Source organism: Sus scrofa, chromosome 3 (assembly GCF_000003025.6).
Source record: "Sus scrofa isolate TJ Tabasco breed Duroc chromosome 3, Sscrofa11.1, whole genome shotgun sequence".
Lineage (NCBI taxonomy): Eukaryota > Metazoa > Chordata > Mammalia > Artiodactyla > Suidae > Sus > Sus scrofa.
Genome location: NC_010445.4, coordinates 62,299,002 through 62,443,180, shown reverse-complemented (window position 1 = coordinate 62,443,180; position 144,179 = coordinate 62,299,002). Strand labels below are relative to the sequence as shown.

The 144,179-nt window shown below is 36.6% G+C and overlaps 1 long non-coding RNA gene across 1 annotated transcript; it reads right to left on the bottom strand.

The window, feature by feature from the left end:
- Positions 75,861–138,713, bottom strand: LOC110260136. The gene is made up of 3 exons (XR_002342985.1): positions 137,525–138,713; positions 87,488–87,541; positions 75,861–75,983 (listed from the first exon to the last, which is right to left on the bottom strand). It is a non-coding gene; the product is annotated as an uncharacterized LOC110260136 (long non-coding RNA).

Here is a 144,179-nt window from a genome sequence, read left to right as displayed (position 1 = left end):
CTAAGCCTAAGAGATGATATCAGGGGAAAATGTGACAGCATGGTACTACTGACATCAATAAAAATATTTGGAACATTTGTACACTGTAGGTGAATCCATCTATATCTGAACAGTCAGGGGTAAATAAGTAAACTTCAGGAAGAACTATCTCACTTACAGAACTGCTGTAACAGAGGCCATCAGGATGGCTCTGAGCCTGACAATGCCAGTATTGATGCATGATACCTTGAACACAATATGAGGGATCCACTAACTGATTTTTTTATCTCTACTTGCTTCTTAGGAGTATTTTGTGAAAATAAAGTCCTATAAAAAAGCTTAGGCATGATGTATTTGTATAAAGATGTATTTGAGTTCTCTCTGTTAACATATACAAACAAAAGAAAGGCCAAGGCAAAAATCGGATCATGTTGGATGCTGAATTAATGAGCCGTTTATGACCGAAATTGACAAAGTACAATATTGAGCACTGCATGCTTGCAACAAAAAAGCAGATAGCTAACAAAAGCCTTTCTGATGGAAATCAATATTAAGTCATGCTTCAATGATTGAGAAGGACAGAATTACCCAGAAAGAATATTCCAGGAAAAGAGAAACTGTATATAAGGTGCAAAGGGATAAGAAAAAGGATTGTTTATAGGAAGTAATAAGACTGGAAAAGGAGATTAAAGATTCTTGATTCTGTGTCTGTGAGCAGCACACAATTTTCACATATTTAAATTAGCTTCACCAATTAATTTCTATGACAAGGAACAGAAGCACAAATTACTTCAGGTGGAAACAATACTGCAAGGACAAACAGGGGATTCCAGGGTACCCACCTGTAGGAGCAAAGCTATTTGCCATGGCAAATAGAAAATGAGCAGGCAACTATTCTCTCTCTGCTTTAAAACAGATTTTTTTTTTTTCTCTCCTGAATATTTACTCTGTTACCCATTCTGCATCGTCTCCACTTCTGCAGGCCCTTCAGATTGCATATGGCTCTAAGTATCCATATTGCCCATCTAAACTTACTTTTGATAATCTTGCAATTTAGCTCCCACCAATAATTCAACTGTTAAAATTTCCCAGGGTTCCATATTTACATTTCCTAGGAAGAGAATTGGATTCATCTTACCCTACCTACTGGTTTTCCCCAGGTCAAGTGTCTAAACTACTATAGTTGAAAGGCTGATCATAGCACATTGATATTCATAGGGTGTGTTGAAACAGGAGACTCCAAAGAAAGCAATGTGAACATCTCAACTGAAGTCATTTAGTTACCAAAGGCAATGACTTCTTTTCATTCTTTATTCTTCCAAAACTATCTGTAAAATGAGTAACTTCATTCCCCTTTTCTACCTCGCCTTCAATTTAAAATGATTTATGCTTTTGCCTTCCTAATGTGTGAAGAGTGATATTATGGATTAATTTCAAAAACTGAATATTTAAATATTTGTAACAATATAGTTTCTCAATTTTCTCCTTGACTTTCTGGACATTTATTTCTCTTCTGTGTCCTTTACTCTCATTATGTGTTGATACACCTTAAATTTTAACTTCAGATGTTTCCATACCTCTATCCCAGGTTTTGTTTGCTTGTATTTAAAGCTATCGTAAGAGCAATTGCATCTCAGTTTCAACTTCCACCTCTTTATGGGTGATGCTTTCATCTCAACCCCAACCCCTGTCATTTAAAATTCAAATCAACTATCCAATTATCCATAAAAAAATCCCAAGGAACATTCTGAATGTTTCTCAGACAATTCAATCTTACTAAGTCAAATCTGCACATATTATTTCTAATTGTTTAGTATTATTTTTATTAAATGCTGTAAAGATAGTATGGTTCTGAGTTTTTGAATATTGTTGATTCTCATGATGGGTGGCTTTATAGACAGTTAAACACACAAATTCTAAAACCAAATGTCCATGCCTCTAATCTTAACCCTTTAATTGCTGAACTCTCTCAGGAAGAATATAACTTTTCAGTTTCCTAATTTTCTCCTAAAACATGGATAATTAGAAAAACTACTTTCTAGAGTTATTAGTGAGGATACCAATATACAAGATATGACCTGCTAATGTTACAATATATTATATGAATTCTTTCTATGGAATTGCTAAATAAGAAATTTGTATTGAGTTGATGTTATATCTTGCATTGTTATGTAAGAGAAACTTAAGTACATGAACTCAATATTAAAAAAATTCATTCAATTCTTCTTCCTGGATCAACTTGACCAAATTCTTTGTCTTAGAAGTTCCTGATTCTCAACAATCTCTTTACATTCTTGTCTTCATAATTCAATAGACTCTTCCTTTCCATTCACCCTCATTCATTACACTCAGCTCTTTAAAAATATAAAAACCCTATATTTACTATGGTATTTCCTTATTAGGAATCTAAAATATCTTTGAATTTGTTCTTGGGCATTTATCAGGATCATTATAACTTTTGTCAATACTTTGGTTACACAGTTTCAAAGGTTTTCAATTATCCACTCTATCTACATTATTTCCCCCATGAACTCTGTTGTTTTTGTGCACAAGTTTGGAGAAGATGATTTTTCAGAAATGCAAAGATGTTAGTTTTTTCCTCAAGATCTTATCAATCTAATGACAAGAGAAACTGTTCGAGGAATTAACACACACACACATATAGAAAGCACTTTAAGGCTTAGAAGAGAGTATATCTGGCTCACTCCATGCCTTTTTTAACCAGACTCCAGCTCACACTACTCCGACCCCCAAATGTATAGTTTTTTTGTCGTTTCAGGAACAGAGGGAGTACCAATCAACCTTAACACATTATTTGCATAAATTAGCAGAATAAGAAAAAAAATCATAAAGTATTAGCAAATAAGTGTTCCATGCCATTCCTATTTATAGTACCTTTGTTCCTTCTCCCAGAAGCTTCATACTAGCTATGTTGTCTTTTATTTTATTTATTTATTTATTTATTTATTTTGTCTTTTCGGGGCCTCACCCAAGGCATATCGAAGTTCCCAGGCTAGGGGTCCAGTTGGAGCTACAGCTGTGGGCCTACGTCACAGCCACAGCACTCAGGATCCAAGCCGTGTCTTGGACCTATACCACAACACCACAGCTCACGGCAATGCTGGATCCTTAACCCACTGAGCGAGGCCAGGGATTAAACCCGCAATCTCATGGTTCCTAGTCAGATTAATTTCTGCTGCACCACGATATAGAACTCCTATGTTGTCTTTTAAGTCTTTCCCCGCTCCAGAGCCATATTAGATTTTCTTTGTCTATTTGGGACTCAAAAATATAATGAGAAAGATAAAATTTAAATATTTGAAATAATTGTTACTAAAGGGATTGAGTACTTTTTGTTATTATAAATTCAAGGACTTTACCCACAAGCCTTTGGATTCATTGCACTTCCCCCAGTGTCTGCATTTAATACTGACATGATTCTTCCTTGTATCCTCGTGCACCGCCTTAACTGAGTAACTATCAGCGATAAGCATCTCTAGTCAGTGTTTGGTGCAGACCTCCTCCCTCTCCTCCATTCTATTTTAGCAAATGACATCTCATAATTGCAAGAACGCAACCTCAAAATCTTCTCTTTATTTTCATTTCTTGCCTTTCTCTCATTCCCCATGTCTAATCAGTTGGGAAATCCATAGTTTCAATTCTGAAAAAATGCTTAAATCATCCCTTTTCTTCCCAGTCACTTCTCATCTAAAAGAATATTTGTGCTTCAAATCATCTCTTCTCCCTCTCTTTCAAGAGTCACTCTTCTTAGAAGAGTCCCCTTCCTAGAAACCAAATGATAGAGTTGCAATTCAAAACATTTATACAATTGATATATTATCTTTATTAAAAATATACAGTGACAGAGTTCCTGTTGTGGTGCAATGGAAACGAATCTGACTAGTATCCATGAGGATGCAAGTTCGATCCTTGGCCTCCTCAGTGGGGAAGGGATTTGGCATTGCTGTGAGCTATGGTGTAGGTCACAGATGCAGCTAAGTTCCTGTGTTGCTGTGGCTGTGGTGTAGGCCAGCAGCTGTAGCTCCAATTCGACCCCTAGCCTGAGAACTTCTATATGTCATGGATGCAGCCCTAAAAATCAAAAAAAAAAAAAAAAAAAGTACAGTACTGTACTGTAGATATATATTTTATATTTTTATATTTTCATATAAAATATATATTTTGTATTTTTATCTATATATTTTATCATTTATATTTATATTTACATATACATGTAAATCTACTGAATGTATTAAAATATATTAAAATATATTTGAATATATTTAAATATATTTATATATTTGAATATATTTAAGATATTTATATATTTTATAATTATATTAGAAATTTGCTCATGTAATTATGAAAACTGGGAGGTCCAAAATCTGCATTGTGGGCCAGCAGACTGGAGACCCAGGAGAACAATGGTGTACTTTCAGTCTGAAGGGAGTCTTGTTCAGGGAAGCCAGTTTTTTTGTTCTACTCTGGCCTTCACTTGATCGCATGAGGCCCACTCACATTATGCAGTGCAATCAGCTTTACCAGAATATCACCAATTTAAATGTTACTCTCAAAAACTCCTTCTAAACTGATACACCAAATGAATCATCCGACCCTTTAAAGCCCCTCCAGCCAATCGAGCCTTCCATGTCTTCTACTTTGTCTGACACACACACCTGTTCTAGACACAGTGAACACCCTTTCTTCATTGTTCTTTATTAACTTTAACATACATTTTTAAGTACTACTTGGAGCCAGACACTGGAAAGAATAAAACAAGCTACAATCTTTATTCTTTTGCCTCTTCCTTTGTTCACATTCACTTTCCTTGGAACTCCTCCCATTTCTTCATGCAAGATCAAAGCTAACAAGTAAAACATGGTCAACTATCAAAAATGTTCTCAAAGTTCACTTCTTTCTTTAAATCTTCCTAAATCATTACCATATATACAGCCCCTCTCTTTTTTTCAATTGCACAATTGTGATATATGTTAATTATTGTGACTAGACCTACAGTACTTTTTTACATGTGTTTCTGGCTATGTATCTGTATATATATATGTGTAACACGTGTGTATATGATATATAGGTATGTATTTATACAGAGTCCTTTCGTCTTCTTTATGCCCTGCCGATTAAGAGCTGGTACTTTTAAAAATAGAAAAATAGGTGTTATTATTTGCTTTTTTTGTAAACTGCTTTTCAGTCTTCTGTTTGAGGTTCCTGGTGATCCAGTTACTACACTTGTGTAGAATAACTGGTTTCACTCTCTGATTCATCTACTTCCAGAGCAAATGGACTGTGCATTAAAGGTCACTTCATGTAATGCATTTCCCATAACAATACTAATAAAACATCTCTTTCCCCAAAAAACTAAATAAACAAAAACAAAAACTGCAACATGAATGGCCAAAGGGAGGAACTTTACATCCCACTCCTGGAGGATGGGACATGTTTAAAACAAATAGAAACAGTGTCAGAGAGGACAAACTTAGGAACCTGTTTCTTCTTTAACCAGAAGACTCTATAAATTCAAGGCTCTTCACCCAAGAGGAACAAAAAATTCATGTACTACACAGACCTGCGATAGCATATTCTCTGCATAATTTTGTTCCGTTAAGTCTATGACACTTAAATGGGAGTTTTAGTTTCTGCAATGAAGAGAAGATCAGTGCCATCTGTTTTTCAAAGGGAAATTTTAAGGATCATATGTTTAAGGGGAAACAACATTCTGAGTGTTTTATCAAATCTTCTTATGACATGGTTCAAGGGTCTCACTGTTTTCCTTTCTAATCACCCACTCATTTTTTTGTTTTCTGGACTGTACATTACAGTTTTAGCAGGAGAGAAGCAATGAAACTCAATGAGCGAGCCTTGTTCAGGGAGTTTTATCTGGTTAAATCCCCAGATTACATAATTTTACGAGGTCATAGATATTACCTAATTTCAATAGTTTTGAGAACTGGATGCACTGAAACTCTTTGAGAGGTTTTAAAAAATAAAGTGTTACGTTCCATACCTACATATTTTCCACATTTACATATTTTTACTTACTAGCATTTTAGGATTCCATAATTTAACATATGTTCCTGGTAATCTGCTACATTCTCTTGGCATTTGAGAACCACTAATTTAATCAGATTGCTTACCTTTCAAATGAGGAGGCCAGTGAGTGAATCATTATTATAGTTCACTTGAACTCAAAGCTGCTGGTTACTGGTTTGAAAGTCAGCTAGTTACACTGTCTCTTCTAATAATAAATGAAACATTGTATTAACCAGACTAATAAAGAGGCAACACTATTGAACTTTCACTTTGGCAAAAACCATAGGTCCTGAGTTCCAAATATTCCACAGAAACCACCTGTGTTTCCGTTTTCCCAGGCAAACTGTTAGCATGATGAAAATGTGGTTTCTGTAGAGGGAACAGAGTGATCAGTTTAAAACAAAGCCAGAAGAATTAGCCTCATATACATGGTGTTACATTCAGCTTAATTAGGAGATAAGCCAGGACGCGTATCATCTCATCTCTGTGCAAACACTCAAAAAACAGCAGAAGGAAAGAAATGGTATGACAATCTGGAAGATCTGATAGAGCCAATAAAAAAATTCAACTGACAAGAAGGCCACACATCAGGTATAATTTGCTAATGGACTGGCACGTTGAGCATCTTGGAAATAAAATTAGCAACCAAATCCCCTTGCATTCGAAAGGGGCAACAAATTAATGGAGTTAATAGGTTTTATGGAATCATTTGCTGGTAGTTTGCTCTGACTGAATGCAGAGGCAAACCCTGTAATTGCAGAATAATGAAGTACAATCCAAGGCAGAAATGATTATGTGTATGAATGGCAATAACTTTATCAGGTAAGAAAAGATCTGCTAGAGCCAAACAAGATGATCAGCTAAAAGTGCACATATTTTCAGATTACGATAGTCTGCTAATATCAGTAGAGTGAAGCAGAAAGAAAGAAGGAAAATTTACAGATGAACAATAAGATTCCAAGTTGAATTGAGACTATATATAAATGGTGGCCAAGAAAATTACACATTCATTTAATAAATCATTATTCTCACTCTTATTAATCATTACTCTTATTCTTCTTTGATATTATTATCCTAGGAACTAATTATTTGAGAAAAATGGCATAGAAAGGCTCCCTGAAGTGTGTAAATTGTTTTCAATATGCTTTAAAGTTACTTTTGTTTTATTTGGATATAACACAGGTTATATCTTTTATATAAGTTACCTGGCTTTCCCCCAGGTTTAGGATTACAGAACACTAGAGAGGAAAGAGATATGAGTCATCTAAAGAAGCAGTACCACAAAAAAAAAAGACAATCCACAGAATGGGAGAAAATCTTTAAAAACAATGTAACCAACAAGTGATTAATCTCCAAAATATATAAGCAACTCATAAAACTCAGCAACAACAAAAAACAACCCAATTGAAACATGAGCAGAAGACATAAACAGACATTTTCGCCAACAGACACATGAAATGATGCTCAACATTCTTAATGATTAGAGATGTGCAAGTCAAACCTACAATGAGGTACCACCTCACACTGGTCAGAATGGCCATCATTAAAAAGTCTGCAAATAATAAATACTGGAGAGGGTATGGAGAAAAGGGAACCCTCCTTCACTATTGGTAAGGATGTAAATTGGCACAACTACTATGGAAAACAGTATGGATGTGACTCAGAAAACTAAATATAGAACTACCCTATGATCCAGCAATCTCAATGCTGGCATATATCTGGAGAAAACTTTCTTTTAAAAGGATACGTGCAACCCTATGTTCACTGCAGCACTATTCACAGTAGCCAAGACATGGAAACAACCTAAATGTCTACTGACAAAGGAATTGATTAAGAAGATATGGTACATATATACAATGGAATACTATTCAACCATAAAGAAATTACAAAATAAAGCCATTTGCAGCAACATGGATGCAACTAGAGACTCTCAGACTAAGTGAAGTGAAGTCAGAAAGATAAAGACAATTACCATATAAAATCACTTTTATGTGGAATCTAAAATATGGCACAAAGGAACATATCTATGAAACAGAAACATACTCACAGATGTAGATAACAGACTTATGGTTGTCAAGGGGAGGGGGGAGAGAGCGGGATGCACTGAGAGTTGGGGTTAATAGATGCAAACTATTATATTTAGAATAAATAAGCAATGAGGTCCTACTGCAAAACACAGAGAACTATATCCAATCTCTTGGGATAGAACATGATGGAAGACAGTACGAGAAAAAGAATATATATATATAGGTATAACTGAGTCTCTTAGCTGTATAGCAGAAATTGGAACAATACTGTAAATCAACTACACTTCAACAAAAAACAAATAAAAAATAAAAATAACACATATGGGAAAAAAGAATGCATATATGTATATGTAGAACGGATCCACTTTTCTATATACCTAAAACTAATATAACACTAAATCAACTATATGCCAATAAAATTAAAAAAAAAAAATGGTTCCCAAATGCTGGTATACAGGGAAGTGTTGAACTGGAAGCCTCAGAATCAGCTTTGAGAAATATAGACAGCTGGGTCCCATTAATAAAAACCAAGTCAAAAGGATTGAGATGGGGTCTGGGAATCTCTAGAAAAGGAATTTGGTCAAGTGACTCAGATGCACCACCACTTTAAAAACTTCTGTTGGATCATATGAAGGCTTTTTTTTTTTTTTTTTTTTTTTTTTGTCTTTTTGCCATTTCTTGGGCCGCTCCCACGGCATATGGAGGTTCCCAGGCTAGGGGTCGAATTGGAGCTGTAGCCACCGGCCTATGCCAGAGCCACAGCAACACCAGATCTGAGCTGCATCTGCAACCTATACCACAGCTCATGGCAACCCCAGATCCTTAACCCACTGAGCAAGGGCAGGGACCAAACCCGCAACCTCATGGTTCCTAGTCGGATTCGTTAACCACTGTGCCACGACGGGAACTCCATGGATCATATGAAGGCTTTGTGGTGGCTTGGGAAAAAATACTTCCTGCCTTTTTAAAACCTCTTATGAAAAGAAATTAATATGCAAGTCACATTTTAATTGAAGATATTTATATTGACTTATCAGTTTCCTCTAATATTCCAACAATTTAGCCCTTGTTCCAACCTCTGGAATAAACTTAGCTGTCCTTCCTTCCCAAAGCAGGTATTTATGCGTGTGCCAATAAATTTGGGTATATGAACATAAAAAAAGAGACCCAGACCTCTTTGCTTATCACGTTATTCCCATTTCCACGATCTCCAATTCACTGATTATAGTAAAAAATATGTGGCTATTTGCCAAAGCTGTTTTAGTGCATCCAAGTGTCGAGATACAGCCGAGAATTGGCCCATCCACTGCACTACAGCAGATAAACTATTATGATTCACTGAAGCCTATGTTTCTTACTATAACAACTAAACAATTTTTTCTACCTAGAGAGAGAACCCTGATATTTAGATTGAAAAACATGCATTAACTCCTCCCCTGTTCTACAAATAAACCAAAACCATAAGGAAATATCCACTATAATCTAAAATGATGACATTTTATTTTTTATTTATGTATTTATTTATATATTTATTTATCGTTATACCTGTGGCATATGGAAGTTCCTGGGACAGAGACTGAATCTGAGCCACAGCTGTGACCTACACCACAGCTGCGCCAATGCTGGATCCTTTAACCCACTACGCTGGGCCAGGATCAAACCCATACCTCTGCAGCAACCTGAGACTGCAGTTGGATTCTTAACCCACTGTGCCACAGTGGAAACTCCTATTCAACTTCATTTTTAATGTTCCTCCCACTCATGTAAACTCTCAAACATGTGGTAATCATTATTCTGGTAATCACTGACTCTCTATTAATTAAAAATAAGACACTGGAAAGCTCAAGTTAACATATTAGGCATGCTGAGTAGAGAACCTGAACACAAGTTAATTGGATGGAGGGGTGGTGTTTTGAAAAAGACTCATTTCAGATTGTTTTTTTATGACAGGTTCTGTAGAAACTCAATGTCTTGAAAAATAAAATCTCTCAGGCTCCCACTTAGAGAGGATATAGAATGACTGTAGGTTGAGGGAGGTATCTGAAAAACTCATCTTTCAGGTTTTAGCTTAATTTTCTTTGTTTTTATTTGGTCACCTTAGCTCTCCAAGCTCCTTTTTCCTACTACTATATCCAGAAATTCAAAATATTTTTAGAAAACATCATCTTCTGACAAACTGGGTGGGATTAGTTCAATGACTATGTAATCGAGGGTGAGGCAAATGGATAAAGGAGGATGTCCATTGTTATTGCAACTCTGATGACAGGTTTTTAACTAACATCTCCGGTTTTAACTTGAAGCTTACCACCACCTTCCTGGGTTGCCTATGCTGTCAGACTCAAGGTTTTTCAGATTTCTATCCGGTAAACCTTGCTTCTCATTGCCATTCTTTTCAATAGGTACCCACTCTGGTCTGCTCAATCAGATAATCCTTTTGGCTGATCAGTCAGTTAATAATCCTCTACTGTCCATTTTCACTTTTCATCATCTGTTGGCACACTGGCTAAATTCTCTGTTCATTCCTCATTGGTTTAGGGATTTTCCCCTTTACTGTCACCATAGTGAACCCTGCAGGGATACAGGAAATGCATTTCTGTTTTCAACTCATTAGGTTCAATTCAGTCCAAATTTAGTATTTTTCTTCCACATTTTTTAAGACGGAATAAAATACCTTGGAATGAATCAATAATTAAGACGACCTTTCCAAATTTTTTTCAAATTACTATTTTCCTTCTGAAAGCAGTTTTGAGAGGACTGACAGCAATCCATTTCCATTCTTTTTAGTGGAACCTCACTTCACCTAACTTTGCAGCAGTCCCCAGGTTGTTAGAATGTCTAAAATGACAGGGGAAAGTATCCAAAGGCAAAAATATCTTGTAGGACAAAGGGCTCTGGGATTTCTGCCTAACATAATGGCTTTTTACTTTCCCTCCCACTAGCTAAGGGGAAAAAATCATTTTAAGAACTGACAAAATTGTATCAACAGTTTTCATTAAAAACACATTCATGTCAACATTAAGTAAGTTCCCATCAATTATAATGGGACATTTATGTATGTGCAAAGTAAGGAAATAAAAACAGCAATATAGGGCACATCACAATCCATTTAGGAGTTCATCATTTCCATAACAAACTCATAAAGCATTTCAAATGAATGATTTATCATAAGATTATTGGAAAAAGATTTATCCATTCTCTTTTTCATTCCTTTGATTCAGTGCTTTGGCACACAAAATTCTTTCTTCCCCATCAAAAGTTTAAGAGAGGGAACCCTAGGATCTTAGAAAAAACAGCATAGGCAAGAGAGGAATTTATGCTTGTGAAATGATGTTACCTGAAAATACATAAAACGATGTGGATTAGAAACCTGCCGACAAACAAATCTACCATCCAACATGCATCCTATGAGAGCATCATTCCTAAAGGTATTGAGATAAAGTAAGACCTATGGTTTGTGCCATACCAGATATCAAAATATGAAAACAAAAGCAGACATTCTAAGACAAATGTTTCACTCTAACTCTTCTAGCCCTCAAACAGGATACCTGCTCTTAAATCCATTTATACAAAACCACATAGACACTCATTTGGTTCATATAACACATTCTTTCCTTTACTCAAGTTGAGTACCTTTTCCTGGTCCACAGATATTCCTCATTCATGAGGAATGAAGACCATAAGAAGATGAATTAGTCACTGAGATGATGAAGCCAATGAACATCACCACTTAGTCTCTCTCATCTCTTCCTTCTAAATCCTGCCTACAGAAAACAGACAAGGGTTTGAAACAGAACAGATGATGATCATAAAGCAGCACTGATATATATGTGCAAAGCACTTCATGATTTATACTGCTTACTTATACATATGATCTTTTTTGATCCTCGTATCAACCACTGGGTCCAGGTCGGAGGGGGGCTTCACACAGTGTTAAGGATAGTAGACAGGATGACAGCTCGAAGAAGTGAGATTGACTTATTAGGATTCATAGACCAAATTTAAATCTCTTTCTGATTCAGTTCAGAGTTCAGCCTTTTGCTTTTGTTGCAGAATGGAGTTAAACTACAGAATATTGTCTCTATTCTAGGTTTTCTTTCCTTCCTTTTCTCATTCCTGAACCAATTAAAAATAAATGGCATCCAAATGAGGAAATAAGAAATAAAATTGTCTCTTTAGATGACATGATCTTATATACAGAAAACCCCAAAACGCCACCAAAACCTGTTAGCCTAGTAAGTCAATTCAGGAAAACTTCAGGTTACAAAATCAACATATAAAAATTAGTTATATATATATGCTAACAGTGAGATATTGAAAAATATTAAGAAAGCAATCGTATTAATAATAAAATAAAAATAATAAAATACTTAGAAATCAATCTAACCAAGGAGGTGAAAGATCTATATATGGAAAACTATAACGCATTGTTGAAAGAAATTAAAGACACAAATACATGGAAAGGCATCCATGTATTTGAAGAATAAATGCTGTTAAAATAGCCTTACTATCCAAAGCAGTCTACCGATTCTATCGAAATCCCAATGGAATTTTTTATAGAAATTGGAAAGTTTGAATATATAAAACTTTCATACAGAACCACAAGAGTCCCTAAATAGTCTAAGCAATCTTGAGCAAAAAGAACAAAGCTGGAAAAATCACAGTTCCTAATTTGAAACTATAATACAAAACTATAGTAATCTAAACGGCATGGTATTTGCATAAAAAACAAGACAGACATCAATGAAACAAATCAGAGAATGCAAAAATAAACTCATACCTATAAAGTCAACTAATTTTCAACAAAGTTCCAAGAATATAATGCGGAAAGGATCTTTGACAAATAGTTTCCAATAAATGGTTCTGGGAAAACTGGATGTCATCATGCAAAAGAATAAAACTGGACCCTTATACCATACACAAAAATAAACTCAAAATAGACTAAAGACTTAAACATAAGAACAGAAACTATAAAATTCCTATAAGAAACATAGAGGAAAAAGTTCCTTGACGTTAGTCTTGGCAATGTATTTTTGGAGAGATCCATGTCTTTGTAGAATAAAATCACAGACAACAAAAACAAATTTATACAAGAAGAAATACATCAACTAAAACATTTCTGCACAGCAAAGGAAACAATCAACACCATGAATGGCAACCATTGGACGAGGAGCAAATATTTGCAAAACTTTTATCTCTTAATGGGTTAATGTCCAGAATATAAAACAACTCTTGCAATTCAACAAGAACAACAACAAAAGACTAGTTTAAAAAAGGGCAAAGTAACTGAATGAACATGTTCCCTAAAAAGACATCCAAATGGCCATCAGGATTGTGAAAACATGCTCAACATCACCAGGCATAAAGAAAATGCAATCAAAATGAAATATCACTTCACACCAATATGAATGGCTATTATTAAAAATATTAAAGGGGAACAGGTGTTAGGATGTAAGAGAAATGTGAACACTTTTACACCATTTGTGGAATACAAATTGTAAAATCATGCAAAATAGTATGGTGTTTCCCCCCAAAAACCAATAATCTCATTTGTGGGTATATATACAAAGAAAATAAAGTTGCTAGCTCAAAGAGATAGCTACATCCCATGTTCACTACTTTTTTGTAAAAACCAAGACATGAAAACTAAGTGTCCAATGGTGGATAAATGAATAAAGAAAAAGAGAGATAAACACACATATATACACACAGACAATGATATAGTATTCAGCCTTATATAAAGAAGAAAATCTTCCATATTTTGACAACATCAATGAACCTGGAAGATATTATACCAAGAAAAATAAGCAATTACAGAAAGACATGCACACTCTCATGTACAGGTTTTAGCTTTAAAAAAGGAAAGAAAAATTCATAGTGACAGAGACTAGACTAGTGGTTACCAGAGGCTGGGGCATAGCAGAAAAAGTAAGATTTTTTTTTTTTAATGTAAAAAGAAATTAGAATAGATGTTGTCAAATGCTGGGGGGAGATGGTCTGGGAAGTTACTATTTAATGGGCACAGAGTTTTAGTTTTGCAAAATAAAAAGAGTTCTGGGGAGGGAGGACAGTGATGGCTGCTTTACAATAGGAAATGTCCTTGATGCCACTGAACTGTACACTTGAAAATGTTTATAAACAGTAACTTTAATGTGTATTTTGCCATAAGAAAAAAAAATAGGGTTAAAGAAAAGAAAATGGAGATAGAAATACTCAACAATGGGTTCATGGACCTGTGAAGAAGTCTCTGAACATGATCTGGATAAAATAACTCACTTGAAATTATTTGCCAAGTATGTATTCCCTCCTCCCCATTTGAGGAGAGAGTTGAAAAGCTTTCATCAGAAATGTAAGTAATGACATCAATGAAAATTAAGGAGACGGCTGTAAAAGTACTATCATACGTTTGTCATTTAAAATTATCAATATCTAAATGTTTTATTGCTAGATTTATATGTTAAAGAGACATGTATAGAGAGTTCCCTTTAGGCTTAGTGGGCTAAGGATCTGGCATTGTCACTGCACTGGCTCAGGTCACTGCTGTGGTGCAGGTTATATCCCTGGACCCTGGGGAACTTCCACATGATGTGAGCATGGCAGAACAAAAAAAAAAAAAAAGAGAGAGAGAGAGAGAAAGAGACATGTCTAATGTCAATAAATTATATTATTTGTTATCCATTCATCACAAGTATTCTCAGAGTTAGCAAACATTCAGCTTAAATGTCTAGGCTTGCCTTCCCTGAATTTCAAAATATTCTGCATTTGCAGATCCATCTCCTCATGTGACAGTCGAGAATTGGCATCTAGAGATGGTAAGTGGCTTGGCCAAGGTGACACAAATGCCTATTCTTCATTCTAACTAAAACCCAGCACTGCCAGATACCTTATTCTCATTAAGGCCAGTGGACATCTGGAGCTTTATGAAATAATAACTAAGATTTATTATGAGCTTCGGATGTACCACTGTTTTAAGTACTACCTACATAATGGCATTTCTCTCTTCACAATATTCTTATGAAATATGGTGTATTACTTCTCACAACAGTTTATGAGTTGCTGCTTTTACTCTACAGGTAAGGAAAGTGAGGCTTATAAACATTAACTTGCTTTTAGTCAGATAAGAAGAGACAGAGTCAGATTCAAACTCAGGTTAAATCTGACTATAAAGGCCAAAATCTTCACTGCAAGAGTATTTGTTTTCTACTTATAAATGAGGACTAAGCTATAGTCATTAGCAATACATGTGATTTGATTCAAGAATACAGAGTTGTGTGGAACAGAGATGTGAGAACATACATAGGCTTAGACCCTATAATAGAAAATGCTACTTAAAATCTCTTTATATCACGGAATAACAGAAAGGCTAAGAAGGTAATTCTTACTATTAAATTTTAAGCCAAACATAAGCAGATGGTGGAGATAAATAAAGCCACCTAAAGCAGACCTCCAGAAAAGGGAAAGCTATTATCTTGGGCTTCGCCATTTATTACCTGGAAACCTTGGGTAACTAACCTCAGTTCTCAGTATTCTCTGAAACCCATGATCTCTTACCTAGTCTGTTTCTTCATGGTGCAGTGAAATCCTTCTCTCCTATGCCACTTCCTACTGGATCGTTTCTAATGTTATTCGAATGTAACAGAACAGATTTTATAAAAAATAACAACAAAAACAATGAAACCTGCTTGTACCAATATTTCCTTTTCACTACATCTCTGTTACTCTGTTCCTCTTCACAGCAAAATATCAGAATTATTATATCCATTTCTAATATATGAATCTCTCTTTTAAGAATGGTGAAAATGAAACCGGGTATAAATTTAAAAATTGGTGTAAATATCATAAAAAAGAAGGAACAAAATGAACATCTGTGTTTTTACCTTTTTGTGTTAAGAAGTGGAAAGTTTCTGGTAACTTTAGACTATGGGTTTCTGACTCCTTATAGTCTCATGCCCCAAGCAGTAAACAGTGTTGTGATTTTTTATTGCCTTTTATTTTTCTTTATAGTATTAACATATGTGAATGTATTCGTAAATAATATCTTGATGGGTTTTAAATATTTTTGAAATTTATATTACTGTATTTAATTTGTGTATAATTTTTGTTGATTAACTGCTTTTACAAATCAAGAAGTTTTATGAGATTTAATCATATTGATATTTGTAGTTACACTTCATTCTTTTGTTCTGTTTCACATTTTTTTTTCTTTTCTTCATCTTCCCTTTTTTTTAATGGCCACATCTTCTGCAGCCTATGGAAGTTCCCAGGCTAGGGGTCAAATAGGAGCTGTAGCTGCCGGCCTACACCACAGCCACAGCAACACCAGATGTCAGCTGCATTTGTGACCTACACCACAACTTGCATTGATGCTGGATCATTAACCCACTGAGTGAGGCCAGGGATCGAACTCTCATCCTCACAGACACTAGTCAGGTTTTTAACCTGCTGAGCCACAATGGGAACTCTCATTTTTCAATTATATAAATAGATGAGTGGACAAAAAACATGTTTAAATTTAAAATAATGCAAAAGTTTCCAAATTGTTTAAGCCAGTTATTACTTTTATCATCATATGATGAGAGTCTTTTCTGTACAAAGGGACTACATGATCTAAATGTTTTGCTTACATTTTCAAGTCATTTACTCATTTTTCCACTGAATCTTTTAGATATCCTTTATTGATCTGCAGGATTTACCTACATATTGTACACAGCCATAGAGTGAGGATTTAATATATTATCTTCACTTTTGAATTTATTTCATTTTTTACTTTTTGATGACCAAGTGTATCAGTTCTATATTTTGTTTCATTTCATATTTAAGTCTTTAATCTTAACTTAAATTTAGTGTATGGAGCAAAGTGGGATATCCAGTAAAATTCATGCAATTTTACCCATTGATCTAAAATGTCTGATCTGTCATTAATTAACTTTCTATATGAGAGTGGGTTATCTTATGACATTTATATGATTTGTATTTCTCAATCTTTACCTTTGTCTTTATTACATGTTCTGATTAAACAGACATACATAAAAGTGCAAAAAAAAAAAAGTGCAGTTCAGTTAATAATTACAACACAAATATCCACGTAACCAACTCTCAGTTCAAGAAATATAATTTTGCCAACACTCCATAAGCTCTTCTTACATCTCTTAGTTTTAATTCTCCATTCTCCTAAAAGTTGAACAGCTTCTTTAGATCTACAGCTATAGTTTTTCTTGTTGTATTACCTTTTTGAAAAGGGAGAATCTGATGTAGATTCTTGTGTGTATGGTTTCTACAACTCAATATTATATTTGAGCCTCTGTGCACCTCAGCAAAGCATTTGCTTGAGTTCTCAAAAAAATGACAGTTTAGATAATTAGATAATTATTTCCCAAGTTTTTTTTCTTTAGTCTCTATGTTGTTACTATATCATAATCTAAAACATAATTTTGGAAAAACACATGTGGGAAAAGTTAGTATTTTGTACATTAGTGGATAAACTTTTTTCTCCAAAAAGATGTATTTAAATTTGGATACAACTAGGTATAAGATTAGTGAACTGGAAGGCATGTGAACAGAAATTATCTAGACTGAAGCACAGAGAATAAAACAAAATTATATTTATTTGAGAATGGTGAAAATTTGATTACATGTGTATTTTTATTTTTAGCTAGACGACAGAAAAATAGGGCAGTGGATATAATGAATATTTAAGAGCACAGATATTTCCAAAATTGATCAAAGACATTGAGGCACAGAATTAAGAATCACTATAATCCTCAAGCAGTGTGCAAACACGTACACATGCACACACATACACAGATGCACTTTTGCAGGTTTGGTTAACTTAGAAGCTGAATCTGAGATGGCTATTTACATACAGGAAGTTAATCAGTTAATCTGTCTGATCTGTTCCTGGAATCAACTCCTGTGGGAGACTGGAGTAAGCAAAACTGCTCAGAGGGAGAAAATGGGCTGCAAAGGAATTCTAAAGGCTTCAAATAATCTCATGGATATCTCTAGATACAGGGTTGCCTTTCAGAGTTGTTCTGAATTGAAGGATGGGGGCAAGGACACTGACTAGGCATTGAATGGGAGTAGCCCCTTGGAAGGGAGTGTGACCTGAGTAAGGTGCATCTCTTGTAAAGAAAGTCTTAAAGTTAGACTCAAATGAGTCGAACTGATTGTCAACAGTCTCAGGAGTTCGAAGAATGAGTGCTTCGGTATTGGAGGGAAAATCTGGACGGTGCACAATACCATGTACCACACACACACATCACTATGCCTAGGCACATTAATAAAAATGAAAATTGACATCAAGGAGAATATTTTCAAAGCTCGCTGAGTAAAAAGGTCATTACCTTTAAAAGAAATACTTCAGCTTACAAGTGACATCCCATCAAAAATTATAAAAATGTAAAGAAAATGAAATGATAGCCTTAAAGTGAAGACAAAAGAAAATTACAATTAGAAAATCTGTAAAACAGAAAAGTCCTCAAAAATCAATGTGAATTAGGAGTTCCCATCATGGCTCAGTGGTTAATGAATCCAACTAGGAACCATGAGGTTGTGGGTTCAATCCCTGGCCTCGCTCAGTGGGTTAAGGATCTGGTGTTGCCGTGAGCTGTGGTGTAGGTTGCAGACGTGGCTTGGATCCCACGTTGCTGTGGCTCTGGTGTAGGCGGTCAGCTACAGCTCCAATTATACCCCTAACCTGAGAACCTCCATATGCTGCGGCAGCTGCCCTAGAAAAGGCAAAAAGACAAAAAAAAAAAAAAAAAAAAAAAAAAAAGAGTAAACGTGAATTAAAAACATTTTGTAGACAAAAAAAGAGAGAAAGAATTTATAGCTAGCCAAGCAACACTGAAAGGTTATGTTTTCTTTACAAAGCAAAATAAATAAATAAGCCTAAAGAGAAAAATCACAGAAATGTGGGAGTAAAAACCAAGAGAGAGGGTCAAATGAGCAGGTTCATATAAATGTTGATTAGATCACTGATAATATTCAATTTTTATATGAGTGATTTTTATAGGAGTTGTTCACAATTTAAAAATACTTTATTCTTCATAGATATACAAATTTGCAGTTTTCTCTATGTATGTTGCATTGTGTAACTTACTGTTAATGCAGAATAAAATAGAGACCAATACTGAAGGTCCTCCAAGCAAAAAGAACCACTTAATTAAGCTACATAAAGCAAAACTTAATCTAGTTTATTTCATAAACAGAACCCAAACTTCGGTTACTTCTCACAAATAATGCTTCTGATAATCATAAATGAAACTTAAAGCATCCCCACAAAATGGTATAAGATAATTACTTTCAGACAATCTCCTATTGTCTGGAACCCCCATTGTAGTGTAACTGGTATTATAAAGGTTGTACAGCTTCTTCATTTTCACATTATATGCTATCCCATTAAATCATGCCTGTGAACTTCATACCAGTTTCAGGTTTGAAGTATCCCCATACAGGAACAGTGTGTTTCTCACTCAATAAGATATTCAAATCAAGTAAAGCTCTGTGAATCTTCTTTTGAGAACAGACATACGCTATATTTTCAAATACTGAATCTTTCATTCTATTTTTAAGATACAGGTTCTTTTCGGTACCTCCACGTTGTGAATTTCTATCTGCTTATCATTGGATGTATAGTCCGGCTTCTGCTAAAGTACAAAATGACTAGATTTAACTTGACTATTTATTTTTTTGTTGTTATAAATAAACATCTCCACTCAAATCTTAATGTTGTGATTCAGAAGCCCATCATTTTCCTTTTATTGAGGTGTCCATGAGAAAAAGGATTCTTTCCTGTACATGACTGTGTTTAACTTTGTATCAAGTTTAAAGAGCTTCCCTCTATCCCTTTTACACATTTGTAAAATTGCCTTTTTGATAACAGTAGTCCTGAGAGTGCTGTGAAAAACAGGTGGATTGTGGTAAATGATGAAAGGAGAGACGTGGTGTTATCATCAGTCTGGGAAGAGGATTCCCAGGTTGGGAGAGGAAGGGTGACCCCACTGTCAAATGAAGATCCCCCCCCCTTTTTGTTGGAGACACAGGGGTTATTTGGACAGAACATACCTCACATATTGCTGCAGGACTTTAATTCTGATTAGTCAAAATTCTCCTGGAGTTCCCATTGTGGCTCAGTGGGTTAAGAACCCAACATAGTGTCCCTGAGGATGCAGGTTGAATCCCTGGCCTTGCTCTGTGGGTTAAGGATCCAGAGTTGCAATAAGCTGCAGTGTAGGTTGCAGATGTGGCTCAGATCCGGTGTTGCTGTGGCTGTGGTGTAGGCCCCAGGTTGCAGCTCCTATTCAATCCCTAGCCCAGTAACTTACATATGCAGCAGGTGCAACCCTAATAAGAGAAAAAAAAAAAAATTCTCCCAGTGCCTAAGAGGGTGAGCACTTATCTTAGTTCCTGTTGCCATTGACACACTCATCCCTTTTTCTCTTATTACATTTGGAGAGTGAAGAGTTGAATACCACATGCTTTTCTATTCGCGCACTCGAAAATTCCCGCACCCATTTTGATCATATTTAATTTTAAAAACTGAATATGTCTCCTTGAGCCATTTCATAGTATGGCAACATATAAATACATAATATTTTTTAAACTGCAGGCTGTTTTCATTGTTGTATTGAAAGGTATATTAACTTGAATTTATTTGGCATTTGAAGTAATTTAACCCCTTTCATCTAATAATATTATCAACACACAAATGTTTATGACTTGATTTCCCTCATAGGTCTGCCTATACTCATTTTGTCTTTAAAATATCATATTTTAAGGGAACAAAAAAAGCCAACACTTTACCACTGGTTTTCACATCAGCTGGAGCTGAAGGACTCACCGTTACAAGTTCTGAAATGAGTTGGGATGGCTGACTTCAGTTTGGTTCTGCTACTGACAAACACCTTGGCTGGCATGTGACAACTCTCTTCACTTCTCTAAGCTTCTATTTCATTTTCTCTCATACTGCAAAACGAGAAAATATTAGAGTCAATGATCTTAAAGTTTCCTTTCAGCTCTGATACTCAAGCACTTCTATGAAGTGCTGAAATTTGTTCCAGGTTATGAGATAAGCTAGCAATAGAATTGGAAATAAAGCCCCCAGGATATATCTTTAGCTATAATCAGATGACTTAGAGAAAAGAGAAAAAAAATCATAAAAAAGAGAGTAGAAGAATAAATGAATCAAAGGTGATATGCAAAGTAAGGTAAGAGTGAAAAAAGAAGAGAGAGAAAATTGTTTGAAAAACTGCCAAGGATAAAATAGAGAACGCATGACATGGTTGCATAATTTTCCTCTTCTGGATCTCCAGACCTGGATGATTCAACCTGAGCATTCCTCTACCTTTCCAAAATTATGTGTTATGCAAATATCTGTTGAATTCTAAGTTCCTGTGATATTTCAGAATTCTTTTCTTCCTTTACTCCTGGATTCCTGCCCCAAATCCTCCTTTTTAAAGTTTTGTTGAAGTGTAGTTGATTTACAATGTTGTGATAATTTCTGCTGTACAGCAAAGTGATTCAGATATACATATACACACATCCATTCTTATTCAGATTATTTTCCCACATAGATTATCACAGAATATTGAGTAGTGCTACCTGTGCTCTACGGCAGGTTCCCAGTGGTCAATAATTCCATATTCTTCAGTGTGTATATGCCAATCCCAAACCCCCAGTACATCCCCTCTCAAACAGTCCTCTTTGGTAACCATGAGTTTATTTTCCTTTTTTTTTTTTTTCTTTTCAGGCTAGGGGTCTCATCGGAGCTGCAGCTGCCAGCCTATACCACAGCCATAGCAACGTGGGATTCAAACCAAATCTGTGACCTACACCACAGCTCACGGCAATGCTGGATCCTTAATCCGCTGAGTAAGGCCAGGGATTTGAACCCGAAGCCTCACGGTTACTAGTTGGATTCATTTCCACTGCACGACAATGGGAACTCCCATAAGTTTATTTTCAATATTTGTGAGTCTGTTTCTGCCCTGCAGCTAGGTTCATTTGTATCCTTTTTTTCAGATTCCATAAATAAGTGATTTGATTTACCTTTTCTCTGCAGCCTCACACATACCATTGGCCATACTTCTGTCCTCCTCTTCCCCAATTTTCTAAACCCAGGTCTCTGCACTCAAAGGACCAATCTAAAATGTAACCCATGTAATTATTTTATTTTCAGGTAAACAATTTTCATTTTTGGCCTGTGGCTCACTAGGGCTTTTATGAAGGCTAGAGGTGATAGCATCCTTCAACAGTACCATCTAGATGGGGCTAAATGAAGTGTGATGATAAGGTGGGGATGCAAGAATTTCATGGTTACACTATAGACATAAGTTGCCCAAAGTTCACAGATTAAGGTCTCATTTTCAAGATTTATATGATGCAATTAAAATGAATTCTGGGAGTTCCTGTTGTGGTGCAGCGGAAACGAATCTGACTAGGAACCATGAGGTTGGGGTTTGATCCCTGGCCTCGCTCAGTGGGTTAAGGATCCGGTGTTGCCATGAGCTGTGGTATAGGTTGCAGATGCAGCTCAGATCTGGTGTTGCTATGGCTCTGGCATAGGCTAGTGGCTACAGCTCCGATTAGACCCCTAGCCTGGGAACCTCCATAAACTGCAGGTGCAACCCTAAAAAGCCAAAAAAAAAGAAAGAATTCTGGAAAAAAAGTACAACCTGTGAGTTCTCCAGTCTTTATATTTGATTTAAATTGATTACACAACTCATGGTCACTGCTAACAATAAATCAGTCAATTACATGAGCAAATACATGCATATCTGAAGAACAATAGGAATACAAAATGCTATAGTTCGATCCCAAAGGGAAGTATTTACAGTAAAACAGAGTAGGTAAGGGAAGATGTTGCTGATATAACAAGGTATAATATGCAAAGCTCTTTCCTCCTGGCTAATAAAGTAGGTCCATGGCCCTAGTTTTGTCTAATCTGAAGTCATATAATAGCTTTCATTTATTGGCAACATATAAAACAGCTGGCTATGTTTTATGTGCATTATATACAGTTTTAAAACATATGTGCATAACCATTTTTCACTTAGGTAATTTTATATCCATTTCACAGCAATAAGTTAAAACTTCTCCCAAGGTCCACAACACTAAACTTGGGGTTGAGTTTGACTGAGTTAAATACTCAAATCCAAAATCCTAATTCCATTTGGCACTGCTTTTCCAAACACCTGGCTCCCTCCTTCTGAAATCATCACTCTTGGTTTCCCGAAGTTCAGGGGCTTTGGCCACGTTATACAGGTCCACGGTTTGGATTAACAGCTCTGTTATTAAATATCTATAAATGGGAAAGTGATAATACTTATCTTTAGGATCATCATGTAAAAGCCTTTTGCTCTGTGTCTAAACACACTGTAGCTATTCAAGATTGACGATTGTGATTGCTTTCCTTTGAGGTCAAATGACTTGACATTAATGCATGATTCTAGACTGTGCCGCAAATTCATGTTACCTCACCCTATCCTACTACTAAGACAGTCCAATCCTTATTCGAGACCCTAGAATTTGAGTCTGTGTTTATTCAGAGGCATGACCTATTGAAAAGTCTGTCTCCCGGTGACCTTCTGTGAAGACATAATGCATAACCCAAGGGCCCAAACCCTTAGAATACATAAAATATAGAATTAAAAAAGGTATTTCTCTTTCAGAGGAGCTTGAGGATATGACAATTTAAACATTTAAGATAAACAGTTATTTATAAGCACTATTTACATAGATTCTATGTTCTAATAGAATTTATGGTTGTCCTACGCCACTGCAAAAAATAAATTAATAAAAGTCAACATACATTTATGTGGCACATTTATTTTAGGATAGGAAAATAAATACCTTGAGGCTCGTATATGAAATTATTTGATTAGTTCTGTGGTATATTTGTTTGTATATTTAATTTCCCCTTTTATTCTAATTGTTCATCTGAAGCTGTACTGCCATTTTGGAAAGATCATCTTTCATTCAGCCAATTAGGAAAACCTTGGGATAAGTGTCATTTATAACCATTAGGGTAGAATTTTTTCCTTTTAATCAATCTGATAACTAAACTCTTAGGTTACTAAGTTATTTTTCTCTTACATATTGTAACACACATTTACAGAGAAATAGGAGTGAACTAATTACATAGAAACATTCATATACATATACTTATCAAGGTGCATGGGTTAAATCTGATGATACATCAATTTTTTTTACCCCTTATAAGTTACAAATGGTTTTTACATTTATAAAGAGTTAAACAAAATCAAAATAATATTACACATTAAAATTATACAGAATTCAATGTCAGTATCTATAAAATAAAGTTTTTTGGAACACAGCCTGTTCACAGATTTATGAATTGCTCATGACTGCTTTCATACTATAACAACAAAGCTGAGTATGACCCACAAATCCTAAACTGCTCATTACCTGACTTATTTTAGAGGCCTGTCAATCTCTGACATAAGACAAATACTAACTGTATCTATACATGTCTCCCTTGCTGTACTTTAGTTCCTGCATCCTACTGCTCAGGTATGTATGCCTTTTTCATTCCACTTAGCCACACTAGCTCTCCTCTGCACTAGTTGCATCTCTCTTCTATCTTCACCCACAATCGTGTTTAAGTGTAGCTCAACCACATTCCTTATCACATGATGAATCTTCCATCCATGATGACTTTCTTTTATACAAGCACTATTCTCAACTTCTACTTTCCCTCACTAAGTACCCCTTCCCTAGGGAAAGAACCTCCTCCTAACAGAAGATATTCATTTTCCCACTTTTCTAACTCATGAATTAATGAGAACACTTTCTGCAACTGGAGGTTCCAATGATATTTTTCCACCTTATACCTTCCTAATATTTTGTTTTCTATAGGATCCACCATTTGCCAGAGAGTATACACTTACTAATTTATACACCCCATTCATCCTTCTATCCATCCATCCTACACATGTGTAGGCACTGCCACTCAAGAAGGAAGATAAAATGTATTTTCCACTCCTACAGAGCTCACATTCTAGCATGGAAATATATAAAAAATTAGCACTTAAAATACTGAGTACTATATTAGGTAAAATTACTGAGGAGGATAATTGAATAAAATTTCTGTTCTATTATCATTGCCTTCCAACTTTTTCAACATTTTTAACTTTGGTATTTTATTAATATTTCCCTTCTATTCAATTCCTAGCATTATTATGACCCTTTAGTTCCTTAGGCTCCTCTACCCTGATTACGTCAATATACATTTCACTCTGTTACCCACAAGAATGGCCATCCTGCAGGTCCTTCATAGTGCTTCCGAAGTTCTTCCTATGACCATGTCATTACTTCTGGTTTCCTTGGTCTTACTGAAGAGCCCATATTTTGGCTTCCAGTTCTTACACATCCATTCAAACTAACTTTATTTTCCTCTTTCATTAAACAGAGATATGCCATAGTTTGTCATATCAACAGTGCCTCAAACTGCCTCACATCAGTCAGAATCATCATCATTAAAAAATCTACAAATTAAAAACACTGGCAAAGATGTGGAAAAAAGGGAAACCTTTTCCTACACTGCTGATGGGAATGCAAACTAGTGCAACCACAATGGAGAAGTATGGCAGTCCCCCTGCCCACCCCCACCCTCCGTAAAAATGGAATTACCATTATGATCCAGCAATTCCACTCCTGGGCATATATCCAGACAAAATCGTAATTCAAAAAAGATATATGCACCCCAAAGTTCATGACAGCACTATTCACAATAGCCAAGACATGGAAACAACCTAAATGTCCACCAACAGATGAATGGACACAGAAAATGTGATACATATATATTCAATGGGATATTTCTCAGCCAAAAGAAATGAAATAATGCCATTTGCAGAACATGGATGCATCTAGAGATCATCACACTAAGTGAAGTAAGACAGAGAAATATACCACTTATATATGGAATCCAAAATATAACACAATTGAACCTATCTGTGGAACAGAAACAGACTCAGACATAGAGAACAGACTTGCGGTTCTCTACCACAAGGGAGTAGGGTGTGGGGGAGGGGTGTAGTAGGAGTTTGAAGTTAGCAGATGCAAACCATTATATACAAAATGGAAAAATAGTAAGATCCTACTGCATAGCACACGGAACCATATCCAATCTCTACTGATAGAATATGATGGAAGATATGAGAAAAAGAAGCGTATATATGTATGGCTGGGTCACTCTGCTGTACAGCAGAAATGGTCACAACATTGTAAATCAATCATACTTCAATATGAATAAATACATAAACAGAAACCAAAGGACAGTCCTTGCTAGTGCCTCTCTCGTGCATTCAACTCTGGTCTTCATTTGTACTCATATCACCACTTGATAGTTTGGTAACTTTGACAATATTTGTTTCCTTTTCCCTCATTATATTTGAAGGATTGCTGCAGACAGTCATAAAAGAGTGCTGAATTGTTCTGTTAATCATTTGTGCTCTCTAACATCAGCTTGGGCTGCAATGCTATACAATAATCTTTAAAGTGGCTGTTGAACTCTACTTAAGCTCCTTCCAGAAGCTCTCAAACATTCCTCCATTATTCTTTTTTTCACCAACTGCCATCACGGTTAAGTTTTTGGACTGAACTTCTTTTTCAGCATATTTAGCCTCTGTCTGAATTTGCCCCCTACATCTTTATACTGTCCAGGTCACTAAAATGCAAGCTTTGACACAGTTTCCTGAGCTTTTGGCCAGATAGTGAGTTGAATCATTTCCTCAAAAAATAAGTAGAAGAAAATGTCCACATTGCCAACAGTTCAGCAGAGATGGTGGATTCAACATAGAAACAGGAACAGGGGATATTCAGAGTAAGATGGCAAGCTGTCCCATGGCTGAGACAAAAAAAAAATCAGTCTATTCTTTGTAGATTTAGTAACTAAAATAACCCAAGACAGGGACATTGAGGCACCCACACTTTTGGCTGCTATTGTACCTGAATGAAGTTAAGGAAAGTCCAAAGAATCAATTAAGAAGGAAAGAGCATTGTCTGTTTGTTATGCATACACCGTTATCCCTTGGTATCCAAGAATTGGTCCCAGGATCCCCATTCCCACCTTATACTAACATTGAAGGAAGCAATTTGCATATAACCTTAGCAGATTTCTCATACTTTTAAATAATCTCTAGAGAACTTATAATATCTAACATGATGCAAAGAGTATGTAAATAGATGCCAGAAAGTGACACATTCAAGTTTGCTTTTTGGAACTTTCTGGAATTTTTTTTCCAAATATTTTCCATCCTTAGTTAGCTGAATCTATGGATGCACAAGCCATGGATACAAAGATCTGACTGCACTCCCTGAAGCCATACAGGATGCATTAAAACGTGACCCTGCCACTTACTGGTTGTTAGAACTTGGTTCAACAACAAAATCTCATGTAGATTCAGGCTTCTACTTTGTACAATATTAGGAAAGTACCACAACATTTCCCCTCCTCCCAAGTCCTATTGGTTTTACCCACATTGCAAGGTGGATCTTATCCCCTGCACCTCATATCATTATTTTTATTTACCTGCTCGCTGACAACACATCATCATTGTCTCCTAAAAAATATTCCTGCTGTTAGTCTTTACCGTAGACAGTACATCCTTCTGACTGGACAGACTGTTATCCATAAAAATACATTTTAGGAGAGGCCAGGAAGGATGACTTAACATCTAACTATTTGAGTAGAAGAACGGAAGTGATTTCCATAGGCATTCTTCTCACATCTTACAATCAAAAAAATACTATCAATTTTTAAAGGAGAAGTTCATACATTATTTACTTTGTAAACCTCATACCACCCTATGTGTGTCCTGGTTAAAAAAAGTTCAAATTGCTTATTTCTTCAATAAGCACTGAACTGGGCCCTAAGTCCATATCATTACTCAAGCCCTCGTTTCTAGGTTATCACAGAGTATTGCTCCTTATCCTTATTTATTTTACCTAAATGTCACTGGAATATTTAACAAGATGTGTGGCTGGAGGGAAGTAAAGAGAGGAAGGGGCAAAGGAGCCTTAAAGACTGGAGGAGTTATGATGCTTAAATGTTCTCTCCTCTCTCATCTCAGAAATGGGGACACTCACATTTATGTAATTCATTTTGTCCTCAATGATATTCAGAACTTTAAAACTGCATTTAAGAAAAACAATAAAGTTTATGAGAGTGACAGGATAAAAAAGGACAGAGTTGCGGCAGAATTCATTGGGTAAAAACTAAATAAGAAAACTCTACAAGAAGCTGTTGACTCTGTGCCATATTCAATGACCAACATAAAGTTAGTGATTTTCTTTTCTTGCAGACACATAAATGTTATTATCCCCAGTGTAAGGCAGGTAGGTAAAAGCACAGTTTAGGAGCATCCTCTCAGTGTGCAACTAATATGTTTTACTTGCTGTACAAGCATATAAATTAAACCTTTTAGTCTTTTTTTTTTATTGCTATATTTCAACTACCTTAGTTCATGTCACTTTCATCCTAAACTATTACATCAGGTGAGATTCTTAAATGTTTCTCTACCAACTTGATCCAATTTACTATATAATTTTCATCAGAGATCCATGCGGTCTCTTGGATTGAAATCTTTCACAAGCATATACTTTCATACTCACAAAAAAAAACAAACAAATAACAACAAAAAGAAAATGCAAATAATGATTACCTCATAGCCAACCAATCAAAAGAATGCCCACAAGCTGATTATGCACCCCACAACCCTTCTCCATCACCCTATCATTAAAAACCTTTCAGGGAAAGCCTTCAGGGCTCATAGCATTTAACACCATAATGAAAATTCTGTGGAATCCAGTGGTTGTTTCCAACCCTCATTCAAAATATGCAGAAAGATCAGTCACATCTATGTGTCATTCTGGGACCAAATGCCATTAGCTATTTCACTCTAGAAAACAAGACTTGCTTCTAATATCACAATGACAGAATAAACCGCATTGTGCACTTGTGAACAGAATAGGAAATAACTGAGTGTTTACTAAACAAACTAGATTATCCAAAACTCTCAGTTCACCTGAGGTCTTAAAGGAATAGATAGAATATTGAACCTGTTAAAAAGCATTTTAACTTGAAGAAGATATTAATTTACCAGTCAAAATTGCAATGCTATCCAGTAGGGAAAGGTCAGGGTATTTGTAACCCAGCAGGGTCCTGTGAGGGCCCTGGGCACACAAGCCTTTCTGTGTCCTCCATTTCTTGTTTTTAGGGAATAAGCCTCAGCCTCCAGGACCTTCCCTGAGTTCCTAAGGGCAGTTGCTAGGGAGGGGATGCAGAGACCAGGGAGGAGCAGTCAAAAGACAATAGTGCAGCCTTGAGATAGGATCCTGGTTCCTTCTTAAGGAACATACATAACAACATCTTTCAGCCTTTCTTCAGAACTAAAACCCCCAAAATATGGGAGAACCATTTGATAAAGCATTCTTCATTCCTGGAAGGAGGATCATCAAAACCAGTCCTGGGGCCTCTAAACACCAGTTTTGAAAGACAATGCAAGCTTGCCTCTACCCTGATTCTTATCCGTGGTCCCATTTCCCACTCCCCAAACTAGAAAACCATGGCCTAATCCCTTCCAACGTGGGGCACATTAGCCTGCTCTGACCCCCTTTGCCTGGCAAAGTAATAAAGCTATCTGTTTCTCCTTCACCCAAAACTCTGTATCTGAGTTTCTATTCAGCGATGGAGGACAGAGGCTGAGTTTTAGCAACAATTTCATTAGAATAGAACGAGTTTTACGAAATAAAGTTATATAATACCTTTGCATATTTTTGTCCTATGATTCTATTTTCAAACTCTCAATATAAACAATTTAAAATGATATTTTGATACTCTCTTCTATAAAGACATAAAAACAGGGTTTTATGAGAGTCACTTGAGTGGAAAATTCCCTTATAGATTATTTGATTAGGGGAAGCCTCTTTCCTGAGTGGCAGTTTTGAAATGTAAAGGCTAAAGAGGTCCTCATAATTCAAAGTTTTCCTTTTGAAGTGCTTTAAACTTAGGAAACAACCAGAGCAAAATCCCAGGCATGGAACAAATTTAGCAAGAGCAAAAACTAATATAAATTAAATTTGCAATAGTCTAAATGAGATGGAATGGTGGCAATAGAAAGATTAATTAGCATATGAAAATGGCTGAATGTGGAAAGAGGAAGGAGAAAGAGGGATCTAGGGTGCTCTCCGTATTTTCACTTCCTTTTACATGTTACCATTCATCTAAGAAGAGGTCCAAATAATTAAACTTATCTCTTTGACCAGTACACAGGAAATGTAACAAGAAGAAAATATGGGCGATAACACTTTCTTTTTTAATGGCCATGCCCATGGCATATGGAAGTTCCAAAGGCAATGACTGAATCTGAGCCACAGCAGCAATCTACACCACAGATGTGGCGAGGCCAGATCCTTAACTCGCTGCACTAGTTCAGGGATCAAACCCATACCTCCGTAGTGACCCAAGCCACTGCAGTAGGATTCTTAACCCACTGTACTACAGTGGGGACTCCTAGTGATAGTACTTTTAATAAAAGAAATTTGCAAAGCAGTGCTTTAATTCTTATCTCTTATTCCTTGTGATTTTTATTGCTATGATAGTGCTTTTAAGTTTTCAGGTGAAATCTGGAACAGAACATCTAATATTCTTTATACTCTCTTATGTGTTCAAGTTGGTCATGGCTAAGGCAGGCAAAGCAACTGCCTAAGCAAGTATAAAGAGAAGTGTATAAATTCTAGGACGGTCTGAATCACTGACCACTTCATAATGTCTATGATAACGAAGGTCTAAAGGACAGACACCTGGATGAGACGTACTTCCCACTGGAAGTCCTTCAATGAGAACATCCTCTTCACTGAGGAGGGGGTGCGCGTCAATATCCGAAAAAATAAAAAGACTTTATTTTAACAAAATTATGATTTATTAGCCTTTAATCTTGGGATATCTAGGCTTACGTCCTCTCAATCTATCTTCACTCTATTTTGTGGATGACTCAGATTACTTCACCACTGTTTGAAATAAGACCATTTAAAACAACCAAACCTGACTCTTTGACTGTCAACAAGAAAGAAAATACAAAGACTTTCCCATGAAAAACAGATAACATGAATGTTGGCTCTTTATCAGCAAAAGCCAAAATGTAAAAATCCAGACTCAGGGAGTTCCTGCCATGGCTCAGTGGAAACGAATCTGACTAGCATCCATGAGGAGGCAGGTTCAATCCCTGGCCTCGCTCAGCAGGTTAGGGATCTGGCATTGCCATGAGCTATTGTGTAGATCACAGTTGTGGCTCGGATTTGGCATCTCTATGGTTGTGGTATAGGCTGGTGGCTACAGCTCCAATATGACCCCTAGCCTGGGAACCTCCATATATGTCACAGGTGCTGCCCTAAAAAAAAAAAAAAAAATTCCTGACTTGCAAAACAATTACAGCTGAGGTCTTCAATAAAGACAAGCACACACACATATAAACTTATTATTTTTTCCAAAACAAAGAATTGTAGATTTTTTTACATAGCTAATTGTTTTTAATGGGAATTCAATGCACATTTAATGAGCCTGTGTTTTATGAGAGGTACTAGGCTGAATGTTGCAAATGTTAAAAAGAAAAGAGAATTTCTATCTTTGAGGGAACCCTATAGAAGCCTAGGATCATATGTATAAATCCTTCAATGCACAGAAGAAAAAAGAAACAAACAAAAATCACAGCAAGCCCTCAAAATGGGAAAATGCACAGAAAGCCCTGGAATGAGAAATTCTAACCAGTAGCTTCCCTATCTGGTGGAGTTTAAGGAGGGTTTGATAGCTACTGCAAATCCTTGAGGAAAATTAAGGTAGAACTCTACCTAAAAGATGGTTCCTTCCCACTAAATATTCCTACCAGGGCAGTGTGGGATCAAAATGCTGCAAGTGGAGACAGCAGGCAGATGAAAACCTGTAGTTAAGATACAATTTTCGCATCTGAATGTGATGCAGGTAAGAATCTGGGACACAGTGTCTGTCACAGGTCTAAAGGTGCTTAAAGGACCTATCCACCCAAAGCACTCAGCATAAATCCAGAAGTATAATTTTTACTTTTATGTATTCTATAAAATACTATATCTATCTTGCTCTGATGATATCTAACAATATCAGCACATATGTATTGACTATAGGCCAAGTGCTTTGTTAAATAGTTTATATTGGTTGCCAATCCAATATTCAGTCTTCAAATCTTCCTGCAAATCCCAATGTATCTAGATTTTTTGGAGGGGTAGAAATAAGTAACCAAAAAAAAAAAAAGCAAAAATCTTATGCAGGTCCAGGTAAGCAGAATAGAGGGAGCAACAGAGCATGTGAACAAATTCCAGAAAGGTTCTCAAAATAGTTTAATCCACCAGGAGAAATCATCCTGTTCTCCAAAATTCTTCCATGAAGACTAATGCTTCAGAGGATGCCACTTGCTAAAACCTGTCCTTCATATGAACACTGAGGTATATGTAATAACTGGCCAAGGGGGACCTGTTGTATAGCACAGGGAACTCTATCCAACATTCTGTGATAATCTATGTGGGAAAATAATTTTGAAAAAGAATGGATGTGTGTATATGTATAACTGAATCACTTTGTCATACAGCAGAAATCATCACAGCATTGTAAATCAACTTTACTTCAATAAAACTTTTTTTAAAATCATATAAAACTTTTCCATCAATGTTCCCATTAATTTGACAGGCCCTCTGGTACTGAGCATCTCCTCAAGGACTGGAGGGAAATTTACACAGATGCCCCTGCTTCCAATTTTAAATCATCTCAAACTCTCTTCAGGCCTCAGCTCCTTTCTCAGCATCCTGAGAATTGTACCAGCCACAGGCTGGCCACCAGCCAAGAGTTCGTACGAGAAACATGATCCAGGGAGTGTGTTAGAGAAACAAGATTGGTCCTATCTAGGGTTTATTATCATTTTTTTTAAGGGCCTCAACTGTGGCATATGGAAATTCCCTGGCTAGGGGTCAAATCAGAGCTGCAGCTGCAGCCTAAGCCATAGCCACAGCAACGTGGGATCGAAGCCACATCTATGACCCAGGCTACAGCTTGCAGCAACACCAGATCCTTAACATACTGAGCAAGGCCAGGGATCAAACTCTCATGCTCAAGGATACTAGTTGGGTTCTTAACCCAGTTAGCCACCATGGGAATACATCAATTTTGTCTTATAATTTATTACATAAATGCACAGCCATCACCAAAACCCACATGGGTCAATGTCAAGAGAAAACAGCCCAGCCACTGAGGCAGAAGAGGTGGAAACCCCTTGTACTAGTAGGGCTATAGACAATATACGTAATATATTTAAACATACATATGCTTGAACTCAGTAATTTGCATAACCTAGCCAGATTAAAAAATCTTTGATATGCACGCAGATTTTTATAAAAGTATATTTGTCATAAGAAGAAAATCTGAAACACCCAGTAAGAGGGAAATTTTTATATAATTTAAATACATTCACACATTGAAATAATGCATTTTGAAGATTATGCTTATAGAGAGTGATATTAATAGCTGGAGGGAATTATGATTATATAGTGTTATGAGAAATCATGATATAAAACTGATCAACAATATGATTTCAATTAAACAGACATATATAGGTAGAGATTTATGAATAAAAATAATGACTAGGAAAAGATACTTGTCTCTAACGAGTGGTATCTTAGTTCTCATTAATATTTAGGCGAAATTATGAGGGTGCTTTAAAAAAATCTTAAAATGTCACTTCTTTGTGTTCTGGCAGAATTATATATTTTTTATTTCTATGAAACATTTGAGAAAATAACTTTTAAAGTCTTTGAAAAGTCTTGTTGCAGTATGTCTTTTTTTCCAACTCAAGGTTTCCAGTATGTTAGCTGACAGTCCCTTGCACAGATCTAACCTATTGTTGGATGGCACAATGGGGTTTTGGACCAGTAGTTTCCTCTCACTGGTTGTACATCCCTCTGTTATGGTGAGAATCGTTCCAGAATGCCTTACATTTCAGTCATTTCCAACCAGTCTGGAATTGACTTGTATGATTCCTTAATATGTAATACCTCTGCTGGCTTTCACTTTAATTCCTTTCCCTGTCCTTTTATTGTACTTGAGTAGAGATAACAAACTAGGACAGCTCCCAAATAGCTTCTTAATTCATTGCAGTCTTGTTTACTCTGCTTCCTTCATCAATGATTTATATTTCCTCAAGAGGATAGAACTGCTTAGGCTGCAATGGGCCTGATGATAACTTCCTTTAGAAGACATATTCATGTAAAATAGTTAGTTATGTCCCTGAAAAGTTTTTTTTTTTTTTCAAGTTTAATCACACAGCGATGCTCTTATCTTAAAACTAGATTCCCTTATTTTGCTGAATTGGACTCCTACTGGGAAATACAGCTGGTAAAATGGTAAAATCACATGAGTTTAAATTTGTAGCCTAGAAGTTTTTCTCAATTCCTCTTTTCTTTCTTTTTCTTTTCTTTTTTGCTTTCCAGGGCCGCACCTGGCGTATGAAGATTCCCAGGCTAGGCGTCCAATCAGAGCTTCAGCTGCTGGCTTACACTATAGCCACAGCAACATCAGTTCCGAGCCATGTCTGTGACCTACACCACAGCTCATAGCAATGCCGCATCCTTTAACCCACTTAGTGAGGCCAGGGATCGAATCTGCATCCTCATGGATGCTAGTCAGATTCCTTTCTGCTGAGCCATGATGGGAACTCCTCAATTCCTTCTTTTCTAGATGAAGAGGAAATCTCTTAATTTTTCTATTGTTAACATAGAAGCAAAATGCATGACCTGTAAGAAGGAAACTCTAGTTAAACTACTTGAAACTGCAAACTATAATTTGAAACTTGGAATTCCAATTGTAAGGCTCTTTGGATACATATTTTAAATGACTTACACTACATGGCTTTCCATTGCCTCCTGTGAAATTAGGGATCCCTAACTTCATAGCATTCCTGAAAAATTAAATAAACTGTTTCAGGCAATATGTCTGACACGATATTAAGCTTTAACTAAATGTGAGTTATTTTCCTAATATATATTAGAAACTATCATGTATGATACTCTTGAGAAAAAAATATTCTGTGGTATAAGAATTCTTCAAGTTGTAAGCATCAGACCAGGAACTTGGTAAGGCTGTAGGAACATGCAGGAGAACTAATGAAGGATAATAGAGTTAAGAGGAGTAAATTTCATGCAAGGTAACTTCTAATCAATAATAATAATGATGCCTATTCATTCCATACTTTTCAAAGGCTGTGAGTATGTGTTGAAATTACTATATCATTTCTGTGCTATTAGAGTATAAAAATAAATAAGATATAACTTTCACTGCCTCAGTGAATCTTACATTCTAGACAGAATGGAGACAAGCATAAAACATAAGTAGACAAAAAAAATGAATTAAAAATAAATGGTTTATCTTAGAGGTAATGAAGAAAACATGAGTTGAGAAACCCTTTTATGTTGAAGAAAACAGGGAAAGCAAATGGTCAGAGGTAATTCTATTTAAATGTGTTAAATCATTAACCGTACAATCATGTTCTTAGCCCCATTCCCTAGATAATAATGAAATAACCTAGTTCATGTGCATCTTTTTTTTGATAGGCAAGAAATAGATTTATTAAGATAGGATGCTTATAAGAGATGCAAGTGCACAGGAAAGGAGGCCCTGCCCATGTGTATCTTTAATCTACAAATCCATAAGAGGGTGCTGAGATTGTTGTGAGTTTCAGATATCATGTTTTATTGATGATGTAGCTATTGAATCTCAGAGATAAAATCAGAAAACTTGGAAGATTGCTGGGACAGTTTTCTGACTATGCTAAAAATCCTTTATGGGACTAATTAACACATTCATTTGTATTTTCCATTCATTTATTTAGTAGACCTTCAGTATGCATACTTTGTTTTATACACCATGTGTGTTTTAAAGAAGTTTTTTTTATTTTGTTTCATTTTGTTTTATTCTTTTTACAGCCACATCTGCAGCATATGGAGCTCTCTGGGCTATGGATCTAACTGAGCTGCAGCTGCACGCTTACTACGCAGCCTCAGCAATACCAGATCTGAGCCACATCTGCAACTTACATGGCAGCTTATGGCAACACCAGATCCTTAACCCACTGAAGGAAGCCAGGAATTGAACCTGGATCCTCAAGGACACTATGTCGGTTTCTTAACTCACTGGGCCACAATGAACTCTGAGAAGTTTTAAAGATGAACATGAAATAATTATTTGAAAGATCTCATGGTTTATTAACAGGAAAAACATAGCTTTGCATAATACAAATAAAATAAAATGAAGATATATCCATCATGAAATAGGAGCCTGGTTGTAGTTCTGCAGGCATTTAGTAGGATGGGATTTAACCCTGAAATTTTATCATTGAGGAGGAAATACTTTTCCTCTATCATCTGGTATTTTTGATTAGGGACCTGCAAATAAACTGACAAAAGACAGCTTTTCCAATTATCCAGAGGAAAAAACAGGTTTAATCATGTACATATACATTAGTGTTCTCAAAAAACCTGACTTAAGAAGGCAGCTAAAATTTAAGGTTTATATGCCATCTTAAAAAAAAAAAATTGGAATATAGGTGACTTACAAAACTATGTTAACTTCAGGTGTCAGCAAAGTGTATGACCACAATAAGGGGATAGGGAGGGACATGGCTGAACTTCTAGGGGAACAAATGGTTTCTTAGAAGTGGGGAGATAGGGCCCTTATGGAAAAAGAATCTGCTTTTTGGAAAGATTAATAGGACATTAGGATAGTGGATGGGAGACATAGTTTTGTGACAATGTCTATTTGGGTGTGGTGTTGACTTCTTTTCTCTAAAGTTAGCATTGCTCCCTAGGGGATTTATGACAAGTGAGTTTTTTTGGGGAGGATCTGCTTTTAGGCAATTAAGGAATTCCGGAACTCACGTGCATATACATATATATCACAATATATATATTCTTATATATATTGTGCCACAGCAGTTTATTCTAGACTCCTTCACTACTTTTAAGAATAGAATTTGCAGGTTAAATTCAAAAGAGAAGGGGAAGATTATAAAGAGATGATGTATAGTGCTAAAATCAGTTTAATTTTGGGAGTTCCCGTCGTGGCGCAGTGGTTAACGAATCCGACTAGGAACCATGAGGTTGCGGGTTCGGTCCCTGCGCTTGCTCAGTGGGTTAACGATCCGGCGTTGCCGTGAGCTGTGGTGTAGGTTGCAGACGCGGCTCGGATCCCGCGTTGCTGTGGCTCTGGCGTAGGCCGGTGGCTACAGCTCCGATTCGACCCCTAGCCTGGGAACCTCCATATGCCGCGGGAGCGGCCCAAGAAATAGCAACAACAACAACAACAACAACAACAACAACAAAAAAAAAGACAAAAAGATAAAATCAGTTTAATTTTACTTGATCAGAGAAAAGGGTTCCATATACTGTTAAAGAAAACCAGAGCTGAACAGGAGTTCAAATGGGAAAAACAAATTTTATTTAGGAACTACTGCAATAGAAGGAAGGACTCCTCAGTATAGAATTGGGCTCAATTCCAAATACAAGAAGGATAAATGGGGATCTATCCAACGATGGAGGAGGGTCAGAAAAGAAAAATTTCTAAGAGGGTATACAAGGACCTGGCAATCCTGGTTAAACTGACTTGACACATTTCTTTCTAAAGGTAGGTCAAGGTGATCATGTACCAAGGGTCGGAGATAAGGTATTTCATTTGATACCAAGGAAAATTAGATACGAATTGATGGGGGGGGGTCTTGCTAACTGACTTAGTAGTATTTTTGCTAAAAGTGAATAATGCAAAAACATCTTGGCATAATTGAAAAGTGGGCTCAGAGGAGCCTGACTTAAGTTTGGTTAAGGAAAGTGTCTTTGTCAGTAAGATCGTAGTGAGTTGGGGAGAAACTCATAGGGATAGAGTAGGATAGACAAAGAGGTAGTTTTAGACATCCTACTAAAGGATTAGAGTTATGAGAGGGAACTTTAGGAGACCACTGTCAGTTACTGATTCCTCAGGAGAGCTACTGGAACATTATGAAAGGGAGCAGTATTAAGCAGTGTTGCTTAACACTGAGGTATATGGAATGATTGGCCAATGGGGACCTGCTGTATAGCATAGATAACTCTACCCAATATTCTGTGATCATCTATGTGGGAAGAGAATATATACAAATGTACATTTGTACATGTATAACTGAATCACTTGGTTGTACAGCAGAAAATATCACAACCTTATAAATGAACTATACTTCAATAAAATTAAAAAAAAAAGAAAACAATAAAGCCTATTTAAATAAAGCATGAGATATGCCCCAGGCCAGTGAGTGGGAAAAGGAGGTAAGCATCTTGCTAGTGGGGATCAGCAGGATAAGGACCTTTAGGCTCAAGGACAGGAATAAAAGAGAAAGGGGGCATTTCAAAATAGAGACCCTCATTATACTGCAATCAGGGATGATTTGACACATTTTAGTATATGTACCACCCTTCGGCTGATCTGAATAGCACCATGACAGTCTTAGTTTGACCTTATATAGTCAAACATTTTCCTGCCTGATTCAAAGGAAGAGCTAATAAGCCTGAGATCTACTCAAAGAATAAGGAAGAAAGTGGTTTTCTCTCCCTCTCCAATGTCCTTTGATTATAAAAATGTAGTCTGCTTCATTCTGGAGGTAGAGCTTCTTGCCTGCCTGCTTATATCCTTACAAGCATCCTAGATTAATAGATCTACTTCTTGTTTATCACTTTGCCCCTTGCTGAATTCCTTGTGTTTCACTAATTCTTGAGACCAGGTGGGATTCCTCTAAGTCGGAGATTGTGGGTTCAAGTCCCATCTGAAACACGGCTGGGTTTGAGTCTCTTCTGAGGTATCACTGGGATCCAGTCCCAATCTGAGTTGTGTGGTTTCAAAATGGTGGGGTTGACAGGGGCAAAGGGCCAGTGCGATGACCTTCTGGAATACTTCCTATATGGAGAATTTACTGCCACTAATTTTTTTCTTTGCTTTTATTTCCTTCGTTTTTTAAAATTTGTAAGTTCAGGTCCAATTTAATCTACTGGTCTATATTTGCTATATAGGCAATAATGTATACTGGCAGGGATGTCATGCCTTCAGGCATCAAATAATTTTAAATTCAGTGAATTGTTTCAGAGAGAGTTACTAAACCAACAGGACTCTGATGAGGTCAGAGCCTTAGTGGAGAACAATATTGATCATTAAGGGAAAGCTCTTCTGTAGTTGCTCTTAGATGGACTGAAATGCTCAGGGAGAAGATTTTCTATTGAAAAGAATCTGTCAGAGTTGCTCAAATTCCTTTCCTAATTAGGCCTTTGAATTTGAGCTATAATTTCAGACCAAAAAAAAAAAAAAAAAAAAAAAAAAGGTACTGAAATTCTGTAGCCAGGGAGAGATGGTGAGTGAAATAAAGAGATAATTTTAAAACCTAATGAAAAAAGACAATAACAGCAATTTGGGGATCTCGCTGACATCATTCTACTGTTTCTAATTGGTAGGAAATTAGCATGTAATTGTCCCACCTTAGTTGGTTTCCAGAAAGGATTTTCCCCCTAACACAGGAAATTTCTTCTCCCCCCCACTCTATTAACCTTTTCTAACAGCTCTTTTCCCTTTTCACTTATGTTACAGAAACTTGGCCTCCATTGCCTAATAGAAACTCACAGAGTTTTGGATGAAGGAGAAAAAAGATAGCTTTATGGTTTTGCCAGGCAAAGGGGGCCACAGCAGGCTAATGCCTTAAAGACTGTGCTCCCCTTGGAAAGGATTAGGAGGTGGTTTACTAGTTTGGGAGTGGGAAATTGGGCCACAGATAAGGATCAGGGTAGAGACAAGCTTGCATTGTCTTTCAGAGCTGGTGTTTGGTGGCCCCCAGGACTGGTTCTGGTGGTCCTCCTTCCAGGAATGAAGAATGCTTCATCAAATAGTTCTTTCTTTTGTTGGAGGTTTCAGATCCACAGAAAGGGTCAAAGATATTGTTATGTATACTCCTTAAGGAGGAACCAGGACCCTGCCCCAAGGCTGCACTATTGTCTTTTGACTGCTCCTCCCTGGTCTCTGCATCCCCTCCCTTCCCTGATTAGCAGCTGCCCTTAGGAACTCAGGGAAGGTCCTGGAGGCTGAGGCTTATTTCCTAAAAACAAGAAATGGAGGACACAGAAAGGCTTGTGTGCCCAGAAGCCTCAGAGGGCACTAGCTTGGCTATACTTATCCCTTAGAAAGAGTGTTCATTTTTCATAAAAATGTTGACAGTCAAGAGTCCATGTGTTTAAAGTCACAACCTCTTATTGCCTTTTTGTTGGGAAATACAACTTAGCTTTCACTTACTGATGGAATAACAGCCGCCAACATTGTGTGACTTTTAAGAGTGAGGAAAAACTTTGTTCTGCACCAAAAAATACCGTTCCAACTGATTCCTGAAACCACCTAAATAAAGATTAACTTACTGGCATTTAGTGAAAACTCTCCAGCGATGCAAATGTCGTACTTAGGGTTCACATAAATGTCTCATTTATGTGAATATTACATAAAATCTGATTTAAAATGAATTTTCCATTTGTTCTGTTAAAAAGAAAATTATTCACGATGCTTATTAAATAACAGTAAGAACACACTTTATTCAAGGAGGAACATTGCAATGGGTGTATAAGAAAGTTAATACAATAGGTCTTATGGTAGGGGAGAGAGATGGTGCTCAATTCTGAATCCAAACAAAAAAAAAGTGAATTTATATCAAGGAGCAAGGTGGAGGTAAATGGATGGAAAATTACTAGGAGAAAAGAGGAGGGATAAGGGAGCTTCTGGCTAAACCAACCTGACACTATTCTTGCTGAAGGCAGGCCAGGGTGATTCGGTATCATCTGTGGGACCACTGAGACTGAGAAGCTGGATCAGATCTCTAGGATGACTACTCTGACTGAGAAGGATTCTTGCTAACCTTGGACAAGACACAGACAAACAAGGGAAGTCCCAAAGTCAACGCCTACTTGAAAAAGAGCTCAAAGAGCCTGAACAGAATTTGATCAAGGAGAGAATCTTTGTCAGTTTTCACATAAATATGTTTTTAAGAATTTCCTCTCCTAGCCCAGTGCCATGTTTCTGAACTCAACAGAATATTTACTCAAACCAAAGGTAAGGCATACATAGTGGTGTCCAGTTATTGCATCCAACACTAAGGCCTAAATCTAGACTTGCTCTCTGTGACTCTAATACCACTGGATCGAGGATCACTGCAATCCCTGCAAAAATCTCAGAAAGTAGTAATGGAGGGAAAAGAAAATAACTTAAACCTTCTCTATAGCCATCTTCATGTCATCTACAGACAGCTTTCCTTTCTCTTATTTGGAGTGTTTTTACCATGGGCGAGCTTGCGCTTTCTCTAACAACACAACCTTGAAAACACAGTCAGCTGCATTAGGCATCGATTCTAGATGTTTCTGAGCATTTAATAACCTGTATCTACTTTTACAGTTTTGGTCTCTTGTCAATGTCAAGAGGATTAAACCTCAACTAAATGTCTCTCTGCTTGTATCTTATCAAAGTGAAATATTTGGCTGGAACAGTAAAATATTTGCAAATTTCCTCTCTGCCACTTGGCTACCCTTAGTGAAAGGCCCCATAAAGAGGAATCACTACCTTTTCGGATCATTTGGTGTTCATCAGGAAACACTTTGGAGGATCATGACAAATCAGCCTTCTCTTTTCCTCTGGGGCCCCAAGCGTCTATCTCTTGTTTATACTCTATGCTGTTCCTTTTTGCTACCACAGGTGTTAGCTTAGAAACATCTTTCTCTTCCAGGTAGGATTTTTAAAAAGGATGTTAGAAGCAGCCTACCACACAAACCAAATTTCTGATTTTTTTTTTCTATCAAACTCTATCAAAATTAAAGCATGATGTTGAGGACTCAAGGGCTGATAGTTCAAACAGGATTCAATAATAAGAATTACTATTATCATCATAATTTTCTAATCAGGGATAAAGGAATCTTCATTACCCACCCCCCAACCTTAAGTCAGTGAATACTGTATATTAAAATTTATCACTTGAGACATTCACCACTGGCAGTATTTTCAGTATTACTTAGGGTTCAAATTGCAAAAGGTAGAGATTCATTTCAAACAAGCGTAAGAATAATAAAAATGTATTAGCTCACTTATATGAGGAGTCCAGGGATTGAGTTTGCCTTTGAAACTTCAGAAATGCTAAAGGTATAGTTTTTCATTCTCTGTCCTTCCTTCTCTCCCCAAGGTCCTCTCAGAGTTTTGCCTGTATTTTCTTCTGCTTATAGATAGGGAACCTTGGCTACAGAGCAATAAAAGCTTATATTTTCTGAGTTTTTACAAACTTTCCAAAGGAAAGGAAAGTGGGGGTCCATGGATAATGAACTCATCCTTTAGCCAATCACCATGAAAGAAGCAGCAGGATGATGGGATACAATGATTAGCCATTACTGAGTCACAGGTATCCTTCTGCAGCCAGAATACTTTAAACACAGCCTTCCAGAAACCACATGGAAATGGGTATAGTAAATCTTCTCAAATGACAAGTGCTTTATTCTGAAAAGAATTAAGATATGATGAGCAAAAAAAAAAAAAAATGCAATAAAAATAAAACAGATGTCCATACCATATAGCCTTTCTCAATCTCCCTTGAGATAAATACATTTAGATTCAGATTCTTAAAGCAAAACAGCCACTTTCAGAAACAGTTGCCTTTCCTTTTGTTAACTATAAAATAAACATACCTTCAGGGGTACAGGTGTCATATTTTGATAGTGTTGCCAAGAAAAAAAATTAAAAAAGATACAGTTGGTTGCAGCCATTCATGGTTCAAAATCTATTCCCTGCCATCCTGAGATTCCACCATCTGTAAGTCTATTGCACATGCCTTTGTAAGTTGTTACAAAAAAATCCCATATAATTGGGATATTATGACTGGGATGGACTTGCAGGACCATTAAGTCTACTTCCTAAGACAGTCAAGAGATACTGTCTTTTTAATGATCAAGCACTCTTTACACCTGACCTCCTGTGATCGTGATCCTAATATGACCTAAGAAAGCATGGTCTTGTGGTTCAACATTTCTGATTACTGGGGAGTAGTTTGAATATATTACAAAAAGAGTCAAGAGGCATATATTTTGAATACTAAAAAGTATTTTTTTCCATAATCTTGAGATGAAGACTACTATTTTGTAATCTCTTCACATTGATATTGGGGTCAAATAAAATAAGTATGATTTCCCTTTCTTGAGACAGCCATTCTACCTAGATACCTAGAGCCAGTTTTTGTTCCCTATGTATCACTTCTCCTTCAAGATAAATATTACGTATTTCTCAAGGCTTTCCTCATTTAAATAAGCCTACAACATACTAGCTCAAAAACAATTTCAGGGAGTTCCCGTCGTGGCGCAGTGGTTAACGAATCCGACTAGGAACCATGAGGTTGCGGGTTCGGTCCCTGCCCTCGCTCAGTGGGTTAACAATCCGGCGTTGCCGTGAGCTGTGGTGTAGGTTGCAGACGCGGCTCGGATCCTGCGTTGCTGTGGCTCTGGCGTAGGCCGGTGGCTACAGCTCCGATTCAACCCCTAGCCTGGGAACCTCCATATGCCGCGGGAGCGGCCCAAGAAATAGCAACAACAATAACAACAACAAAAAGACAAAAGATAAAAAAAAAAAAAAAAAGAAAAAGAAAGAAAGAAAGAGTTGAATGAACTGCAGGGAGAAGCAAAAAAAAAAAAAAAAAACAATTTCAGTTTCTTTTTCAAAATTTCCTGAGACTTAAGAAAAAAACAAAACAAAACAAAAAACACTAAAGTCCTTCTCTCTCAGAACTGAACGACCCAATGCTTAATTTTGTTCAATTATCACCACAACCTAGAAAGTCAGATATGATTTTCTCCATTCTGCTAGTGAAAAAACTGGAGCTTTTCAAGGGCAAGTGCATTTCCCAGCAGTCAAAATTCAAATGCAATTACTTCTGATTGGGAAGCCTATGCTCTTCCCACCTGGCCACAGGGGATATAAACATGACAGCCTCTTACAGAAATGGTTTGCTATAAATCATACCAGTTGGGGAGGCACAAACAGTCTCCATTTCCACTGATTCTGACCCAAGCTACAAAATAGACGAACATGGATTAAAAAGTTAAGACAGGAAAGAGTGTGAATTGTATGATTCCATTTATATGAAATGAACCAAAAAAGCAAATTTATAATAGTAGGTGTCAAGGCTGTGGGTGCTCACGGAAATAGGAATAGAGATTACAAATAGGTACAAGGAGTCCTTTGAGGGGTAATGGAAAATTTTTAAATGGACCGTGGTGTCATCTGAACAATTTTTAAAATTTATTAAAAATTATTGGAGTTCCTGTTGTGGCTCAGTGGCTAATGAATCCGACTAGGAACCATGAGGTTGTGGGTTCGATCCCTGGCCTTGCTCAGTGGGTTAAGGATCTGGCGTTGCCATGAGCTGTGGTGTGGGTCACAGACGCGGCTAGGATCCCGCGTTGCTGTGGCTCTGGCGTAGGCCAGCGGCTACAGCTCCGATTAGACCCCTAGCCTGGGAACCTCCATATGTCAAGGGAGCAGCCCTAGAAAAGGCAAAAAGACAAAAAAAAAAAAAAAAAAAAATTATTGAATTGTATAATTAAGAGGCGGAAATTTTACCTGATGTAAAGTATGCCTCAATGAAGCTTCTGAACAACAACATAAGTAAAAATGAGAAAGGACTGAGCAAGTAAATTGTAGAATTCGTATGTTAACAGTACGTTCTTTGCATAATGAGATGTTATATGTCACACAGTCATTTTATATATAGCCAGAAAAATTTGCCAATTAAACTATAACAATATTTGTTTATAATTTATATACATGTATATATGTTGTATATATTTAAAAACCACCTTTTTACGTGTTGGGGGAGGGATGGACTGGTGGTTGGGGATTGGCATATGCACAATGAGGTATATACAGAATGACTGGCCAACAGGGACCTGCTGTATAGCACAACAAACTCTACCCAACAGTCTTGTAATAATCTATGTGGGCAAAGAATCTGAAAATGTATGGATGTGTATATATATATAACTGAATCACTTTGTTGTACAGCAGAAATTATCACATCATTAATAAATCAACTATACCTCAATAAAACTTTAAAAAATGGAAAAAAAATACTTTTAAATTTATACCTAAACTTGTACCATATATGACAACAATGTGTACAACTATGAAAAGCTCACATGTGCATTGATAATGACAAGTAAATCATCACTGCTCTTTGACTGACTGAAAGGTATATGCTGATTTCAGAAATGATAAATCATGGAAAACATGCATCTTAGACTCTATAATAAACAGTAGAATGACAAGAAAACCAAAGGCCCAGAACAGCCAATACTAGGGACCTAAGTAGGAATCCATTGGGTTAGAAGAGGGAAAGATGAGGGAAAAGGAAAACTTTAGTTAAAAAAAAGGGAGTTCCTGTCGTGGCTCAGTGGCTAATGAACCTGACTAGTAACTATGAGGTTGTGGGTTCGATCCTGGCCTCACTCACTAGGTTAAGGATCTGGCGTTGCCATGAGTGTGGTGTGGGTTGCAGGTGAAGCTCGGATCCCACGTTGTTGTGGCTATGGTATAGGCTGGAGGCTGTAGCTTTGATTTGATCCCTAGCCTGGGAACCTCCATGTGCCGCAGGTGTGGCCCTCAAAAGACAAAAGACAAAAAACAAACAAAAAGGTCCTAGATGGAACCAGCCACATAGGGTAAGGTAAGCACCACAAAACCATATATTAATATCACAACAGAAACTGACTGAACGTGAGACAACACCTTCATCTCTCCAAAGGAGTCATTGCCACTGGGTTGACCTCTCCATTAAAGTTGTGTAGGTTAACTTGGAGAAATGTGGCTGCTTATGCCTTCAGAGTTGCTGGGCTCCATCTTAACTGGTATGTTCGCTTTCCAGACAATGATTTAGAATGGTCACAAACCCACTCACCCCTAAAGCCAAATATGGCATCTTGCTTACTCAGAGAGAGGGTCTTGGTACAGAAGGAAAAGCCCTGGTACTTGAGTACCGGCAGGACTGAATAGCAAATATTTTCCTCCCTTCTACTTACTGCTCTATGGAAAAAAACAAAACAAAACAAAACGGGAACTAGGTTTAATTGTGAATACTGGCAGCTTTAAGCAGTGTCTTGAGTGTCCTATAAGAAAAAGACCATCACCACATCCAGATTTGGCGCCTTGTTGCAAAACAAACACACAAACAAAAAACTTGTTTTCAGGATAATAGGACCATCTCAGTCCTTGGCTTTTCAGTAATGAGTTCTCCCTTGGAAGGCTGGTTCCAAGGTATGCTTTCCAGAGCACAGAATCAATGAAGCTAATACTTGTTTTAAAAAAGAAAAAATAAAGAATAAAAGTTTACTGCAACAGTTCAATGAAGCTAATAAATGTTAAAAAAAAAAACAAAAAACCTTACACTATAATATGTTAAAAGTGTCATTGTATTTATGTTCCTATATGGCTATGTCTCTCTCTGTGCCAGTATCCCAGCAGCACAGAGCCTGGATTCAAGTATGGGTGAATGGACTCAAGTATTTGAGCTGTGCTTTCTCTCTTTCTTTGAATTAGAAATTGCCAGAAACTGTTGAACTGTAGAGTAGGGTAAAAGCCTGGGGAAGTTTGATAAGGTATATTCTAGATAGAAAAAAGCAGTCTCCTAAGACAAGAGATTTCAAAAACAGGTCAGTTATTATTTCCACTGTAGAATATAAAATGATGTTTCTGAATTGTTATTTCAAGCATCATGCTAAATATATCTGCATATAATTATTTCATATTAATTATTTTAGTCACATAATTTAAGTTGTTTCTATCTTCATAACAGTCTTAATTACTGGCATAAATTAATTTTTTTCATTTTTAACAAATGAGGTGGGAATAGAATACGAATGGCACGTCATATTAAAAATCAAGTGCACCATCATGACCTAATTTGAGTTAAAATGTGCTTAAATTTCCAATTAATCCAGATTTCTGTGGCAATTCATAAGTAAATGCCAAACAAAATATGATGGTTTTAAGTTAATAATTCTTAGAGTCTAGAATACTTGATTATTTCACTTTAAATTATTTCCTTCTCTGTCTTTTTCTTAAAAGAAGTGGACAAGTTATATTAAAAAAAAACAAAAGACAAGTGGAAAAAGGGAATCCTGAGTTGGCTGGATTATTGCATAAATCTTTCAGAGATCATATATTTAAAATTAAAGAGTTCCCATTGTGGTTCAGTGGTAATGAACCTGACTAGTATCCATGAGGACATGGGTTCAATCACTGGCCCCACTCAGTGGGTTAAGAATCTGGCACTGCTGTGAGCTTCAGGTGTAGGCTGAAGATGCGGCTCGGATATGGCATTGCCATGGCTGTGGCACAGGCAGCCTCAGCTCTAATTCGACCCCTAGCCTGGGAACTTCCATATGCTGTTGATATGTCCCTAAAAAATAAATAAATAAATTAATTAATTAATTAAACCTTTTCAGGGTTCTCTGGGGGCTTAGTGGGTTAAGTATCTGGTGTCACTGTTACTGCTGTGGCTCTGGTTATAGCTGTGGTGTGGGTTCAATCCTTGGCCTGGGAACTTCCACATGCAACAGGTGTGGCCAAAAAAATAAACTTTTTCATTTTTCTGCGAGTATATTCTTAGTCTTCCATAACTGGGAAGGAAATCTTGTAGAAGGAAATTTTGCAGCAATCAGTTTTTGAAAGCTTTCTTTCACCTTTCTGTGCTTCAATCTCCCATCCTAATTCTATGTGCCCTCTTACTGCCTGTGACCCAATGAACTTCTTCTGGTAATAGCTTAACAGTATTATTACCATCACTTTACTCTCCAAAGAAACAATTGAATTTCTATGAAATCTCCAATTTGGCAAAATGCCTATCATAGTGGAAACATCATCCCGTGAGGCTGAAGACATTTAGGTGATGACACGGTAAGATACAGCTGACAGGAAATTCTTTGACTGAGTCTCAGATCACATAATACTGATGAAAACTGTATGCCACAGGATATAAACTGGGTTAATAAATGGGATTTTGCAGAGAAAACAGTCCCAGGCCACATTTTTTTTTTTGTTTCCTCTTAAACTTTCATCCAAGACTACGTAAAAGCTACCAGTACTTCATCTATGCGCCTATTCTTTGGCTGATTCCTCCTTATATGCCCAACCTGTTCTTTCCCCTTTTCAGAGTTTTGAAGAACCCCTAGCTCTCCTTCCACACCCTCTACAAAATCTGAACTCAGAGGTGATCTAATTTAACATCACCCCTTCTTGTGAATGTAACCATAGCAACATTAGTACTATTATTATATCATCTTTAAATACAATATGTCACCTAAAATGAGCCATTAATTTCCTATTCTTATTCATTCAAAGCATTAACTCAAATTCTGGTTAAAAAAAAAAAAACAAAAAAAAACAACTATCCCTGTTACAGAAATTTCTGGCATCACCAAGGGAATCTGTATATACAAGGTTCTAAAATAATATCACAAAGTGGTCACCTGTTCTTCTGACATATACATCAACATACACAATCTAATCTGTGGCTGAAAAAGAGAAAGAATTTATATTCAATCATGTCAAATCAGTTATTCTGCTTTAATCAAAATATAATAAAATACTGTACATTGATATCCTAGTGACACTTGGAAGGAAGGTACCATCCCTCTCATCACTGAATCATTCACCTGTCAAATCAATCCTCCTAGAACAGCTAGGGTCCAACTTGCATAGAAGGGAAGATTTTCTTCTAACTGTACATTTATTTCCTTCCTTAATATAGGCTTATCATTTTCTGTCAATTTTTACAATACCAAGCATATACATATAAGCATATACAAAACACATATACATATAAGCATATACAAAACACAAAATAGACACCTGAAGCAAATGCATGGCTAAAAGCAGAAATAATTATTTTAATCTCATTGAACTTTCTAGGAGAATATGCTTAACATTCTATAGTTATTTAATAAGTTGGTAAGTTTTTATCTCATCTAGCCCTCTTGGACACAGCCTAAGTCTTTACCTTATGTGAGCAGCAAGAATGGTTCTAGAGTTTACACAATACAGCTAAAGACCTAATCCAAACCCATAAATGCAAAAGATAACGAGGATTCCATATTTATGTAAGTGCTTTATTAATATCACCAAATGTTTTTAAATTAACTTTGCTTCGCATAAATTTCTTCCCAAAGAAAAAAGAAAAATGTCACTCACTTGCAACAAACTGACACAGATAATGGATGGCTATGCAGAGTTTTTTTAGAGTAAAAAAGCATTCAGAATGAGGCATATCATCTATTATTTTGCCTTGCCCTCTTTATCACTTTCAATCTAAACAGAAGAGTGATATATTACTGGAAAATGGCCCCTTTTGTGACATTTCTGATATGACTCTACAATTTCAACACCAGGGTGGTTCATTTTCTGAAATGAATGAGACATACTTTAGCATTTCACAAATTCCATGTTTTGGAAATGAATCTTGCAGAAATTCATTAAGCTGCTGCATAAATTCGAAATATCAGAAATTATAGGATTTCAATGATAAAAATATTCCAAAAAGTTCTCTCAAATAGGTATGTGTGGATGAAATGGCCACTGCAGGAAAAATTGTTAACCAACAAATAAGACCATGTTCTGCTAATGTCAAGGGCAAGAAACTGTGCGTCAACTATGCATAGTGGCACAATTTCAAAGCGGCTGGGAAGACCCCTATCCAAAACTGTCTACCCTTGTCTGACTCCATGAAGATTTGTTTTCCTTTTTCAGTACACCACTTCAATCACTACGCCTTATTTTGTGTTAACTGAACACTTAACACAGAGGTAAGTGCTATTCTGAGTTTGCCTCACAATAGTTATCCCATTATAAAGAGCTTAAGAACTATGTTCCAAATAATGCATTCAGTGAAACTGGGCAGCTGGGGTTGAAATGCAGATCAACCTGAGGCCAAAATTCCAGGCTTTTAACCAGTTTTGCAGTTTGGGGATTTTAGTTACAAATGTCATCTCTACAAATGTGTAATTATTATAATAATGTCTGGTGGTTTACAACTTTGGAGAAACAATCTGTCCAAGAAAAATAAAGTAACACTGTTGACGAAATTCTATTTTATAACTTGCCTGTTTTCCAACTATCCCTCCTTCTTACTAGAAGCTAATTTTTGCAGAAAATCTCTTTTACTGGTCTCAAAAATTATATAAATTCACAAAGCTATACAACATTTCTAATCACTGAATAAAAACTGGGAAGTTCCCAGATCTCACTAGCCTGCAGGGGAAAATAAAATAGCACCAATAAGTGCTCCATTCTTCACTTTTGGGAGCACTTAACGATGCTTGATAAACACCCACTGAACATCTCTACTTCCCTTTCCAGGCTGGCTTTTGCCACTGCCTTCACCTGCCTCACCAAATCACAGCACAACCTAGTACTACCTTGCACTAAAATCACTTTGGGCTCTGCCCATATGGAATCTTCTCTGGCAAGATACTTCAAGCTGTGCTCTGTATCTTATCATTACTGAAATTGGGAGGAGGATAAACTGGGAGTTTGGGGTTAATAGATGCAAACTAGTACATTTAGAATGGGTATTGCTGTATAGCACAGGGAACTATATGCAATCACTTGTGATAGAACATGATGAAAGATAGGATGAGAAAAATAACATGTATGTGAAAATAAATAACTGGGTCATTTTGCTGTAGAGCAGAAATTGACAGTGTTGGTAAATCAACTATAATAAAAATTAAAAAAAATAAGAATTATAATTTAAAGAATCTAGGGAAATTCTCATAACTAACAGCACTGTCTTTCCTACAACCCAGATCATTATTCCAATGTGAAATTGCTAATTCTTTCTCTTGGGCCCCCTTTTTGGGGACATCTACTAACCAAGACATTTGCATCCTGAGATAATGACATATATGGCATTCTAAAAACATGGTCCTTCCTCCAAGAGGTGCAAATACTACCAGGGTGACTGAATTTTGAAGATTTAATAATTGCTGGAATTGACTCCAAACTATTTCTAGCATCCAATGATTAGGCCTGTTTCATACCTTAACCAGATAAAAACACAACTGCTCTGGATGAAGTGGAATTGGAAAAAACTAACAATCTCCCAATCTTGATTTTTACAGTAGTACCCAAGGTGGATTCATAACACCGATTATACACCACTAGTTTATAACACTGACTGATTGTGTTTGTTTTGTTTTTTAATGTAGCATTCTCTATATGCATTAAATAGCATTCTCCTAAATTAAGGATTTATCCTTATAACTGTCTCATGACAGCTCTAGATCTATAAAGACACAACAGGTACCTGATTATTTGATTTAAACATATGCTCAGTATGGTTCTAGAATGGCTTGTTACTTAAAGTCCCCATACGTACACAAAATAAAATAACATTTTTTAAAGCAAAAAGTGCCTAGATTTTTTGTGACTATTTAAAAAAATGAAAATATTTAATTATAGTTATATAAACAATGTAAAATATTTTCACTTTTTATTTTTTGTCTTTTTGCCTTTTCTAGGGCCGCTTCCATGGCATATGGAGAGTCCGAGGCTAGGGGTCTAATCGGAGTTGTAGCCACCGGCCTACACCAGAGCCATAGCAACGTGGCATCTGAGCTGCATCTGCAACCCACACCACAGACTCAGGGCAACGCCGGATCGTTAACCCACTGAGCAAGGGCAGGGATTGAACCCGCAACCTCATGGTTCCTAGTCGGATTCGTTAACCACTGCGCCACGACGGGAACTCCCACTTTTTCCTAATTAATTTTGCACATCTACTTAAATGAGGGCTATTTTCAAATGAGGTTCTGCTATTTCCAAAGTAGCATGTGATCACCAACTCTCATTACACAGTTGAACTAAAAACCAGAAATGAATAACCTATGGCCCAAGGCCAGGCACCCAAAGAAGAGATGAAGAGCCCTGCCATCTGTCATCCCAATGACATAAATAGCACCAGACTGTCAGATTTAAATGGAGTTTAAAGAGGGACAACATGGCAAAAAACAGAACATACTGAGGGCATGGACATAGGGAAATAAAAAAAAAAAAAAAAAAAAAAAAGCAACAGACAAAATGACTGTTCCCTTAAATTCTCAAGAAAAGTAGGCAAACATATTATCATGCTCTGGGACAGGGTTATTTTAAGAGGAAAGCAAATTCTATTTTAAAAATTTCAGACTTGGTTCTGCTACTAATCAAACATGCAAAATGAGAAATGGGTCAATTCTCTACTCCTTCATTTATTTGCTGTTAAATATATGAATATAAATATATGCACTGCATATGTGTGTATGTGGGGGGGGGGTGGAGGGGTGTGAATGTTAAGACCATCCTGGGGTCTCTTCCAGTTATATCATTCTATGATGATAAGTACAAATTGTTTTTCCTGACAGATATTCCATTAACATTTCTGCTTACCTAGGTTGCATTTCCCTTCTCTTGTTTATGATATATCATCTTATCTTCTTTGTTGTGCTTATGTCTCATTAAAAGGTGGTACTGCTTAATGGAATAGAAAAGCTGCACTTATAAATTATTCTAATCGAGCAAAGATGGGCATTCAGCATCTCTCCTTGTGTAATTATTCAATTGAATGTGATATTGCAAAGTCCTTAGTCGAATAAAACAATCAGGTGAACAAGCAATTTCATTGCGAGTCCAAGGAGATTTAAATGTGGTTCAGCACAGCAAGCAGTATTGCTCACTGGAAAGACTTTCTAGGTAGGTTATATGTTCTATGAATAAATCCTGAGATAAGAAGTATAATTTAATGCTTGGGAATCACCATACATCACAGAATCATTTATTACACAAGTCTTTGTTGCTGGATATGAAGAGGAAAACATGTATTCACGTCATCTTCAATCTACAAGTAGCTTAGTTGTGGCTATTAGCATTCTATCTGGCTACATTTACGGAAGGACTGGGGGGAGCATTCTTTGCCAAAGGGCTGCAAAAAATCACACGAAAATGTTGAGTTATAAAAGAATTCCCAGGTTCTTCCAGGTCAGGTTGGTTTGTGGTTTCTTGAAAGATTGTGAATCGGTGCAATCACCATTTCGAAATATGGTCAAGAGAGCTGGTCTCTGGAATACATGTGTGGTCCAGGATAGCACAGGTTTCTTTATCAAAGTAATAAACTTCAGAGAACTTTGCCAGTTACGAGTTTCAAGAGTCTTACAAAGCTTTCATTCTCTGGAGTAAGTTATTTTTAGCAGAATCATAATTGTGCAGATGTTTTCTGATGCTTTTTGGTTTGTATTATCTGAATAGATATCAACAAATGTATAGAAGAAAAGAGTAATACTAATTGGAATACAGACAGAATGCACTTGAATTTTTAAACTATGGCATTAACCCTGTCAGTGAAATTTAACTATAATATGTATAATACACACACACACATATATAACATATATGTGTATACACACATAACATACATGTAACACAATTGTGGCAATATCATATGCAAGAGTTTTGATGCATATTTATTGCACAATTTTAGGCTTTACATTATCTTGGAAATTCAATCGTATCTTCAAGGGAATTCTTTTAATGTAGTCAAATTTAACAGTGACATTATTTTCATTATAAATATTTATTTTCATCTCTTCTTAACAATATGGCTGATGTTATTTTGTTTAAAATAGATGCATGTTTAAACTCCATTTTATTATTTTCATTTCATGATAAAAGAGAAAATATACCATATATTTAAAGCAAAATGAGAGTTTTTGGGTCTTGGTTGATTGAGAACCAGAGATCTAACTATAGCAAAAAGATCATGACTCCCTGAAGGCTCAGATAATGGTTAATATTTTTTTTAGCAATAAATCTAGGTACATTGTTTTTTCTCAGACATAATGCTATTGCAAACTGAGTGGACTATATAGTATACTGTAAAAAAAATCTTTTATATGTATTAGAAGACCAAAAAAGTCATGAGACTCACTTTACTGTGATATCTGCTTTACTGTGGTGGTCTGGAATTGAACCTCTCCAATATGTTCCTTTAATGATATTCATGAGAAATATTAGTCTTTAATTTTCTTTTTTTGTTTTGTCACTGGTTTGGATATCAGGGTACCACTAGTTTCATAAAATGACTTGGGTAGCCACACCTCTTCTGTTTTCTAGCAGAGACTATATAGAACTGACAGCAATTCTTCTTTAATTGGTTCGTAGAATTCTCAGTGATACTGTGTCTGGAGATTTCTTTTTGAGAGTTTTTAAATTAGGAATGCTACTTAATTAATAGTTACAGGTATATTCAAAGAGTCAGTTTCTTATTGGGTGAGTTGTAGTTTGTGATTTTCCAGAGAATGGATCCATTTCATGTAGTTGTCATTTTCACTGGTGTTGAGTTGCTAATGGCATCTCTTTATCATCCTTCTGATGATTGATAGGTGTATAGTTATATAAGCCCTTTTTCATTCTGAATACTGGTTATATATGTACTCCCTCTTCTGTGGTGGACCTGCTAGAGTTTTACAAATTTTTCTGTATTTTCAGAAAACCAGCTCTTTGATTTTTCTCTATTATTTTTCTATTGTCAATTCATTGAATTCTGTGCTTATTTTTATTATTTGTTTCCTCCTCCTTGCTTTGGGTTTATTTTGTTCTTCTAGATTCTTGATGTAGGATTTTAGATTATTGAGATCCTTCATTCTAACACATGCATTTCATTCTATAGACGTTCTTCTCAATGCCGCTTTAGCTATGCCTATAAATTTTGGTATGTGGTATTTATATTTTCATTCGTCTCTCTCTCTCTATATATATATATATGTGTGTGTGTGTGTGTGTGTGTGTGAGTGTGTGTGTGTATATATATATATATATGTTTTTCCTTCTGAGACTTCCTCTTTGACCCATGGCAGTGCATTGTTTGATTCCCCAGCATCTGGATCTTCTCCTGTTAACTTTCTTTTATTTCTATTTTGATTCCATTACAGTCAAAGTTTAATTTTACAGCCAAGGATGTAGTCTGTCTTGAAATATGTTCAGTGGGTACTTGAATGTATATTTTGCATATTTGGATGTCATGATCAACAGCCTTAAAAATGTTAAACCTCTTGACATAGTAATCTGAGTTTTATAAATATACCTTAAATAAATTATCAAAGATACTCATAGATATTGATATCCCATAAGCATCCTGATAGTTATAATAACAAAAAAAATGTACAACTAACTGATGTTCTGGTGCCAAGTTTAGTGGTATCACACTGGTAGCTTGAAATTAGATTTTTAGTCAAAGTTTTTATGTCATAGAAATTGGTAAATTCTATACATCACCTCCCATCCCCTTTGATACAGATTATTTAATGTTTACCAGAAGTCCACTAGAAAAACTTTGTCAATTATGAAACAACTTTAGAAACAGTATTGGGAGGCAATTTTTTTTTCAAGTAATATTTAATACAAGAGAAAAGTTCTTAATAAAATTATTGAAGAAAGGGAATATCAACTGCATGCAATGATACCTAAAGTTATAAAATTCTGTGTATATGATATAGTACAATAAAATATTAACAGTATAATAAAATCTGCATTTGTAAGATATTTAAATATTTTAAATGTTATAATATATTGGAAAACATTATATAATGAAAAAGGAGAAAAAGTCATTTTTCTACAGTAGAACTCTGGTTCTACACATTTTTAAATTATGAAATAACAACAAAGAACAACATCGACATCCTGTTTTAAGTTCACATAAAGTATCAAAAAGTGTAACAGATTATTCCATGCCAATATCTACATATGCCATAAAATTTAGCACAAATTTATAAAACTGAACGTTTTCAAAAATACCAGATATAACTAAAGTAAACATCAAAGGGATTCCAAAAAAAATAAAGCTTTGATCCATATATCAATGATCTAACTTTAAACACCAAACTAAATAAGATTTTTCCCCATCCGATTTGAAAAGACTCAAATATTCTTAAAAAAAAAAAAAAAAAAAAACAAACAGATACACAAAGGAATGGAGTTGTATTGCTGAATTTTTAAAAAAATTACATATGTGAAAAAATGTCATAGATGAAAGAGCATTTCAGGTTTTTAATATCCTAGGATGTTCTCTTTTAAAAAGACATAACAAATTCAAAATATGTTCTCTTTGACTGGCTAATATCATTCTTCCTGCTACAGATATCTTACTGCAAATTAAATTTGAAATTGCTTGGCTCCCTTTGGTCATGTGTGCCAGTTCTACACACTCGAATGTTTGCTTTTTCCTTTTCTTTTCTTTTTTCTGGCTTAATGTGACCAAGTGGCCACTTGCTTTGCCCTTTCTACTGATTTTGAATGATTACTTTCTTTATAATCCCAACCTTAATTTCACTGTATACTTGACACCAAATCTTGTGAGTCTGCTGTAATACCTGTTACCTGGGTGACCCTTCCCCAAACTGTCACTCCAGTATATCTTCATTATGCAGGCTTCCATGTAGTTTGAAATCCATGTTCTATGACCTAACCTGACTATCTTCCCATCACATATGGCTGGTTCTATCTCTTTCATCTCACCTTTGCCTAGTAGGACCCTTTGGTATCAAAGTTTCAAACTGCTCATTTGACGGAAAAGAATCTGTCCAGTGCAAATGAATATTATTTACACGTCACTACAAATGATCAGAAAAATGTAAAAGTCATTTTATGAGGCACAGCTGATTAGTGGTTCATCTGATATGTAAATATAGACATTCATGTTTTTTTAAACCCTATTACATTTCTCTATTTGTCTGGTAAAGCAGAACCTGCTAATTATTTCTACCAAGTAATATGTATGTATTTTGTGAAACTTTTACCTTTACAATTATTGTGAGAAAATAACATTATTCAGGTTTTCCTTTACATGTAAAAAGTGTAACATGTCAAAATTAACAAGAGTAAGACATAACATAATAATAAAGAAAAAAGAAATCATTCTACAAAGATGAGTAACATCTCTGGGAGATAAACAGTTTTGTTTTATTTTGTTTTTGTCATCACTAATGCCAAATCACCAGCCTTTGAAAAATAACAAGATGATAATGGAACAAACTTGAAAACAGTTTCCATAGTAGGCTAAGCACAGGGTCTAGGAATCCCATAGTCAATGCAGTTTCCTCTCTGACCACTTGAGCAAGATACTAAGAATAATTTCCATTCATACAATAGAAAACTAAAATAGACACAACAGCCATTTGGTTAAAAACAAGAAGGACATGGATATATACATATTGAACTGACAGCCTGCCAATCAGGGAAGAGTTCTGTACTAAATACTAACTATGTGTATAATACAGTATGCTATATCTTGAAAACATTGTATAACATGGACCCTGACCTTTTTCCCTCAAGGAGTTTACAATCTATACTTAGAGGTGATACAGTCCTTACTAGTATTATACAAAATAGTTAACAGTTTGCAAAATCTATCCTGGATACAACACTGATATAAAACTCAGAAACATGTAGCAAAATATGCAACAACAAAAATATTTGTGAAGACAGAACAAGCACTCGATAAATACCATCTATTATAAAAAGATACAAGATTACTGATGTATAGAGAAAGGAGACCTCTCCATTGGCTGGAATGATTAAGGATGATTTTATGGAGAGGTATGACATGTGCCTGGAAGGATGGTAATAACTGGCAGAAGTTAGGAGTACAAAGTGGGAGATGTGTGAATACTGCTTTACAAGGTAAAGTACCAGAATATCAGTGTGAAAGAAAAGATAAAGACCAACTGGTTTACTTATAAGAATTATAGGGGTATACAAATAAAAGAATGAGAGAAGGTTAGTTGCTTCCAGAGTTGAGAGGGACTTGGGGACCAATGTGAAAAATAAATCAGTCTCCAAGATGTTTATTTCATTGGCTTTCAGTTTCTTCATATGCGTAACAAGGGACACAAAATATATCACCTATAAAATATTGTGTTGTCTCCTTTTGTAAAGAGCGGTGATTAAGTTCTTGGGAAGTTCTAACGGGGCGGGGGGTGGGGGGGGCTGGTATTCAGGGACTGAGTGACCAGGGCCTTTGGAGGACTTTGAGTGCTAAATCATTTTACATTTAAAAGAATAGGATGGGAAATCTCTCTGTCTCAAAGACATGGTTAAAAACCACTTTTATTCTCAAGCTGAAAATAGATACTACAGCACATACTTTTCCCTTTAAAGTTGCCTCTGGGGAACAAAGAAAGAAAAAAACTTAATAATGTTTCTAGTTAACAAATCAAATAAAAGACAATGACTGATTCTTAATGGCTTTTCAAATGACTGCCCACAAATCTAATGAGTAATTATATCATTTGCTGTAATGGCATTTATGAAATTAATTATGGATTCTGAAGGAAAAAATATATATGTCATTAGCGTGAAGGAAAAAAATGTGAGGTAGGAGTGCTAGGCTAATTACAGGGAATTGTACACATTTTGTATAATTACACTTTCATGCAGCCTGCAAGAATATTTCCTTTACGTTTATTGGCTCTATTTTAGTTTTTTAAAACAGACATTTTCAACATGCTTTATTGAATTTGGCTCAGCGTGGTCACCATAAAAACTGCAGTCCAACTGGTTTGTTACTTGTGGAAAAAAAAACAGTCTTCCTTAACCTGAAACAACTTACTTGAAGGCACACAGTTAATCATTCAGTGGTAAAAGATAACTCATGTCCTCTGAATCTATGCTTCTGAAGTCCTATTTTTAATAGTTAGGATAACAGAAGTCCCATGTTAGTGACATATGGAGCAATTCAAATCAGATATACTTATATAGCATATTTTTCTGTTTCATATTTTAGTAAGCAGTTGTTGCTTATCAATATAATGCTATAGATGACAAATGTAAAAACTACTGCTTGGTAAAGAGTAAATAAACACACTCATGATTAATTTTTTTTGGTAGGATCATGTTTCCAATGACAGAACTAAATTCTAGTTTGCAATCTCAGAAAATGCTTTTCAAAAATGATCATGTGGATCAGGAATGCTGGGCAGTTTGGACCCTCTCTAGCTGTTGCCACAGACCAGCAGCGTTGTTTTTTGTTGTTGTTACTGTCATTTTTGATTTTCTTGATTTTATTTGCTTATTTTTTGAAGCTCATTTTTATTATTTTGTCTATTTTTAAATTTTATTTTATTGAAGTAGAATTGATTTACAATATTGTGTTAATTTCTGCTGTACTGCAAAGTGATTCAGCTAGCTATACATGTGCTCATATACATTTCCACATAGGTTATCACAGAACACTCAGTAGAGTTCCCTGTGCTATACGACAGGTCCTTGGCCATTTATTCCATACACAATAGTGTGCATATGCCAATCTCAAGCTCCCAAACCATTCCTTCCTCCAACATTCTTCTCCTTTGGGAACCATAAGTTTGGTCTCAAAGTCAGTGAGTCTGTTTCTGTTTTGTAAATAAGTTCATTTGTATCACTTTTTAAAATTCCACATATAAGTGATATCATATATTTGTCTTTTTCCATCTGACTTACTTCATTTTGAATGATAATCTCAGATCATTAAATTTAAAATGTTCTCAAATCTTTCCAAATGGAAAGCTTTCTCTTAACTACCAAGCTCATCTCTTAATTCGTCTTAAAAACCAAGTGTCACCAAAGTGACAGATGTTGTCACTCACAGCACAAACAAGGGAAGGTGTAGTTAGCTCTTTGTCATTCTGGCATCTGGAAGGACCTTATAGGAATCAACTTTAGGAGAGTCCATAGCTTCTCTATGTGTGGTCCCTGTGGGTTCCAGGTGCACTTCGCATGCTAATTACCTCCTTAATGGTATTAAGAAGAACTTATATTTCAAACAAGTTTCCACTGTTTTCTTGTGGGTAAACAGGATAAGAAGATGCTTGTTTCCTTGCCTTCTTAAAAATATATCAAAGGGGAAAGGAACACCTTGAGAATTTTAAATGTTTCTTCCAAGGTCATCGTCATTTTTGCTCTATTGCCTTCTCTGACACATAACTCTCCTATAAAGCTATTGTCCAAGAATCACAAATGAAAGGTAAGAAGGCAGGTTGTTTTGATTTTATTTTTATTCTTTTTGTTTTTAGAGAAGAGAAAACAATTTCTGTACAGATTTCTGAGAATAACATCAGTCACTACTTCACTCAGTCTAAAGTTTGTATGTCCAGACCAATAAACCTTAGATCTTTTCAAATAATCATTCATTTAAATGTTTATTTTAAACCATCATTCTTCACTGGACTTTCCTGGAATTAGTAATTACAAAGGTACTTGTTAAGTACAGAGATTCAAATGATAATTTTGGCAAGTATGTGGCTATCCCTTTGGCTAGAAATAATAGCAAGGGCTTTCATTGAAGAAAAACTGAACCAGATCTAGATGTAAATAAAACTGATTTAATTATAAAGGATCATATCTGAATAAAGGATCATCTTACAATGTAGAATTCCCTATGAATATGCTGTATTTCTATGGATGGGACTAGACCTTACCCATGCACAGAAACATGAGCAGAATCATGAACATAAGGGGATTCTGTGTTAATAATTATTTATTACTAAAGGAACTCTTGAAGCTTTAATATGAAACTAAAAATCATTAAAAAAGGATATACGATGTGCTGTATCTAACACATTATTTGATCAAGTCCTCTTTTTCTTTGACATAAGACTCAAATTATCTAAACCACACATTGGGAAATTCTGCTAAAGAAGAGATAATAGAAAATGGGCTTCCAAAGTTTTTTTCCCCTCCAGTTTTAAATTTACCTCTTTCTAACCTTATGAACCAGACTATTCACAGTGTCTTCAGTGTACCTCTATGATTTTTACACAGATGTAAATGAAAATAATTGCTAAATGCCTATTATGTGGCAGGCACTGTGATAGAAATTAGGAGATATGGGAAAATGATGGTAATACTCTCTCTTCTCTAGAACTTTATCATACGGGAGGGGGAAGCTATTAAAAAATGATTACAATAAAGTGAAACAACTGCTTTGTTGCCATTAGTAATAAGAACTTTCATTTAGTGAGGTGGTCCTATTGCCTCAAATTTCATACTTTATTTCATTTAATTCTCATAAAAAAGCACATGATATATAGATTTTCTCTGTTTTAAAGATAATAAAATACTTACAATGTGTAGAACTGAGAACCAAAACAGTCACATCACAGAGCTGAGAAAGGAAATACATTTAAATGCAGTTTTGTCAAAATATGAAGTTTTCTTAACTATATCTACTTCCTCTGAATAAAATCTTGTTCAATTTATGGGAATAAGAAAGTTACAAAGAAAGTAACATTAGATCTGAAGCTTTAAAAAGACTGCTGAAAGATGGGGAGGGCATTAACAACCTAAGATATGAAAATTAGAAAGACACAGATATGTGTAAATAAATGAATCTGGTAAGACATTAGTTTGGCATGTTTAGCATGGAATTCCTAACAAGTGATAGGAGATAAATTCAAAAAAAGATGGCAAAGGCCATGCTGAGGGCTATAAACTTTATTCAAGAGGACATGAAGCTACAGTAAATAATAATAATAATTTGGGAAGTAACACCATCTGATTTGGGTTTCAGATAATTTTGATGACCATGGCAGAGTGAGAAAACTATTAAAGAGGTTACTTCAGTAATAGAGGGAATAGAAGTCATGACAGGGACACTTTTAAGGTACATTACTGGTCATGTTACTTAGGAACGAACATCTGCTCCAGTTCACATCACATTTTTTCAGCAAAAATCCCAGAAGAAATATTGTATATTCCAGTCAAAGAGATTACTGGGCCAGGTTGCCACTGCCTCCAGGATGGACATCTGAGACAGTTTTTACCTTAACACTTTACTTTTAGGTTTTTTCCATACCTTTCTACTCTATCTTGCACTTTTTTCTTTTTTCTTGTCAGAGACATATTTTCTTTTTTTTAAAATCTCCTTTAGAATGCAGAGTGATTGCTCTTAAATCAAGTAAAAATTCTAGTTATCCTGTATATCTGGGCTCATATTTAAATCCCATTTTCTACCAGGAAGCTGTAGTACTGCAGCATTCATCTATTACTTTTACACTCACATTCTGTCTTGTGTCCCTGACGATGGCAAACCTACTATTATCTTTTCCCTCTCATTCATATAGATAATATCTACTGGAGTTGCAGTCTCACAAATGCTGTGGAACCACCTCTTAATACTCAAATGCATAAGCCTTCTGATACTGAAATTCTATTGTATTTATGAATGATCACAATTTAACACTGAAAAATTCCATGTGCACTTGTTGTAATGCAGACCAACTATAACAAAACCTCAAATTTCTTTCTGGCTCTAGGATTAATTGTATTTGTCACATTCTCAGTAGGTGGGAAAAAAGAGCTTAGTACTAGAATACAGAATTTAAAAATCTTTAAAACTCTGATCCTTAAGCTTTGGCTACATAGCAGATTTTTAATTTTTTTTTTTTTTTTAATTAGAGTACAGTTGACTTAATGCTGTGCTAGTTTCAGGTGCACAGCAAAGTGAATCCATTATACATATGCATATATCCATTCTTTTTCAGATTCTTTTCCCATTAGGTTACAACAGAATATTGAGTAGATTTCACTGTAGCGCTGTTAGGTCCTTGTTACTTATCTATTCTATATACAATAAAATTTCAAAACCCAAAATTATGGTTACCAAAGGGGAAATGTCGGGTAGGGGGACAGGTTGGGATTGGCATATGTGTAGGAGATTTTGATTCACCTGGTTTTGGCTTTACTGAATATTTTGGAATTCACAGAACAATCCAGACTTTCTTCAGCTATTTTCTTTGAACAGAAAATACAACTTACCCCACAGGGGTCGAGGTCACAGGGAGATACCATTGGTTGGGGATAATTAATAAGTAGTTTTCACTTTTTCTAAAAAATGATGTTAACAGGCAACTGGGAAGCCCTAAAGGTTTAGGACAAGTGAAGAATTCTGAGAAACTACAAATCAGTAGAAATATTTTTTCACACATGTTTAACATTTACACAACCATCTCGTGCTAAGTGTGGATAGCTGGACAGAGGAGATGATGGTCATGATTTCTCATCATGTTCACCTTTAGCAGGGAGCGCTCAAGGCTGAGCTTAGTGCAAAGGTTTTGTTACACGTGTTAAGGCGAACATTTTTAACATGAGGAGACAAGAGTTGGTGGCAAGGAAAGCTTAAAACATCTGATTATATGTTTATTGACATAAAAACACATGCCAGTGTTGTGAATGGATATAGGTCTAAGAACATGAGCAGTGATGTGGGGCAACTCACTGCCAAAAAGGCAGGATGGTATGTCACATGCAGGGTGCACATGGTGACTGTGGACAGAACCACCGCCTACCCATCCAATATTGGCCCTGACACCCCTATAGGTATTGAGAGAGATGTGTACATGTGACTTTTACTTTCTGCATCTTTCTTGTCTGGTTTTTAATTTATGTTTGCCTTGTCATCTTTAAAGAACTTGATCAATACATTTACAATGATTTTTCTCTTGGTTCTTACATATTCTATGCCAGATTTTTTTCCCTAACCCAAACAAAAATTCACTTCTGCCCTATCTAGTCTTCCAGGGTATGATGAAAAAGAGGACCAGAATCTAAGATACTAAAAGTGTAAATGATTTTAAGAATGAAGTAGTTACTAACGTATAGTGGATTATCATGTTTTGCAGTAGTTATATTTTATAAAGTCATCATGAACCAGACCTCTTGAATTCTGAAGCATTACTCGTAGGGGAAATACAAGGTTAGGTTCCTCTGAGCCTCTGATCACAACATTTTCACTGACAAATCAGTGTATAACCTGTCTTATGTATACTTCTGTTTAAAGACATCTTGTTTGGTATATAATTTTAATCCAGCTACACTGAACTCACAGCCAACACAATTGTAACCTATGCTTAAACAAAGCTTATCTAAAACCTATTTTCTCTGTGAAGCACACTTCAGAGTTTTTGTGTTTAGGAATACTAGGCAGCACTTTGACACTGCACCTGGGGGCCACCTTATAAGGAAAAATCACCAACAAATAGCACAAAAGTGCAAACAAACAAACAAAACAAACAAAAAATAAAAAAAACCAATCTGACAATATATAGACCTTGAGGAGAACACTTTTTTACATTACCAGAGGCAAAACAAGATTGGCAGAGCACTGCCAGTTTTCACCTCAGCTGGCAGCATGTGTACTGGGTGACTCAGATGTTTTCCTGTTCTGCACACATCTATGAAGGACAATGAAAGTGGCATGGGTGTTAATTTGGGGCCTATAAGTAAATTCTGGTGCCTACTTAGGCAAAATCACAAATTTAAATCCATGATGAATGAGGGTAAATTGAATATGGAAGAGTCTAGAAGAGAAACCAATTTAGAAGATAAGTTAACTGTTACACCTTGTCCTCTGTATAGTTCTAGAAGAAGTTCTTTTGGGAATTTTATCATTATCAGATAAGTTCCTTAGTAGAACAGAAAGTAAAAGAGAAAAACATTGGGATCAGTTGTCATAAAAGAGAAAACTGATGCACTGAATAATATATGAAAGTCACTTGGAGAAAAAAGATTAAAATTTGAGAAAGAAGAACAAGTTCTGCTAAGAAATGAAAAATACTAATCAGCCATCAGTCAACATCTTATTTAACTTTTTTTGGGGGGGGCGGGGGGGCGCACATGTGGCATATGGAAGTACCTAGACTAACTAGAGATCCAATCTGAGATGCAGCTGCTGACCTACTCCACAGCCACATCAACATGGGATCTGAGCTGCGTCTGTGACCTACACTACAGCTCATGGCAACACTGGATCCTTACCCCACTGATAAAGGCCAGGGACCAAACTGGCATCTTCATGGATACTAGACAGGTGTTTTATTGCTGAGCCACAATGGGAACTCCTTATTTACTTTCTTAAAAAAGCTTAAAAGAGGCGTATAACATTTAGACTGTGAAGCTGGCCTGAAAATATAGACAGTGATCAGAAGTGATGAGAAAAACAAGTCAGATCAATTTACTGGGCTTTTATAATTATTTTTTACTGTCTGTCATCTTCATATTTTCCCTACCACTGTCGACTGAATCTCCTGTTGCTTCTCACTTTTGATGTGCTTACCACCTAATTTTTGAATATGAGAGAAAACTTTAAAGTCTATTAGTCATTCTGAGTCCATTCAGTTCAAATATGATGGGGCTTTACATTAAATAGGCCCATATTAGTTATCCTAATGCTGAAACCAGAGTTTCCCTTAAGCTTGTTAAGTTCATCTTACTGATATGAGGTTACTTATGCCAATATTCCAGATCCTAATCTTAAGACCTAGATTTCCAGTTATTCCCTGGACTCTGAGACCTTTTTTTGCTAAACCGCTTAGTACCTCATCTCCCTTCCCCTCACTGATGGGCACAGTGTCAATGGCTAGTATAATGTTACCCAACTTTAGAAATGCAACGTGCATTATCTTTCCGTCATGACATCCAAAACTGTCATGACATTCAATACATGACATCTGTGACTGCTACCCATCATGGCATCCAATACCCTAGAATCCTCACTATTACATTATGTTCACCTTTAGGGATTCCTCATTACTTTATCAAGGATCCTAATTCTTAGTATTACATATTCTGATTGAGACTGCTACAACCCTCAAACACTAAAGTTAGGTTGCCAAGCTACTCTGTGTTTTTATACCAAATAGCCCTCACAAATCTCTTAGTGCCTGCCTCCTGAATTGACTGAATCAATACTAACCAGCCTTTTGCTTCAATAAAATGTTCTAAGATATAAACAATTTCATAAAACATGTATAGCACTTTTAAATTCTACAACACAGTTCTGAAAAATAAAAATCTACCATTCAGGCTGATTTTTGCATCTATGGGTTCAGTAATGACTATATAGCTTGTGAGGTCAGTAAAGATCGAAACCCTCAAGATTTTAACAAACTTCTCTTTCCCAGGCCTCCTATAATCACCTCTTTATGATAATGTTATTCATATCTATCTCACTGTTCCTTCATTTTTATTTTTTGATACTGTGTGATCACAGATACTTATTAATATCTGACTTTCTAATCACATTTTATTGCCTTTCACAAGCACACATGCTGATCGAGACATGTTTCCTAACCGCCCCCCAACACGAACACCTGCCATGCACATTTGCTTTCTTTCCTTTGCCTCTGTAACTCTTTATTGCATTCCTCACAATCACTTTCTGTAACTACAGTGATCCATTTCCAACAGCACTGTCCTAAGTGTGTGCATTCAACCTTGATCGGAGCTTTGCCAGCGGCATTCCATACTTTCGACTCTTGAAATCCAATCTATAGAAATGACAGATTCCTAATGAAGACTTTGTTCACTCTCATTAGCGCTCTTTTCTGTCAGATCAAATCTTGTGTTCATAAGAAAAACAGCACATCAGCTCCTCCACTACTGGACGGCAGTGCTTTCTCTGTTAGCACTTCATTCTTTTTTTTTTTTTTTTTTTTTTTTTGTCTTTTTGCTGTTTCTTGGGCAGCTCCCGCGGCATATGGAGATATGGAGGTTCCCAGGCTAGGGGTTGAATCGGAGCTGTAGCCGCTGGCCAGCACCAGAGCCACAGCAACGTGGGATCCAAGTCACGTCTGCGACCTACACCACAGCTCACAGCCACGCCAGATCGTTAACCCACTGAGCAAGGGCAGGGATCGAACCCACAACCTCAGGGTTCTTAGTCGGATTCGTTAACCACTGCGCCACGACGGGAACTCCTAGCACTTCATTCTTGATCTTCCTCCACTTTTCCAATCCTGCTGCTTTGGACTTCTCAATAATCCTACAGAAAGTGCAAGCCCTGCCCTAAGGCATGCTATAGACAGTTGGTACTTTGCTGTTAAGGAATGAATTTTCAGATCATTTGCCAAAAAATACTTGTCATTGTAACCTCACGCTGTCTTACATTTCAGACTCTGATAGTAATTCTTTTCTCCTGGTCCTGCCCAATAAAAAGGCATGAAGGAGAACGAAAGATTCTCCTTAAGAACTGATTCTGTTTTTCTCATTCAACTTGCAAAATGAGAAGTGTTTTATTAGCTCACTCTAAGATGGGTAGACCACGGTTCTGGAAGCATTCCTTTCCAATTTTGAAATATTTGAGAATAGAAATGCTACTAAGGTTACCCAGAGGATGACAAGAATCAAAATCAAACATAAGCAAATATACACTGAGGTCCTATGATGCATCAAAACTTATCATATATTTTAATAGTCTCACAAAACTGCCATACATTAGGTATTATCACCTGTTTCTACATATTATAAAATCAATACTCAAAAAAGTAACATAATAATCCACAAAGATAATCCACACTTAGTATGTCTGAATCCAAATATCTTGCTTTTTCAGATTCTCCATGCTTTTTTAATTTCTGTATTTAGTTCTTAATTGGTAAAAATTTGAAGAATTGCACAGTGCTGATGATCACTCAAAAACACAGCCAACACAATATTTCTGTAACGTCTGTATTTATACAGCTACTACAAATAAATTCTGAAACACTAAAATACCTAATTGTCAGCAAAGCTGCTATGATACAATTAAAAAACCTTTTTATCCTCATTATATATAATAATTTTATACTGACTTAGTTAAAAATATGACCTTCTATTAATCAACCTTGCCTTTTTTTTTTTTGACTATTCATTTCTCTATCCTTTTTAATCAGTTCTAATATTCCAACAGTGCAGGTTCTCCCTCCAGACATTGGTGGCAGCTGACTAAGTTAAAGACAAACTAAACGGACTGCAGATGCTAAAGGTTCCTCATCTACACTCTATCTGTACTTTATAGTCACCCAATATTTGAATCAGGTCTTGATATGCTTACTGAATATCCAAACAGGGTATTTACTAAGCATCTCCATTCATATTCATGTACATGCCAAATGTTGAGTGTTGGCATAGGCCAGATAGAGTAAGAGGTGCTAAAATATCCATAAACACATTCAAACTCATCACCTTTATATCTCAACTGCCAAAGTCATTTTATTTTGTCAATGTCCTCTTTCACTTGATATTGACAAGCAAGTGGAGTCTTAACATAAATGAAAATAGGCAGAGCTACGACAGATTCTTCTCTTTTTTCTAGGTCCATTCAAAATATGTCCTGACTATTCTGTTACTGAAATTATTATTTTATCTCCCCAAGGACACTGTGGGCTTCTTTAGGATGTGCAATATAACTGCTGAACTTAGAGGACAATTCTCCATTCTCAATCCTAGTGAAATAATCCATACACTGACCATTTATTGTAGAAAACACTGCAACTATCTCTCTTCGCTTCCTCTTCATTTTTTTCACGACAACTTTTCCAAACTCACCTATTCAGATCTAATTGCAATGATTCAGATCTAACTGGAATGATTCAAAGACCGCTAGATACCAAATGACTATCCATTCTCCCCCTTTTTCCTAATAAAACTCATTAATTTACTGTGGCAACAATTCTCCAGCCAAAACAATAATAATGTACTTACCCTCCAATAAAGTTATGAGTGGCCAGGTGACTAACTAGACAGTGAGATGTGTGCATAATTATTCTGGGAAATTTGCTTAAAAGTGTTTCCACTTTTTATCACATTTAGAGCTCTGGTAGAAATGATGAATCAATCAGAAGACAATTTAGATTATAGAAGGTACTACTAAACTACAAGGAGCCTAAGTTCATGATGATCATCTAGGCGCCATGTTAGTTTTGGGCTATATAATAGCAATATAAACATGTCTTTTTAAAGTTTTATTAAATTATAGTTAGTTTATAGCATTGTGATAATTTCTGCTTTACAACAAAGTGATTCAATTATGTATATACATACATCCATTCTTAAACAATTACTATATAACATTTCTCTCAAATGAAGCTGTGTCTAATCTTGAGTAGGCACAATGAATCAAAATTAAATGTCTTTTTATAGTAATTGTTAATAATAACATGTAAGATGATATTTTAAGAATAATAAGGAATATATGTGATTAATCAATCTTTTACAAATACACAGTGAATGCAATGGATGGTTGTTTAATGTGTATGATAGGATAAGGTAGAAGTACATATTTAACTTGTTTAATGTGTATGATCAGGCGGAAGCTTATTTTAACAAATGAACAGTTGAAATTTGGATATGCAGGCATAAATAGTCGCTTAAAGACTCTTGCTAGTAGCCTAGTTTGATATATGAAGGAACAATATACTAAAACTAACATGAGTTTGCAGAATGCTAGATTCCAAAAAGAATCTTTAAATCATCAAATTAATAAGTCTTCATAGGTTTCATAAGATTCTTTTTACTCTGTAGACCTTCAGAACATCATTAATCCAGCTAAACTGATCTGATCTAGTGAAGATCCATGGAAAAAAACATGTTCTGAACTTGTTACATATGAATAACTGTGAATATGGATTACTCAAGAAGATAAGGGAGACATCATTATACACCCATCAGAATAGATGTTATTGTAGACAAAGATAAAGTGAAAAAAAGACACTGTCAAGTGCTGTTGAGTATTCAGAGCAATAAGACCATTGTTGGTAGGTTGTAAATAGTGCAGTCACTCTGGAAAAAAGCTTGACATGTTTTAAAGCATTAAGTATACATTTAAATATAACACTGAAATCCGAGGTCTTTACCAAAGAAAAATTAAACTTATATTTAAAAGGAGTAAGAAAAAATTTCTAATATTAATTGTATAGAGTTTATTCATAAACTCTAAAAACTGAAACTCAAATGTTCTTCAACATCAGAAGAATGAATTAAAAAAAAACTGAGCTGAGAAGTTCGCGTCATGGCTCAGTGGTTAACGAATCCAACTAGGAACCATGAGGTTGCGGGTTCAATCCCTAGCCTTGCTCAGTGGGTTAGGGATCCGGCACTGCCGTGAACTGTGGTGTAGGTTGCAGATGTGGCTCGGATCCTGCATTGCTGTGGCTGTGGTGTAGGCCGGCAGCTACAGCTCCAATTCGACCCCTAGCCTGGGAACCTCCAAATGCCACGGGAGCGGCCCAAGAAATGGCAAAAAAAAAAAAAAAAAAGAGCTGAATCCATAAAGTGGGATACTATTAATCAATAAAAAGGAAAATCACTGATTCTTAAAATAACATAGATGAATCTCAAATGTATTAAGCTAGGTAAGAGAAACCCGACTCAAAAGACATTTTTATGAAATTATGGAAAAGCAAAATTCTCAGAACAGAATGGGTTAGTGCTTTCCAGGAGTTAAGAGTAACACAAAAGCAAGTGGGAAGAACTTGGTACTTCAACAGAATGCTCTAATATGTTGATTCTGGATGGCCACATGACTTTATAAGAATGTGTACAACTAGAACTTTTAAGTATGAGTATTGCTACATAACTACATATAAATTATACCTTAATAAATCAATTTGAGGTGTTCCCATCATGGCTCAGTGGTTAACAAATCCGACTAGGAACCATGAGGTTGCAGGTTCGATCCCTGGCCTTGCTCAGTGGGTTAAGGATCTGGCATTGTCATTAGCTGTGGTGTAGGTTGCAGATGTGGCTCAGATCCTGCATTGCTGTGGCTCTGCCATAGGCTGGTGGCTACAGCTCTGATTAGACCCCTAGCCTGGGAACCTCCATATGCCATGGGTGCGGCCCTAGAAAAGATAAAAAAAAAAAAAAAAATCAATTTGACTCCATAAAAGAATATGTGGGGGAAGTATTATGAGTGTCACTCAATGTTCTTAGATAAACAGAAAAAAATCTTAAGAATAAAACTTCTGGAAGTACTGTTTATGCCACTGCAAAAGTACAATTACCTTGTTTTCATGAACTGTAAAACAGAAAAAAGGTTAAAATTCAAGATTTAAGCCTCCATCACGATAAGCTACAAATATAAAAAATAAAATAAGTATAACAAGAAAAAATCCAATTATACATAAAAGAGGGGAAATAATAAAAACAACTATATATATATAATACAAAATAACAACAAAGCCAAAAATCGATTCTTTGAAAAGATGATTAATAGATGCTGTTTTTGACTCATCAAGGGGCAAAAAAAAAAAAGGAGACAAAGCACAGTTAACCAATATCAGGAATGAAAGGTATCATGTGTATCATAAAGATATTAAAACTTAAAAGTTATTTTAAACAATTTCATGTTAATATCATTTGAAATTTTAAATACAGATAAATTTCTAGAAAACAAGGTTTGTCAAAAATTGCCTTAAAAATCTCAAAAACCTAGGTTTAGATGGTGCCATCACCATTTTGTCTTTAATATTCATATAATTATAAATTCAATATTTGCCATAAACTCTCCAGTTATTACACAGGCACTTCAGAACTCATTTTATGTAGCAAGCATATCCTAGAAAAGGCTGACAAAAATGTCTATAGAAGAAAGGAAAATAGTCTAATCTTATCCACAAACATAGTTACAAAATTCTTAAGCAAAATATTAACTCCAAATCAGGTAATATATAAATATAATGATACTACTCTGTAACTACAGGTTTACTAAATAGTTTGATTCATTATTAGAATATTAAGTCAATGTAATCCAGTATATATATAAAGATGAAAGGATACATATGGCATGTGATTAAGCTTAAATGTGTATTACTAAGTGATAGAAGTCAATTCGAAAAAACTGTGCACTGCATAATTCCAACTATATGATGATGTTCTGGAAAAGGAAAAACTATGATAATAGTAAGAAGATCAGTGGTTACCAGAGGTGGAGGGTAAGGAAAAACGAACAGGTGGAGAAGAGAGGATTTTTAGGGCAGTGAAAATACTCGGTATACTATTATAATGAATACACGTCATTATATATTTTCTCAAATCCAAACAAGGTACAACATCAAGAGTGAATTATAATGTGAACTAAGGACTTGCTGATTATGATGCGTCACTGTAACAAATGAACCACTCTGGTGGTGTATGTTGATGATGGGAAAAGTTATGTATGTGTGTAGGCAAGTGGAAATTCTCTGCACCTTCCCCTCACTTTTCTGTGAACCTAAAACTGTTCTACAAAGTGTTTTCTTATTTATCTTATAACTGGAGGTTTTTTAACCTTTTGACTACATTCATCCAATTATATATAATTCTGTATAATTTTAATAATGGTTTAACCCATGGGATACAGCAAAATAAATAAGTTATAAATAAATACCTCAGAAATATGGTTGTTTAAAAATAATAAATAAAATGATTATTCAAAATGTTGTAATAATAAATGTAGAATATAGGAAAAGCATATGCCAATTTGAATAAAAACAGTTTAGTCAGTTGATTAAATGTAAACTTGATATGTAAAATTTTGACATTTTAACACTAACAACAGGCAAATAAGAATTTGGCTAAAGATAATAAATGCAAGAATATCAAAAGGTATATAATGATAAGAATCTATAATACATGATAGGCGTGAGATCTTTATGATCAGGTCTTTCTGTTGTGAAGAATATTATTGGGGTAGTTGGTAAAATTTGTACACAGTGTGTGGATTACATAGCAGTCTGAGAGCACTCAAGTAGGTTCTCTGCCTAGGGCCTCACGAAGCTGCCCATAATCAGAGTTCTCTCCAGGATGGACTCTTATCTGGAAGTGCTAAGGAAGAATCTACTTCAAGTTTTTTCAGGTTTTTGGTCAAATTCAATTGCTGGTGGTTGTAAGACTGAAGTCTCTAAGTTCTTTGCTGTCTGACAGGTAGAAGCCTCTCTCAGGTCCTGGAGGCTGCTCGCAGTTCCTTTCTAGGGACTGTCTCCATGTTAGCAACAAGTACATCCCCTGTGTCCGATTCTTGTCATGCCCTGAAGCTCTCTGACTTTCTATTCTGCCACCAGCTGGAGAATACTCAGACTTGTGGAATTGTGGAAAATGAATTTGTATTGATTTAAGATGTAAAATTTGTGATAATTTGTGACACAGAAAGAAAACTAATATGCTAGACACTACTCTAAGTAAATGTCAAAAAATATGCCTATGCGTACGTGCCTTTGTGTGTGAGTGAATGACACTGCACCATCATTCCAACAGCTAAAAAAATAGAAGGAGCTCATACCCATAAACAGTAAAATTGTGGCATATTAATTCAATGGACTACTCCTGCAATGAATGTGAATGAACAGCAGCTACAAAAATATGGATAATTTTATAATATTAAGTTAAAAAAGCCATAAAAGAATATATACAATTTGAATTCATACACATAATGTTCAAAAGCATGCAAAGTTAAGCTGTATTTATACAGCAACTATAAATTAAAGGAAGAAAATAATAAACAAATACAAAACCCCACAAAACAACAAACTTACGCATGTTAGACCAAATATACTTAACAGATATAGAACAGATATTTATAAACCATTCCATCCAAGAGAAACACAATACATATTCTTCTCAAGTACACATGGAACATTTCCAAGATACATCATATGTTAGGCCACAAAACAAATATAAGAAGACTTAACAAATATAAGAGGAAATAATATCAAGCATCTTTTCCAACCACAAAGGTATGAAACTAGAAATTAATTACATGGAATAAACTGAAAAAATATAAATATATGAAGACTAAACAGACTAAACAGCTACACTTTTGAAGAAATCAAAAGAGAATGGGTCATAGAGAAATCAAAAGAGAAATTGAAACATATCTTTGGACAACTTCAAATAGAAATGCAAAATGCCAAAATGTATAGGATGCAGCAAAAGCAGTTTTATGAGGGATGTTCACAGAAATAAATGCTTACATTAAGAAACATGACAAGACTCAAAGAACCCAACTTTAGACCTCAAAGAGCTAGTAAATGAAAAGCAAAGGAAGCCTAAAAGTAGTAGGAGGAAGACAGTAACAAACAGAGTGGAAACAAATTAAATAGAGACTGAAAAGTCCATAGAAAAGATCAATGAAACTAAGAGGTGGCTCTTTGAAAGGATAAACAAAATTGACAAATCTTTAGCTAGACTCAACAAGAAAACAACAAAGATAACTCTGGTAAATAAAATCAAAAAGGGAAGAGAAACTATCACAGTGGACACCACAGAAGTACAAATGATGCTGAGAGGTTATTGTGAAGAAAGTAGATGGCCTAGAAGAAATGAAGAAATTCCAAGAAACATGCAACCTACCTACCCAAACTGAATCATGATGAAATGCAAAATCTGAGCAGACTGATTATTAATAAGATTTAATCAGTAAACCCAAACCTCCCAACAAAGAAAAGTCCAAAAAAAGATGATGTCAGTAGTGAATTCTACAAAACATTTAAAGAATTATTATTACTAATACACACACCATGATTAAGTGGGATTTATTCCAGTGAAGCCAGGATGGTTCACTGTCCACAAATCAATGTGATACACTGTATTTAAAAAAAAAAATGAAGATTGAGAATCACATGTTCGTCTGAACATATACAGAAGAAAATTTTCCACAATATCTATTTATGATAAGAACTCTCAACAAAGTGGATATAAAGGGAACATACCTCAATGTAATAAAGAATATATATGTATGACAAGACCACAGCAAACATCATACTCAACAGTGGACAGCTCGAAGTTTTTTCTATAAAGTCAGAAAACAACAATGTCCACTCCTGCCACTTTAATCAACATAGTATTAGAACTTCTAACCAGAGCAATTAGGCAAGAAAAAGAAGTAAAAGGCACATAAATTGGAAAGGAAGGAGTAAACTGTCACTATTTGGATATGGTTAGATGCTATATACAGAAAACTCTAAAGATTTCATTTAAAAAAGTTAGAACTAATAAACAAATTCAATATAGTTATAAGATACAAATCAATACACCCAAATCTGTTCTACTTCCATACATAATAATGGACAGTCAGAAAGTGGAAAAAAAAAATCCCATTTACGTTGCATCCAAAATAATGAAATACCTAGAAATAAATTTAAACAAGGAGGTCAAAGACTTGTACTCCATAAACTAAAAGATACTAAAGAAAGAAATTAAAGAAGATACAAATAAATGAAAAGATATTCCATGCTTGTGGATTGTCCGCACTACCCAAAGCAAGTTACAGATTCAGTGCAATTCCTAACAAAATTCTAATGGGATTTTTTACAGGGACAGAACAAAAAATCCTGAAATTTGTATCAAACTATAAAGATCCTAAATGGACAGAGGAATTGAGAAAATAAAACAAAGTGGGAAACATCACAAACCCTGATTTCTATATTATTTTTATTAACCGTTTTCACAAAATTACTATTTCCTGCACTGCTGAATTTATATATGAGTCTCTGATAAAATGATATATAGTTCCAAATAAGGTCAGCGAGGTCTAAATATGGGAAAATGCAACAAGGGGAAAAATTTTCCTGGACCGTAGCAAACTAGGAAGATAGGTGGTCCAGAGACTTTTGGCTACTGTTAATAAGGCCTAGTCCAGTAATAGCACATTGAATTGCCTATCAGCAAAATCTCTGCCAGATCTAGGAATATTCATTCCTAGTACTGTGGGACAAAATGGTAATGATATGCCTCCCAAAGCGATGGTTGAATTTATGACCATGGGGGAGCGCTATGAACTGAAGTTTGGCACTTGCCATCAGACTCTACATGGAGTAAAACATGAGCCACTGCAGCTGCTGACCTGCAGCACCCCCTGAGCAGAGCTGAGCATGGAGACCAGGAGTGAGACACTCTGTGCTCTGAGAAAATTGATAGAACAGGCCTTCAGATTTCAGGTTAGGATTTTTATGGGCCCAAATTCTTGCGTCTTCTCATATCTAGAAAAACAGAAAAATTATTAACAGTGGCATCTGCATTGTAACAAAGACAACAAAAGCAAAAGTAATCAAGTTGGACTACATAAAACTGAAAAGCATCTGCAAACAAAGGAAATCATCAACAAAGTGAAGAGGCAGCCTGCTGAATGGGAGAAAATATTTGCAAACCCTATATTTGTAAAAGGCTAACATCCAAAATATATTAAGTATTCATATTCATCAACTCAACAGCAGAAAAGCTAGCAACCTGGTTTTAAAAAAAAAAAAATGGGCAGAGGACTTGATTAGATTTTTTCTTTGCTTTTTAGGGCTGCACCTGCGACACATGGAAATTGCTGGGCTAGGGATCAAAACAGAGCTGCAGCTGCTGGCCACAGCCACAGCAACACTGGATCCTTATCCCACTCAGAGGGCCAGGGATTGAAACCACATCCTCATGTGTATTAGTCGGGCTTGTTACCACTGAGCCACAATAGGAACTCCTTTAATAGATATTTTTATAAAGACGACATACAAATGGCCAATAGGGGAGTTCCCATTGTGGCTCAGTGGTAACAAACCCAACTAATAACCCTGAGGATGCAGGTTCAATCCCTAGCATCGTTCAGTGGGTTAAAGATCTAGTGTGGCTGTGAGCTGTAGTGTAGGTCACAGACTCAGCTCAGATCCTGCACTGCTGTGGCTATGGCATACGCTGGCTCCTGCAGCACCATCTGGACCCCTAGCCTGGAAACCTCCATATGCTGTGGGTGTAGCTCTAAAAAGACAGAAAAAAAAAAAGAAAAAAGAAAGAAAAAACAAACGGCCAACAGGTGTGGAAAGATGCTCAACAATATTAATCACAAGGGAAATGTAAACTACAGTCATAATTGAATACCACTTCACTCCTGTGAGAATGGCTACTATCTAAAATACAAGAAATAACAAGTTTTCATAAGGATGTAGAGAAAAGGGAACTTTTGTACATTGTCAGCGGGAACATATATTGGTTCAGCCACTGTGGAAAATAGTATAGAGGTTCCTCTTTAAATTAAAGATAGAGACCATATGACCCAGTAATTCTACTTCTGGGTATTTATCTGCAGAAAATGAAATCACTAACTCAAAAATTCATGGATTCCTATGTTAATCACATCATAATTTACAATGGCCAAGATATATAAAAAGCCCAAGTGTCCATTAATGGATGAATCAATAAAGAGGATATGGTCTATATACAATGGAATATTATTAAGCTATGAACATAAATTAAATCTTGTCATTTGTGACATGGATGGAACTCAAGGGCATTATGCCAAATAAAATAAGTCAGAGAAAGACAAATCTTGTATGATCTTTATTTTATGTGGAATATTTAAAAAAACATATTTTTAAAAAGTGAGCTCATAGATTCAGAGAGCAGACTGTTGGTTGACAGTGGTGCAGGGAGGTGGGAGAAATGGGTGAATTGTTTTTGGTTTTTGGTCTTTTAGTTTAAATAAATTGAGTAAAAATAAAATAAAATATGGAATGAATTTAAGATATATTTTAATTGATAATAGCAAAATACATTACAGAGTATAGTTTATTACTATTTAGATGAAGAACAAAAGTGAAGATGGAAAGGCATCTATCTATACTATCTAAATATTGGGTTGTATGTGTTTGTGTTTCATAGTTGATTGTAGTTATAAAACCCTTGTAAAGGAGTTCCCACTGTGGCATAGTGGGTTAAGAATTCAACTGCTGCAGCTTGGGTCATTGCAGAGCCACAGGTTCAATTTCCAGCCTGGTGCAGTGGGTTAAAGGATCCAGCACTGCTGCAACTGTGGCTTGGATTCAACCCCTTGCCTGGGAACTTCCATATGCCATGGCTGGAGCCATAAAATAAATAAAATAAAATGAAATAAAATAAAATAAAATAAAATAAAAGTCTGTGGAAATAAGCACAATGAGGGAGTTTCCATTGTAGAGCAGCAGAAATGAATCTGACCAGTATCCATGAGAATTCAGGTTCAATCCTGGCCTTGCTCATTAGGTCAGAAATCTGGTGTCACCATGAGCTGTGGTGTAGGTTGCAGATGTGGCTAGGATCCTACACTGCTGTGGCTGTGATGCAGGCTACAGCTGTGATTTGACCCCTAGCCTGGGACCTTCCAAATGTCCCCACAATAGGCACAGTGATAATAATAGTACCCAATAGTTACTGAACAATTTCCCCAAATATATGGGTTTTGTTAGTCTTTTACACATATTCTTAAAAAATGAAAAATAATACATACAATACAAATCAATTTGGATAAAGTTGAGTATCATGCAAAACCAAGCTATATTTTTAGGGAATCTTATTAGGTGTTTACTATCATAAATTAAAACAAAAATGTAAAAAACAGCTTGCATGATACCTTTGGTAGCATAAACATTTCTTTGTGTTTGTAGAGAACAGATAAAATTATAACTAAGGAAAAAATATTTAAAAGAAATGAAGACTCCTATAATTGAACAGTATATAATTTGGCATAGTTATTTTAATATTTAAAGAATTCCTTATTTGGATTATCAGACAGTTCATGGGCTTCAAAACACTGACCCCTGTTTTCAGCTATTTAATATCATACCTGAAATTCCTACTTCTGGGATTTTTTTTCTTTAGATTTTATCTCTATAGTTTTTCTAATATCTCTATAGCAATATCTCTCCATATAGATACAGTACATCTCTAAAAGATCAAAATTAATTCTTCTAGATCAGGAATAACTTTTCAGAACTACTTCTGTGAAGGTAACAGCTAAATCTCAAATTCTAAATACTGGATGCTAGATACTGAGGTGAGACAGAACAGACTTTAAAAAATGGGCTTCATTAAAATAAGTATAGAATGAACATATGATCCAGCAATCCTACTTCTGGGCATATATCCAAAGAAAATAATAATTTGAGACAACATATGCATCCCAGTGTTCTTTACAGCACTATTTACAATAGCCAAGACATGGAAGCAACCTAAACTTTTATTGACAGAGAAGTGGATAAAGATGTGGTACATGTATACAATGGAATATTACTCAGCCATAAAAAAGAACAAAATAATGCCTTTTGTAGAAACATGGATAGACCCAGAGATTATCATACTAAGTGAAGTCAGACAGAAAAAGACAAAAAGTATGTGATATCACTTCTATATGGTATCTAATAAAATGATACAAAAAATTATTTATAAAATAGAAACAAAAGTCACAGATTTCAAAAATCAAACTTATGGTTACCACAGGGTAAGCTGTGTTGGGGGAGGGATAAATTAGGAGGATGGGAATAACATGTACAGAATACTATATATAAAATAGATAACTAGCAAGGATCTACTGCATAGCACAAGGAAATCTACTCAATATCCTATAATAACCTATATGGGTAAAGGGAAGAACATAGGTATATGTATAACTGATTCATTTCTCTGTACATCAGAAACTAATGCAACACTGTAAATAAACAATACACCAATAAAATTTTTAAAAATACAAAAAATAAAGTGAAAAATAATGAAATAAAGGAAATCATTTTAAGGGCAACAAGAGCACACTTCAAAAGCATTTCACATGTATCATACCCCAACTTTGAATCACTTCCCTTTATCACAATACACAAATCTGAGTCAAAACAGGCCTTCTACTTGCAGAAAAATTACTAAATGAAATAAATACTTTAAAAAAGTGGTGACTATGTGGCTGTATTTAAATATTCATCTTGACAATAACGTTATACTTGGTAAAAACTCTCTAAGTGGAAAATAGGGAAAGTAGATTTTTAAATGCCTTCCATAAGAAAGTACCATTTACAGTACAGAAATATAAAGGAGGAAGAATAGAGAAGGAAGGTGGGAATGTTGAATAGAATCTCCATCCCTGAAAAGCTCTGAGAAGAAAATTTGCCTTTAGTGGTTTATAATATCAAGTTTTTCATATTTCTACCAGCTATAGCATTCTTCACTTACAACCCACCCAGGTTTATGTTGATAAAGGAAAACAGATGGTTAAGAAATTATATGATTAACAACAGGGTAAAAGAGCCATCAGGATGAATGAACAAATAATTGCCCATCATTATTCCACTTTGAAAAAGTATACTATGAGACTCTGCTTTAAAACTAAAAGAGAAAATAAGCAGAACTACACATTCTTCAGGAGTGCCTTTTAGACAAGGCACTGGAAACCCCTCAGAGGCCATTTTAGCAAGGGAAGAGGGTGAATGTCTCTAAGATCAATGGATACATTGCAGCTTCCTTGCCCCTATATTAATCAAATAATCAGAGCAGTTCCTCCTTTCACTACAATATTGAGGTTACACAGAGAAAGAGTCTGGGGAAATGGTTAAGCTCAAGATGCGAAGCTTTTAAAAAATGAGTTAAATGCTCTTCCTGGTAATTGCCTGCTCGAAGGGAACACACAGTCCCTGGCTAAAAGGTAGGGCACTCAAACTAAAGTAAGCTGGGATGCATGGGCAAATCCTTCCCAGGTGAAGTACAGGTGCTTCTTCTCAACTTTACAGGTCCAGAAACAAGATGCCATCCTCTCACTCACAAGTGATGAGTGCTTAAGAACATTCTTTGAAACACCAGGGGTCTTCTATTGTTCAGTCAACCCACTGTCATACCAACTGGAAAGTCTATCAGCTAAACTAAGCTGAGATTCAGTGGTTGGGAATAGGGGAATGGATTGTGGGTGTTGAAGGTTTTGGTCACCCAGCAAGTCAGGAGGTAGGAGGACACAGATTTTAACTTTCCCAAGGCACACTGAGTTCCCCTGAGGCCAGGGCCTGCTGTTCTACCAGCACCTGTTATAGCCAGGAGAGAAGACCCCAGAGAAAGCTTCGGAAGACTAGCAGTGTAGATGGAAGATCTGTCAAAGCTCTAGGCTAGGTGGACTGCCCCATTCTGGAATAATGTTTTGTAAACCTGGGATAACCCTGCTCTCTTACTTTTCTTTCTCTTAAGTTATCATCTTTTTGTCTTCTGTCACATTCTTCTTTTTGTTGCTAACGACTTTTGAAAATGAAAGCTTGGATAGCAGCCTGTCACTTCTGCTTTCAGCTCTTCCTTGAGGCAGTTAAGCAAAGCCATGATATGTATGTGGGAAAATGGAAGAAAAAAAAAAAAAAAACACACAGGGAGTGTGGAGAAAAATAAAACAAAGAATGCAAGGTACTATGTAGCTATATGTCCAGTGGATCGGTCACCCTGTGGATTGGTCACCCTGAATTTGTGGTTGGGCGCACATGATGAAAAGTATGTCCCATTCTAGGGATAACTATTGCCTGCCCTCTTCCCTGCACCATGAGAGTCCCACCACATAGGATCACCTAAGGCAGTGATTACAAAATAGGAATACAACTGTTCCAAGGTCAGGTCATGCTAAGTTGAGACTTCTCATTAATAAGTTACTCCAGGTTATATTCAGTCACACATTTAATTTCTTCACTCCTGTAACTCATACTTGTTTATGATATTATCTCAGTTCCAAAACAGAGACACCCCCCCCCATTCCCATATCTCCTCTCTGCTCCCAAAGGAGCAATAGTTGTATAAGATCATGGCAAGAACTGTCCTAATTGGCTATGCTGATTTAAAGAACAGAAATGTGCTGCTAACTGTGAGATAAGGATTCTGGGCAGGTTTAGCTAAACATGATGGCAGGCCTGCCATTTTTAAAAAAATTTTCTGAATCCCAAAAGGAGGAGGTGAATACGAAGCATATAAGTACCTAAGTAGGTTTGCTAGATTTGACAAATACAAAAACAGAATGCTCAGCTAAATTTGAATTTTATATAAACAACATTTTTTAGTATACATGCCCCAAATTTCATGGGGCATAAACAAAAATTAGATTTTGTTTATCTGAAATTAAGGGTTAATTAACTGCCTCGTATTTTATCTAGCAACCCTACCTATAAACTACCCTAAACTATAGGTGTGAATTTGGATCCTTGTTGTTATATTTTTCTTTGCTTTAAAGAGCTGTTTATCTACAAATAGGACCAGCTTCAACAGTAAGAAACAAAGTCATTTATTTTTTAATATATTTGGAAGAGACAGGGAGAGGGAATAACATATGAAATGTCATGCTAATTGAAGCTACCTTATATCATGATCAGAAGCTTCAAAATCTTGCATTAATAGTCCATTTCTTTGTCATCTTCTACTGGAATTCTTTTTAAAATATTAATTGCCAGTGTGTAGTAATCACAAAGTTCTTGCTGCAACTGGATGTTAAAAATGGAATTCTCTTTTGGGTCAGTTTCAACTGAATTCCACAAATGCCAAAAAGGAGTAAATACTTTATAGTCCCAAGGTGATAGTTCCTATGCAGGCCTTGGAAAGCAGTTAGCTTGAAATCACTTTAGTAACAGCCTAATTTCCAGCTCAAGAGCATATAATTATTAAGGCTAAAATAGCTGGAAAAGAGGGGTTTTTGAGGGGGAAGTTCTAGTATGCAGGGAGATGCCTCTTCCCATGGAAAAGGTGAGGACTGGCTTTCCCTCATACCAAGCTTAGGGAGAAAAGCTTCAAAGAGATTTCTTAAGGAGTGCCACATGTTTTCCAGAAGTGGACTGCATTCTGATTTTAGCATTAAAAATAATAAAAGGAAAAGAGTTCTAGTTTCTCTACATTCTTGCTAACATTTGCAATTATCTGTCTTTTACATTTTAGACATCCTAGCAGGTGTGATGTGATATCTCACTTGGGGTTTTGATTAGTCGCAAAACCTAACAACTAATCTTTTCCTATCAAACTTACACACTTTTTCTGTTTTAAAATTAGGTTCTTTTTAAATTATTAATTAGTAATAGTATTTATATATATATATTTTTTTATGGACACAATTTCTTTATCAGATATATGATTTCCAAATATTTTCTCACAGTCAGGGTTGTCTATTTGCTTTCTTGATGGTGTCCTTTGAAGCACACATTTTTTAATTTTGGTGATGTCCAATTTATCTATTTTTTTCCTATCATTTTGCTTTTAGTGTCATATCTAAGAACTCACTGCTTAACTTTAGGTCCTGAAGATATACTCTAGTGTTGTCTTTTAGAAGTTTCATAGTTTTAGCTCTGACATTTGAGTATGATTCCTTTTGAGTTTATTTTTATAAATGGTGTGAGGTAGGGCCCAACTTTATTCTTTTGCATATGAAACTAGTACCCTTATACATTGCTGATAGGATTGCAAAATGTTTTCCATAGTTTTGGAAAAGAGTCTGGCAGTTTCGCAAAAGTTACCAGATGACGTAACAATTCAATGATATTCAAAAAGTTACCATTTTAAGTCACTATATGACTCAGCAATGGTATTCTTAGAGATGCACCCAAAAGAACTGGAAATACACCCACATAAAAATTTGAACACAAATGTGCATAACTGCATTATTCATATCCCCAAACTACAAACAACCCAAACATCTATAACCTGCAAAATGGAAAAACCAAATGTGCATCTATACAAAGTAATAATAGTCATAAAAAGGAATGAAGTACTGACACTTGCTATAGAATACATGAACCTTGAAAACATCAGACAAGTGAAAGAAGCCATACACAAAGACCATACATTCTATGATTCCCCTTAAACGTCTAAAATAGGTAAATCCTATTGAAACAGTAGACAGAGAAAGTAGATTGATTGCTGTCGATCTACTTGTTGTTGGGAGGAGGACCATGGGGAGAAACTGCTAGTGGGTGTGGGGCTTCTTTTTGGAAGATTTTTTAGAAAATATTCTAAAATTAGATACTGGTAATGGCTTTGCAATTTTGTGCATATACTAAGAATCACTAAATTGTATATTTTAAAGGGGTGAATTGTATGGTATATGAATTATATATCAAAGTATTATTTTAAAAATTCAAAAAAAAATAAAAGGAAAAGAAAAATGATCTATAATTCTATGTCCATCTGGCTGGCATGGCTTGTGGCAGCAGGTTATAAGATTACTAGGGGAAAATAACTGTAATCTGACTGAAAACAGGTCATAGTTTTGTTTCTAGGGTACCGGACTGGGTAAGAATGTCAACCAGAGGTATGTTGCAAAGCCCAAGAATGCTTTTTCCAGGCAATTAGATCTGGTAGTCAGGTTGAGAGCAGGTAACAAATGGCCAATCAAAACAGACCTTGGCCATTTCTAAGTTGCAACAGTAGGAGGTGGTCAGGAGCAGATCTCAGAACCATCTGGGAAAGCATTCTGAGAGACAGAGGCAGCTTTAAGCAATAGGCCAAAGATGGAGGGAATAAAGCAAGTTCAAAGAATACCAGTATAACACAAGACATTTTCTGCACGTATCTCTGTCCTTTCTCTCTTAAACCTGGAGACGTCCAAGCACTTAGTGAAAGGAAGAAGATGGAAGGAGGTCACAGGCAGAAAAATAGAGAAAGAAACAATTGGCACACCCCAAACATCCTGATACAGACTCAAGCTGAGGGAAAGTTGGATAAACTCAAACTTCAAATGAAGTTCTAAGTTTTTGACTGTCCTACAGAAAAAAATAAATAAATTCTGAATAAGACAAGTCTTCAGTTAAAAGCAGCTGGAGCACTTTTTCTTTCTTTCTTTTTTATCTAAAGGACTAGAGAAATAATGCGACCTGCCCAAGATACGTCATGGGAAGTAGTGAGTAAACAGCTGTCAAGCACATTTTCAAGGTAATCAGAGACCTCTAGAGAAGGGATTAACTGACTTTTTGGTAAAAGGCCAAATAGTGAATATTTTAGGCTTTGGAGGCTACAGATAAAAATTGGGGGTATTATGTAGGTGTTTATAACAACATTTAAAACAGTCAATTGTTGTTAATGAATCCTTTTTTTTTTTTTTTTTTTTTTTGCTAGTATATGTCTACAAGTGAGTAGAACAGAGTTCTTTTTCAGGGATAACATTTCACTCAGTTGAGCTTAAAAATGAGTGTTCCTTATTAACAAATTGATTACAGATGTTCATTTGAGTAATCAATTCTTAGCTCCTGAGCCATACAAAAAGAGACAGGGGGTTCCATGTGACCCCTGAGATGTTGTTTGCCTACTCCTGCCATAGACTACCGATGCTTTCATCAAAACAGTAAAAACTGTACATGGGTAATGACCTCAGTTTTCCCCTACATGAAGATCTGTAGACAAAAGACACCACTAGGAGTGACAGCAGCGGCTGGAGGAGAAGTGAGAAAAAACAGGGCATCATGTTTCCTCTGTTTACAGTTATTCCCTTTGCGGTCAATACCCTCCATAGTAACTTTTCTGTATCAGCACCTGCAGAAACTATCAACTCTCAGTTGACCCAAAATTGATCAAGAAAATAAATTTTCCAGAAAGGAAAGGAACAGTGATCACAAAGATTCTCCTTTCATAAAGAAAGCAGCCAACACACTTGCTCCATAGATTTCTTCTTGCACCCTCTACCCTTAAACAAATCAGTCTAGTGAAACTGGCATCATTTGTAAGGACACTGACATCAACAAACTGCAAACTTTGCAATAGATTTGATCAATATCTGAAACTGTGTTAATTTTTCTCTGAAATGTAGATGAGAATTCTTCAGCAGAAAACACACTAGTCAAATAATATTGCATCTAAATTTTTGGCACTTGAGCATTTTCAATATTCTTCTCCAGGGTAAGGTTCCCAAAATTAAAAAAAACCCAAATGTAGTGATATAATTTGATTCATTGCTATATCCAGTGAAGCAGTAGTTATTACTTTGCAAAGATGAAAGAATTTTGTTGTTTGTTGGGGTAGAAAATAAGAAAAAAATATATAGCATAAATTTAATACGAGTTCAAGGAAATACCGACACATTATAAATCATTATGTGAGACAGAGAGCAAGGAATAACCATGAAATCTCCTCTAGATTCCTTCATTTTGGTTGAGAAGCTATTTGATTTGCTTTGATACATTCCTAATATAGTGTGGAAATGGGTTTACTAAATATATAATGAATCATCTGGTTACCTGTAAAAGAGGAGAAAACTCCTAGGGAATCACTTCAATGTCCTTTGGGAAAACCCATATGACGGTCTGCACCAGTTAACTGAAGAGGTTAAAGGTGACAAGCCATGCCTATTGGCAGGTCTCTGTGTTCAGTGTTTCTCAGACTTTGCTGACCCTTTCAAACAAGAGATGTCAATTATTCCATTCGAGGTTAACAAGGATGCAAATTGCTCCAGGGAGCTGGGGGCGGTTGGGGGGGGGGAGACATTAGCTTCCATGCTCTCTTCTCTTTCTCATGGTTGATAGCATCTACAGTTTATTTGTAAACCTCATGTCAATTTCTAGAAGGTCTTAGGACACTTGTAACCTCTGTATTTACAAGTACCTCATTCAACATGACCTGTCAATTAAAAAGAAAAAAACAGAGAGAGAGAAAAAAATAAACTTGACCAGTAATGAAGCTTAACAGAGGCAAGAAGCAATTCTAATAAGTGCACAGTAGAGAATTAAGGCAAAAAAAAAGATTCAGAAATGCAGTAGCAATCCCTTAAAGACTAAAACCTAAGAAATTTTCTCAAATACAACTGAAAATTCATTTGCTTAACAAAACAAGATATTTCATTGGATTTCACATTTTCTATTTTGCAGATTCCTTCTTGGATATTTGCTATTTTCAAATATTATATTAAAAACCAACTCAGTCCTAGATAGCTAGAGCCAAAAAGGGACTGCTAAAATTAAGAATATCCCTCCCCTCTGAAAAGTAAATATCAGTGGCCTCCTCCAGTCACATGTCAAACAAAATCCTTCACCCCCATTGTTTCCGAAGGTTAGGTTCTTGTCTTGTCACAGAAAGAATTCAGAGACTAGAAGGAAACTGAGAAAGAAAATTGAGGATTTATTTGAGAAATACACCTGTTAAGGAGAGGTGGGCAGAGAGACAAGCTGCTGTCCTGCATTTTTTGACACACGGGTTATATGGGGCATCTAATTTTATGTGCAGGATATTCATTGGGAAGGTGGGGTTTGGGGGTTGTATTCCTTAATTTTCATCCCAGCTTCATCCTCCCGAAGGGAGGAAGGATTTTTATCCTTATTTAGTTTTATCAGAAGTATCATGGTGTTGGTGCTCATGGTGTTGGTGCATGATGGGTACTTCTTATCTACATAGCTAATTTTATTATATTATAATGAGGGCATAATGAGCAGTATGTTATATCTGGACATTGGAGATTTCGTCCTCTTTTCCACCCTTCTTTGCCCCCAGGACACTTATCACCCCAAAAGGTGTGGTTTCCTATCAGTCTGGAGGTTCCTGCTTTTCTTTATCCACCCATGGATTCTGCTGTTTGCATGATATGTGGTTTCCTGTCATCTGCCCACATACCCTTTCTCTGCTCATACCTAACTACCTGCCTGTTGTAACAATACTACCCCCTCATTTTACATATTGAGAAACAAAACATAAAAGAAAATGAACTACAATAAATACATCACATAGTTTGTAAAAGTTCAAAACCTAGAATTAGACTGACTCAAAATCTGGTTCTATCACTTACCCACTGAAAATCTTGAATAATTTGTTTTACCTCCATCAGCATCGACTTATTTTTCTGTTAAAAACAAAGGTAACTTATATTTATCATCAATAGATTTTTTTTACTTGCTTTTTCAGTTTATTTTATAAGCAAAAATACTATCTATAATGTTTCTGAATCTTGCAAATTGATTTTATTAATTATAAGAGCTAACACGGAAATTTGTTACTAAGAATTCCATATTTCAAGCCCTTTTTGGCTGCCTCTCCTTAGACCCTATTTTCCATTTCTTCCAAGACTCAGAAAATTCTAAAAAGATTCCTGAAATTAAAACTGTAAGGCTTGTTCCCAGATCAACCACATACCAAATCTGTGGCTTAAATACCAAATCATGTCTGAGTTTGGATTTTCCTATTCGTAATACAGCAACAATAAAATATAACATTATTAAAAAAGGTTTTCTGAGAATTAAATATTCTTGGCAAAATATAAATCTCTATACAATTTAAGAGTCTATGACTTCATAAGAGATTTGTGGCTAGAACAAAAATTTATTCATAATATTCTTTATAATGTAACATTATTGTCATATAGTTATGTAAAGACTGTACTTCGTAAAGTTTTTTAAGGGGTGTGGTTTCTTCCTACTCAATTTTAGTGTCTATTACCATTTTTTACAATTCCAAGTTACTTCTTTTTCTTTTTAGGGCCGCACCTGCGGCATGTGGAAGTTCACGGGCTAGGGATCAAATCAAATCAGAGCTGCATCTAAGACCTAAAACATAGCCTGTGGCAACATTGGATCCTTAACCCACCAAATGAGGCCAGGGATTGAACCCGAATCCTCACATGAGGTTCTCAACCTACTGAGCCGCAACGGGAAGGCCTATGATTCTGAGTTACACGTTTCCCAGATTATACAGTCAGTCAAGTACATTCCCCAATATGGATGCGCATTTCTTAGCCAGAAGCTCAATTCCCACTCACTTTTTAATTTCTTTGTGTGTTGTTTGCTTCACTCAAATCAACCTGATGTTCCTGTTGAGGCAGAATACTAACTGAGGTGGTCAGTGTAGGAGCACGGGCTGCGATGCATTCTTTGATATGGCTACTGATGACCATTTGTGGTTTAACGGCTTCAGAGAGTAATTCCCCACAGGCCTTGTTTTATTACAGAAGCAAGCCTTCAGCACAGGCTTTGTTTACTATGGGAAATGTACCTTCCCCCACATGGACCTTAACTTCTAACCCTCTCCTCAGCTGATAGAAAATGAATGAGAGGAATGGTGACTTGGTCTAAAGGAAGAGAAGGACAAAGAAATCATAAAACTTACGGGATATTTCTACCCCTAAGACCCCTATTGGACAAGGACTGAAATAGGTAATTGGGCAAGGCCAATGGGAGAAAACCACATCTTTCTAGACCCCACGTTAGCACCCTCCATTTTTAAGGGATAAAAACTCCTATAGAACAATGGGGGGAGGGGCTTTTCTCCCTGCTCCCAGCAGCCCTGGGAGCTATTTGCTTCCCTGTAATAAAGACTTTTGCATGCTTGCTGCCTGTGTGCTCGTGGAGTTCACCCTTCGACTGTGTGAACAAGAACCTGGATTCTGGTAACATCTTGGGTAGGGCATCACCATCACTCAAGGTCCTATTAACTGGCTGATTAGTTTATCTGAGAAAACATGCAAATACTAGTGGGTTGACCGCTTTGGGCCGTATGAATATTAGAGCACAGGAAACCAAAAAATATAAAAGCAAAATAAAGAGTATAAATACTGTCCTGGAAGGCAGCACCAAACAGCTATGGGCCAAGAGTAGATATCACAGAGTGTAGAGATAATAGTAAAAAGCAGTTGAGACATCAGGAATATGGCAACACTGTTTTTTCCCACTTCAGTCTCTCCCAGTCTCTTTCACAAGAAGACTAACTAGCAACTATCCACATTCAATACAACATTGTGAAAACCAGAATCCAGGAATGAGGCTGATGCAAACCCTGGACCATAGAGACCAAGAAGGACCTCACTAAAAGAATAGGGGGGAGTGGGTACACCTTTACTACAACTCCCTTTCCCAAAGCCAGAATGGTGCCATATGAGGGCCCCCCAAGGCCTACAGTTTTCCCAGTTGGAAAGAAAGAGCACAAAATGGACATCTAGCTCCCCTACTATTGCAGGGTGCTTCTCAGGAACCCACCACGGTTTTGCCTCCCAGGGATTACTGAGGAAATCTGCAGGGCTTAAAGACTGAGGGTCAGCAGAGAAAGACTGGAGGAGGAAAAGGGGGTGGGGCTTACAGCAATTAGCCCTCAGATCTTGGCAGACTGCCTTCCTCATCACAGCTGTGCCTGAGTAGAAATCCCAGCCAGAGTCTCTGCCCATCTGCAGAGCCGTGTTTATGGCTCTGCTAGCCAGGGAACACAGTGGGCAGTTTTGTCTGGTTTATGTCACCAGCCAGCAAGTTGTGGCAGCCATGGAGCTCATTTTATGGCCCCATCCAGGCAGGAAACTAAATTTGAGGGCCCACTGAAACCAAGCAGGGCCTTGTGGGCTCCTGGGCACATAGGCCTTTCTGTGTCCCCCATTTCTTATTTTTAGAGAATAAACTTCCACCTCCATGACCTTCCCCGGGTTCCAAAGGGTAGATTCAAACAGCTGACAATCAGGGAAGCAAAGGGGTGCAGAGATCGCAGGGAGGAGCTGTCAAGAAACAATAGTGCAGCTTTGGGTCAGGTCTTGATTTCTCTTCAAGGAATATACATAACAATATCTTTGAATTCTTCTGCAGAACTAAACCCCCCAATGAATGGAAGATGTTAATGAAGCATTCTTTCTTCTGGAAAGGAGACCACCAGACCTCTGAACCCCAGCTTTGAAAACAATACAAGCTTGCCTTTACCCTGATTCTTCTCTGCAGCCCTAGTTTTTACTCCCCAAACTATAAAACCACCTCCCAATCTCTCCTAAAGGGGGCACAGTCTTTGAGGCATTAGCCTACTCAGATCCTTCTTTGCCTAGCAAAGCAATAAGCTATTTTTTTTTCTCCTTTGCCCAAAACTCTGTCTCCGAGTTTCTATTTGGCACCAGTGAGCAGAAAATAAATTCTAGCAACAACATTTACTACTGAATATCACCCCCAGTCCAGTCTGGCCAAATAAAGAAGCCTAAGCAGAGAACCCAGGTAGCTGCGTAACTCTTTTTCAGCCACGCTTACAGCAGTACCCAAGGAGAAAGCCCAGCCAGCAGCTCTGCCCACCACCAGAGCTAAGGTGGTAGCCCTGTATGACTGGGGAGCTAAGTGGGTGGTTGTGCCTGACTTGGGTAATCAGCCAGTGAGCCATCCTGGCCATTAGCATGTTCTACAGTGCTGCCTGAGGAAGGGGGGAAATTGTGAAGCCTCACAAAACTGCTAAGTATAGCTTCCAGAGCCCCCCTAACTAGAAAGCCTGATCTGAAAACACAGGCAGCCATGGAACTCATCCTATGGCCATGCTTGGGCAGAAATACAAACCTAAGGGTGAAATGTAGCCTCTGGCCCCAAATAACAAAGGGACCTTAAGAGTGACAATTGTACAGCCCAGTTTACAGCCCTGCCCCACAGCAGAGCTTAGTCTAAGGCCTTGCCCAATGGCTAAATGTAGCCTGAGGCCTTGTCCAGTCAGTGATCCAGTCCAGAGCCTACAGCCCTACCCAATGAGGTAGCTCAGACAGTAACCATGCTCTACAGTCCTGTTCAACATTGTGGTACAGCTGGAGGCTCTCCCAACCAAAGAGTGCATCCAGCTATCTTGCCCATTAGCAGGGCTTTGGGCTGCCTGATAGTGAAGCCCAGTGTGCATACCCACCCAACTTTGGGACATTATCCATGTCCCTGCTGTTTTATAAAGACTACAGCCTGAGTATCTGACTGACCAAGAAGCCCTGGCTACAAACCCCACTGAACACAGTCAAGCCACTGGCACCATCCAGTCAAGGATCAGACTGTGAAACAACACTGAACCATGAATGATTGTATAATAAGGCTTGTAATCTTGGACAACTGAAAAGACCAACTAGTGACACCTCCATGCCAAACACAGCTGCTTCACCAAAACACAGATGATTTCAGAGTCCAGGTAGTGGCCCCACATGACCACAGAACACAGCGAGCAGTTGCACTTGATCAGGGAGCCCACTCATCAAACCCACAATAATGGAAAACCCTCCAACATGTCCACTAACTATGAAGCCCCACAAGAGGCACCCCTCAACCTCACAGCACAGGGATTGGCCTCACCCAAACAAAAACCACAAGAGAAAGCCCCGACTGCCCAACAATACCACTGGCTAATGTTTCCAGAGCGCCAAACTTGCTAACGGTGAAAGACTGTCCCTGTCAAAGAAAATCTAAATCTGTAAAAGGTGACCACTTACTCAAATGTGCAGATATTAATGCAAGGGCGTAAGAATCACAAATAATCACACACCATCCAAAGAAACTAACAGGAGTTCCCATTGTGGTTCAGAGCATTAAGGACTCAACGCTGTCCCTATGAGGATGTGGGTTTGATCCTTGGCCTTGCTCAGTAGGTTAAGGATCTGGCTTTGCCACAAGCTGTGGTGCAGGTCATAGATGTGGCTCAGATTCATTTTTCTGTGGCTGTGGCATAGGCCTCAACTGAAATAAAAATCCTAATAGTTATTTGGTAAGTATTACTATATTGATTCTCAAGTTTATACAGAAAGGGAAAAGACTCAGAATAATCAAGGTAACACCAATGAAGAAAAATACCGTTTTAGGACTGACACTGCCTGACCTCAAGATTTACTTTAATTCTCCAGTAATCAAGACAGCATGGAGTTCCCGTCGTGGCGCAGTGGTTAACGAATCCGACTAGGAACCATGAGGTTGCGGGTTCGGTCCCTGCCCTTGCTCAGTGGGTTAACGATCCGGCGTTGCCGTGAGCTGTGGTGTAGGTTGCAGACGCGGCTCGGATCCAGCGTTGCTGTGGCTCTGGCGTAGGCCGGTGGCTACAGCTCCGATTCAACCCCTAGCCTGGGAACCTCCATATGCCGCGGGAGCGGCCCAAGAAACAGCAACTATAACAACAACAACAACAACAACAAAAAAAAAAAAAAAAAAAAAGACAGCATGGACTTGTTGAAAGAATAAATCAATGGAATTGAGAGTACTTTTCCAAAAAAATAGTTAAAAACATTACAGACCTAAATATAAAACTATAAAATCTCTAAAAAAAAAAAAAAAAGAAAGAAAAATCTGTGTCACCTTAAGTCTGGAGATGAGTTTTAAAATAAAATCATTTCTTCTGTACACAAAGACAGTCCTATTTCTCCCTTCTATATAGCATGTGAATCTAGATGTAACCAAGATATACATCAATAGCTAAATGGATGAACAAAGTTTGGTATACCCACTCAATGGACTATCATTCTTTGATTAAAAAAAATAAGCTAGTAAGCAATGAAAAAATGATCTTACATGCATACTGAGAAGTAAAACGAGCAAGTCTTAAAAAGCTACACACTATGTGATTCCAATTACACAATATTCTAGCAAAGGCAAAATTATGCAAGGGTAAACATATCAATGACTGTCAGAGGTTCAGCAGAGGTCAGAGTTGGAAAGTAAATAGTGCAACACAGGAAACTTTGGCAAAGAACTTTATAATACAATAATGATGAAACTTTATAATAATGGTGAAGTAAGGCACTAAGCATTTGCCAAAATTTATTGACTTTACTCTGCATAAAGAGTAAGACTTAATGTACACAACTTATTTTATAATTTATTTAAAAATATAATGTAGAATGTGATTGGTGAATCTAAATATCTTACAAATGTATGAAACATCATAGAAGGATGATAGGAGGCACTGACCTAAGTAACTTTGGAAATGAGTAGAGACAAAAAGCAGATGGATCTGTACATAACCAATGTACTATATATAATTGATAGTTTTTTTCTCATGGGCGTATGAACTAAAAGTTACGGAACAGTTATACATGCACACTGGAACTGTACAATCAAGTAAATGCAGAGAAGGTATTAGGAACAGGTTTCTCATCATTAGACTGGGAGTTTAGAAATGGGAAGGAGGCTGGGATGGTCAGTGTGGTGATTGATTCATTAGAGTTAGAGATATTAACATGAATTCATGTTTAGCTTAACATAGAAAGAGAAGGTTACATATAGAACTTTTCGTGGATATTTGTACATATCTGGATTAGTATACATACATATACCATTCTTTCCCTTTATATGCCAACTGACAGTCTCCCCAATAATGCCAGCTGACAGTCACCCCAATAATGATGAACACACATAGCACCCGGATATTGCTTTCTAATACCATCCTCCCATGAAAATTGGGAAAATGGCTGATTCCAGGCTTGAGGCAGGAAATATACAAGATGAATCTGAAACATTTTTTAGTGCCAGAGATTAAGTGCTCAAAAGTAGAAAAATAAGCTACACATTGATAGGGATATGTCAAAAGGACACAAAAAACAACTGAAAGTGCTCCCAGTTAGCCAAAGCTAGAAAAAACTAAGCAACAAAATAAATGAAATTGTATTAGATTATACCTCAAAATACAAAATGTCCATATTAAATATTATCATAAATAAATGATCAAATATTTATGACAGATGAGAAAGAGGAAAGAAATCTGTGCAGAATTCCAAATAATACACATAAAGAGGCCACTCTCAAGAAAGGGGAGCACAATCCCCCACCAATTAGTACAGATGATGCAAAGTGACTTCCTTCCAAGGAATACAGTATGGAAGCACAACATGGGAAGGGAGGGAAAAAGAGCAAATTCACAGTGGAGAAACCTAACAGTACTACCTCTACCAGGTGATCAAGATCAAGATTTTATCACATGAATTACCATTCACCTGTGTGGTCTTCTCCTAAACCCATGTCTCCAGTTAAATCATGAGAAAAAAATGCCAGATAAATTCCAACACAGGGGCAGCCTACAAGATTTCTGATCAGTGTATCTTAAAAACTTAAAAACTCATCAAAACCAAAGAGCATCTGAAAAACTGTGTCAGCCAAAAGAAGCCTAAGCAGATCTTACAACTAAATGTGATATTCTGGAACCAAATAAATAAAGAAAGAAAGAAAAAGAAAAAGACAGTAGGTAAGGACTAATGAAGTCTGAATATTACCACTGGAGTTATGAAGTCTATTGATGTAGGTTAATTATAAAAACAATTTTAAGAAATATACCATACTAATGTCAAATATTTCTTAAAAAGGAGGGAAGTGGGGATGGGGTATATGAGAGAAAACACAAGCTCACCAGCTGTAGATGTGGAAAGGATCATATTTGACAGCCAGCACTGCTCTTTGAAAGGCTGCTTTAAGAACTTATCCCTGAAGCCCCCTTCTTTTTTGAATGGGATGCTTTAACTGTTAAAGACTTGCAGCAGGACTGCAGGGATTTATAGGTTCAAACAGTCTTGTGTAGAATAATTTATTTCTAAGAATCTTCTCTGAAATCACACCATGCTTTTTTAAACAAGCTTTTTAAAAGTGGGTCTCTGCACACATCTGTATGAGAAATAGCTTTTACACTTATTAAAAGGCCTTAAAAGTGAGGCCAGGGATCGAATCCACAACCTCATGGTTCCTAGTCAGGTTTGTTTCCACTGCACCAAGACAGGAACTCTAGAACTGGAACTTTTTAGCACCATCTCATACTTGGCCTTCCTAGAGTTTTTCTGAATCAGAATTTCCAGGGTTCTCTTTTAAAATACTGGATATTATCTTATGATGTACATTGGTCCTCAGAGCTTAAAAAATTGGGATGGCTGGGTCCCACCCAAGAGAGTCTGACTTAATTGGGCTAGAAAATGACCTGGGTATTAAATTTTTTAAGCACTCCACAGATGGTAATTATGTGCAGCTAAGGTTAAGAGTCACTTTTTATAACAGCTTCCCAGGTGGTTCTCATGAATATAAAGTTTGGGAACCACTGTTTTTAACCAATTTTTAAGCTGCCTTTCCTGAACCAGGTGACCTTAACAATTCTGCTCCATCAGAGCTCTAATTTGCAAAAGTTAGGTGACTCCCTAGACTTGAATATCAGTGCTGGAATAATAGGCTACCTGATGTATTCAAATCTGTTTCTTCATGTTTAAAGACTGACTTGAGTACATTCATTTAACTAGATTCTAGCTAGTAACAGCTAATGTATCTCACTATCATCCTTCATCTGCTCTCCAGCTCTGTCTTTAAATGACTCTCTTGTCTGGCATTCACTCCCATCATCTATGAGTTTACTGAACCTGGAACTCTAGCCCATAGCCTGGTTCCACTCAGCTCTCACTCCTTCCACTTGGGTGAGTTACTATGGCATTTTTTTTTTCTGTTACTATCAGTGTTCTCCATCTCTCTACAGTCAGGCAACTCATCCCTTATGTACCTTTCTTCCTTACCCTTCTGAAATCTGTTAGAAAAAAAAATCTTGATATGGGTCACTTATAACTTAAAAGGGTGAAAGTCATAGTCTGATCATTCTTCCAGAAGAACTGGCTGTTTTACTTTGTTTTTGCTTTTTAGGGCTGCACCTGTGGAATATGGAGGTTCCCAGGCTAGGGGTCCAATCGGAAGTACAGCTGCTGGCCTACACCACAGCCACATCAGATCTGAGCCACATCTGCGACCTATACCATAGCTCACAGTAATGCCAGATCCTTAACCCACTGAGTGAGGCCAGGGATCGAATCCACAACCTCATGGTTCCTAGTCAGGTTTGTTTCCACTGAGCCATGATAGAAGTTCCAGAACTGGCATTTTTTAGTACCATCTCATACTATGAGATGAAGGATTTTACAAACTAGCAAGAACCCAGGAACAGTGAGCACTGGGGAAAGAAATATTTTTGTATTGAGGAAACTTAGGCAATTTCTAGAAATCACAGCTTACCTTGTTTATATAGACAGATGCCCTATCAACAGTAAAATAAGTCACTGTCTTGGTTTCAGCAACTCCCTACCTCTGTGCCACTCTAGAATTGTCACTGAAAATGTTGGGAAGCTAAAATTAACCTGCCAGATGCCAACAAGACCACTGCATTGGATCACAGCCTTCAAATATCACATCCATACTCAATATCAGTCAAAGTGACTGCATGACTGGATAGGCATTAAATTTAACAAATGGTTAATGTCACAAACTGATTTATCACTATACAGCATCTATTATTCTACTAAGGGCTGAAAGCCAAGTATTAAAAAAGGCTGAAATCCATGGAAACAATGTATAGCAACTGACTGGTAAATGAATCTCAGTTTGAGTCAAGACAGTCATTCTAGCCTCATGGTATTAGTGATGGAAAGTCTGAATGTCTGTTTTTTAACTAGAGCAAAAACGTTTCTAGTTATTAAAACCTATTATCATGCATGAGCACACTGGAGTTTCTTTGATCCTAAATGGAAACCAATTTCTTTGGGTGTTTAATATATATTTAGCCCTTAAAACTTATTTTTTTAAGGGCTTTACATATTTTGTTTTATCCAATCTTCCAAAATAACACAACAACACTTTTACTATCACTATTTTATAAAGAAAGCAACTGAGGTGCAGAGACTTTGACAAACTTTCACAACACAATGGAGCTAGTATAGGAACACAAATAGCCTGCCCCTGAAGCCTCTATTTTCTCCTCAGGACACTCATGGTCGAGTTATGCTCCTTACTTCTCCATAATTTTACTTACAGTTTTTGAGTAGGTTAACATTTCTCTCCAATACTACAACTCATCTTAGATGCAGATACATCTCTGTTGCACCTTTTATTATGCCATAGTATCCAATGCATAGAGCCTGTCAAAGAGGAAGCTTTTAAAAAAAGAATGAATAAATGAAAAAAATATTGTCAGTTCATATGGAAGCTTTAGGTAACTACGGACTTGGACCAGAAAATAACAAATACAGTTGCTGGTTGGCCAGTGGCATCTTCAGCCACTTATCCTACTCTGACATTTAGTGAAGTACACTGCAGTTGCCTGGTGCACCAGACATTACATTGTTAAAGTCTTTGCTGAAATAACTACATCAAACACATGGGATAACTATGGCATGATTGAAACTCTGACCCAATTAAGAGTGTAATTGCAAAATAAATAAATAAACAAAACAGGTGGGTCTGGAATGTCTGTTAAGAAGAACTTTTTACTAAACATATATTCTAAAAGCACTGTATTTATACCCATCTCCATTTCTAACAAATGCTGCCATCTATATATTCAAAAATCATAGCAGAGCAAATGCCAATGGAATTTAATCCACTGCACGAGCAAGGTTCTTTATGTAATTTCTTTGTTGTATACTTATCTTTTAAATAATCTTGAGCAGCAGTATAATTTAGCTTCCATGTGTGGAGGAACACTTAAAAGAATGGCAAGATTTTTGGTGGCCACTCTTTCTATTCCGTCCTGGACTGCAGTGTATGTAGGAGGAGTGGGGAGAAGGTGGGGATGTTGATGGAAAGGTGCGGTACTTGTACTACAGCTAAAAGAGGCTCAAGTCATCCCTCTCTGTGAAAGAACAGTGACTCACAGGATCATCCCCTTTTCCCAACCTTCCCACCTCATGTGTTTGTTACCTAAGCTGATTTAACATAAGGAGCAGTTGAGAAATAATTTCTCCAAAAGGTGCTGGTAGATGGACAAAAAGAATGTGAAAAATAAGAAACAGTAAATGAATTTAGGTTGGGGAAAAACAGTAAATGGAGATTCTGGGGATGGTAATCTGTCATGATTAGTAGAGCATTAGAGCACAGTTGTAAAAATTTAATTATTAATTATGCTTTGAAAGAGTATCATCACTTTCAACATTGCTCTTCAGAGAACTTCATTAGATGTAAACTAGTTCTTTATTTTTTTGAAGTTTGCATAGTTTGTCTTCATATTATAATCATTTCTTCATATTATAATCATGCCATTATAAAACTCAAAAGAGGGGTGATATTGAATAATTTTATAAGTTCACACCTAAAATATATTCTTATAAATTTAAATGTGAAATAAATGTACTATTTAGTCATACATTCAAGTTGATATTTTTCATGGCTCTGACAAGATTATGTAATAGCTGATTTTTTACATGTATCCTAAGATATTTGTGTCTAAGTTCAAAAACAAAGTTATTATTTTTTTCCTTGTCTTAAAAATATGGCTAACTTCTTTTTTATGATTTTTATTTTATTCCATTATCAAGTGAAATTATTTTTAAAGCTTGAGACTATAATCCCAGGATATTCATGGTGTGTTTACAATCATAAGTGATTTCTTGATTGTGTATGTCTGACACTGATATACCAGATCTCAAATCCACATCATGGAATTTAAGAGTTGGTGTTCAATTTGCTATATATAGTAGTATTGGATATTTAATTTCAAATCAGAAATGTCTACAGATAACAAATAAAATAGTTATAAAACTAGTTCATAAATGCCCTAAAGAATTTAGAGAACATGTAAAAAATGACCAATTTTTGAAATACAAAAATATTAAGAAAACCAAAAAAAATATGACTTTAATGTATAGATCCCAGCCAAATCAAGTTTTAATTCTTATTGATAGTGAGAGAAAAATGAATATCTAGGAGAAGTGAAGAAATATCTAGAAAGTAAAATAACACTTATTGAACATTATTAAATTTTTATTCAGTGTCCCTCCCTGGGAGTCCCCTGGTAGACTACTGGTTAGGACTCAGTGTTTTCACCACTATGGCCCAGGTTCAATCTCTGAGAGATCCCAAGATCCCATATCAGGCCACTGCTCGCTTGCTGTGGCCAAAAATAAAAAATAAATACATAAATAAATAAAGTCCTCCTTTAGAGAATTATGAGCAGAGATCATAGGAATATTTAAAGGAAATTTACCTCAGTAACTTCTAGAATATATAAAGCTCTATTCCTTGCCCCATCTGCATGGTCTCATCTCTGTTCACTGCATCACCTCTGCCTTCACTTCTTCCCCGGAAGTTCATTTGAAGACCTTGTCCTGATACTCTGCCCTGCCAGTCTCAACAGAGAAAGAGGTACAGGACAGTCTAAGCCTCTCACTACACAGAACTTAGAACTCAGCTACCTATCCAACTTGTTTCTCAAGACAAGAAAAGAGCCTGGTCCATGATAAGTGATCAATAAATATTTATTGAAAGAATAAATGATAGATAAATGGATTTATTTTCCAATGTCATTCCGTTCTTGAGCATTCTTTGCTGCAGATTAGACCTGGAGCTGACTTCCAGGCTCCTGTGTGCTACCAAATCAGAGTTTTCCATTTCACCTGCCTTGGCTTGGACCTGAAACTCAAAGTCAGACTGGTCAGTATGACCTCTTGCTCTCCCAAATCAAGATATCAACTGCTTAATCAACCCCTAAATTTAATTTTAGATTTTGTACTTCCCCTTTCAGCTCATCGGCATGATCCTCCAAAGCGTACAGTTTATTTCCAATTTTTCTTCCAATCTGATGGTAAGGATTTTTTTTTTTTCCTCCTACAACTATACTATACTCTGATTTCAGGCCTCACTAACAAGTCTGGGACCAAGGAAGAGTGAAGAAGCTAAATTATGTCAGATAGTCCACAGTTTTCAAAACCATAACATCCACATATGAGAGACTCGGGTTTTGTAGCTATGTGAAGGAAACTGGCAAATAAACCCAAGTCAAATGGAACAAAAACAACAAATATTTTATAACTTGTGGAGAAACATTAAAATCAAGTATATTAACTCTTTTTGATTTTTTATTAAATATTTTTGATTGTAGATAACTTTTATGATGCCAGAAAGTGATGTCAAAATCTATGAGAAATGCCTGGTTGTCATTTATTTTGAAGGAAGCTGCCCAGAGTTTTTCTGCAATATTCAAGCTCTTTGGGGATTTTTGTTTTTTTAACTGAATCTCTCCTACAAAAGACAGGCCAAGGTTCCCATCACTGTCATTTACTCAATGATCATTTATTTTTCAGCTTGTCCACTCTTTCCAATTCAATGTTATCACTGTTGAGTAAATTTTCCTAAGGCAACAATCTATAATTCACCAAAGACAACTCAACCCTCTCAGACTTTTATAGGGAACAGCTATAGCACTATAAAAGGTAATTTGCAAAATGACATCCTGGGACCCTGAAATCTTTCATTCACTTCACATGTTAAACCATTTCTCTGGAAATGGTTATATCATCATTGCATTGCCTTGTGGCAGAGGGCCAAGGGCAGATCCTTTTAGCTAGTTGAGGTCACTCTGAAAGCCTACTGACAATTCCTTGCTACAGTGAAAGTAAGTCCAAAGAACAAATAAATCTTCATTTGGCAAAATAAATACATTGAGCCTTGTTGGCTGGGAGGTGTTAAAACACTCTAATTATCTATATAGAGTTCCATGAAAAGATAAATTTTCTTCTATATCAAAATAAACTACCATAGAATGATCACATAAAAATTAAATGAATGATTCATTAAATCATTTATTCCCCAAAGCAAACTTACAGAGTGCTTTCTGCAGCACTCCACTGATATGAAGGGAGAACATTAACAAATTAATATGAGATAGGTCCCTTGCCTGTCAAGACTGACTTAATAAGTGTGGAGGCTATTTAACAAGAAACACAAAAGGATGTCTATGAAACTATTTCATTACAGGTCAACGAGGATACATGTTCAAGAATTTAAAAATACATGCTTAATGGTGTATTTGGAAGAATCAACTTGTAAAATAGGAGATGGTGCAGGAGATGAATGGGAAGAAAACATTTGCCAAATTCTATAAGCTGATTAGAATGAGTGAGTGGGAGAGAGAAAGAAAGAAAGAACGAATGAATAAGATCAGACTGCTGGTAGAGCTAGACACCTTCAATTTCACTCTACTTGAAAACATGAACAAGTTAAATACAAGTTATTAGAGATGATGCCACTTGGTTAGATGTTAGACAAATCTTGATATTCCAAGACAAGACATATACCATTTGGGAAAGCTGTTTAACCTCCATGAACTTCAGTTTCCTGATTTCTAAAACACGGATAAGCTGTTGTTAAGATTCAATAAGATCATATATGTGGAGCTCTGTGTTCATAATAGAACGTAGGCAAACCCCAGGACCCTCTCCAGTTCCCCTGAATGGCAGAGGGCTTGTTGTTCTCTGCTTTCTAAAGCAATAATCAGTGTAAGACCTACCAAAATATTCCTCTTCATTTTGCTCCTAGAAACCGAACACATAGAATTATGAACTGAATTCACCATGGGAACACTTTGCGTCCTTGTACTTAATAACTTCTGAAGTATATTTTTAAAAATCTAGTTTCTTGTATACTTTCTGTGTGTTTGGATTGGGAGATTAGTGGTATGAGGAGACACACTGGAGCCCAGAGCAAAGGAAAAGTCAATAATATTGATCGTTTCTCCAATTTAAAACCTGATTTATTGTAGAGTTCCTGGTGTGGCTCAGTGGAAATGAATCTGACTGGTATCCATGAGGATGCAGGTTCAATCTTTGGCCTCACTCAGTGAGTTAAGGAGCTGGCATTGCCATGAACTGTGATGTAGGTGGTAGACATGGGTCTGATCTGGGGATGCTGTGGCTGTGGCTACAGCTTTGATTTGACCCCTAGCCTGGGAACCTCCATATGCTGTGAGTACGGCCTCAAAAAAGAAAAAAAAAAAAATTGTAGTAATACTTTTGATTTTTTTTTAAATATTGTATTAGGTATTATTATCTTGAGAAGAATTCTTCTAAAATATCCTTAGGTCATTTGCCTGAGGCAAATATCTTGCTGGCCTTATCCTAGGGCTATGGGAATTTTTTTTTCTTTTTTTTAGATACAGATTCAGAGATTGTGTTTTGTGTCACATTATTAAATGTTTCAGAGTGAACCTCGCCACAGTATATTCTGTCAAATGAGCAACAAAAATTTATGTGAAAACAATCATCAATAGAATAGTGGTGGGGTTAGTTTACCCCCACCAAGGAGACAGGATCTCCATTCCTCTTTTATTTTCAGTCTCAAGTGTTTTTCCTTCATGGCCTGCAGTCTAGTGATTGAAGGCCTCCAGGAGGTCTGTGGCATGAAGTCAGTGCCACTGGAAAACTAGACGTTTTCTCTTTTTCTTAATGACACATGATTCACTGAACATTTAAAATGCACTGGGCACTGAAATATGCACTTATTTTTTTTCCTACTGTTCCATTCTCTCAAAGAAGCTAATAGGAAGTTATTATTAATAACATTTCACAGATGTAGAATTAGAAATTCACAAACATTGACCAGCCCATCAAAAGCAAGTTCTTTGGATCAAGTCTCAAATATGGCAGCCTTCCTCAAGGCAAAAAATTAAAAAATGCGACTGTATAAATTAAAATTGGAACTCTGAACTCTAGAAATAAGAATTAGACTAGCGACTACTATGCTCAGAGTTGAAAAATCCTTATGATCTGCTAACACCAAAAAAAACATCTTTTTTGTTTGTTTGTTTTTTGTCCACACCCATAGCATTCAGAAGTTCCCAGACCAGGGATTGAACCCTTGCCACGGCAGCAGTCTAGTTGTTGCAGTAACAACGCCATATCCTTAATTTGCTGAGCCACAAGGGAACTCCCAGAAATAACACATTTATTAGAATGTAACCTTATATATAAGATAAAATATACAAATATATGATGTATAAAATGTTACACATAAAACAATATAAATATATAGCATATAATATAGATAACATATAACAATATAGCAAAAGCACACAAAAACAGTGAAAGTGTAAGCCTTGCAAATGGCAAAAAGTAATGGGAAAAGAGTTTACTATGGATGAGAAAAACTGGTCAGGATCTAGGGAAATCCCAGAAGCTCATACTTGCAGAGGTTGGAAAATTTTGATAAGTCTAGAAAAGTAAGACACACAGGTCATTAATCAGAATTTGACAAGCTCTTTACTTATCAAAAACCAAACTTAGAGGAATATAATTATCAAAGGGTCAGCAGTGACAAACCATCCTGATTTACCTGTGACTGAGTCGATTTCCCAAGACACAAGTGACAATTCCAGGAAAACCAGGAGAGTCCCAGGCTAGCCAGGATAATTGGTCAGTCTAGAAGAGATTGGAGATCCAAAAGTCTTATCCAGAACTGGTAGAACTAGATGAGAAAAGCAAAGTCAAATGCCCTAATTGAGAGGTGGGAAGGTAAGCAAGCCATATGTTGGGATGGACCGAATTCAGAGATGAAAGTGTGGACAAGAGAGTCAAAGATCTCAGTCACTCAAAAATCTATTAGGATAATTGAGCAGATAAGACACATACATGGTATTGCAATGTAAATGATAATAAATTTCATAACAGAGAAACAGAACAACTGTTATGGGATTTCAGAGAGGGCAGAGAATCTCCAATTTCAATGAGATGAGAAAGGAGGCATTACAACCAAGATTGGAAGAAACCCAGAAAAAAGATGTGACATCTGAATGTACACAAGATGCACAGATCATACACCAGATCTGCCCTTCCCTTGGAATGGAATTTGCAGGTGAAAGCGAGTTGTGGAAAACAGTATTTGGAATTAACTTTAGGGTTAGTCTTTAACATCAGGGTACATATTTCAGATTTTATTCACCAAGCTTCAATAAATGAACCATATATAAGATTTTGATCAAGGAAATAGGTAAAGAAGCTGATCTATGCTTCAGAGGAATAGTGTAGACAATGATGAAATATAGCTCTGGGACAGAGAGTCACTGGAAACAGAGTTCTTGAAAAGAACAATGATAACTATACAGACATGAGGAGAAACAAAGGACTGAGGGAATGAGAGGAAGACAGAAAGAATGGGATAGGGAAAACATTAGAATTTAAGGCAGTGTGACAAAAAGGGAAAAACTCAGGCTTTAGAAAGGCAGACAGACCTCCACTGATTTCTCTCATCCTTACTGACAATATGACTTTAAGAAGAAAGCTCAGCCTTTTCCAAGCCTCAGATCTCATCCATAAAATAGGGATAATATTACCCTCATAAGATGCCTGCTATAAATTATCCAAATAGGACAGTAGATGTAATGTCCACCTTAGAATTCCTAGTACCTAGACCTTCTTCAGTCAATTATAATGCTATAAATTAACAGAAATTGGCAACTGATTGCAATTGACAGTAAATAGTTTAGACATGTCCAAGGTAACTTCAAAAATCTTATTTTAGAGTTGCATGCTATTCTTCAAAAGTTCATGACAGAGCTATTGAGGATCTCCCTCCAAAGTTATAAAAATAATTTAGGCTTCAAGTCTCTGTCTTTGCCACTCTTGAAAATAGACTTGAAAATTCACCTATTTTTTCTGGTTATTATATGGGGTATACACACATGCACACAAACACACACTTTCCTTCATTTAAAAAATATAAATAAACATTTATATTTACTGATAAATAGCCTATAGGATATTTATATTCCTAAGCTTTTTAGGACTAGACTTTAGTGTGTGGCATATCAAACAAAAAGACACACACACAAAAAAACCCAAAACAACAAAAGAACTCATTCTCTGGAGAAACTGTCTCTCAGTTTTTCCAACATAAAATATATGATAACATATTTTTTTTATTTTATGTCTGCACCCATGGCATATGGAAGTTCCTGAGCCAGGGACTGAAGCCAAGCTGCAGCTATGACCTATACTACAGCTGTGGCAATATCTGATTCTTTAACTGAATGTGGCAGGCCAGGGATGGAATCCACACCTTCACATTGACGCAAGCCACTGCAGTGTGATACATGACAGGAACTCTGGTGATAACCTTCTTGTGTGATGCCTTACTGGATGGTACAAAATTAAAATCTAGGAGATGCTCAGACAAAAAGACTGCACTGTGCCATGAGTATTACCATGGGCAAGTTCAGGGAGGATGCAGGATTTGAGCAGCAGAGTATAGCAGGATTTATTTGATGAGACTCTCAAGTGGAATCAGAACAGTTTTTGCACTATTCCTACTTGTTCCATCAGAGTGCAAATGCCTTGGCCTGTGATACACTCCACCCCTGGAGTCTCCTTCTTTACCAAATTCACAAGCTAATTCTTACTGCTTGAAGATCCTGAGGACAAAGATTTGCATGTTAAGGTGTAAAGTGGGACCAAGAATTTTACAGGAGCAGCCACCTGGCACCAAGCTGTAAAAATGTCTTGAATGATGACAACTTAGGAGACCTAATGATCCAGGCTAAATGGAAAATAAACCTAAATGTAGAGCAGAACCGTTCCCAAGAAATGTTGACTTTGAGAGAATTCATTTTGCATGCCACATTGGTCCTCTCTGAAGATGATTTTTTTTTTTTTAAGAGACCAACTGAGGATATTCTGTGTTCCCCACACAGCCCATAGTAAAACATGAGACTACCAGTGTTCACATTGGAATTTCCACCATGACTAGAGAATATATATCCATATGGCTTGGGAACATCCCTCAGCCAATAACTCTTAGAGGGAAATTATAAGTACATTGAGGGGAATCATTAACAATGATATTATCTTAACCTTACAGCAATGTATTTCAGTGTATGGAACTTATACTGGCATTTACAGACCTTTGGGGAAAGTAGAGAACATGGCTTTAATCACCATGGTTAAAGATGTGAATGTCCAGGATGGTAAAACTGTTTCTGAAAGCAAGTGTCTTCTTTCCATTTCAACAGGTGATGAAAAAAATTGATCTATATGGAATATCAATGCCCTTGTATAAATAGATTATCTAGTAAAGAAAATGAAAGGTGTTTCTGTAAGAATCCAGTACCAATAGGAGTATATTAAGAAAACCAAATTGTTGGTTGCTAGTGTAAAATCAATCGTGCTTTGTTAGAGAAAGCTGAATCTACAAAACAACTGTGAAGTTATCCACAGGAATGTAGGTACTTCTGTGCTAGAAGGGCTCAAGCTAACACATTTTTTATGAGAGGTAGATATGATTCAAACATTTGCTGGTAAGTAACATTCCTTTCCCTCCCTCTGCCTATGAATCTGCTGCCTTAGCAACACAGGTGCTCAGATGACTCATTATGTATATTGTTCTGTCTTTTCCTCTGCTTTGGTCTGTTCTCTAATACGTGGCTTTTGAAAAAAAAACACAAAGGAGAGAAAGAAAGATGGGATGTGACGGCAGGCTACTGTACCAATGATTAAGTCCCTTCTGAATGTCTAAGATTAAACTCCTTGTTTGATTTGTGAAACGGTCTCACCAATATTCATTTTTTTGGTATAAAAAATTCCACACAATTCTTACTGAGATTCTCTTCTGTGACTCCTTATAGGTGTCTTTACATTTTATTTCTTTTTTGCTTCCTGCAAAATATGAATCTAAGCTCAATGGAAGTGTAAAATACCCTTGTCCTTGCTTCTCTCCATCTACCCACAGAAACATGTTTATACATCAAAAATGATGTCACTGTGTAGCTCACTAAAAGACAGTGATGCTATAACTCTAGTGTTATAACCCTCTGTATTCCCTCCCTTAAGGCTCTGAAGCATGGAGCAAGCAATAGGAGGAGCGGTTAGGTGAAGTGCTAAGAATATGTGAGAGTAGAAATCACCTGGCAAGCAAGGAGTCTCGTGGCTAGAAAGGCAGCTTCTTTCAGCTCTTTTCATTTATGGAGTACAATTACTTAGTTTGTGGCTAGTCTATTTTTACTGTATCTCTGTACTACTACTTGCAAAACTAATCTCTATGTTATAGTTTCCTTGTCCTTGTGGAAGGGATAATCAAAAGCTCCAGTCGCAAGTGGTTGTTGTCGGGATTAAACATGGTGTGGCATCACATAAAGTATTTAGAAAAAAGACTGTCTCACACACGATGCATGCTCAGATTCAATTAGCCAAATGTAACACCATTATTATTTTCTGTGAAAATAAAACAAAAAGCAGATTCCACACTCGGAATCTTAGGCAGGCATTCAGGCATTGATTTCTTGCTGAATTCAAAACTTTGCTTGGCTCTCACTTCATGTGAGGATTTCCAACTACTAAAGCATGGTTTCTGTTTGTAGACATGCTATGATATTTTCCTAATGAATAAGTTTATTCAAAGAAAAAAGCAAGTCAATGTAAAGAAATGTTAAATGAATCATATTTCTGTTCATGCACCAACATAACGAAATCTCTGAGCAAAATGACTTAACACTGGGACTACAAGTAACAGTACTGCTATTAGCAGTAAACAGTGTGCAGATTCCCCTTTATCTTCTTATTGTCACATGCCTTCCCTGCCCCCAAGCACAGCATCCCAGCCTCTGTCAATCGTGCTACTCTTCTTCCTAAAACGCTCCCATGTTCCCCTTCATGGTTTGACTCATTGTCTTCAGGAAATCATCTCCAATTACACTGATTTGTAATTACCTTCATTTTTTTTTTTCTGAAGTAAATTTTGCTTTTATAAAAGAGCTTTGTGATCAAACAGTACTATACTCACTCCTAACTCTGCCCTTACCAGTGTATGATTATAGGCGAGATACTCCACAATTTCCTCATTTTTAGTACAAAGAACATAAAAAATAATGACTAGTTGTATATTAGTGTACGGGGTAAATGAGATAAAATATATGCAACTTTTATACGATCTGCTTAAAGCTCAAAAAAAATTCAGTGATACAATAGCTATACTTGTATTTTAGAAATGCATCTTTTTTTCCTTTCTTTCTTCCTTCTTTCTTCCTTCCTTCATATTCCTTTTGTGACTATCCTTTAAGTCGGAACCCTTTCTTTTTTTCATTTCTTAAAGTTTTACTCAAGTGGAGTTGATTTATGTTGTTGTGATAATAAAGTGGTCCAGTTATACATTGCAGACATTCATTCTTTTTCACACTATTTTCCCATATAGATTATCAGAGAATATTGGGTAGAGTTTCCTGTGCTATACAGCAGGTCCCCGTTGGCCAGTCATTCCATTTACTATGTTTGTGATATAAACAGAACAGTCTCTACTATCATCCCAAATTTTCAAACAAAACTATGTTTATTCATTTATTTTTTTATTAAAGCCTTAATTTATATATCCTTTAAAAGTTTTTGAGTTTGCTTACAATAAAAGACATTTAAAGTAAGACCACTAAAATTTAAATGTTCATTCAATATTATATGGAGGGTATGAATTACAAATATGCCAAACACTTCAGCTAACAGAACTACTGTACTGAACATAGATTCAATTGTACAGTCTTGGCAGCCTAGGCATCAGGGGAATTGTGGCAGGTTATGAGTCTGATGAGTATTTTCAACGTTTCCCAGACCTGATTCCTCAAGTCCTAAAGACTAAAAGTTGCCTTCAACAAGTTGGATCAGAGATTGTGGATCTATAAATTTATCTCCCTAAGTGTTTTCTTTTGGGGCTATGTCATATAAGTGTGGTAGAATTTCATTAAATACAGTAAGTCAGACTACATGTTCTGCAAAATTTTTGTCCACTTTGCCACTGTATCTGTGTTTTCTTATAAAACATTCAACTAGAAATTGGAATTTGATATATCACCCACCAAGAGATGCGTGCATTATGCAGTATTTGAAGCTGAGGAATAATTTTTGAAGAGCTAGTATATCAACCACCTAATTCTGTCCATTAGTTTAGTATTTTACAGTTTACAAAGTGTTTTGGAATATATTATCACTTTTAGAAACACGGCTGAAGTACATGAGAAAGAGCTGTGGGCTGAAGTTAGATGATTCATACTCAGCTCCACCCAACACAGCCTTACATCTCTTCCCCTACTTTTTAACATCCCTTCCTAACACATCCCTCCTGAATGATGTTGCAGATAGGCATCTCCACTGAGCCCAACTTTTAATTTTTAATTATTACAACATTTTTTAAAATTTCTGTGAAGGAATGCTGGTATAGACCATTATGAAAAAGTCAGCAATTACATGTACAGCCAACCATAAAAATGGTCAAAAATCCATCTTATTCCCCTGGGCTTCTTTTCAGTGAATGTGCCATTGGCTTCAGAGAGTGGGATGGGATCCTTTCATCTTCTGACCTTCTTCAGTCATCTGACCTCTTGAAACTCTACCCCTCTGCACTGATAGCCCCATGCTGGAGGCAAGCGGGGAAGTGGAAAACTTCCAGAGTCTGGGGCCCACTGTCAAAAACATATTCTTTTCCCGTATAGGTTATTACAGGATACTGAATCGAATTCCCTGTGTGATACAGTATGTCCTTATTAGTAATCTATTTTATATATGTAGTAATGTGTATATGTTAATCCCAAACTCCTAATTTATCCCTCCCTCCACATTTTCCATTAGTTTGATTTCGAGATCTTTGAATCCATTTCTGCTTTGTAAAAAAGAATCTGAGAAGGAATGTGTGTATGTATGTGCAATATATTTACATATGTGTGTGTGCATATATATATGTATAACTGATTCACACTGCTGTACATGTGCAACTAACACACTGCAAAACAACTATACTCCCAATAAAATATGAAAAACAACCAACCAACCAACTCTGGTCTTTCAGGTAATACGGTTCACTTCTTTTATTACAAGTTTAATGTCTCATTTTACTAAAACTTCTCTGTCCTATGGTGCTATATTGTCAGGGATAACTTTCCTCCTCCTCCACAGAGTTAGAGAAGGAACACCACAGGCTAATAAACGGGAAAGACCTATATGTGCCCCCGAGAAGATAGAGAGAGGACCAATGATATTTATGCTGGTTTTTTTGTTTTGTTTTGTTTTGTTTTTTAATTAGGGCCATGCCTGCAACATATGGAAGTTCTAGGGCAAGGGGTCCAATCAGAGCTGCAGCTGCAGATCTACGCCACAGCCACAGCAACGCTGGATCCAACCCTCATCTGGGACCACAGTGCAGCTTGTGGCAATGCCAGATCCTTAACCCACTGAGTGAGGCCAGGGATCAAACCCACATCCCCACAGACACTATGTTGGGTTTTTAACCCACTGAACCACAACGGGAGCTTCAAGGCTGTTTTTGTAATATCTAGATTAACTCCATTTAAAATAATTTCTCTATAATGTCCAATCAGTAAAAAAAAAGAAAATTAATGAAACAGTGAGAGGAGCAACATACTTCATGACAGGAAAAATAGTTTTCTTAGATCCTAATTCTAAGAGGATGTTGTGTTTGTTTCCCTGTTCGTATGCACAGAATTTAACTATAAGTCTTCATAATGTGGCTTGGTATACTCCTAAGTACCTGATACGAGTTCAGTCATTATCTCTGTCTCCATCTTTGTATCTTTATTTCTGTCTATATCTATCTCTAGCTTTAACTTTGCCTAGTTTGTTTTTGGTCTTCCTCTCAGATTCCCAATCCCATTCATTTCTGACACATACCTGTACAAGCAGCAATTTATTCCACTGGATATTTGTAAAATAAAATTAGTAATTAGTTCATTATGGTTTGCTTAACTTACAGGAAGAATACTGAGCTATAAATCTTGTCTTCTTACTTTATTCCTTCAACACCTTTTTTTAAAATGTATCTATGCTGTTCTATATCTATCAGATTCCTTTCTTTGTACCTTCCACAAAATCCCATTCCATGTATCCCTAAATCCTGTTTTCCATGCCACAGAGGACAGACATTTAGACTGCTCTGATTCCTTGCTATATTAGGTGCAATACCGTTCCCTGCAATTACCCCTCACCAATGATGTGAAAGTCTTTTCTGGGAACACATCTAAGATTGGGACTTATATAGTATACATACTCCTCGTATCACAAAACATCACCAGGTATTACTACTATCATCAGCACACAAGTATTCCTGTTGTTCCAAATTCTTCCTGACAGTTGGTTATGTTGAATTTTCTAACATCTGTCTCTAATGGGTATATAGTAGCATCGATCTCATGATCATTTTAACTCATACATACCTAATGACAAATTATGTTGAATATTTATGCCCTCATGCCCAGGACTAATTTTTTAAAGACTATATTTTAGAGCAGTTTTCAATTTACAACACAATTGAGGTAAGTGTAAAGGGATTCTCCATATACTCCCTGCTCCCACACATGCATAGCCTCTCCCCTTATCAAACATTACCCACCAGGGTGGTAGGTATGTTACAATGGATAAACCTACACTGACACATCATTGTTATCCAAAGACCATAGTTTACCTGATGGTTCACTTTTGATTTTGTACAATTTATGGGTCTGGATAATTGTTCAGTGACATGTATCATCATTATTATTAAAATAGAGTACTTTCACCGTCCTAAAAATTCTCTGTGTTCTATTCATCTTTCCCCAGCTCCTTTCCCCACCCCTGGGAACTACTGATCGTATCATGAGCTATATATTTCAGCTTTTTCAGAGTGTCAATTGGTTGGAATCATATAGTATACAGCCTTTCAAATTGATTTTTTCACTTATTATTATGCATTTAAGGTTTCTTCATGTTTTCTCATGGCTTCATATTTCATTTATTTTCAGTGCTGAGTAACATTCCGTTGTCTGGATGCATCGTACTTTATTGATTCACCTACTAAAGAATATCATAGCTTTCTCCAAGTTTTGACAACTATGAATAAATCTGCAATAAACATCCATATGCAGATTTTTGTGTAGACATAAATTTTCTAGTCTTTGGGTAAATAGTAAGGAGAGTGACTGCTGGATCATATAGTAAGAGTAGGTACAATTTCATTAAAAATAAATAAAAATCCAAACTATCTTCCTGAGTGGCAGTATGCCATTCCGCATTCCCAACACCACTGAATTAGAGCTCCTGTTACCCCACAACCTCGCCAGCATTTGGTATTATCAGTGTGCTAGGTTTGGGCCATTCTAATAGGTCTGTGCTGGTATGTTCTTATTTTAATTTGCATTTCCTTGATGGTACATGATGTGGAACATCTTTTCATGTGCCTCTCTGTCAACCATGTATCTTCTTTGATAAGCTATCTGTTAAGTATCTGACCTATTTTTTCAATTGCCTGTTTCCTTATTTTGAGTTTTAAAAGCTCTTTGTACATTTTGGATAACAACTCTTCATCAGATGGTTCTTTTGCAAATAGTTTCACCCAGTCTGTGTTTTGAATCCAAATTCTATGGATCTTGCATATGGGAGAATGGAAGGCTTTATTTTTAATAAAGTCAGCTTAACAATTATTTCTTTCCTATATCTTGCCTTGGTATTGTATATAAAAAGGCACAACCATATCCAAGGCCCTCTAGGTTTTCCACAATGTTATCTTCTAGGCATGTTACAGGTTTCCATTTTGATCTGTGATCCATTTTAATTAACTCTGGGGAAGGATGTAAGATATGTATCTTGATCCACTTTTTTGCATGTGGATGTCTAGCTGTTCCAGTACCATTTCTTCAAAGGACTATATTTTGTTCATTATATTGTCTCTGATCCTTTGTCAAATACCCATTGACTATATTTACTGGGGTCTATTTCTGGTATCTCTATACAATTCCATTGCTCTATTTGTCTATTATTTTGCCAATACCACACTGTCTCGATTACTGTAGCTTAATAGTAAGTCTTGAAGTTTGGTAACATCGATCCTCTGAATTTGTTTTAATTCAATATTGTATTGGCTATTATGGGTCTTTTGCTTTTCTATATAAGCTGCAAGATCAGTTTGTCAATATCCACCCACAAAATAACTTGCTAAGATTTTCATTGTGGTTTTGATTGAATCTATATTTTGGGATTTCATTAAATCTATAGAAGTTGAGAAGTTCTAAGTTCTTGACAATATCAAGCCTACCCATCCAGGAACATGGAATATCTTCCCATTTATATATTTCTTCTTTCTTTTCTTCATCAGAATTTTGTAGCTTTCTTCAGAGTTCTTATATGTATTTTATTTGCACCAAAATGTTTATTTTAGGGGGAATGATAACATAAATGGTGTTGTGTTTTTAATGTCAAATTCCATTTGTTCACTGTTGGTATACAGAAAAGCAACTGACTTCTGTACATTAATTTTATATCTTGCAGTCTTGCTATAATTGCTTATTAGTTCCATGAGGGTTTTGCCAATTATTTTGGATTTCCTATTTGAGGAACATGTCATCTATGAACAAAAACAGTTTTATAACTTGCTTATCTATGTATAAACCTTTTATGTCAAACTACTTTTTTCCCTTCTTTTGAAGTATAATGGATTTCCAATATTATGTTAGTTTCAGGTGTATACAAAAAGGATACAGTTATTCTTTCAGATTATACTCCATTATAGGTTATTATAAGATTATCAATACAATTCCCTGTGCTATGTAATAAATCTTTGCTTCTTATCTATTTTATGTATAATAATTTGTACCTGCTAATCCTATACTCTAATTTGTCTATCCCTCCCTCTCTCTCCTCTTTGGTAATCATAAGTTTGTTTTCTATGTCAGAGAATGAGTTTCTGTTTTGTACACAGATTCATTTGTATTATTTTTAGATCCCACATAAAATTGCTATCATACATTGCCTCTCTCTTATTAACTAATTATAGTATTCTCTATGTCCACCCTTGTTGCTGCAAATGGCAATAATTAATTCTTCTAAGGCTGAGTAATATTCAATTATTCAATATATTTATATATATATACACACACTCCCAAGGTTCACAGCAGCAATATTTCAATAGTCAAGCCATGGAAACAGCCCTAGTGCCCATCAACAGACTACTTTTTAATCAAGGTGACTAACACTATGAGGGCTATTTACTTTCCTTCTATAAATTTCCTATTTATGCTCTTCAAATCTTTTCATGTTGATGTTTTCCCTTTATCTGTTGCTGATTTTAGGAGTTTATTATAAATTCTATATATTAATTTTTATAGATTTTAAACACTGCAAATATGTTCATCTATTCTGTCATTTGTCTATAATTTTTTTAATAATTTTATTTATTTATTTATTTATTTATTTATTTATTGTCTTTTTGCTATTTCTTTGGGCCGTTCCCGTGGCATATGGAGGTTCCCAGGCTAGGGGTCGAATCGGAGCTGTAGCCACCAGCCTAGCCAGAGTCACAGCAACGTGGGATCCTAGCCGCGTCTGCAACCTACACCACAACTCATGGCAACACCGGATTGTTAACCCACTGAGCAAGTGCAGGGACCGAACCAGCAACCTCATGGTTCCTAGTCGGATTCGTTAACCGCTGCGCCACGATGGGAACTCCGATGTCTATAATTCTGACTGCCATTAGCTGAAGAGAAATTTTAATCATTCATGACTTTTTTTAACTCAATGAATTTTATTACATTTATAGTTGAACAATGATCATCACAACCCAAATTTATAGCATTTCCATCCCCAATCCCCCAGCCCATCCCCACAAGACCCCAACCAGCCTCCTTTGGAAACCACAACTTTTTCAAAGTCTGGGAGTTAGTATCTGCCTTGCAAAGTTTATTGTAACCTTTTTATAGATTCCACATATAAGTGATAGCATATGACACTGGTATCTTACTGTCTAACTTCACTAAGCATGATAATTTCTAGGTCCATACATCTTGCTGCAAATGGCATTATTTCATTTTTTTTTTTGGCTGAGTAATATTCCATTGTGTATATGTACCGGATCTTCTTTATCCATTCTTCTGTCAATGGATGTTTAGATTGCTTCCATGTCTTGGCTATTGCACACACTGCTGCAATGAACAGTGGAGTACACATATCTTTTCAAGTCAGTTTTCTATGGACAGATGCCCAGAAGTGGGATTGCTGGGTCAAATGGTAATTCTATTTTTAGTTTTTTAAGGAATCTCCATATTGTTTTCCACAGTGGTTTTACCAATTTACATTCCCCAAATTAACATTCCCACCAACAGTGTGATAAGGTTCCCTTTTCTCCATACCCTCTCCAGCATTTATGGCTTGTAGACTGTATGATGATGACCATTCTGCCTGGTGTAAGGTGGTACCTTATAGCAGTTATGATTTGCATTTCTCTAATAATTAGTGATGTTAAACATCTTTTGCTTTTTTGGCCATCTGTATGTCTTCTTTGGAGAACTGTCTGTTTAGATCTTCTGCCCATTTTTTGATGGGATTGTTTGCTTTATTTGGTATTGAGCTACAGGAGGTGTTTATAAATTCTGGAGATTAATCCCTTGTCAGTCGTTTCATTTGAAAATATTTTTCTCCCATTGGGTTCTCCCATTGGTCTCCCATTTTGTTTAGGGTTTCCTTTGCTGTACAGAAACTTTTATGTTTAATTAGGCCCAATTTGTTTACTTTTGTTTTTATTGTCATTACTCTAGGAGATAGATCTGAGAAGATATTGCTGTGGTTTATATCAGAATGTTCAGCCTATGTTTTCCTCTAAGAGTTTTATAGTATCTGGTCTTATATTCAAGTCTTTAATCCATTTTGAGTTTATTTTTGTCTATGGTATTAGGGAATGTTCTAATTTCATTCTTTTACATGTAGATGTCTTATGATTTTAAAATGTAGGCATTTTTAACAAAACAGTACATAATATTTTCAAAGTTAGTTTGGCAAAAAGTTAAAAACAGTCTTCATATTTCTGCTTCAAACATGACCTTCAAATAATGAGAGCACGCAGCTAGACTTTACTTAAAAGAATTAACAGACTTAATGTGATTGTTTTGATAGCTAATTGCTAGATTTGTTAGCAGTTGTATATTCATTGTCTAACCTATGGTACTGTTTTTCTATTAAGGTAGTGATTGCTACAGTTTCTCTAATAACTATGCCAAAACTTATAAAATAAAAATCCATAAAATAATTATAAAAGAGCTGAAACTTAATCAGAATTAAAAAACATATGTGGAAAGTCATGGGAAGATATATGAAATAACAACTTAAGCCAATACAAAGTCATCTTATTTCTAAAAGAATACTTTTTCTCACAAAATATAGCTATTTAAGTTATCTTTAGAAGGCAGAATATACATCAAAGAGTACTTAGTTTTAGCCTTGAATATTGCTTCCCAGTGGCCAGTAAACAAAGTTATTTCTTTGGACTTTCGGACCATATGTTATTTTTTTTTCCAATTCAATAATCTCCAAATTCTTTGAAAAACTTAATTTATCACTTCCCTTGATTCCATGGCTTATAAGAATATACTCACAAGTTTAATAGTTTTTTCAGCCTGATTTTTTTTTTAGGCAGGAGTTCTTTCTGAAGAAGGAAAAATACTCATCTAAAGAACCAATAGAGGACTATCCATATAACACCAAACAATAAATTGATTTTTAAAATATTAGGGAAGATGGAGTTCTCCTTGTGGCTCAGTGATAATGGATCCAACTAATGTCCATGATAATACGGACTTGATCCCCAGCCCTGCTCAGTGGGTTAAGGATCCAGTGTTGCCACGAGCTTGGTATAGGTCACAGATGTGGCAATGATCTGGCATTGCTGTGGCACAGGTCGGCAGCTGTAGCTCCAATGAGACCCCTAGCCTGGGGAACTTCCATATGCCATGGTGCAGTCCAAAATAAAGTAAAATAAAATAAAATATTAGTAAAGAGTCCATGAACCTGGATTTTAGTGTCATATTAAACCCAGGTAAACATTTATAATAAATATCTAGATGACAGCATGATAGTTCCATCAATTATTTGAAAAAAAATCTCAATTACAGGCTATGACTTGTTCTCAACTTCCTCAGAGAAAGAACCATACACAGTCAAATTTTAGCTTAATCTAACCTGAAATAGTTCAACAATAAAAGAGACTGAAGCAAATGACAGGGGATCTGTTACAAAAATTAAGCTGACCTGAACTTAAACCACTTGGACACAGAAAGGAGAATAAAATGGTGACTGGAAAAACAACAATAAGAATATCTAGTAATTTTATTTTCCAAAGAGTAGCTTTTTTTTTTCCTGAGAAATAAAAGGGTAGGAGGAATTAAGTCTCATTCAAAATAACATATAATGCCACGATCTTCATTTTCTTCACCTGTCCTCCTGCCCTTTTTTCAAAATATTAAGATACCAAGAGCCTTATGCTCTACTCTCCCTTCTACTCTTACTAAATCCCATGCTCATAAAACAATCTGAAATTAAATACAGAAGTAAAAGTTCTTTAAAAATATCTGCATTTTAACCAAGATGGAAGTTCCCCATTAAATTAGGATGAAGTAAATTTGAAATTCCTGGCATTGTTCATTGAAATTAGAACTATCCAAGGAGCCCAAGGGCCCAGAAGTAAAGCTTAGAGCATGTTAAAAATGGAAGCATAATTCTAAATTTTAATAGATTTATCTCTAGTGAAATTGTACTCGTCCTTGTTAGAGCAAGTATGCACACTCCCTCCTTAACACACACATGCAAATGCACACACACTCACTCATTTTCTGTTCTTTGTGTCTAATATATAGTTACCAAGGACTCAAAAATCATATCTGGGCCACAACTGCCTTTTTTTTTTGTCTTTTTGCTATTTCTTGGGCCGCTCCCATGGCATATGGAGGTTCCCAGGCTAGGGGTCGAATTGGAGCTGTAGCCGCCGGCCTAGTCGGATTCGTTAACCACTGCGCCACGACGGGAACTCCAACTGCCTATTTAAGTTCTCCAATTTCAAGGGTTTAAAGGAATCAGTATATACCATTAATCTCTCAAACAGAAAGGCTTGAGTCATGTCAGAACCTTCAATGTATCCAAATTTAAGATCTGTTATTAATTTTCAAGCATTCTGGCTTTTGGAGAGCCTCATATCTAATCTTTGGTTTCCTTTGGCTCTGTGATGACTTGCCCCTGAATGTGATTTTGTTTCAAGGGAATCCAGTATCAGAAAACCAGTTCATTTATATGAAGCAGTTTTGAGTCCTCTTTGTCTAACTCTCTTTTCTGGTGTTAAATTCTGAGAATAGACTTCTGCTTAATGGACCTCAGAATATCATGAAGGTGTTAAGGGACCAAATGCAGCTGAAGAGGGAGCTAATGCGGGTTTCTGGGAAAAGGCCTGAGTAAAGTAGCTCTTAAATACTTAAAAAACGTCATGTCCACATAAGAGCTTAGGTAAACCAAACTGAGGGAAAGACAGAAATCCAATAGGCTGGCGATCTAGGGGCAAGAAAACACACAGTTCTGGGAATGTTAAAACAGAGACCTGCTGTATAGCACACGGAACTCTATCCAATATTCTGTGATAAATATATGGGAAAGGAAACTGAAAAATAATTGATGTGTGTACGTGTATAGCTGAATCATGTTGTACAGCAGAAATTATCACAACATTGTAAATCAACTATACTTCAGTAAAACTTAAAAAATAGAAAGAGTTCCCGTTGTGGTACAGTGCAAACAAATCCAACTAGCACCCTGAGGGCGTGGGTTCGATCCCTGGCCTCATTCAGTGGGTGGGGATCTGGCGTTGCGGTGAGCTATGGTTGCAGATGTGGCTTGGATCCCGCATTGCTGTAGTGTAGGCCTACAGCTACAGCTTGGAATCAACCCCTAGCCTGGAAACTTCCATATGCCACAGGTGTGAGCCTAAAAAGCAAAAAAAAATTGATGGGACAATCACAGTCCAACTCAAGAAAAACATTAGGGAAAAAAAACAAAACAAAACAAAAAAAAACAAAAACAAAACCAAGCACATGTAATAAATAAAAAGTCCAATCCACAGAAGAGAAACTGAATAAAGAGTTTAGAATACAACACTTAGTCATTTGGCTGTGTGTAAAGAAGAGCTTCTTCAATGTAGTGGTTTATGATATGGGAGGGAACAGACAAAAGAACCTGGTTTTCTAAGAGGGACAGGCTTAAAAAGAGCAGTTAGTTAAGATCTGGCTTCAGCATGGAATACTCCAGCAAGACCTTCAGCAGATACTTCTCAAAGTGCTCAAGGCAGCTGCCAGGAGGATCTGCTAATCAAATACTGTCACCATGTGCGCTAATCACCACACCTAGTTTGCCGATTGGAAAGTCAGTCTTCAGGGACCTGGGCTTTACGTTCTCTTAGTCTTTCTTTATACAGATTTTTTTCCACATTCTTTTTCCTGTAAATGTATTTTCTTTACCTATGTATCATTTAAAGCATATTTTTTGCTCTGTGTAATGAGGGTCAGTGTGGTTTTTTTGTTTTGTTTACTTTAGGGTATTTTTCAAATTTTTATTTTTTAAATTTATTTTATATTAGACTATGGTTGATTTACAGTGTTGTCTTAGTTTCAGGTGTAAAGTGATTCAGTTACACATAACTCCTAATCTATCCCTCCACCCCTTCTCTCCCCTTTGGAAACCATAGGTTTGTTTTCGAAGTCTGTGAGTCTGTTTCTGATTTGTAAATAAGTTCATTTGTGACATATTTTAGATTCCACATATAAGTGATATAACATGATTAGCTGTCGTTGTCTGACTTATTTCATGTAGTATGGTAATTTCTAGGTGCGTCCATGTTGCTACATATGGTATTATTTCATTCTCTTTTACAGCTGAGTAATATTCCATTGTATGTATGTACCACATCTTCTTTATCCATTCCTCTGTCAACGCACATTAGGTTGCTTTCATGTCCTTGCCATGGTAATAGTGCTGCAATGAACACTGGGGTGCATTTTCAAATTATGTACTTTTTTGTTCCAGATATATGCACAGGAGTATGACTGCTGTATCATATGATAGTTCTATTTTTAGTTTTTTGAGGAACCTCCACACTACTCTCCATAGTGGCTGTACCAATTTACATCCCCAGGAGAGTAACTATAGTTTTAATTAATCTTTTAATTTATACCTTGTACAGTCAAACTCATATAATTTCATAGGGGGAAAAAGCTTAAGCTTTGTCAGTAAGCCTTCGTAAACGTTCACCAGATTTTATGGACTGGAACAAATAAAATTTCTATTGCCAAAAATTTGCCTCCTGTCCTTTGATGCAGGGAACTCCCAAATTCTCAATGGATAAGAACCATTTGATTTGTATTTAGTGACAAAAATCCACTGAAATGTTGGTTTCATATTTTTTTTCCTCAAGACATAAAGAATGTTGCTATGATTATCCTTTTAATTTTAAGCATTATTTAAATTACAATCTACTCAAAATAAACTGTGCTCAGGAGCTTATAATCTTTAATTTTTCATATGTATTAATAAACAACATCTCTGGGGAGGAATATTTTGAGACTGGAATTGCAAATCTGGGAATATAACTGAGTAGAAATGGATAAGAACAAAAGTAGACATATTTGAGATTTAATTTCTTTTGATAAATAAATAAATAAATGATTTGTTGACTTCCTTGGTGGTTATGATTTTGGCTCTGAAACAGAGTAACTTTTAAGCATAAATTTATCCCCCTGCTCTCACTCTCTGTTCCAAAATTGTGTATGCCCAGTGTTCCCTACTGGGAACAGGAGGATCTGAAAAGGTGATGATGAAAGGCTGAATCCAAATAATCTTTTTTTTTTTTTTTTGCATTTTGTTATACTTAGTTCTATTGTCAGCAGGGGGCTTAGGGAACAGGAATCATGGTGGTCCCCATTTCTACTAATGAGGCCTTTCTCTCCTTTACCCAGAATCAATAGTTCAGAGTCACCTTGATTGCTCCTTCTTGCTCATCTCTCCACATTGCCAACAAGTTGTATTTTTTTTGTTTTCCTTCAATAATCTCTCTCATGCATGTCTTCCTTTATCTCTACACCAAAATTCAGAAATACTACTACTACTACTAAATCAAATCAATAACCACTAATTACTTTTTGTGTGTGCTAGGTGTCTTAAGTAATTCACCTGCACTGTCTTGAAGAATCATTACAGTAATGTTGTTATTGTCTACATTTTACTAGTAAGGAAGTGAAGCTCAGAATAGCTCACAAAGACAGAGTTAATCACTAATGTTGCTGTGAAAGAATATGGTTTGTTGGATAACTCAGTGAGCCCCGTATCCTAATCAAGATCATCATTTTGGCAGGATTTTCTCCCTTTGAATATCCTAACTTCTACCATACTCTAATTCTAGCCTGGGTCTTACTGCACTCAATCAGTCTAGTTTATGGCTTCTAGTATATCTTAAAATCTATTTGAGGTCTTCCAGAACCTCCTCTCTTTATTTTTGGATTCCAGCATTAAGGATGGAATTGTCTTCTACCTTTGCTTCAATAAAACTAGAAATTCTACTCAAGAATCAGGGATGGTGGACGTAGCCTTGCTTCACGGATATGGCATACTGGGCCACCATTAAAATTTCTTCAGAGTAAGAAATTCTATAATCTATAATCTGGGTAACTTATTTCTCTCATATGAAGCATAGAACAAATCACTTCTTAAGGAGAATCTATGTTCAAGAATGCACGATTATTCTAGGAATCTTGCAAATGTTAAAATAATATTAATCTGTGAGGGTGGGTTTGTGAACATATTTGCAAAGTACTTAAATCCAGGCTACTGAAATTAGACTGCCTCAGCTAAAATCACCAACTACCATTTACAATCTGTATGATATTGAAAAACATAATTTCTCTGTTCCTTCATCTGTAATACAGGACTAATAACAGCACTCACATGATAAAAGTGTTCTGAAGATTCATAAAGAATTAATTTTGAGCAATCTGTTGTTATTCTAAGCTCGATTCTATAGTGTGAGTGAGGCTAAGACACTTGTAACAGGATTAGCAAGAATATGCAAAAACAACCTCTAACTTCTATAACTAGTGCTAGTATAATGCATTGGTTAAAATTTTATAGAGGAAGCATCATAAAGAAAGGAGAGATCTGGTTTGATGAAGGGTCATAAGGGGCAGAATCTTTTTTTTAAATGTATGTGTATACTGAGCACCAAAAATGTGCCAGGTTTTAAACAAGATGCTGTAGGATTGTATACTGACTATTAAACCATCCACATTAGCACGCTCAAGGAACATACATTTCTCTCTTAGACAAAGACAAGCAAGAAAGCAATTGCAACACAACAAAACGAGTGTTCTAAAATATGTAGATGTGAGTGCTCTAAAATAGGAAAATGAAGTGCCTGATATTTTCAGGGAAATGAAAATGATTTGCAGGGACAGTGTCTATGTAAACCAATGCTTACAGAGTCAGTTTTCAGGGCAAAGGGAATCAGCATGTACAGAGAAAACAGAAAGAAAAGGCAAGAGATCTGATCTCTAGAGATATGAAAATAGTTTGGTTTAGCTAATATATAATAGATGGTGGATGGAGTTCAAACGTTTTGTCAGAAGAGGCTGAAACTAGAAACTAGGATTCATTATTAGAGATCCTCTATGGGAAGAAGTTTATTCTTATTTCTTCCTGAAAATTGCAAGCAAGGGGCTGATATTCTCAGAATTCACAAGTTACTTCTGCAGCTAAGTACAAGGCGTGTGGGTAAAGGAAGAGAATGGAGCCTGGATTACAAAGGAGCTGTGCTCCAAATGGGGTCCCCAGACTGGAGGTATCTGCATCGTCCAGAAACTGGTAAGAAAAGCAAATACTCAGTCTACACCTCTGAAATTCTGAATCAGAAACTCTGGGGCAGATCCCAGTCATGAGTGTTTGAGCAAGCTCTCTGGGTAATTCAGGAATTCGCTAGCGTTTGAGAAATACGGTTCCAGATGAATCTGTTGTCTTCCTTCAGGTAGAATTATGTTCTGTTTCCTATCAGAATGGTAAAGACGGTACTTGTGTTTCAAGTGGGCCATAACCAAGTGACTAGAGTCACCAGTAGATGAGAGGGGGACGCTAAAAATGAATTTGGTTGGGCCAATAAATCGACAAAGAGTAGAGAGCAGCTGAGGAATACAGAGTGATGCACTGGGGCAAATTGGGCCGGGGGAAGAGTTTTAGGGACCTGTAGTACTAAAACATTACAGTCAGAATCTGGAACATCTGGCAGAAAAAAGTACCTAATGGGGGTGTGGTTTGGAGATAAAAGAGAAAAACAGCTCTATCTACATCTCAGGTTTGGTCTAATTTTATCTACATTCCTCACAAACTTCAATGATTTTGGTATTAGTCTGTATGAAAGTAATGCTCATGATTTTTTAGTAGGGGAAGGGCCAGAGCTGGAGAGAAATTCATGGAGTTGTATAATTATGCATTGAAACCTGGTATGCAATAAATACAATTTCCATTCTCTTTCCTATATCATTGCTAAAAATTTTTTTGAATCCCATTCTCCACCAATTTACGCAAGCCCAGATATTTGCGAATGCCACACATTCCAGACAGAAGTTCTCTGTTTCTGTCTCATAGACCCTGGCCAATTCTGAGTTTGACAGTGTTCTTTTTCCAAGCAATCTGAACCAATTTCATATGTAAAACTTCATGAGACACTTCATCAAATTCTTTGTTTCAGCCCAAATATCCACTGCATATTCTCAGCCACTAATCTTACTCTATCTCAGTGAGTTTGACTGGCCTGGAGTTCTCTTTTCCAGTTTCATTTAAACTCACCATGAAATCTTAGGCTCAGGAACAGTGGGGTAATGGGATGGGGAGCAGGTAAGAGGAGTACAAACAGTGATTAGGGTGAGCAACTGGGGGTCACAGAAGAATCCAGAGTCGCTATCAAGGGAAGTAATGCTAATGAATGGGTTGCAAAGTGGGGAAGGGAGGAAAGGACCTGGCACTGCTACCACAAGGTGAATGAATACAAATGGAGGACATATTTTTCTATGGTCAGCTCCAGGATTTATAACAGAAAGGTAGTCTCTTGTTTTCAGTGATCTCCTTTAAACCACAAGAATATAAGAGACGTTTTTTGCTCCTTCACCACTCTGCCCTAAAGGATCATTGCAAACCTTGTCACAAATCAGGCCCTACTAAATAATTTGTTGCAACGTGTGGATGAATCTACCTTCACAGATTCCCAGGTCCATTGAGCATCTTCTAGTGCTCAGTTACCTTCAAGTAATTCAAAAGAGAGCAAAAAGTCTACAGGATGCTAAGGGTCACTGTATTTCTCCAAAGGGATAGATACTAAATATTTTAGTGTTTGCAGTCCACACAATCTGTCACAACTACTCAAATCTACCAATGCTGCAAAAAAGCAGCCACAGATAACATATGAACGAATGGACATGGCAGTGTCCTGGTAAAACTTTATTTATAAAAACAGATATTGGGACAGACTGAGCCCCAGGACTATACTTTGCCTTTCTCTACGGACAAAGTCTTTGTATCTGAGCAGTTCTGACACTGCAGCAAAACATATTACCAAAATATCAGTACCCATGCTCCAAATGAATATTGAAGTAAGTAGAAGTTTTGGAGGCTAAAATATTGTGAAAGCATGAATTTGAAAGCCTGTCTGACTTTATACCCAGATTTTCTAGTTATTATATGCCCTAGGCCAGCAGACATAATTTCTCTAACTTCAGGTTTCCTGTCCACAGATGAGAAAGCACTATGTACCAATATTTTAGGGTTCTTATGAAAATAATCCATGTTAAACACTGAAGTGACTGGAACAGAGTAATAACTCAAGGGAAGGGATGCTGGAAAAGAAATTAAAGCTCAAGATCAAGTGATCTGCTCAAGTGCCAACAGCTCTGACAGATGATTTTCCACATAACTACCAGAATGCTTTTCCATCATGAAATGGTGCAGCTGTGCCCTGTGGTTTCAGAGGTCAGAGAAATGTGTTTACCCTTTCTTGTGACATGTGCCCACCCTTTCTTGTGACATGTGCCCATACAACTGAATCTATTCCAGAAACATGGCATGCTGATGGATGAAGATACCAATTTAATCACTTACAACAATCCACTAAGATATTGTGCTGTCTCTCTTATCTAATGATCAAGGTCAGGCAGCATATCCTTTTGTGTTTTTTACCCTCTGCTTTAACATTGGCCAAGAATATATCTGTTTCAATTATTCTATGAAAAAAAAATTAATGGATCATAAATGGGGACAAACAAAATTTCTGACTCATCATGCTGTCTACAAACGCCATGCATTATCCTGCTCCCAGCCTCACAAATATTCAGGATTCACTGTTCAGTTCCTCTGTAACTCGACCTTCCAAAATGGCTACTGACAGGTAACAATTTCAGGTTGATTTTTGGGGATAAACTAGTATGTTTCAGTGGTGATATCACAAAAAAAAAGGTGAAGTGCAATTAAATCAGGGGTGCCAACTTATTGCTCAATGAAGCTGACATACTACAGGCAACATAGCTGATGCAAGAATGGAACTGGGGGAAAAGATCTACTGTTAAATGGAAGGAAAGCAGCTTAATTCACATAAGTTCATATTAAAATGTTTTTAAATAGTGTTTTATGAAATCGTCAACTATTAATACTTATCAGAGATTTGGCCTTAAAGATAAGTGCAAATCTGAAACAAATCTAGAAAATAGAGTCGTACACCTCCCAGTCTGCAGTTTTGCCATTAAACTATACCATTATAGAAATTATACACATTTAACACAAGTGCATAAGTATTTGGTATAATTTCAAACACTATTTATTCTACATTGAATTACATGCCCCAAAATCTAAATAAGTGAATGATTCAGGATCATTTTTACATGTGCAAAATTGTTCAGTATCTTAAAAATAACACTGTGACCCTAAATATTGCCCACCCTCTTCATTTAATAATTGAACCATGTTCTCTCAGAGCCTTATGTTCCAAGGTTGAGCTACCACCCTAGGAAGGAGATGCAAGTTTCTTCTAGAACAAATAGGTTACTTTTTTTCTTTTCTTTTCTTTTCTTTTTTTTTTTTTTTTTTTTTTTTTTTTTGTCTTTTTAGGACTGCACCTGTGGCATATGGAAGTTCCCAGGCTAGGGGTTGAATTGGAGCTGTAGCTGCCAGCCTATGCCACAGCCACAGCAACGTGGGATCCGGGCTGCATCTATGACCTACACCATAGCTAATGGCAATGCTGGATCCTTAACCCACTGAGCAAGTCCAGGGATCGAACCCATGTCCTCATGGAGGATAGTCAGATTCATTTCTGTTGAGCCACAACGAGAACTCCAAAGAGGTTACTATTCCATTGACTTATTTATTTTTAGGAAAATTAAAATTTTTAAATGCCAGCATTTTCAGTAAGATAAAGAACATTAAATTTGAAATCTATTTAATGCCACAAAACTCAGGCCATATTAGGCCCCAGAATTCATGCCTGCCAAGAAAGAGAAGATCCAGGAGATAACCCAGAATATATGAAGAATCTGCCCTTTCTAGGTCACCCAGGAATGTCTTCCTTTCCTCTTGGGTGATGGGAAAGGGGGAAGCAAGGCCTACACGACTGTGGGACGTCTGAGACCGGTAACAAATACGGCACCCAAATGTTGTTTTTTTTTTTTCCCTTTTTATGCCCACACCTGGGGCATATGGATATTCCCTGGGCTGGGGGCCAAATAGGAGCTACAGCTGCTGGCCTAAAACACAGTCACAGCAACACTGGATCTGAGACACATCTATGACCTACACTGCAGCTTGCAGGGACGCCAGATCCTTAACCCACTGAGGAGGGCCAGGGATCGAACCTGCATCCTCACGGGGGTGTCAGGTTCTTAACCTGCTGAACCACAAAAGGAACTCCCCAAAGCAACCCAATCTTAAGGGAAAGCCGCTAAATAATTAGCTCTAAGGACATGAGGAGCCATGGTACAGGGTCCAGATGTGAAATGTCTGAACAGATGAGTCTAATGCTTCATTCCTGGCTTCTCTTCAGCTGCCTGAAGAATGCTGGGCCCCACGTGTTCCTGCTCACTTTGGTGAGTGTCGGTTTGAGGCTCAGTCTCTGGTCCTAGGGAACAGGATGTCTGCGGTGTAGGGGAGAAAACATTCCTCTACCTTCTTTAGGTCCCTTAGCTAGGTTGGTCCTAAGAATTAAATTGATATCAGATAAATTAACAAGGAAAAAAGCATATAAAATATATCAAATATTAACAGATGCATGGGAACCGATATGAGAAAATGAAGATACAAAGAAGAGACCAGAATAAGAAGCTTTTACATCTTTTAGCCAAAGAAACAATAAATTTTTGAAAAACTGCCAAGCCAAAGAGTTCTAGGCTAGGCATAGTGAATGGTGAAAAATAGAAATAGGAAGACAGGGGTAGTTTAACAAAGTTTGTACACATTTATTGGCCCCCCAGTTCCCTGTCTCTGGTGATAAGAATGTCTTCTATCCTCCTGCTAGACACATTCATAGTATATGGGGGTTTTATCTCCAGCTTTCAGGAAGACAGGGGAGGGTCAGAGTATCCTTCTTACACCTGTTTCTTAAGAGCCATTATTTCAAAATAATCTATATGCCAAAGTTGTGGGGTGATCTATTCTGAACCCCTTCAGTGGCTTAGTAGGAATAAGCCACTGCTTGGACCAAATACTCCAGCTGTGAGCACCAGCAGGTCACCTTGCAATGTTTCCTCACCACCTCTGAGAGAGGGCCTTTGCTAAGTCAACACAAAATGGAAAACTATGAAGACCCAGAAAACACAGCATTCATGTAAGAGCCCCTTGTCCTCGCAGCTTGAAAATATAAGTCCCTGTATATGCCCACATTCAGTGCAGAGGATTAAAAGAAGAGGACAGAACTCAGGGGTGAATAATTTTTCTAAACATGCGAAATCAACCATAAGAGATTTAAGCTATTTTTTATAAGGGAAGTTTCAATATTTAGAATATTATTAAATATTTAGAATATTTGAGTACTCCTCTGGTGGCTCAGCAGGTTAAAGATCTGTTGTTATCAATCACTGCTGTGGCTCTGGTTACTGCTATGGAATGGGTTCGATCCCTTGCCCGGGAACTTCCACATGCCATGACTGAGGCTGTGACAAGCGTGGGGAGAATATTTGGAAGGTTAAACATTTAAAGTGAAAGGACTTTTTTTTTTTTTTTTAACATGAAGGAATGAGAAGTTTTATACTGGGAAATAAAACTTTCTCAGCTAACCATTCTGGGTTAATATGTGAAAAGGTATTTATCAAATGAATACTGCATCAAATTTGAAAAGATTCTCGATGTTAAACAACATGTGAGGTGTGTGTGTGTTTTAATGCACAAGAAAATTATAGGAGAAAAATGAGAGAAACCATCAACAAGCCTTCAAATGCAGCTCCGTAACCTCAAGGCTAACATGTTTTTCACAGACCTCAGAAGTTTGTGGATACTTCTTCTAAGACAAAGTTCCAGGGATACTGGAAGAGGCAGCCCACGGCCAACAAAATTCTCTGCAAACTTTCTGGGAGAAATTAGAAGTAGAAAATATAGTAAGACAATGATGACCACAGCTTAGTTTCTTTAGTCACAGAGAAAGTCTGGGGAAGAAAATGAACCTATCCAGAGCAGGAAAAAATCTATCGAATTTAAAAGGAAGCATTATACTTTAATTTATAAATTATTTCAGGCATCAAAACATGAAGGCCTTGGGAGTTCCCACTGTGGTGCAGTGGAAACGAATCTGACCAGTATCCATGAGGATGTGGGTTTGAGCTCTGGCCTCACTAAATGTGTTAAGGATCCAGCATTGCTGTGAGCTGTGATGTAGGTCACAGATGAGGCTCAGACCCCATTGCTGTGGCTGTAGCTATAGCTCTGATTGACCTGTAGCCTTGGAACTTCCATATGCTGTGGGTGTGGCCTAAAAAGCAAAAAAAAAAAAAAAAAAGGCCTTTATTAAAGTTTTCTACTCTATCTCTTAAAAATTAGATTTATTCTTTCAATCCCAGGGAATACCAATTTGTCTTAATTCAATAACGACTGCTCTTTTTTTGGAGTGGAGAGGGCTTTAGGGGTACAGTCTCAAGGTCAATAATTTGGAATTTCTGTATTGGTCTATTGCGATTTTTGTCTCCCAACCTCTATAGTTACACTATCACATTCTATATAGAATTCCTAATATAAGGTTAAATATCTAGAAAATGTCTTTTCATTTACTTTTTATCTCTTTCACAGACCCCTATTGACTGTTTACTCTTTATATTGTACTGACCTCTTTGAATCAATACTGTGCCAGGCTATTGTCATATCAGCTGGCATTTATAATATACAAGATGTTCTCAGGTAAGAGCAAAATCTTTTTTGGAGAACATACAATTGAATACTACTGAGAGGGAACCCATTAATCTCAAAGACTATACACACATATTGACAGGATTTTAACTAATCTCATAATTATATCTTTTGGTAGAAGCAAAGAAAACCAGTCAATTCCAGAGACACAAACAGAAAAAGGCCAATGCCTGGCTGAATTTTCATATGTTAAATATATCAAGTTCATTATAATCATGAAATGTTGAATTGTATTAATGCCTTAACTCTTCAGGATTTAAAAAGTGAATTCCCATCAATTGAGGTTTTCCTTTGAATTACACTCTAAGAAGTTAGTATCTACCTATTAGATGATATATATATGTATTAGGCACATTAAGTTCTTTAGCTCATACCAGAAAATGAATATTTGAAGGATAAGAAATAAATGACTTAGTTACATGCTTAATCAAGCAAGGTACAGAGAGAGTGTTACTCCCCATGGACAGAATAGTTCACTGACCTGAGATTTTAAGACATGAATCAAAGAAATCCTATTTTTTTAAACTGAAATTTGAGTTAATCAAGCAAAAATGCAATCGTGAACTACAAAAAAAAAAAAAAATACGCAAGGTCTGAACAGAAACGCTTTTATAGGCCTATTGTTTTTTCAGCCTAACTAGCTGTATGACCTTAGACAATTTAAGCTCTCTAGTCCTCAGCTTTAACATGGGTAAAACACTCTATCCTTAAAATATATTTTTATCATAAGAAAAGGAAACAATGTAAATAACTATTTAAAATGTTTTTTTTTCAGTTTTAACTACCTTTAAAAGGATTGTTTTATCATAATAAATACATTATTAAATTACATTAACTCTATGAGTTGATTTCCCAGGCTACTTCATAAGAATATGTAACCTGTCATCCATTTACACTGAGTTCTTTTTCTGTTTCGCACTTACCATTCCCAGACACTAAAATTTAATTTCCTTTAAAGCAGGAACATCATGAGTTTTGATCTTTTTTTCTCTTTTGTACAGACTGATGAATAAGATATTGTTTTAGGTGAATTTTTATCATTCAGAATTTCCTAGATTATGCTGCATTAACTAAAGTTCCCCAAACTTAAGTCAGTCAACATGCACAGAAGTGTATTAAAATTTTGTTCACACTATGTGTCCATAATGAGTCAGCAAGAGGGTGTGACTAAAAGTAGTGTTATGGGCTGTGTTGTGTCCCCTCAAAATTTATATGTTGAAGTACTAAACCTCCGCCCCTCAGAGCAACTGTATCTGGGGATCAGAGCCTTTTATTTTTTAATTTTTTTGTCTTTTTGCCATTTCTTGGGCCCGTCCGGCGGCACATGGAGTTTCCCAGGCTAGGGGTCGAATTGCAGCTGTAGCTGCCGGCCTACACCAGAGCCACAGCAACACGGGATCCAAGCCGCATCTGCGACCTACACCATAGCTCATGGCAATGCCAGATCCTTAACCCACTGAGCAAGGCCAGGGATCGAATCTGCAACCTCATGGTTCCTAGTCGGATTCCTTAACCACTGCGCCACAATGGGAACTCTGATCAGAGCCTTTTAAACAGCAATCTTCCACCTTAAGATTTTTTTTTTCTATATGCTAGCAATGAACAATCCAAAAATAAAATAAAGAAAAAAAAGCATTATAAGAGCATCAGAAAGAATAAAATACTTAGCTATAAATTTAACAAAAAAAGGGCAAGACATACACTGAAAAATACCAAACATTATTAAAAGAAATTGAGGGAGTTCCCATTATGGCTCAGTGGGTTAAGAACCTAACTAGTATCCGTGAGGACATGGGTTTGATCCCTGGCCTTGCTCAGTGGGTTAAGGATCCACTGCTGTGATTGCAGTGTAGGTCACAGACATGGCTCGGATCTGGCATTGCTGTGGCTGTGGTGTAGGCTGTTAGCTGTAGCTCCTGGTTGACCCCTAGCTTGAGAAGTTTCGTATGTTGCAAGTGTGGCCTTGAAAAGTCAAAAGAAAAAAAAAAAAAATAAAAGAAAGAAATTGAAACAGACCTAAATAAATAGAAATTCATAAGCTCATCCTAAAACTCATATAAAGGACCTGAACGTGCCAAAATAGTCCTATAAAGAAGAAAGTTGGAGGATTAACACTTCCCAATTCCAAACTTACTAAGAAGTTATAATAATCACAACAATGTGGTACTGGCACAGGGACAGACATATAGAACAATGGAATAGAACTGAAAGTCCAGAAATAAATAAATACACTTTTGTTCAAGTTTATTTCAGAAAAGAATGTCAAGAATATTTACTATTGGACTGAATATTTGTGTCCCTCTGCTCACCCAATTTATATGTTAAAACCTAATCCCCAATGTAATGGGAATTAGCTAGTGGGCTTTTGGGAAGTGATCAGATCAAGAGGATGGAGCCCTCATTAACTGGATTAGTGCCCTTATAAAAGAGACCCTAGAAACCTCCACCCTCCCTTCTACCATCTGCAGTTACAGGAGACAACTGCCATCTATAAGCCAGAAAGCTGCCTCTCACCAGATCCTGAATCTGTTGGCACTCTACCTTTGGACTTCTCAGCCTTCAGCACTGAGAGTAATGAATTTCTGTTATTTATAAGCCACCCACTCTGTGGTATTCTTTCATAGCAGTGCAAACAGACTTTGACAAAATTTAATGGTGAAAAATACTCTTTTAAAACAAATGGTGTTAGGACAACTGGATATCCACATGCAAAGGAATAAATTTGGATTCCTACCTCATAGCACACAGACAATTTAAATAAACGTAACTGAAGACCTATATTTAAGGGATAAAACTATGAAATTCTTAGAAGAATATGTAGATAAATATCTTCATAATGTGGATTATGCACTAGTTTCTTTTCTTTTTTTTTTTTTTTTTTTTTTTTGTCTTTTTGTCTTTTGTTGTTGTTGCTATTTCTTGGGCCACTCCCGCGGCATATGGAGGTTCCCAGGCTAGGGGTTGAATCGGAGCTGTAGCCACCGGCCTACACCAGAGCCACAGCAACGCGGGATCCGAGCCGCATCTGCAACCTACACCACAGCTCACGGCAACGTCGGATCGTTCACCCACTGAGCAAGGGCAGGGACCGAACCCGCAACCTCATGGTTCCTAGTCGGATTCGTTAACCACTGCGCCACGACGGGAACTCCAAGTTTCTTAAATATAACAAGAAAAGCAAGCAATCGAAGACAAGAAGAGATAGACTTCATCACATTGAAAATTTTTTGTTCCTCAAAAGACAGTATCAAGAAAATGAAAAGACAACTCCAGGAACTGAAAAATATTTGCAAATCTTACAGCTGATAGGGATCTGGCATCCACAGTATAGAAAGAAGGGTTACAATTTAATAACAAAGAAGAATAACCCAATTAAAAAATGATTTGAATCAGCATTTCTCCAAAGAAGATACAATGATGGCAAATATGCCCGTGAAAAAAATGTTCAATGCCACTAGTCATTAGGGAATTATAAATCAAAAGCACTTCACATGCATTGGATAGCTATTATCAAAGGGTGAAAATAACAAGTCTTGGGTGTAGAGAAACTGGGAACAGAACACAGTGCTGGTGGGAATGTAAAATGATTCATCCATTTTGAAAAAGAGCTAGTAATTCTTCAAAAGATTACAAGTTACCACATGACCCAGTAATTCTATTCCCAGATACATAAGTGAGATTGAAAGCATATGCATGCATGCACACACACATGTACAAAAAACACTTTACTTGAACATTTATAGGAGCATTAAAAAGTGGTAATAGCCCAAATGTTCAACTGCCGAATGGCTGAACAAAAGTACTACTTGGTGGAATATTACTCAGCTACACACAGGTGAATAAAATACTGACTCATGCCAGAACATATCCAAACCTTTAAAGGATTATGCACAGCAAAATACATTCCTGTTACACATTTCCAATTATATGAAATGTACATAACAGGAAAATCCATAGAAAGACCTAATAATTATCCGTATTTGTCTATCATCAGAGAATGGATAATGATCAGGAATAGTCACTATGATTAGGAGAGGCTTTGAACTGAAAGGAGTCTCGTGGAGACATGTCACATCAGTTTTTTTTTAGTTGTGTATGTTGTAGAAAATTGGAAAGCAGGAAGCATTTCAGATGGATATGACAATACATTCAAAGAACATAAAAGGAACTAGATTAGTGGAGAGTATGTTTTTAGTTAGCTGGCTAGTTACCTCAAGTATGGGAAATTTTAAAAAAATGCAGTTGCCTAGACTTAACTCCAGAGTTAATGAATTACAATCTATGTAAGAAGTTATGAAGGGAGGGTCCTGGGATCTCTATTTCTGGAAATGCTTTGGTGCAATGGTATATAGAAACTGCTCCAATAACCAGTCTCCTAGAGGGCAGGAACCAGGCTTTACTTAGATGTTTCTCTTTCAAAATAAGTCCAGAGCAGTGTTTCAGTAGCATATGAAGTTCTCACGATAACTTGATACACACATGAACAGGTAAAATTAACTTGCTCATTATTTAACCAGCAGGGCCACATTATATCAGGGACTTTGGCTAGACATAATTCCTTAATAGTCAAGTTACCAAATGGATAGCCAATTGCAAATCCCTACCCATCCTGTCAAAGGACTGTTTTTAATCAGTAAACTCCACTGATTTGGCTTCCTTTTTTCAGATCTGAGTCTGAGCATCTGTATATCTTATTAACGCCATTAGTTTCCATATTTCCATGCAAGGCATTTTATGGGAACCTGTCATTAACAGTATAAAAAACTAATTGCAAGTTGCATGCTACATTAATTTTCCCCATAAACAAACATCTGAGAAGTAAAACATATGCTAATAGAGAACTGATAATTTTATCCACTGATAATTTTATCCACATACCTGCCAAGACAGATGGAAGGCAACTCAGACAGAATTTTGATAACTGGGGGTGGGTAAGCCCCAAACGGTCTTTTATAAGGTCTTAAGTTCCTTGTGATCTGTTGCCATATTTACAATGTCAGATTCCATCTTCCTACATCAGCTGACCTTTATTTTTGAAGTCATATTGTATTTTCTGATAAAATACAGATGTTTTAGGTAAAGGACAGGCCTGCGCAATCCAACGCAATCCAATGCAAACCTGTGGCTTTGATGTTTACACTCAAAGAGTAACAACTGTTTCTGTTTAAAGGCATCACCAGACTTTCCCCTGGCTTCACACTGGTGAAGGCCTAGGCCAGCTGGGACAGATATGTGCTCCTCCCTTTGGTTAATTAAAACACACATTCTTTGAATGTTCTTTTCAGGGGTTCTCCAGGAATGAAATCTCAGAATCTGACTCACATAAAGGGACTTTCTGAAAGTGAGTACCCACATATATTTTCTAATCTACTTTAGAGCAAACACAATGATAAATATCCTCTTTTTTCATAGAAAAGGAGAACAACAGCCATGTGACTGTTTCCATTTTTTATCACTGGAAACCTAAAGATGGTAACATAAGTCTAAACCAATACACACCTTTAGTTTGACAAATATGACTATTATTTCTCATTCAAGTAACTATTTATAGTTTTGACTGATTCCTCCCCCCACAAGAGTGAACAATTTAGGGGAAATGGCTGAAATGTCTTTTTGGTATATAAAGTTGGAAGGATGAAAGATAATGGAGAAAATAGGAACTAGACAAAGTGTATTCAGCCATTCTAAAATAGCTACAATGGAAAAGGCAGAAATAGTCAATCTGTAAATGATTAGTGACAGCTGGTTTGATTTAGTTGAATCTTACAGAATACACATATACCCCTACACTGCTTGCCAAACATATATATGCTTTTCCTCAATGCCCAGTATTTTTGCAGTGGTGTGTCCATGAGCCCAACTCTTGTCAGCTGACTCAGGACAAAGCTGACAAGGATCTCTTCTAGGCCAAATATAGAAAATAGGTATGATTTCTCTAGGCGCTCCCTTCCCTTCCTATTGACACCCTGGAAATGCACATCGAGACTGTAGGACCCCCAAATGAAGCATGGAATAAGCATCCATATGCTAAGCTCCTAAGATTGGGGGATTAACTTCTTACTTCAGCATAACCTCATTTACATGTATTGATGTAAAGAATATTGAATTTCAAATGAAAAAACCTGAGTTTAGTGCCCCATTCCTTATATTCTTTTTGATCTTCACAGTGTCAGGTGACTCAGATAAACAACCTTACAATTAAGTTAGCACTCACCAGCTATTTACATTTTTCACCCATATTTCTCAGCCCAAAATGTACCTAGTTCGTACACATACGACTAATTCTGGTTAATGGACCAAGAACAGCAATGGCATGCATTCCTAACTGTCAGAGGCAATAAATAACTGCAGTTCCTCCTTTATCTCTCTTTTCCTCTCTCACAAGGACACAGAAGCCAGGATCCAGGTGGTATGAGCTAGAAGATAGAGGATCATGGCTTGAACCACAATGGGCTATGAATACCTGAGAAATCACCAGTCAAAATTAGTTTAAACCATTGAGCTTTTATAGCTTATTTTTAAGCTCAGCATAAACATACCTATGCTCATTAACTAAATGGTCTTTTTTTTCCTGTCATTCTTTGATTCCTTAGTCCCTACCATATTTTCTAGATCAATGATTCTCTAAAGTGTGATCAGCAAAACTGCTCTGAATCAAAACCTGTGTTTTACCAGTTAACAATTAGATAAATATAGAAATTGAGTATAAGACTGTAAACATTTTTTTTATAGCAACTGAATATTTCCACAACACCTGAGTATGTGTCGTCAGGTTTTCAGTAACTTATTTATACTGTATTTCACATGTTTGTTATAATGCATTCTATTACACTGGCCCTTGATAGATTTAAGGAATTATAAGGAAAATAGCCTCTACAGCATACCAGATATTTGATGTTGAGTGAATGAATTAAAATGCCTGTGTTCCTCATATACAGAGATGAAGTCTGACATGATTTAAAATGAGATTTAGCATTTTTGGTAAATATGATATATATTCAGATAATGTAAATAACATACCAGAAAGCACAAAGAAAGAAAAGCAAAGAAAGATAGAAAGCAAAAGTCATCAAAATTTCATTATCATTAAGTTTCATGAATTATTGATACTTACTAACACACACAGACTTCCAAGTATAGACTTAATTCTTATAAAGACAATTTATGCAATATACCTTTTCATTTAAATACAGACCATGGGCAAATTTACCTGCCAAAAACTTCAATTTTAACTCGCATTATTGATATATGCCTATTTTTTTTACTACATACACATACTAAAATGTATTTAGCCAGTCCCTCATTGATACAAATTTGGTTATTTCCAACGATTTTTAATCCATGAAGGATGGTAAACTTCCATAAACATCCTTATGAATACATATTTTCACATGCATATGATTTTTCTTAGGGTAAACACAGAGTCTCTGAAAATGGGTATGCTTCTCACATACACAATCAATTTATCATACTTTTGAACAAAACCCATTGACCATTTTTTTCAAACGAAGAATTAAATATATTTATATACATATACACACACATTTCTCACATTTGTGTTAAGGCATTTTTTTTTAATCTACTCATAGACATACTATAATTCTTAAGGTCTGCATACATGTGATGTCTAGCAGTTAGCAATGACTATAATTAACTTTTATATTATTGGGAACAAGCCAAGGACAAACCTAGCTGGCCAGCAAGGCCTTCAGAGCCATCCCCTTGGATGGTTATAAGTCCCTGAATTGGATAGTGGCTCTTCCGTCTCTCTCCCTTGGCCAGTAGGTGTAATGGGATGAGACTAAATGTTCCTCAGCGAGCCCATACTTTTATGACCCATCTGTTCAAGTAGCAAGATATGAGGCAGGTGGGATTCTTCATGCTACAATGAGGCTTAGAGAGAAGCAAATGGAAACAATGGTTTTAATCATCTCTGCAGAGTGATAACTCATCTTTTCTAATTCACATTAAAATTACACTCACACTGCCATGAAAGCTATGACTAATAAAGAGTGAATTTTAAGACACAATTCTTTTTCTTCAACTTAACATATATATATATATATATATATATATATTTTTATAATGACATTTTATTTCTGCTGGAAGCCGAGGCCTGAGCAAGCCTACCTGGCACAGCCGTGGTGGAGGGGGCAACTGGTGGGTACTACAGTCTGTTGGCAGAGATCAGGTGTACCAGCTGGATAAGGAGACAGTGACGCCTTAGTAGAGGCCAAAAACAACTGCTATCACGTCCGGGGAACACAAAGCGTGCTGCCGCGGACAGAATTCTGGGCCCTGAACAGCCTCATGCGGCGCCGCCTAAACCTTGTGCACTTGCGCACTACAACTGACCAGCCCGCGCATGAGCAGTGAGAACAAGAATGCTCGCGTGAAGCTTTATCCTCGTGTGAGGCCGGGGGGCAGTACCTGCTGTAAATGAGAAAGGTTGTTGGTTACACTGGCGAGCCTTGCTACCTCTGCTTTGTCGTGGACTTACCTGACGATGGAGACCGGATTAGTCTGTCCTGTCTGGAGGCAAGGCCCAGCTGCCTGGGAAAGCTTCGTGCTACAGCTCATGTGCACCACTGCCTCCCTGAACGAAATTTTAGGGACCTAAAGCCGGAGAACAACCTCAACACCTAGAGGCCTGGACCTCCATCCTTAAGGTGGCCGACTTTGGACTAAAAGACAACACAGATGTGAATGTGCTGCCCTCAGCCTGCAGCTCAGGCTCAGAATTTTAAATCACTCCGTGAACTCTGGGCAGGACGCTAAACAGCCGAGGCCGAAGTCTGCCTGGCGTTTCCATCTGGGCTTTGATAGAATCACTTTTATTGACTGAGACTAAGAAAGAGCTCCTAGGGGCCTAAGATCTCCGTGTTTGCTTGGTGAGGTGCTTCTAGAAAACCCAAAAATGGAGTTGCATATCCCTTCAAAACAGAATTTCCATGTCTATGGAAACCAAGGCGCTCTTGAAAGAAGTTACTGGCTAAACCAGAGATCTGCCTGCCTGATGCCTTTGAACTTAAAAGCAGAATGAAGCAGGCCACATGTGCTGTCTTAAATTCAGGGTAAAGCAAGTAAGTGGTGTACGTTTTGTTTTGCATGCATGTGTACTGCACTGAATTTATCCTCTTGCGCCCTGGAGTTGGGAGGAAATTCAGGGTTGAAGAAAAGAGGTGTTTATTATCAAAGGTGCCCTCCAATTTCAAGGAGATACGTGGGGTTATTTGAGTATGAGTTGGAGTGTCTAGAGAAGTCTGAGTGAATATTGAATTTGAACTGAATCTTTCAAGTTTTTTAGAAACACTTTATATTGTAATCTGTTATGCTTAACGTAGAAAATGCAAAAAAAAAAAAAGTTTGGTTAATTCATTTGACTTAGGGAACAAATTTATCCTCTTTAAATGGAAGAGGACATTGTTTTCCTTAGGTTACATTGAATGTAAAGTATACTCCAAGTTTTTTCCTTCAAATTTCAGCAAGCTTTCTACTACCTCTTTTTATTATATACACATAAACATTCTATATTAACTTGTGTCTTAATGGTTCTGAAAAAAAAGAAAAGAAAAGTGAAAAAGAAAAAGACGATCTTGATAGGAGACACCAGGAACAGGAAATTCCTTCTGTAGAAAGGGAGTATTTGTCGATTAAACACTCAAACTCATTTCGTAGCTGTTGAATTAATGATGGGAGGGGAGTTCCCGTCGTGGCGCAGTGGTTAACGAATCCGACTAGGAACCATGAGGTTGCGGGTTCGGTCCCTGCCCTTGCTCAGTGGGTTAACGATCCGGCGTTGCCGTGAGCTGTGGTGTAGGTCGCAGACGCGGCTTGGATCCCGCGTTGCTGTGGCTCTGGCGTAGGCCGGTGGCTACAGCTCCGATTCAACCCCTAGCCTGGGAACCTCCATATGCCGCGGGAGCGGCCCAAGAAATAGCAACAACAACAGACAAAAAGACAAAAAAAAAAAAAATGATGGGAGGGGTATATGTTGAGGGATATAGAAGGCTCCAAAAAGTTATAATTGTTGTAAAGATTGAGAGCTCTTATCTGGAACCTGGAGTCTTACTGTGAGACTGCCTGTTAATTAAGCATACAGAAACCACTTTGGTTCATATTGGTGGATATCTATAAACAGCATGGAAACAGGAAGAAAATGTCATCCATCTCTTTCAAAAATGGACATTCTGAAATAAGGCTGGCCCAAGAAAAAAATTAAATACATCTTCTAATAATTTCATTGCATGTCAAGCCTTGCCTCAGTGTGTGTGTGTGTGTGTGTGTGTGTAAATTGTGTAGTTAACATGTTTGGCACTGAGGCTAGGTCTGGGGTGGGATCATAGGATTTATTACTGTGACTTTCATATATGATACAGTGGTATTTGTTCAGGAAAATCATTTTCTTTGGACCAAATTGAAGTGGCTGATATAAATATTCAAGGTCCAGTTTTCTAAAAGAGGGTCTGAAATCCTGGTATTCTTTGAGTCAGTGCAAAGTCCATAGAAAGATTTTTAGTTGACTCGCTTTTTCCAGGGACCCAGAAACTTCTTTTTGCCTGCTATAGATATATTATTGACATGGAACATGGTACATATTTAAGGTGTACAACATGATGGTTTGAAACATGTATATATTTTACAATAGTTACCACTGTAAAGTTAGTGAACTCCTCCATCATCTCACAGAATTGCATGTGTGTGGTAAGAATATTTAAGATCTACTCTCTTAGCAATTTCCAAGTATATAACATGTTATTGACTATAATCACCATATTGCACATTACATCCCTACAGCTTATTCATCTTAATCATTTTCTGATCAATATCTCCTTGTTTTCTCCACTCCTTAGACTCTAACAACCACCATTCCACATGTAAGTTCAGCCTTCTTAGATTCTACGTATAAGTGAGGTTATATAGTACTTTTGTCTGTCTATCTTATTTGACTTAGCATAATGCCCTAAGGTCCATCCATACTGTCACAAAAAGGCAGGATTTCCTTCTTTTTCTTAGTGGCAGAATAACATGCCATTGTGTGTATTTATATCTATCTGTTTACATAGATACAGAGAGATAGATCGCATTTTCTTTATCCTTATAACTGTCCATGGACACTTAGGTTGTTTCCATGTCTTAACTATTTCGAATAATGCTGCCATAAGCTTAAAGGAACAGATATCTCTTCTTAATCCTGATTTAATTTCCTTTGGGTATACAACCAGAATGTGACTGCTGGATCATATAGTGGTTTTATGTTGTTTGTTGAGGAACCTTCATACTGCATACTGCTTTCTAGAGTAGCTGTACCAATTTATATCTCTACCAACTGTGCATAAAGGTTCTCTTTTCTCTACAACATCACCAACACTTGTTATCCCTTGTCTTTTTGATAATAGCCACACTAACAAGTGTGAGGTGATACCTCCCAGTTTTGATTTATATTTTTCTGATGATTAGTGATGCTAAGCACCTTTTCATGTGCCTGTTTGCCATTTGTATTTTATCTTTGGAAAAATTCCTATTCAAGTCCTCTACCCATTTTTAATTATATTATTTTATTTCTTTATTGTATATTGAATTGTATGAGTTCTTTATACATTTTGGATACATGGCTTGCAAATATTTTCTCCCATTCAATAGGTTGTCTCTTTTTAATTTTTTTAAAATATAGTTGATTTACAATGTTGTGCTAATTTCTGCTGTACAGCAAAGTGGCACAGTCAAACACACAACACTCTCTCTCTCTCTTTAATTTAAAAAAAAAAAATTTTTAGGGCCACACCTGCAGCATGTGGAAGTTCCCAGGCTAGGGGTTGAATCGTAGCCTCCGGCCTAAGCCACAGCCACAGCAATGCCAGATCCAAGCTGCATCTGACCTACACCATAGCTCACAGCAATTCCAGATCCTTAGCCCACTGAAGGAGGCCAGGGATTGAACCTATGTCCTCATAGATACTAGTTGGGTTCATTACCCCTGAGCCACAATGGGAACTCCTGTACACTCTTTTTTATATTATTTTCCATCATGGTCTGTCTCAGGAGACTGGATGTAGTTCCCTGTGCTGTGCAGCAGGACCTCATTGCATAACCATTATAAATGTAATAGGTTTCATCTACTAACCCCAAACTCCCAGTCCATCCCATTCCCTCCCCCTACCCTTTGCCAACAGCAAGTCTCTTAATTTGCTGATTCAGTTCTTTGTTTTGCTGTGCATAAGCTTTTTAGTTTTATGCAGTCCCCATGTTTATTCTTGTTTTTGTTGCTTGTACTTTTGGTGTCATATCCAAAATATTCATTGCTACAATCACCAATGTTAAACATTTTTTCCTGTTTTCTTCTAGGAATTTTAGTTTCAGATTTTACTTTTAAGTTTTAATCCATTTTGAGTTAATTTTTATGAGTGATGTAAGATAGTGGTCTAGTTTCATTCTTTACTTGTAATTATCCAGTTTTGCCAACAACCATTTATTGTAGGGTTCAGCCTTTCTCTTTTGTATATTCTTGGCTCTTTTGTGAAAAATTAATTGACCATGTATGCTTAAGTTTATTTTTAGACTCTCAATCTGTTCTACTGGTCTATGTGTCTGCTTTTATGCCTGTACTATTACTGGCCTGGGTTCTTGGCCTTCCTTAAACAATAAAAATTGATAAGAGGCCAGACAAGAATTCAGGCAAGCCTTTATTAGGGCCCCTGCTGCAGCGGGAGAGGAGGAGGAAGAACAAACAACATGTTCCCTTGCTTGTTCATTGGCTGTGAGGGGGGCAGTGAGCTGGTTCTTTATATGGGACAAGGATAGGGGCAGGTCCAGGGGTCAGGCCAGAGAGGTGACTTAGGTGGTCTGCCCACCCCTTTGGTTGTGTTGTGTGCAGGGTGCATGCATTCTACCCTGCTTTTGCGCTTGGCTCTTCAGAGTGGTAATTGAGTTGTTAGGGTTTTTTGTATATTCTTGTCCATAATTTGCCCTGTGCATGTCTGCAGTTAATTTTAGTCCCCTATAGTTTCATTGTATTTTTTGCTCAAGAGGTTTGTCTAGATGCAAGCATTGCAGTCACTGCAGCAGAGGGTCCCATGTCCCAGGTCCTGGCCTGTCTCAGTACCATACTATTTTTATTTCTATATGTCTCCATAGCATTTGGGTCTGTAAGGCGGACTGGGAGGTGTTGGTGTAGGCTAGGAGCCTGGGATTTGGGAGCTGACCTGGAGTTTGGGACCACTGGCAACCACCTAACTCTGGGGTGGGTCCAGAGCCTCCATCTGTGGGAGACAGTATGGAGGCTGGGTCCTTGGGGACTAGCCTAGCACAGAGATTGGAAGATCCTGGGTCTGTGGGAACTGGTCTGGAGGCGAGGTCTGTGGAGGCCAGCTTGGTACTGGAGTAGGCTGTGAGCTTTAGACTGCGGGAGACCACCTGGGCCCTGGGCCTCTGGGTGCCTACCTGGTACTAGGTGGACTGGAATCCTGGCATCACAGGAGCCATTGGTGCTGGTGCATGCCTGATACTGGAGTCCTCGTGAAGAGATCCAGTGGGAGATGTCTCTATGTTGGGCTGACTTGGTCTGTTAGTAGTGATCACAGGGGTAGAGAAATTGTCTTTCCTACATTCTACAGTATGTCTTATTTCTGTGCTCCATCCAAATGCTGTAATCCCTACTCCTGAAAGCCTTAGTACCTGTAAAGGCATTTTCCTGGGAAAATATTTGCTCAGTGAGGTTTCTGGAAGGAAACATTGCTATATCACTATTTTGTTAACCCCAGAAACTTTTTTTCTTACAACCAAATCATGAACTGATTCACATTCTCCTTGCCCCTTTCTTTTATGCTGGGGATATCATAGATACTTAGATACACATTTTAACATTTATGGTTTCTCCCCCACGTGCAGTGTCTATAGAGCAGAAAGCACTCTATTGAATTGATCATAACATCCCTTAGAAAAAGATTAATGTACAATATTCAGTCACAGTAGGGATTTCAGATTATCACTATGTGACAGTGCTTACTAGATACAAGTGTGTGGCGTTGAGGGGAGGAGGACCAATGGGAAATAAATACTTGAATCATGAAGCTTTGACTTGATGAAAAAAAATTCTCAAGAGAAATTCTAAACTAGATGTAAACCAATGCAAGATATTCTTAATAATTTATAATGTCTGCCAAAATTCCCCGTATGATAAATTTTAAGTATGTAACTACTATTTCATAGAACATATGCTTTAAATAAAATCTATATCCTTTAAGCATTAATAGCAATATGTCCCTTTCTGACTCTCTAACACATCTTTCAGACTTTGATGATGCTGTGTCCATACTCCTCATCTCCTTCATAATTTTATACATTTATTGATACTTCCTTTTTCCAGAATGGATAATAACAAATTTTCAGTCTATTCTAAGCAAAATCTTGTCCCATCTTTGTCATTACAATAACCTCACACATCAGAATTCTCCATTTTCATATGCTTTTACTATAGTCTTGTATAGCACTGGACCCAGTGACAGGTGACCTTAACAGCTTCCTTGTTTTGAATAATAAAATGTAGAAATTCATAAATTGACTCTATACCATATCATGCAGTTGGTGACTAAGCTTAGACTGAATTCTTAGGTTCTGGAAAGGATTCCTTTCTCTTCCCTGACTTAGATTGGCTGGAACTCTGATGAGATCAGAGTAAGCATTAAATCAGAACATTCTGCAATTCAACCCTGAGCTCTCTGTTTTCCAGGAAAAGCTTTTTTGAAGAAATAGTGCTGCTTCAAATTCTGCATCCAGATGGCAATGC